Source organism: Manis pentadactyla, chromosome 2, assembly GCF_030020395.1.
Source record: "Manis pentadactyla isolate mManPen7 chromosome 2, mManPen7.hap1, whole genome shotgun sequence".
Taxonomy (NCBI): domain Eukaryota; kingdom Metazoa; phylum Chordata; class Mammalia; order Pholidota; family Manidae; genus Manis; species Manis pentadactyla.
The window spans coordinates 8,606,621-8,750,799 of NC_080020.1; the positions used below are offsets into that span (position 1 = coordinate 8,606,621).

General features: G+C 39.7%; 1 protein-coding gene across 4 annotated transcripts; it reads left to right on the forward strand.

The window, feature by feature from the left end:
• The first annotated feature begins 26,130 nt into the window (after positions 1–26,130).
• KATNAL1 (katanin catalytic subunit A1 like 1) lies at positions 26,131–106,468 on the forward strand. Of its 4 annotated transcripts, none has more exons than XM_057489891.1 (12): positions 26,131–28,840; positions 35,121–35,264; positions 46,309–46,484; positions 48,292–48,452; positions 76,097–76,265; positions 83,783–83,919; positions 84,307–84,412; positions 89,383–89,541; positions 90,204–90,330; positions 93,443–93,577; positions 100,003–100,129; positions 101,342–106,468. In XM_057489891.1, the coding sequence occupies exons 3-12, from the start codon at positions 46,323–46,325 to the stop codon at positions 101,538–101,540; spliced, it is 1,482 nt and encodes a 493-aa protein (XP_057345874.1). In that variant the 5' UTR covers positions 26,131–28,840; positions 35,121–35,264; positions 46,309–46,322; the 3' UTR covers positions 101,541–106,468. The 4 variants fall into 4 exon arrangements, with proteins under 4 accessions (XP_057345874.1, XP_057345894.1, XP_057345888.1 ...); XM_057489911.1 differs by having other exon boundaries at positions 26,137–28,840; positions 83,783–83,910; XM_057489905.1 differs by lacking the exon at positions 26,131–28,840 and adding an exon at positions 28,862–29,015.
• The last annotated feature ends 37,711 nt before the right edge of the window (positions 106,469–144,179 follow it).

Sequence of the window (144,179 nt, forward strand, 5' to 3'; positions counted from 1 at the left end):
GGTATGTGTGGGGTTATGGATTAAGAATCACCAAAGACTGATGGTTATGGAAGCTGGGTGACAGGTGCACAGGAGATCATTGTCCTCATGTCTCTAATTTTTGCCTACATTTAAAAGTTTCACAAGAAAAAGGAAAAAAAAAAACAAAGACCAAAAGAGAAAAAGTAACTGGAGCAGCCGCACCTAAACCACGGTGGTCCGTGGTGGGTTTGCCCTGAAGTTGAGGGAGCTTGAACTTCAGGATCTCTCACTATACACATCCCCAGAGAATTCTTTATTCCTGATTTGTCTTAAAGAGGACTCCCCAAATTTTAAAAGCTTTAGGCCTCCCAAAAGCTGGACCTGTCCTGATGCCAGGCAACCAGATGACTCCCATTTTAGGCCTTCAGTTAATGTTCGCCGATTCACTTTTTAAAAACACTTTTTTAATGAAGACTTTCCAACTTATGCAAAAGCAGACACATCTTATAATGAACCTCATATACCTTTTCTCCGATTTAGGTTACCAACATTTTGCTGTATTTGCTCCATAATTTGCATCTGTAAATAGTTCTGCATGTTTCTCCATTTTCTCTCCTAACTATCATATCATTATAATATCCAACAAAATTAACAATAATTCTTAAATGTTATTTAAGATACAACCCATGTTCCAGTTTCCCTAATTGCCTCAAATGATTGGTTCCTAAGCCAAGATCTCCAATTAATGTCAGAAAGATGAAACCAGAGCCATTAATGAGTTAGGTGCCTTTTTACATTTAATGTTAAAGTCACACTCTTCCCCCTTCACAGGTGGTTATTGTATGAACATAACTGACTGAGCTTGCCCTTTTTGTGAAATGTAGTTGCGTTTATATAGTTAAAATAGCTGTTTTTTACAATGGCCACTGCAGGTGAGTAAGATATAAGCATGTTTGCTAAAAGAAGACCTTAATTAAAAAATGTATAAATAAAACAACCTATATATTTGCTCTGTTCCTTGATTGTATAGATAATAGCTATCGTTCTGCCTTTAGCTGTGACCTTTACTTTTAGCCTTGCCCCTCTGTAATTATCTAATGTTTCACGTATGCTTTGCATCCTATTGTTATGGACCAAACTGTGTCTCCCCAAATTCATATTTTGAAGTCCTAAACCCCAATGTGATTATATTTGGAGACTGGGCCTTTAAGGAGTTACCTGGGGTTAACTGAGGTCATAGGGGTGGGTGGGACCTTAACCTGATAGGACAGTTGCCCTCACAAGAACAGGAAGAGATACCAGAGCTCCTCTCCTGCCCCCTCTCTGCAGGGAGGGAAGGTCATGGGAGGACACAGGGAGAAGGCCTCCTCTGCAAGCCAGGAACAGAGGTCTCGCCCGACCCCAGCCCGGCTGAAGCCTCGATTTCGGACTCCTAGCCTCCAGAACTGTGAGAAAATAACTTTCAGTTGTTGAAGCCACCCAGTCTATGGTATTTCATTATGGCAGCCCAAATAGACTGATAAACTATATAGACTATACTGTGTAAAATGGGATTCATATTCTACTCAGTGTACTAAGCATGCTACAGTTTAACAGTTTGCTAGGCATGACAGGTTGAGACCTAATAAATTGCACACACGTGCATGCACGCACACACACACACACACACATACACAGTCTCGGATAAAGGGCAGTGAGGAGAGAGGGGAGATGCTCAACTGATTTGAAATGAGTAGGTCCCCAGGGGCCTTATTAAGCACACTGCTTCTGTGGCATACAGAGATGAAGTACATGTCAGAAACTATCCAGGAGTGAATTGATTTGTAACCTGGACATGTGAGGTGTTTGCATGGGAAGGGGCGGCACGTATGTTGAGTCAATGTATATTTTTGGAGGGCATGTGTGTATTTTGAGGGGAGTGAGTGAATGGGGAACATTGAAGGAGAGAGTAGATCTGGAAGAAAGCTCAGGAAGTCGTCTGCTTCATGGCTGCAGGTGAGACGGCACTGATGACGCGGAGGGCCACTGGCTTCAAAGTAGAGAAGAGGTGGTTTCTCCAGACAGGAGAGAAGTAGGTCCTTCAGAGAAAGAAGTGAGGGAGGGTCGTGATTTTGGAGGCAGATAAAATTCACGTGATGATGGTCATGGTTTGACTTCATTTGACTTCAGTCCAGAAACGAGTTCAGTGCAGTGTATTGGAACAAAACGGGGTGACACTCGGGCCCTGGGGGCTGGAATGGAAAAGGTGCAGAGTTTTCTGGAATCCTCTGGCTAGGGCGACTACTTTGCTGTCCAAATGCAGAACAGCAGGTATAAACCAGGACTGTTCCTGGCAAGTCAAATATATGGGTACCCTGCCACTGACCCCTTGGTTTCTGGCTGGAGATTTGTTTAAGGGCTCTCCAGCCATTGGCAGTGGGGAGGACCCTTGTCCTCCCCCTTTCAGAGACCATGCAGGAAATGTGCCCTCCCCAGGGCTTCCGCGGGAGTGGTGAGCCAGACAACCTCTGAGACGGAAGAAGCAGGCGAGGCCCTCACCCCTGGCTAACCCGAGTGATTTGGGCAGCACAGGTTGAGTTTGAGTCTCTTCTTTGTGATAAAGAGTCCGAGAGAGACGTTTTAGTGTGGTTCCTAGAATGAAGGGACTATCTTTTCCCAACTGGGCCAGCAAAATAATTTCTAAAAAGTTCAGGAAATACTTGCCCCAGAGCTCCTAGGCCTAGAAATTAACAGCATGTTGAGAAATCCTGTATTTCTTGAGCAGTGTTTTAAAAAAAATGTCCTGATATCTTAGAATTAATTCCCTTTGTTCACAAATTAGACTTTGGGAAATTGTGGAGGGAGAACTTTTGTTGCTGTTATTTGACAAGTGTGCATGTCATTGTCAAAACCTTTGAAGGGACTGAGATTTTACCCTACTTTCACCCTAGCGCGAGAGCCTACTGTAGTTTCATGGAAACTGGTGAACACGTGAGTCGGCCGAGAAGGACACTTTATTACTCGTAGCAGCCAGAGCAGCAGACTATGAGCACTTTTATTTATTTATTTGGTACTGATTGTCCAAGCCTCAGTTCCCAGGGAGCAATGCAAAGAGGGCCGGATCATATCCACACATGCAATGGGTTGCCTTATTTCAGGAGAGGAATTCTGAGTTTAGGGAACCTGAATCTTTTATACGGGGCAGTACACGTACATGCCCTTTGCTTCAGAGGGAGACATTATCACTACCTTCCGAGGATGTAAGCAAGCCTGCATTTTGCTCCAGAGGGAGACACTGCCTCTATTTTTCAAAGGTGGTCATATATATGCATCCTTCAAAAGACAGCCCAGACCGAAGGTACTCAGTTTCTCTGCCCAAGATGTGCAGAAATTTGAAAGATCCATGGAGAATTGTATCCATATAGTAATGTCTCTATAAACTTATATTCTTAATAAATGGGGTCAGAATGAATAAAATTATACTGTACTTCATTTTTACTTTTACCCCAAAATGTCTATCCAACTCCTTAAAAAAAGGTTATTGTAAAGAGTTTTCTCAATATCATTATTGATGTCCCTGGACCAGAGAAGTGTATTAAACACTGTACAGCATTGTCTCTGCTTTAATTGTTTCTAACTTTGTTTAAACCCTCTGGTTTAAAAATCCCTTTTTCATGCCTCTGTCCAAACAACGGCGTGCGAGGCTCTTCCCCACTCACTGAGCTCGGTGCTGTCTTCTCTCTTCCTCCTCCTAACATTTTTTTTTTTTTAACTCTTTCTGGTCATCCTGGGTTTTACTTCATTTTCTTTTCCTACGAAATATATACCAAGTAAACAACTCAACTCCACTTCTGAAGGCCTTGGGCATTTTCTCATTGCATAAAGCTGGGAGGAATCTTAAAAGCTATCTAATCGCTGCTCATTTTACAGATGTGTGGTGTTCTGTGGTCAAATGAATACAGGAAATACTAAGTTTAAAACGTCAAACAGGTGCAACCACTTTGGGGAACTGTTTGGCAGTTTATTATAAAGTTTAACCTATCTACTCTATGGCCTAACAAATCCTTTTTTAAGTATTTATTCAAGAAAAATGAAAAATATATGTCTGTAAAAGGACTTGCACAGGAATCTTCATACCTGCCTTATTTGTAATTATAAAAAATCTGGAAACAACCCAGATGTCCATCAAATGGAGAATGGATAAACAAATATGATTATATATGCAATGGACATATGCAATGGAATGCAGCCCAGCAATCAAAAAAAGAACAAGAATGAACTACTGATATACACAAGAGCATTGATGAAACTCAAACAATCTCACACTGAGCCAAAGAAGCCAGACTTCCCCCCACCAAAAAAAAATCCATGCAGCATGATTTGATTTTTGTGAAGCCCAAGAAGCAAAACCAGACTATGGCAATGAGAAAGTCAGCCACTGGTTCCTACTGGACAGGGATGGGGAAATGCCTGGAAGGGAGAAGTTCTCTGGGTCATGGGAATGTTCTGTATTTTTTGGGTGGTGATAGTGTAGATTGAGTATTCTGTGCATATATTAATTATACTTCAATTAAATCTTTTAAAAAGTTAGGCATATTTCTTTACTATGGGACTTTTCAGAGAGTCAGAAGGAGATGCTGTATAGAGTGTTTCTTAAACATATTTTAAGACAGGCCACTCTTTGAAGGAACATCCAGGAAAGAGACCATGCCTTAGAGGATGTTTTGGGTTGCACCTTGACCTTAGTGCATTTCACCGGACTGTTTCCTGTTGCTTATTTCCTTCCTTGTGCTCAACATAGACATGGACTGACTGCTCGTGGCAATCATGGGGCAGGATGATGAGTCACCTGCAGCAGTCCAGTTCTCCTGCCTCCCCACTGCCAGACTGGGTCTCTCTTTTAGCTCCCACATCTCTCTTAGGCCATTGGATCGCCACCACCCATTGCCTTTAGTGGCAAGAGACATGATGGGGGGGAGGGGAGCACTGCCATCTGCTGTGTTTGCAGGACTTTGGTTGTATCAATCACACAGTTCATTAATTCAGTCGTGTATACATCCATTCACTCGTTTACGACCTACATTTATGTGCGTGCCCTTACATGCCTGCCACTGTGCAAGTCTCTGGAGACACAAAACTGAGTAAAGCACACTTCTTGCCCTAAGGGGGAGAAAGTCACGTAAGCACAGCCCTTAAATAATGCAGTGCTGCAGTACAGGAGTGGTGCTAATGGTTTTGCTTTATCTTCTCCTTCCTCTGCAGACATGTGATTCCCTTTTCTTCCTGTGGGTCAGCCAAACACAAAAATAATAATGCCAACAACCTGACACAAAAAGGGAATTTTGACTTTGACCAGAATGGTGTCTGTAATAACAGAAATACTCTACAAGCTGATAAGGTGTTAGAATGATACTGGGCCTACTAGTTTTGCTGCACTTTTATGGGGACTGTATCTAGGAAGGAAAATCAGAAGCTCGTGCTCCAATGAGGATGTGACTACAAATCTATGAGTCCCAATCCTGATGAGTCCTATGGATTTTTTTCTTGTTCATGGAGAGGTGTGAGGGCGGGTCAGCTTTATAGTTTTTATAGAACTAGAGGGCTGTCACCTAAAATGATTCCTGACTTCTTATTTGTTGTTCAGTTCAAGCATGTGATATAGTCTTTGCTTGCGCTGGTAGTGGAGCAGGAAGGGAAGGTAAATTCAGGTATTAGCTATACTCAGGGGCAGCAGAAACAGCCTGGCATTGACCACAGCCATGGCCTCAATGATTGCCCTCAAAAGCAGGTATCCAAGGGAAGTGGTGAAGCTTCAAGTTTTAGTCAAAGACTAGAAAGTTCTTAGGAAGGCACATCTGCTTGTCAACCTTTAAAAAAATTAATATGTAGCAATATTGACTTATATGTATCTTTAGAGTTCTATTCATTTTACTACATGTAGAGATTTGTGTGACTGCCTTCAAAATCAGGATACAGACAGCTCTATCACTCCTCGTTGCTCCCATGCCATCCCATTTTCCTGCCCCCTTCATCCCACCCCTGACCCCTAGCCACCACTGATCTGTTCTCTGTCTCCATCATTTTATCTTTGGGAGAGTGTCATATAAATGAAACCATTACAGTACATAACCTCTGAGTCTGGCTTCTTTCACACAGGGTAATTTAAGATCTTTCGTTAGCAATTCTTTTAGAGCATGTCTGCTGCCAAAACATTCTTTTACTTTTCACTTATCTGTTTTTATTTCACCTTCATCCTGAAGGATATTCTCTTATGATATAGAATTCTGGGATGACAGTTTTTTTCTTTCATCACATTAACACTGTTGCTCAACTGTCTTCTCACCTCCAATTGTTTCAGATGAGAATTCTGCAGTTGTGTAATTGTGGTTCCCCCATAACCAATGTGTGGTTTTCACGATTTTTTGTTTGTTTCTAGTTTTCAGCAGTTTCATTGTGATGTGTCTGGGCAAGGATTTCTTGGGTTTATCCTGTTTGGTATTTGCTGAGCTTCCTGAATGTATAAGTTTTCTTTTGCTGTCAATCTTCATTTTCCAAATTTTTTTCCTACACCATAATCTTTCTTCTGATCTTCTGGGTCTCTGATGACACAAATGTTAGACTTTCTGTAATTGTTGCATAGTACCCTGAAGTTGTGTTCATTCCCTGTCTTCTTCCCCCCAATTTTTATTCTCTCTTGTCAAGATTGGACAATTTCTATTGCTCTGTCTTCAAGTCAACTCCTCCTTCTGTTATCTCCATGTTGTTTTTTAACCCATTGAGTGAGTTTTTAATTTTTATTATTGTATTTTCAGTTCTGAAATAGCCATTTGTCTTGTCTTTTATGTCTCCTATTATTTGCTGAGGCTTTCTAGAGCATTTATTTTTACTTCTTGGAGCATTTTTTATAATAGTTGCTTTAAGGTCTTTGTTAGATAGCTTCCACATCTGTATTGTCTTGGCATTGATGTCCATTGATTGTATATTCCCATGTGATTTGAGATTTTCCTGGTTTATCAGCTGAGGATTTTTGGATCATATTATGGACATTTTGAGTATTATGTTATGAAATATTGGATCTTATTTAAGTCCTGTAGAGAATGTTGTTTTTTTAAGCAGACAATTGATACAATTGCGCTTAGGCTGCAAATTCTGCCCCGATTTCTGTGGGTCCTGGTTCTAATAACATCAGTTCCATTTGCAAAATCTTTGCAGTGTTATTCAGATTTCTCTTGAATGCCCATCATCTCTTGGTCAGGCTGGGACCCAGCTGGTAAAGTATCTGTTAGTGCAGTTCTCAAAGTCTTTGTTATGCTGTTTGTAATAAAATCCAAGCATACATAGCTTGTGGGTAAGCCTGAAAGTTAGCAAATAACTTTCTGGGCTTATTTTCCCTACCTCCTTTCTCTCTCTGATCCCCCTAGTATTTCCCAGTTTCCATTATTCCCCTTTGTGTTCATTCATCCAGAGAGCTGGGGTTTTATTTATCCTGCTCTTCTGTGCAATTGCTGTGTCTCTACCCATGTCCAGGGCCAAGTGGTGGGAGCGCAGAGAGAGGAAAAGGGATGCTTGGAACCACCCCTCCTTTAACTAGAGAGGAAGTGCCCCTTTGTCAGCACTTTCCATGCTGAGGGCTTTCCATGCTGCTGCTGTCACTGCCAGAAGATTCCTTTCTCGCACCTTGAGCCTAGAAACTAGAAATCTCTGCTGGAGCTCTCTCTGTCCACACTGACACGCACTTCCGGGTTTCAGGCTGCCTTGAAACCTGTCCAGGGAATACCAAAGAGACAAAAAATAATTAATCCATAGCCATTTTGATGGTATTTGGAATTCTTGTTTTCTTCTCCAGTCGACTGCTACTCTTTACTTTTTAAAAAGTCCTCAAATAGCTGCTCCATGCATTCTGTCCGGGTAATATAGCTGTATTCAATGGGAGAGACAGGGGGCAGTGCTCATTCTATCTTGTCCGGAAGGAGAACTTGTGCATTGAGCTTTGCTGAGCCATTCCTCCAACATCCCTTTGGTTTGAGAACTGGGGACACTTTTCCTAGTTACAAAGGTAGAATGGACATGTCATCATAGTTTATGATGATAACTGTCAAATACGTGAGCTTGTATGTTTGTGGATATATGAATGCTAATTAAGTGCTGAAAGAAGACATTGCTGGCTATTACAGGTTAAAAGAAAGCTCTAGGAAGGGACCGCGGCCTTCTCCCAGACTGCAGTGGTTGTCATCACGCTCTTATTCTTTGCCACCGTTGAATGGAGCAGGGTCTCCCGTGCCTGTTTGGCAGTTACGGTACAGTGGGCAGTGGTTGGTCTGGGGCTCTATTTCTGATGGCCCGTTGGGCACACATAGTATAAGGTGGTCCTGTCAGCCCTCCATCTCTTTGTAGATCCTTTTTGAAATTTTCTTTTCTTATATTTTCTTTTTATCCATTTCTTCTGCCAGCCCCTTTGATGGAGTAATGTGACTTTAGGGAAGTATAATGAGACCAAACAACAGATGAGGATGGGTGGTGTGTTTATATGTAGAAACGAGGTTCTTACATGTTGCTAATGTTGTGACCTAGGCTGGGGCAGTCTTTTGTGGGGAAAAAAGTTGAAGTGCAGAACACTGTTGATGAAGATATTGTTGTTACTGCCAATGTCACGCAAGGGATAAACAGCTTGCCCGCCATGAAATCTTACTAGTCATTTCAGGCGAATGAAGAAATGTAAAGATTTGTGGTGCTAGTCTAACTAAAGCCCTTATCTCAAGAACGTCTCAGAGATGTGTTATGGGTCTATTTGAAGATTTCATTTTACCTGTAGGAGGCTTGCTTTCTTTTCTTCTACTGGAGAAAAGCATTCCTCCTGTTTTATTGTTTTGGATTCATTTTCAGAGGGCTGAAAATATCAGAGCCTTCCCTCCAAAAAAATAAAAATACTAACCATTTGCCTGTCATCCCTGACATACACAATCCTAAAGGAGATTTATGTCATGCAGCGACAGGGGTCAGTCTGGTGGGCACAGGAGTTGAATGTTGTGGTTAAAGCAGTCATGAACCCACTTGTGATTGAAAAACATGCTAAGAATTGAAGAAAACCTCAGAGGGTCTCTGAAGAAGAGATATTACAAGTATTGTAATATTTTCCTTTTGCACACATTTGGTGAGTATAAGAAACATTAATTCCCCTGACGAGTATTTACTAAGTGCCTCAGAATGTATAGTTGTGTGTTGGGGGGCTGCTCCCCACAGTGATCCAGGAGAATAAGCCAGTGAAGCTGCCCATGCAGGTCTGGAACAGCTTCTGGAGGGCAGAGCATTTGAGCGGAGGCTCAGTGGATGGGTAGATTTGCCTGGTAGACAAGTGGCAGGAGGGAATTTCAGGTGGAAGAAAGGGTGCACCTAAAGGACTGGAAGTTGCTTCATACTCACAGAATGCAAATTGTGAGAGGTTGAAAATGGGCTGCTTGTAAGGTAGAGTGCAGGACGACCATGGCTGCATGACACCTGCTTTGGGTGGGAGGTGAGAGCACGTGCAGTGGTTAGATTCTGGGAGCAAAGTGTTTCAGGAAGATGTAGACACGAATGTCAACTTTCAGTAAAGTCTATTCAAACCATTTGTCATCTAAAGGGTGTTCTCACTGCCCTGGTGATTGCAGTATTAGTGAGAGTCAGATACGTATTTCACAGTGCTTAGAACAATATGTAACCAAAATGAGGTCTTCCCCCTCTTTCCCTCCTCTCTTCCCTTCCTAGGTGTCTAGAAAATGGAAGTTCCTGTGGCCAGGATCCTCACCTGACCCTAAACTACTTGGTGATGTAATTGGCCTACTGCTAGGCTACCACTTCCACACCCATAGGCAATAGCTATTATCAACTGAGTCATTATATAAAGAGCTCTGCCCAGTGCTCTGGGTGGAGGCAGAGATGGAGGTGGATTATAGACCTGCAGGTTGCTGGATGCAGATGTGATTCTACTGCTCGACTTACTGTATGGAGAATGAAGCTAAGTATTAGCCCTTTACCCCAAGAAAGTTCCATTGTCATTTCTTGGTCTCACTGAATCCATAGTGAACAACTTGCCCAGGGCTGAAACCCTCAGATAATACACTATGTATGGCCCCAAGAGAGTACTTCAGGAATGCAAATGTTGTCAAATTTCTACTGGAAATAGTAAGTTCTAAAATTTAAAAATAATTAGAGGAATATTCTATCTCTATAGAAACATATAACTATAAAACATATATCAAGGACAACATCTCTACAAAACAATTCAATTTGTTTTTAGTCCTGTGGCTCTTCTTTACTTCCGCCTCCCACCTGCTGTGTGGGCATGGCTTTCACACACAATACACACACACACACACACACACACACACACAGCTTCCCCATTCTTGATATAAAACTTGATTGCTGAGTTCCTGGGCCCCACCTGCACTGTTTCAGGCCAGCATCTGCATTTCTAAGCTCACCCAAGCCCAAGGCGATGCTGATACTGCCTATCAGGAGACCGCTCTTTGAGTCGCTCTGCTCTGCACCCCACTATCTCCGTCCCTAAATTTGACATTGAAAACACTAATCCATACATTACTTGCTAGGTTGAAAGGCATTTTAAGAGGTTATCTAGACTAATCATCCTTTAAATGACTATGGAAGGCAAGACCACATTACTCAAAGGAGGTATTAAGGAAAAGCAGATGACTGGAGTTTTGCTCTGATATAGAAATAGAAGTTAAGTTGTTCTGGTTCTTACATTTTGTTAATCTTACATAAGATGTGATCCCACGATACAATGTAAGATACATGATCATACATATAACAAATGACACAACCCTCTCACCTGCGACAGCTAATGCCTTGGGACTAAGAAGTAACTGGTCAGTTAAGCTTTTGTCCTTGACCTTTAAGTTGTAATCATTACCTCTCTGTATCTTCAATCAAATCTGTTTTGTTCTATATCAACTTTATTGAGGAATAATTTAAGTATAATAAACTGCATCCACTTAAAGTGCATATAGTTTTGATCTTTTAGAATACTAATTTACTAGTGACTTATTCATTTAAAAGTATCACAATACAAATGAAAAATAGTTTAAAAAGCCCAACACAACTGGGAGGTACTAGGTGAGCTTCAGAGGGGGCAACCCATGAGCATGATTTCATCTTCCTGCCTGGAATCTACCGGACACAGACACGATGGAGGGGCACGAGGGAGCCAGCAGGAATCGGCATGAGACGGTCCGCCAGGACATCAGCTCCCTGGGGGCCTGCGGGCCTATGTCCTCTAGCACCTGAGAACAGGAGAGAGGAAGCACCAGAGCCCAGACACCGTCAAAAACCTCGGGAATGTGTCTCATGCTCCTGAAGTTGGCCTGGTTTGCGCAGATACGTCTTGCCATTGGGTTTCAGCCCTGGACAAATTTACTATGGATTCAATGAGACTGAAAAAATGACAATGGAACGCTCTTGGGGTGAAAGAGTTTTACCCAATTTTATCCCCATAGTGGCAGGTCAATCACTAGAATCCCAACCACTCAGAGCGAGTCTGCATGCAGCAAGCCGTCTCTGCCTCTGGGCCCCTCTGCCCCCTGCAGCCATCTCAGTCCCTGTCCTCGGCGCTGCCACCACTCCAGCCTCTGCTCTCCTGCAGCCCTGCAGCCCTGCAGCCCAGAGCACAGGACACTCTTTACATAGAGTATTGCCCACATGTGTATAGTGAGCAGGGCCAGGTGAGAATCCTGGCTTAGGAACCTTCGCTTTCTCCACAGATAACAAAGGCCTTGTCCAGGGAACATTTTGGCTGTGAGAATGGAATGAAGGGGACAAGTCTTTGCTATGCCTTTCAAGGCTGTCACTTCTTGTTGCCAATGTACCCACCCTGGTCAAGGCCCTCATCACCTCATACCTAGATTATTATTAAAAGCCACCCAACTTTTCTACTTGCTTCTGGCCCTTCCCTACAGGAGCCTATCTCGCATATATATATGTTTATGCCACTTCCAAACTAATAAAATGTCAGGACTCTCAGAGCAAATCAAACTCTGCATTCTGGCATTTGAAGCCTGCAACCATGGCGCCTGTACCTGGAGTAGTTTTGTCAACCTTTCTCACCCAATTTCCAACACAAATCACCTGGGACAGCCCTTCATTTTTCCTTACCTGTATTTCACAGTCTGCGTGCAGTTCTCTGCTAACTTCACACAGTGAAAATGAGATTCCCTCAGAATTCTTTCTCTTCCCAATTTTTGTCATCTTACGGTCTGAACTACTTCTTCACATACAACCATGAACTGCTTTGGATTTTTAATGTGTTGTGAATGTGTATTCTGCCTCTCTGATTCAGTGTAAACTGGCTGAGCTCAGGGAGCACACTGTGGACTGCTTTCTGGATTTAGGATTGGGTATATAATAAAACCAGTACCCTAGATGTGTAACTCAATGGCTTATTGAGACTTTCCATAGAAATAACTCCATGAATCTGAAAACAATCCATTGTTAGACCGCGTGCCTTGTTTTCATTTTTAAAATATGCCAAATATTTTTATAGGCACTAAGGGAAATGCAAAGTGCAGTGATAATAAGAGTGAGTATTTATTGAGTCCTTACTTTGTGTTGGGCACTTTTCCAAATGCCCTCCGTCCAACCATTGCCTTCATTCTCCCAACAAACCAACTTGGCTGGCACTATTGTCATCCCCACTGTACAGCCGTGGAAACCAAGGCACAAAGAGGTGAAGTCATTGCCAAGGTCAGGGGGCGTGGGCCAGGCAGCTGGGCCTGGTGACCATGAGCTTCACCACAGCACACACTGCCTCTCATTCATACTAGGAGCACATGAAATGTGGGCTGTGTTGAGGAATAAGTAGCAGAATTGTAATTAGAGGCCAGAAAGAAAAGGTCTTGAAGACCATGTCAAGGTTTATCCCTGGGAGGTGGTGAGATGGAACGTATCTTCTGCACAATGAAGGCATATTCTAACGAACTCGGGGGAAAGAAGGTTCATTATCTGTCGTGTCTATTTTTAGATCCTTTTTCTTATATTTCTTATAAAGAAAATATAAACTTTGCAACCCGATTACTCTGTGTATGATAGCTATGATCTTGATTGTTATTTTTTTAAAGATCCCTTCAGAAAGTCTATGTATTTGGCTGAGTTCTTCATTTAAAACCTCCTTTTTGGACTTAGCAAAAAATGTTTTATCTTTTCTACTTCAGTAGTTAGAAATTCTCCCTTGGGGGTGCTCAGCTCTTTAAATATTTCTAGGTTGCTAGTTTCTCCTTTTGGCTCTTCAGGAAGCCAGTTTTGCTCCTAAGCCCTTGAGGGGAGCCCGGCTCCAGGTTTTGCACACCCCCTGCATCTCACGAGAAAATGCTGCCCAATTACTGCCTTTGTGGGGTCCCAGAAGCGTCTGCAGGCCAGTGCTGCGGACTATAAACTCTCCTCAGATGAGAGATAAGCCTCTCCATTATTTAGATCTCCAGGCCTTGTAAGAGGGATTTACTCCAACCAAATTGTTTCCAGTCTGGTGAGAGAAGTAATCATATGAGACAAGGTAATGCATCTTGAAATGACTCTAAAGGGACCAGTTTAAAGAAGTGTCTCTTTGGAATGGTGCCCAGATCTAAAGGGGATCCCCTCAAATAAAATCCTTCTATTTATTTTGTTTCTCTGCTTCGGCTATGAGAAGGGAGTTCAGAGGTGAATAGTTGAGGAAGTGTTATTTCCTTTCCTGTGAAGACTGAAGTCTATGAAGGTGATCACAATCTATGAAGTCCTATGAAGACTCAAAGTCTAAGGTCTAATCATAGTCATACTTGGGACTTTTGCTGGATATTTTCTTCCAATAATGACTTCTTAAGAGATTTGAGCAAAATAGCTAATCCTTTTTTTTCCCCTAGAAACGAAATGCTTTTAATAGGTGTGAAATATATCACATTTACAAAGTAAATTTAGGCTTATTTGATTAATCCCAGAATGAAATGTTATTTGTAAGTGCATTGGAACTGAATGGAAGGAGCTAATATTGAAGAATATATGATTATTTCCTTATTATCAGTGGGAATAATTATAGAATTGACCACTTGTAGATTATGTACTTATCTTCTGAGTTTTTTTTTTTAATAATTGTATACCATTTTCAAATTCCTGTCATGCAGGGACATGGCTGTGGAGCATTTTCGAGAACAGGATCTTAGTAGAGACAAAGTGAGCCGGAAAGGGGTCTGTGCTGCTCAGGTATTTTTCCGTCTCCATCATCTTTTCCACTTTTGACACATAGTCCACGCTTTGCTCAGGCAGCGGCAGGCTGGAAAGGAGGTGATGTGATGGAAGGACTTTAGGACCTTTGTGGTGCAAGCTCCAACTCCTGGATTTCTTTCCCAAGTGACCTCAGACGTACTCAGCTTATCTATCTCCGTCCCTGGGACAAATAGACGGACTTGCAGGCTCTACAACAGTGGTTCCCAGCCTTAGCTGCAGTTAGAATCACTTGGGGAACTTAACAAAGTACTGATGCCCAGCCCCCTCTCTGGGCCCCCAGATCAAACCTTTAATTGGCCACGGCAGGGCCTGCACACCTGTGTTCAAAGTTGTCCAGGCAACGCTCCTGTGCCGCAGCCTTGAGAATCACTGCTCCAAAACCACTTTGTCCTCCCTCCTTGCCCAGCTGCCGGCACGCCTGTGGAGATGGTAGCAACGGGGTGTTACAGAGGCAGCAATGTGCTGCAGGGCGATCGAATGGCTGCAATGAGAGGCACTGTCAAGGTAAAATGACGACGAGTATCCCTCTCATTATTTTGTCAGAAAAAATAGCTAAAGCCTGACATCTCTGTATTACCACCCCAGTGATAGAGCACTTTCACACAAGCCACCCGTTTTGTCCTCATAAGCACCCTCTGAGTGAGATAGGGAAGATGTTATTATGTGCATCTTTACACCTGAGGAATTGTAGCTCAGAAAGGCTGAGCAACATGTCCAAGATCACACAGCTAAGTCACCAGCAGCCTTGGGGTTAGAATCCCAGGTTTTGGCTTGCTATTCCTTTGTTAAAAGTTGATACTATTGTAAATTAGAATCCCTTACTATTCTAGTTGGTCACCTACTGTGTGACCCATGGACAGTCATTTAACGTCTTGCTTTTCTTATCTGTACAATGGGGAGAGCCCTCGGACCTATCTCACAGGGCTGCTCTGGGAGAAAATGAGGTAAAGTTTCTTGTAAACTATAAAATTCAGTAAAAATGTAAGTTGTTGCTGTTATTGTTAACCAGACGGAGAAGCAGTGGTTTGAGGGAGGTCAGATTATTTATAATGCTATTTTCCTGTGCTTGGGATTTCAAGTTAACTCCAAAGTGTAAGTTGTTACTTTAAAATACTTTATTCTTTCCAATATTGTGTGCATAGGATTTTGGTCTGATTTATTTACTAATTTACCAGCCAGGATTACAGAACTGACCTGGGCTGCCTGGGCTTCCCAGGGTCAAAGACGTGTCTGAGAGTGAAACACTGAATCTATTTGGGGTTCACACTTCCCTTCCGGCAGAGTTCCTGAATTTGCTGGCTCACAATGGCATCTGAGCAGCTGCCATATGTGTCTTTAACCAACGTGGGGGTCTGTAACACATCACATTCCCTCATTTTGGCTTCCTGGGCCTGTTTTGGAGAGCTCCAAATTAGTCATGTGGGGTATATGACCAAAAAACACTTGAAAAGCTCTGTTCGTTTGCTCAGCACTGGGCCTCGGAGTAGAACAGCAGACCTGGGTTAGGAGAGAAATGTTCGAGGGATGTCTGAGGTTTCTCTCATAAGAGATGAAAAAATAGGGAATCGGTTAAGGAGAAAGATGAAAGAAATGAGCTCTTTCATCATTCAATCCACTGTCAGTGAGACATCTGATGCTACTTAGTTGTAGAAATAAAGACACTCCTTATTTATAAATGCAGGTCATTTTATACCCATTTTTAAATTTATCACTGTCAGGTTCCACTATTTCTTTCATAATTCTCTCTAGCACAATGCTGTACATAGAACAGATTTTCAATAAATGTTGTCAGGGACTTTTTCTCTATGACATTCATTCATTTATTTTATCATATAAGAAATACTCATGGAAAACTGGACAGCTACATGCAAGAGAATGAAACTGGATTATTGTCTAACCCCATACACAAAAGACCTGAATGTAAGTCATGAAACCATAAAACTCTTAGAAAAAAACATAGGCAAAAATCTCTTGGACATAAACATGAGCGACTTCTTCATGAACATATCTCCCCAGGCTAGGGAAACAAAAGCAAAAATGAACAAGTGGGACTATATCAAGCTGAAAAGCTTCTGTACAGCAAAGGACACCATCAATAGAACAAAAAGGTATCCTACAATATGGGAGAATATATTCATAAATGACAGATCCGATAAAGGGTTGACATCCAAAATATATAAAGAGCTCATGCACCTCAACAAACAAAAAGCAAATATTTAATACAATTAAAAAATGGGCAGAGGAGCTGAACAGACAGTTCCCCCAAGAAGAAATTCAGATGGCCAACAGCATATGAAAAGATGCTCCACATCACTAATCATCAGAGAAATGCAAATTAAAACCACAATGAGATATCACCTCACACCAGTAAGGATGGCTGCCATCCAAAAGACAAACAGCAACAAATGTTGGCAAGGATGTGGAGAAAAGGGAACCCTCCTACACTGCTGGTGGGAAAACTAGACTGGGTAAACTAGTTCAACCACTGTGGAAAGCAGTATGGAGGTTCCTCAGAAAACTGAAAATAGAAGAACTACTATTTGACCCAGGAATTCCACTCCTACGAATTTACCCTAAGAATGCAGCAGCCCAGTTTGAAAAAGACATATGCATCCTTATGTTTATCACAGCACTATTTACAACAGCCAAGAAATGGAAGCAACCTAAGTGTCCATCAGTAGATGAATGGATAAAGAAGATGTGGTACATATACACAATGGAATATTATTCAGCCATAAGAAAACAAATCCTACCATTTGCAACAAGATGGATGGAGTTAGAGGGCATTATGCTCAGTGAAATAAGCCAGGCAGAGAAAGACAAGTACCAAATGATTTCACTCATCTGTGGAGCATAAGAACAAAGAAAAAACTGAGGGAACAAGACAGCAGCAGACTCACAGAACCCTAACTAACAGAATAGACTAACAGTTACCAAAGGGAAAGGGACGGGAGAGCATGGGTGGGAAGGGAGGGATAAGGGGGAAAAAGGGGCATTACGATTAGCAGGCATAATGTGTGTGTGTGGGACACGGGGAAGGCAGTATAACACAGAAAAGACAAGTTGATTCTGTAGCATCTTACTACACTGATGGGCAGTGACTGTAATGGGGTATGTGGTGGGGACTTGATAATGGGGGGAGTCTAGTAACCATAATGTTGCTCATGTAATTGTACATTAATGATACCAAAAAAAAAAAGGAATATTTATGGAGTTTTGACTTTACTCAGGCACTTTGCTGGGGCGGGGGATACAGAACTGTAAAGACATAGCCCCTGTTCTTAGGGTACTGATAGTTTAGTGAGGATGCAGAGACATGAGCAAATGCCTGCAATCAGTATAAGGGCTATGATGGGGGGAGGCATAGAGCTTAGGAGCAGAAGGAAAGGGGCTGGGGGCCAGGAGTGAGCGCCAGGAGGTGTGCTGTGGCTGATGCTTGAAGAGCAGAGAGGAGCTAGGAAGGTGAGAGGGACCGTGAGGAAGGTGGTTATAGGCAGAAGGAGGTATAGGCATGGAGGCCTGGGAGCTTCAGGAGGCTGGAGTAGAGAGCAACCAAAAGCAAGCCCAGCAGGGTTACCTTATACTTTGGACTGTAATCTGTAAGCCAGAATTTCCCCACATTCACTAGTAGTTCATGAATTCAGTGTAAATGAACTACGACAGGGAATATCGCAGTGCATGATGTGTAGTAAGGGTGAGTTGTGTTATGTAAAACTTATGTTTCAGTTATAGATATACATTTGAGTATGTGTGTGTTTACGTGTATGTATAAATGTATATCTGTACTGAGTACAAGGCTTAATGGTAAAAAAAAGTTTGAGAGATTCTGCTGTGGGCTGGAAGTGCCACTGGTTTTTACTCAGAGGAGTGACAAGGCTAGATGTGCATTTTAATGCAATTATTCTGGCCATGGTGTGCAGAATGGATTTGAGTGGTTGGAGTGCAGCATGGTGGCAGGTGCTAGCGCAGCTTTCTTGTGCAATGAGAAGGGGGCCACATTCTGTGAATGGCAGATCAATGAGATAGGAGGGGCATGGGGTCCTGATGATGATGAAGCTGCCAGGCCAGCCCTACAGACTTTTAAATGGGAGAGAAATAAATCTCTAGTCTTGTTTGGCCCACTATTATTTGGGTCTGTAATGGCAGCAAGCTAACCAGTATTCTTAACTGTTATACTTGTCTGTGGCAGATAGACTCTAAGATGGCCCATAATAATCCCCACCTCCTAGTATCCACACTTCTGGGTAATCCCCTCCCTTTGAGTATGGGTGGGACCTATGTCATGCTTCTAACCAATAGAATATGCAAAGGATGACATTTTCATAAACAGATGATGGAAGATTCCATTTAAGTCTTACCTTTGCTGACTTTGGCAAATGAAGTTGGCATGTGATGGGCTATCCTGTGAAGAGGCTCAGATGGTAGACAACTGAAGGGAGTACCTGGCTGACAGTCAGCAAGGAGCTAAGGCCCTTAGTCCACTTGCCTGTCAACAGTCATGTGATTTGGAAGTGGGTCCTTCCTTCCTCACTTGAGCTTCCAGATGAGACCCAGCCCCGGCCAACACCTTGTTGACACTCGTAAATCATCCGGAAGCAGAGGGCCCGGCTGAACTGTGCCTGGGTTCCTGACCCACAGAAACTAAGATAATTCATGTGTGTTGCCTTTAGGATTATGGTAATTTGTTATACAGCAAGAAATAACTAATATATTGTTTAATTTATGTTTTACTTCCTCTGCTTCCTCAGCTTCAGCCTCTTATTCCTGATTTGGCAACAGTTATAAAGTGAGTGACACCCACATCAGATCCAAATATACCTTCATACTTTAATATTCATCAGACCAGCAAAACACAAATACTGGGTGATTCCACAATAAGGTAGGGTGGGAATTCCCTTGCACTGCTGTTCTGAGTGTACATGGATACAGCCAGTTTAGGAAATCATTGGTAAAATCTAGGAAAATTGAAAATGAACATGCTTTGTGATCCATTATTCTGCTTCTTGGTATAACTCTTGTAAAACCTTTCACACATCTGCAGGTAATATCCAGGACTATTCATTGTACAATCTTTAATAGTAGTTAGGTATCAGAAGTGGGGTGCTGCTGTGAGGAGTACCTCAGAAAGTGGAGGTGGCTTTGGAACTGGGTAATGAGTAGATTCTGGAAGTGTTACTGGCAGAATGTACTGTGTTTCCTGGTTCTTGTCTTCTTGGAGGAAATAATTCAATCAAGAGAAAGACTTAGGACAGTTTTAAGCAGCAGGAGTTTACTAAGCAAAGCATAAGTACACTGAAGAAGGGTGGAGAGTAGGGTGTCTGGAAACGAGCAGCAGCCCCGCTATTAGGGTTAGAATTGATTTTTGAAGTGGTGGAAAGTCCCTCCCCACATTTAACATCATTTAATTGACATTAATTGATGTGTTGATTGACAATTTCAGGTTATATAACCCTCTTCTCAGTGCACAGACACCCAACCCATAAGCACCTTTTAATGAGGTGGGGTGACTTTTGGACAAGGTCTCTGGACCTTTCTCATGCCCTGTGATCAGGGAAGCCCCTGTGGTCTTGGGCTTCCTGACAATCTAGGTGACCTTGACTGTCTGGGCTTCCTGATAAGCTGGGCATCCTTGACTGTGGAACTGGGAAATAAGGAGGGCTCGGGGGTTGGCCAGGGAGGAGTCTTTCCTGGTGATGGGCTGGCCTCTTTCTCTTGCTTATGCTTAACTAACTGCCTACCCTAACAGAAGGGCACAGGCAGCTTCTCCCCAAGGTGATTCAGAGGCCATCTGGGCTACCAGTTCCACCGCAGGCCCGGATGCCAGCACAGGAAAGAGAAGTAACAAAGGAAGGGCTGTTGGCACTCGTAGGAGTTCACACTGCCTGTGTGCACCCAGAGGAGGCTGGGGGTGGGGTGGGGCAAGGGAGACACGCTCATCTGCAAGCAGGGATGCAGTATTGCCCTTGATAGGGTACAGGCAGCAAACCCTGGGAACTTGGCTGCCCACACCAAGATTTCAAAGGAGTGGTGCCCAGCAGAGGACCTAGGGCAGTGCCCAGCAAAGCCATGGGGGCAGGGTCATTGGAGGTCTTGGGGGCCCAACTCCTGTGTCACAAAACCAGGAGGGCAGGAGCAACATTCATGTGTCTGAGATGCAGGAGCCCTGCCCCAGGGACCTGGAGCATCAAGCCCAAGAGGATTCCTTGCCAGCCTTAAGGTGAATGGAATGTGCTTCAGTGGGTTTTGGACTTGCTTGGGACCTGTCGCTCCTTCCTTCTTTCTAATTTCTGCCTTTCGGAATGGGAATGCCTGTCCTGTGCCTGTCCCATTTCGCACTTTGAGAGCACATGGCGTATGTGGCTTCACAGGCTTGTAACAGGGAGGGGTTTGCCTCAGGATGAAATCTTAAGTCTCACCCATATCTGACTTAGATGATACTTAGATGAGATTTTGGACTTTCAAGTTGATGACATGCAAGGACATGAATTTTTGATGGCCAAGGGTAGAATGCTACAGACTGAATGTTTGTGTTTCCCCCAAATGTTGAAATCCTACCCCTCAATGAGCTAGTATTTGGAGGTGGGGCCTTGGGGAGGTGATTAGATCATGAGGGTGGACACCTCATGAATGGGATTATTGCCCTTAGGACAGAGACCCCACGGAGCTCCCTTCTCCCTCCTGCCATATGAGGACACAGCAAGAAGATGACCGAAGTAGGAAGCAGGCCTCACCAGACACTGCACCTGCTGGTGCCTTGATCTTGAACTTTCCAGGATCCAGAAATGTGAGAAATGAATTTCTGTTGTGCATAAGCCACACAGTCTATGGTATTTTGTTATAGCTTCCTGAACGGTCTAAGACATGAGGGTTGGAAAGAAACTAAATACCCATCCATATGGACAAGCTGTGTTATATGGTTACACCAATTTAAATGAATAAACTAATTCAACATTTGTAAACATGGATAAACCTCAGAAACACAACACTGAACAGAAAAAGGCAATTTCAAGGAAGCATGGTATAACAACATTCATATAAAGCTTGAAAACATGTAAAGCAGTATTATATAATGCTTATAAAATAGAGCTATATAGTAATAGTAAAAAACATGCATCTGAAAAATAACATCAAAATCAGGTTGTGGTGGGTACCAAATGTTTTTGTTGTTGCTTTGCTGTATGTGCAACTCTATAATTTTCATGTATGTTTTAAATGTTCAGAAAACACAAACAAACCAAAATGCTTATCTGTGATGAAGGCATAAATCCTGGCACAGATCAAGAAGGAAGAAACATCGCAAAGCTTACGTAATTACTGTCCTTGCATCATTCCGACGTCACATTAGCGTGGTGAGAACAGGTAACTGGAGAGTTGGGAGAACGGAAGATAAGGTTGGGAGATAAGGTTAAATAAGGGCTTGTTAGAATTCTTTATTACAGTTGTCAGTGAGGGGTTTTCTGGAAACAAGAAATTCAAGGTGAGATGTGAAAAAGGAATGAGGCAGCCTGGTGAACATAAGGACAGAATATCAAGGAGAATGGGATGGTGAACAGTTTGCTTGAATAGGAATGATTTAGGAATGATTCATTTAGGAATGATTCATGTAAGCCAACACTTAGGACTTGGTATCATTTATGCACATAAATCACCAAGAAGGGCTAAAATGTAGCAGAAACACAAGATGGAAGAAAGGAAATGGAATTTATCTCCCAAACCCATCACTCTCAATTCTTTATTCTTGTGTCTGAAGCAGAACAGGACCCAGAAAAATAGAGGAAAAAAAGGATTCCGGGACTGGGCGGGGCCCCCCAGTGTGGCTTGTGTCTTCTCAGAAGGGGGAAATGGGATCCCAGCTGTGCTGCTCGTTTTTTTCATTCAGACTTGAAATGTTTGTGTTTCGGGTTGCTTGGCACAGTGATGCCTTCTACAAATAGAAAACCGGATCATAAGCCGCTTTTCCTCTGTGACATGCCACCTACACTGGAACATGATTCCGGGGCTAAATCAGAAGGTGACGTGCTTTTCAATTCACTAGAAGGTATCCTGCACGTCACAAACGAAGTAACTTTTGCCAGTGCTGGCCTGAGTAATGCACATTTGGTTACGTATTCCTCTACTAAAGGTAAGGTCCTAAAACAACCAGCGGAAATATGGGCTGCTAAGGCGTTAGCATCCTGCAGTCTACACGGGGATGTACTGTAGCGCTCAATGAAAATACTATAACTCCAGCTGTCACAGAGGGCTATGTAGTCATTCACTGGGTTATATACTCACAACACTCCAGTGGTGGAAATCCACTTAACAGCTTCGAGTCCCGTTTTTCGTTCCTATTTCCAAATTAGCATAAAGAAACACTAAATCACAAACAAGGAGAACCTCCACAGGCTACCGCCAACAGCTTTTGTGTTTATTTTGGCATACATAAGAAGTATTCTGAATTCCTAAAATACGGAGTTCTTTTCATCAGGAATATGTGATTAAGTGAGGCTGGCCTAACAGGTCTAGCTGTTAAGGAGTGTCCCGCTTCTGGGCCCCTGGAGAAGTATAGTAAGATGAGTAAAGGACAGCAAAAACCTCATGTTGACTGGGTAAGGTCAAAATATAGATATAACGTTCTTCATTTCCTTCCCTTATCTATTATTTCCTCATTTTACCTGTGAGAAAAGGCAGCATCAGAGCAAAATTGTCACCCTGAAAATCTCTTTAATCCTTCCACTCACCAAGTTCCACTTTGCTTTACGAGGTGTCTGGCACCACTTCCTGGGCTTTTCTCATCAATCATTTTTTTTGCTTCCCCCCACTTGCAAATAAGGGATAGAAAGGTAGCAAGTTAAAAGGCTGAGTTTCTTTCTGTCTGAGAAAAGTCGGATTCCAGATGGAGCTTGGAGTTCGAGCTAAACTCCGGTAGACAATTCTAGGTTCGTCAGCAGTGATCGTCACAGGCCAGGCTAAGCCCGGGGTCCCAGTGACAGCTGCTGTCCCGGAACTGGGTCTTTGCTCTTCCCAGACCTGAAAGGCAGAGCATATCTATGCAGGAAGCCTGGCCCCTTGGCCCTTAGGGTGTCTGTTGATTTAAGAACTCACCACATTCTCATAAATCCTTTTGAGTGAAGTTCACAGTAGGAAATATGTCTTACTTCACAATCCCTATTTGTTAGGGTCTATCAGTCAGGAAAAAAGAAACCAGACCAAGTATTTCAACAGGGAGAATTTAGCATAAGGAACTGATTAAACAGTTGTTAGGGAACTGGGAAAATTAAAAAGGAATATTGGCATGACACAAAAGTTATAACCGCCAGCAGCGGTTACCACCTCTGGGGCTAACGATCAAAGACAAGAGAAGATGAGGTTATCAGAACTCAGCAGCTTAGAGGAGAGGCTCCAAAGACCTCGACTTCCCAAGAGGGGTGCTGGCTGGCTCAGGCTTGTAAGTATAGGGTGCAGGGAGGGCAGGCACCACGAGGCTGGTTCAAGAACAATAAAAAGCTGGGGGTAGGAAATGCTGCTTACCAGGCTAGAAGGCCATTGCTGCTGCACGGTGAGCTCACAGGAAGCAGCCATGTGAGCAAGTGGCTTTCTGCATTCTAGCCTGGGCTCTTCCTCCCGTGCACCTGGGAGCCAGATGACAAAGGAGAAACGGGGCTTGCAGGGTTCCAGCTTCACCAACACAAAGCAGTAGACAGAAGGTAGGTTTGAAGCTGAAAGATCAACTGCTATACAATAATTTACTGTAACTATGAGCATATGCTGTGCATTCAGTTTTCTATTGCTTCTATTATATATTACCTTACCCCATCACATTTTAATTTTTAAAAAGCCAGACAGAACCCATCAAATTGATTTCATGACCTGCTCTAGGACATCTCCAAGGTTATCAGTGCCTTTGAGCATGGGAATTCAGTGCCATTTACCTCTTGAACTCCTTCCATACAAAAAACAACTTAAAGAAAGTTCCTCCTAAGGTTCTCAGCCACTAATATATATGGGGACACGTGTTTTCCATAGGCCTCAGGGATCTTACGTGTTAAGAGGCTGTGAATGTCCTGACAGTACTAGAAGGGAGAGAACTACCAGAGGAACGGTTTTACGAAGGACAAAAGTTAAGGAGCCATCAATCAAAAATATCTATCTATTGTGGCCTTATTATATATAAAAGGCGTTATAAAGATGTTTTTGGGAATCCCTGAAAATGTACATCAGAGGAGTCTGAAATCAAGCAGCATCAGAGAGACAAACTCGCCAGTGAGAAAGGACAAAAGCCAGTGAGTGAAATACCTGAAGTGCCCCTGGGCAGTGTGGTTAGTTGCCAAGTAGGTGATACAAGCAGGAAATATGAGTACAGAGCAGGTTGATATGGTTGTGAGTGGGAGTGATCTGGAAAGGTATTATGTAAGGGCTTGAGTTAGTTTTGCAGAATAGGTAGAATTCAGGGTAGAGGGATAGCATTCTAGGTGCAGAGAACATCAGGAGCAATAGAATGAGGTAAGAAAGCACAGGGCATGTTCAGGGCAGCACTGGACCCTGGGGGCCAGAATGAGCAAGGGAAATCTGGGCATCAACCAGAGCTGAAACCTCAGAAATGGAGAGGGTGTATTTGTTGAATGCTGGGAACTATTCCCACATTTAAGGAGCAGGCAGAAGAGCTGGTGAATAACACTGTGGAGTACACTTTGAGGAGAGCCCATGGCAGGGCCCACTAAGGAATGTGGCCAGTAAAGTCAAACACTACAGAGTCCAAGAAGACTCAGAGCTGAGGAAAAGCCTTTGGCTTTGAACTAGATGCACTATCTCTTTAACAAGGGCAGTGGCTCTTGGCCATATTGTCTATCTATGTGGATTAATCTGTTACTGCTTTCAGCTCCATCTTTTGGATTTGCACAGTGTGTCTCCCTCCCTCTTGAACTGGTCCAAAGTATGCAGTGAAAGCAATAAGCCAAAGCTGATTGTTGGCCCTCATTATTTCCCAGCTGTTCATAGCCATCTAGGGTTTTTTAAGGCTGTGCTTCAGTGGCTCTTGGTTTTTGTGTTACAGTCCTCCTTCAGTTTATTGCAATGCAGCTGTTTCCTATCACTGCTGTCATCCATTCTCAAGTGGCTTGTCCTGCTGATTCTCTGGAATCCTGACTTCAAGGAAGAAGGGTTATGCGTTGGAACCTTGTATTCAGAGACATCGTCAAGGGTGGAGACTGAACTTGAACCCTGGCCAGCTGCCTTGCAAATGCAAGCAACTGGTCACAAAGGAAATCAGATGAAGGATAGACGGATCAGGTGAACCTATCATCTCTGTTACAAAAACATGTGTTCAGCTGATAGCTGATCAGTATCATCTTCTCCAGGAGTAAAGGGAGATCTATTTATATGCTTGTTATATATGCAGAGTTGTGACCAAATTGCTCGAGGTGACAGGTCCAGGTGTTGCTTCTATAAGGATGCCACTTTTGATGAACACTCAGATTTTGTCCTGGATTTTATTGTTTGAATGCTGTCATTTCTTCTGTACAATAGGAGCTATGATTACTGTAGACTTCAGTTTCTTTCCTTTCTCTTAGACATCAGATTCCAGCTACTATCAACTGCTTCCTCATTTACACCAAAGTTTTCATAATGGAACCCACTGTGTAGATGGCCTGGACAGGTGCTATACATAAGCTGCCCAGTATTTATTGAGTAACCAGAATGTGGGCTGAATCAAATAGAATATGCAGATACATACTGGAGTGACACCTTATTTTAGTAGCTGGCACTAGAGCTCCTCTTGAAGAAGGTGCTTTTTTGTGTAGGAAGACACTTTGATAAACAGTTCAGGAGTGTAGGTATATTTGAAGACAGAGGTAAGGAAGCACTTTTTTTATTAGCTTAAAAAAACCTTTTTATTAAGTATTTATAGTACTTTTAGAAGTATTGCATAAAGAGAGAAAAGAGAGAGATGGGGTCAGAGAGAGTGTGGATAGTGGGAAGTTGCAGTTGATGCTAAAAAAAAAAAAGGATGAGTCTTGGTGGATACCAATGCCGCTGGGATAGTGATGGACTTTTAGGAGCAGGGAATTCGAATTTCAGGTTATTTGTGTTCTTTATTTAAAACCCCTCAGGTTACTCCAAACCTTTAGGAGAGTCTGCTATACAAACAACCAGAAAAAGGGTTTGATTTCCAAATTGTGTGTCAGCAAGAGGGAAAAGAGTTGCAGGTGAGATGGGAGGGAGTCTAGGGCTCAGAAAAAGCAAGAACTCAGAGCCTGAAGTGATCCTGAGATTCTAAGCCCCAGGAACGTACAATCTTGGAGAGAACACTGGTCTTTCCCCAGGAGGAGGAAGAGGGACTTGAGTCAGTTTCAAAATCTCTGTGAACAAGGTGACTCAGACTGAGAACTGCATAACATTCCCAGTAGCTTGCTATTTCAATCATAATTTCTCAAGAGATGTTTATTACTGGAAAAACGACAGGGTCAGCAACCCTCTCTGCAGCCTCCCATTTACCAGTATCTCTAGGCCTCATTTTCCTCATATGTGAAAGCTGGAGAATGAACCTAGAATATCTCTATGGTCTTGGAGTCTACAGCTCTAATAATCTTTCAGAGAACAGATTTGTGGTTGCCAGGGGGTGGGATGGGGAGTATAATGGGTGAGGCGGTCAAAAGGTACACATCTCCTGTTATACAGCATGGTGACTAGTTAATAATACTGTACTGTACATTTGAAAGTTGCCGAGAGAGTAGACCTTAAAAACACATTTTTGTGTTCCTTTTTGAGATACAGTTACAGAGAAAGGTACAAACCTTAAATGTACCACTCCGTGAATTCTGACAAATGCGCATGCCTCTTTAACCCAAACTCTAAGCAATACACAGAGCTTTTCTATCACTACAGAAAATTCCCTCCTAGGTCAAGCCCCACTCTCGCCTCCAGGCCACCATTCTAACTCCTATCCCAGTGGATTAAATGCTAATTTAAAAAAGTTACTGTTCAATGCCAAGCTTTGTTTTATAATACGTCACAACAGCAGTGCTATTATTTCTCGCAAGTACTGTGAGATAGTATGTCCATTTTGCAGGTAAGACATTGAGCATTATAGAGGATAAATAAACTGCCCTTGGTTACCAGCTCTACCAACTGTAGCGACAGGACGTGAATGAAGCAGTGGGTTTTTAGGATCCCGCGCTCTTCACCTCCCTTTACGCTAAACTGCATCTCGAGACGGGTCATGGAGAGTCCACAATCACCTAAGAAAAATTATGAATCAAAACTTAACTGAAATCAATGCCACTTAAAACTTCCCAAACTTCCTGAGTAATCCTAAGGGCCATATGCATTACGTCCTATACTAAATGATTAGTTTCTACCCCAACTCCGCAGAAAACGGCGTAAGGGAGGGGTGAAAGGATGCAAATTCGACTTTACTGGTTAAAAGTCCAACAAGAGACGGCTTAAGTTCCAAGTGCCCCGTGGCAGTGTCTTGCCAATGGGTTTCAGCTCTGGGCAAGTTCGCTATGGATTCAGTGTGACCAAAGAAATGACAGTAGAACGTTCTTGGGGTGAAAGGGTTACACCCAACTTTATTCCCATGGTGGCAGATCAATCACTAAAATCTCATCCACTCGGAGCGAGTCTGCACACAAGTTGGTCTCTGCCTCTGGGTCCCTCTGCCCGCACAGCCATCCTCTGGGCCTCTGTCCTGGGCGCTGCCACCACTCCAGCCTCTGCTCTGCTCCCCTGCAGTCTTGCAGCCCTGCCACCGTGTCGCCCAGAGCACTGGGCAGGGCTCTCCATATAGAGTCAATAACGACGCATTGCCCACACGTGTGTAGTGAGCTAGCCAAGCAGGGCCAGGTGGGAATCCTGGCCACAGCGACCTTCACTTTATCCACAGGCAGGGCCGACGGGGAGGGTCCGGCGCCCCGACGCTCAGATGCTCGTTCCTCTGGCGCCAGAGAAGTCCTCACAGAACGGAGAAGGCATCAACACGCTGCCCAGGGCGACGGGACGCCGCCGCAGCGGGGCTCATCAGGCAGAACCAGAATTCAATCAGTTACCCGTCCTTCTCAGTGTCACCCTCGCGCCTCCCTGTCCCCGCACCCGGGATTCCCAGGCTCCTCTCCTGAGTTGACTCGGAGCCCTCGGGTCCCCCCAACTGCGCGGCCGCGGCTGTCATGGCAACCGTACGCCGCCGCCGCCGCTTTTTCACGCACGTCGCGAACTAACGGGCTCCGCGGCGGTGGCGGCCTGTGCCCACCCCCCCCCGGACCGCATCATCAACATCAGCCGACCTGCGGCGCCTAGGTAATGAATCCGAGGGCGTCCGCAGGAGAGCGAGTGGTGGGGTGGCCACGTTGACAGCCCCACCCCTCCCGCCGCGGGAGACGCCAGGACCTCGCGCGGCGCGGGTCGTCGGGTGCGGGCCGCCGTGCGGGGTAGGGGAGAGCATTGTGAGCGCGCAGCGCGCGGAGCATCATGGGGATTGTAGTGCAGCGACTCCTCCGAGTCCTGGCCTTGGCGCGGAGGTCTGGACGGGCGAACTACAAAGCCCGGCGGCCCCGACAGCTGGGAAAGACCGATAAACTTTGAGCGGACCGGGAGAGAGAAAAATCCCTCTTTGTGGTGAGGGCCCTCTTGAGTGGTGGCGGAACTGATCTCTGTGCGACGGGAAAGGGAAGTGGAGGTGAGACTTGGGCCTCCCGCCCCGCCATCGGGCCCGCCCCGGCTACAGCGCTCAGCCCCACCCCGCTGGGCCACCGCCCCGCGTAGTCTCAGAGATGAGCGGCCGCCCAAGTGTCAGGGCCTCGGGCCTTCGGCGCCTCTGACCCTCCCAGGTTGCTGCCTCTCGGTGCAGAACCGTATGTATGTCACACATTTGATGTGAGACCCGAGAAACTATTGTTAGCAGGCTTTTCTTCTTCCCTGATAGTTTATTTCTAGACATTTAATCATGTTTATGCTGGAGTAGCTCAGAAGTGTCAGCATATTAAACCCATTAATTAATAATTACTCAAAGGGCATTAATGTTTAAAGATAACGTGTGAAAGTAGATAAAAGATACAGTGCTATTATATAGCAGTATCTTTATTTCCCACCGTTTTGCATTTTTGCATCATATTTATTGGGGGTAAAGATTGCAAAATGGGTACCCCCCCCACCCCACTAGCTGGAACACTGCCTACACAGTTTGATTCGATTTTGAAGATTAGCTCAACTTTAAATTATAATAATTTTGAAGCACTTTTTTTTTTTTTAGCAGTTGGTAGTAATAATTATTTTCTTTGATTATTCCACTTTTTTTTTTTCAGAATTTCTCAGGAGCATGTTTTCAGTATGAAAAATGCCATGTTCTAGTTTTATTTTTAATGTTCTGGAATACACTTTAGTCCCTGGAGTTGGCTCTGACCCTGGTGGTAAGGAAGCTGACACAAATTTAGAAAACCTGCCTTGACTATCCTTGAAAAATTTTTCAATATGTAGATGATTGTCCTAGAGATTTCGTATTTTACATAGTGTGTTGGAAAAGTATTGATAGTATTGTGGGCTTATTTTGTGTGTGTCTGTGTTTAAACAAAAAAAACATAGGGTCCCTATAAAGTTCTTTTCTCTTAATTATAATGAAGCTAACTTTTACTTTTAAGTACCAATTTTGTACAAGGAGACTGAGAGTAAGTTCAGTAAGACTGTTAAAAAAATTGAGCCCTGAAGTTATATAAGATAAGGATTTGAAGTATCTTATTTATTCATTCAAGGTTAGGAATCCGTTATATGTTAGGTATTTTTATGCCAGGTGGTGGGAATGAAGAGAAAATAGGAGGTAGTCTGTGTCCTGCATGGCAAACACTTAAATCATCCCAACACGGTGGTAGAGATAGGTGTCAGCTGCTACACGAGCCCAAAGTGGGAATAGATAATAGGACAATGCTGATTATTGAATACTTAACTCTCTGTCAGGCATTGTGTAGCATATTTTGCATGCAGCCCCTTATTTAATCCTCAAACAAAACTGAGAAGTAGTTACTGTTATTTAGAGATGAGGAAATAGGCTTAGAGACCTTGCCCAAAGTCACAGCTGATAAGGTGTGAACCTAGGATTTCAACCCAGGTGGGTCAAACTCATCTCAACCATTAAGGCCATTCTCTGTACCCATTGGTAGAAAGATCCTGATTCTAATGAAATCAAGAAAAATCTCCAATTGGATGTGCCATTTGACTTGCACTAAGAAAGTTGAGTAAATGTTCACTGGAGAGAGAATGAAGAAAGTCATTCTAGGCAAATGGCACAACAGAAGCAAAGGACAGAGTTGAGTGTTTGTGTTTGGGGAACCTTAGGTTATTCTGATGACTGAATCCCAGAATACTTGCAGTGTAGTGAGAGAAGCCAGATCTTAAAGTACTTAGTACCATGATTAAGAATTGAGAAATTTTCTTCAAAATGGGGTGACTATTGAAAAATTTCAAGTAGACTTATTGGGTTGGTATTTTAGAAAGTAACTCCAGCTCCCTTATGAAAAATGGACCTAGGAGAAAACAGATTAGAATAGTGGTAGAGAAACTGGTCTTAGAAAAAAAAAAATCCAGTAGAGAAATAGAGTCTGAACTAAGCAGTTAGGATTATAGAAATAGATAGATTTTAGAAATATTTAAAAGGTAAAATTGATATAACTTAGTAAGAGTTTGGGTGTTGGGGGCTAGAAAGATTTGCAACACTAAGACAAATAATTCCTAGTTTTCTGGCTAGGATGACTGACAGGATAGCGAAACCATTGATTGAGATGGGGAGGAGCAGGATTTTGTTGGGGAGAAAGATAAAGATAAATCAGTTCAGCTTTGAGTTTTGTTTATGGTTCCTGTGGGATATTCAGGTAAGGATGCCTTTGGATCTGCAGTTCAGGAGAGGGCTCAGGGCTGGAGGTAGAAGATGGCTTGTAGGTAAGTAGTTGAAGTTACAGGAGAGAATAGAACAGCCCACATAGGAGGAATGTGTAGAAATGGAAGAGGAAGAAGTGTGAACGTGAAACTCTTGGGAAGCAGCAGCATTTAAGGGGTGTGTGTGAGTGTGTATGTTTAGGGGGGACCATGTTTGAGAGGAAGAGGGAGAAGAGTGCACAAATGAGGCTGAGAAGGAGGCGGGAGGAAGGAGAACAGAGAGCATGCGTAACAAATGACAAAGGAAAAGACAGAGGCAGCAAGTGGTCCTTGAAGAGGGCAAGTAAGATCAAGATTGGCAAGTGTCCGCTGGATTTGGTGGCTACAGATCATTTCTGAACTTTGTAAAAATGAAGAAGAGGAATCTGAACATCGGAACCGAAAAATGTTACATTTTCCCACAATAATACATATACAAAAGAAAATGAAAGAATGAACCCCTGTGTAGCCTTCACCTAGCTTGAAGAATGAACATGTAACCAATTTTGTTTCATCTATTACTCCTGCCCCCAGCTGGATTATTTTAAAGCTAAACTCAGATATCGTATCTTTTTATCTCTAATTATTTCAATATGCATCTTTAAAAGTTAAGGATTCTTTTTAAAAAACTAGTATTTTATATTGTGATTTAATGTAAAAAGCTGAATATTGTAATTACCTTAAAATTAACAATATACACCTGTATAAAGTTTATGTAAAATTTAACATAAAATTTCCAGGCACTCTTCTTTCTAAAGGAGCTTGACTACAAAAAAAAAGAGAGATTGAGGCAGTAACTAAAAAAGGTTTATAGGGTTTTTTGATTTTTGTTTTTTAAAAACTTGACAATGAGCTATTAGGGAAAGAGCCAAGAAAGAGGAAATGTTTGAAGATGTGATAGGTGAGAGAGGAGGGAACTGATAAAGGTCCCTGAAAATGTAGGAAAGGATGCGATGAACAGGGTGAAAGAGTTAGTCTAGAATTAGATGGTTGCATTTTCCCTATCAACTAAGTGCTAGCTGTGTTCCTAGGCAATGTGCTAGGGTTGATAGGAGGAGGTTTGTCCTCGCGAAGAAAAGAAGTGTGGATATATATGGGTTTGGTGGTGAAAGGTGAGAGTTCAGAGCTTATGATCTGTAAGAGGTGGATAGGAAAAAAAAGGTTAACTGATGAGAGAAGAGATTGGGGCTGGGAGATGAGAATGGTGGAGATTTGGGATAGCCACCTTGGAAAGGGAACTTGAGCCCAGGGCAAGGAAGTATTGTATCATTGAGCTGAGATTGGAATTCAGTGATTTTCAATGACAGCAAAACATGATATGGTGTGGATGTTTTCCCTTATATTTTGATTAATTTACTAAGGAGAGCTTGAAATATTGAGGAAACCAATAGCCTAGTGTGTTACTGCGGAGGCGAGAATCTAGGCCAAGAATTTAGGTTTAGACTATTTCTCAGCAAGTTTAGATTTAATCATTTAACTGATCATTATCTACTTTGTGTAAATAACACAGTGAAAGTAAAGGCCCTTGCAGATCTTTTGTCTTAATGCTTTATTTTCTCAACGTGTACGGTGGGATTCTTTTATTGAGAACATTTCTTCAAGGGTCATTTACTAGAGTGTGGTGTCGTGGAAGGGGTCAGATATATCTACGTCCAGTTCTGGAACTACAACTTCTGTTCTTTATGATCACGGTCATGTTTCCAAACCTGTGCTCTTACTCAAAAAAAGATGTTATACTAGCTATTTTTTAAGATTGGGGAAGTCTAGACAGTTTATGGAGGTAAACTCTTAAGCGCTCAGTAACTGAAGGCATTTCTCTTCAGCACTTCCTTACCAACAGTGTGGCAGGATGGTCAGTTCTGTTTGATAAAAGGCCATGTTCCGTGACTTTACCTGACCTTAAAAAGCAGGGAATTAAGGTAGTAGTTCTGTTCCAAAATGCTGATTTGATCTGTAAAAGGATTCATCAATTATTCTCTAAACGAGTCTTCTGTAAACACCATAAAATGTTCTTTAATCGACTGATAATAGTAACGTCTTTACCTTGGTTTTGTTGTCAGAGAAGCAGAGAGTTGCACACGTGATTTGAGATCCCAGTAGTTCTGAAATTCTTTGATTTTCTAACTATATCTCATCTCTGGATTGCTTTATATTAGGATTTTACTAATATTTGAGCATCTGTTTGGAAATGAAAGTATGTACCTATTTTAATATACTCAGCATTATTTTCTCTTCTTGATACCTGTCCTTACATAAGGTAGACCTAGTGAAAGTATGCCTTGGTATACTTAGTAAGTGGGCCATATCCAGGCATTTACAGCATAGATGAGAGTAGTTAAAAAAGTGGTGCAGTTCCAAGGAGAATTATATAATCTTCACTAAATGTCTTTAGATGTGTTTCTTTTGCTAGGGATGGTTTGGTTGTGGTCCTGTTTGAAGGTATGGAGAAGAAATAAGTAACTTTCAAGTCCCTTTCTATCTATCTAATTCTAAATTAGTAATTGTCCATTAAAAGCTCCTATTAAGGAGCCTATTAAGAAGTGAGCTTTAGTTTGAAATTGTTATTCTTTCTGATATTCTTTTGATATAAAGATACTTTTGTGTACACTTGTATAGTTCATATAATCATGCCTGTATTGTTCTGTGTACTGTGCTTAGTTACTGACTGCCAGTCGTATTTACTTCCCAAGGTATTCTGGAACTCTTTAGAATGAGAATTACATGGACATTTTATCAAGCACATGTGCCTTGTATTTCAGTTTGTAAAACATTGTGTGCCCCTACATCAAATATTGCACCAAATCTGACATCACACAAATAAGATCTGGCCCTTCTCTTAAAGGAATTTACTGTCTAGGCAATGCTCTTGTCAATATTTAGTTGTGGTATATGCAGTCTTGTGTTTCTTAAGGAGATAGTTTCCAAAGAATATAATGTATTTTATTTCTAGCTCTCATAACTTTCACATGTTTGAGGGACAAAGAATATAACTTCATTTGTTGTATTTCAGTATTGGACTCCTTTTATTCCTCTATCACCATAAATGTCTTTATACTTCAGTACCCTTTCCTTCCTGATTTTCTCTTCTTTTCATTTTTCTTGGTGATTAGGAGATAAGAAGAAATGAATGAGAGGGAACTAGAAGGTTCTGTTTTATTTATCTACTTGGGGGATATAGGTATTTCTATACTCCTCTTATTTCCTCTGCATTATTATATATTCTTTGAAGTCAAGGAGTATGTAGGCCTTACATGGTTTCTTACATATGCATGGGTATTTGCTAAATAAGGTAGGTGCTTACTAAATAGTGTAGACTGGATGATGAATGTATGAATGAATGAATGTGATAATAAGATTACTTTATAAAGTAATACAGAACAGGGTTTTGAAAGGTTTTATGTTTTATCATTCAAAGCCCTATGAAATTAAGGAACAATAGTATTTAATTGTATAGGCAACCGGAACAAAATGCATTCTTTATTTCATCACTACTACTTAGCCTTTTATTTTATTGTTGGATTAGTTGTAACTTTGAACGAGTTGATGTATTCTGAAGGAATTAAAGGTGTTAGAGTAGAACGAGCCAATAATGCAGGCTCTGAGTTAGACACATCGGGTGCAAACCCAAGCTCTGGGCAAGTTTAAATTCTTTAAAGCCTCAGCCTCCTCTTCTATTAAATGGGAGTAACCATTTTTATTTAGTAGTGTGGTGAGGATTAAATGAGGTAATGACAAGAAAGTCATTTTCATGTTGCCAGGTGTGTAGGAAGCATTCAGTAAATGTTACTATTATTTCCATGCTAAAATGGTATTTATTTAAAATAAGGCTTTCAAAATACAATTTGTAGTTCAAGCTGCCAACTTGAGACAGTGTGGCAGATGATAAATATTTTCTGTCTGCTGCTTCAGTGTTTCAAAGATGCCAGTGGAATTTAGTACATGGGCAGAAATTATTGTAATGGTTACTTCTGAGAAACATTTAAGCTCTTAGGATATCCGTCTAGATTCTTTTTATGCTGCATGGACAGTTATTTTTCTCTTTTTCTCTTTACCAGAGCTCAGGTAAGGAAACAAATGAAAAAGCCTCATTGCTATATACATACTCCTGTTATCTCTGGGTTTGTGATCGAGTCATATTCTGCATTATTCATGGCAAGCTGCAGCCCTTGAACGTACAAACCAACAGGAAGAGATGAAAGGTACTGTTGTTTTCAAACTTAATTATATTGGTGACCAGTACTTACATAGGAGGTTAATTTATTGCTATTAAAACATATTTCAAGAATGTACATGAAGTAAGCTGGACTTTGGTTATTTGGATAAACATTTTTAAAAAACATGGAGCCTGGACATTGGTGGAATTCAGTGTGGTACAAAATGCTGAAAATCAAACTTGATTTGTTGTTTTGCTGCCAGTGTTTTAACTAGTGTGTTATTTTGTTCATGCTGATATAGTGAGAGCTGCCTCAGTGTTTCTGAAGTAAATATCTACTTTTAGGAATTTAGGAGTCGAGGAAGGAAAAGTAGCAATACGAGAAATGGAAGTGTGAGAATGAAAATAGCTTAATCAGAATTTTTTTCTCAAGCCCCATATGTTATTATGACTCATTTTGATAGATATCGCTCTCCTAAAATAATAGTTTGAAAAAATGTTTTCCTTCCTATTTAAAAACCTTTACTGTGGAGATGAAAGAATTATAAATATTCTGATCTCATCAAAAAAATTATTGGTGACGTCTTATGCAGTTTTGGGTTGTGGATATAAGCTAGTTTTTAATTTTCCCAAATACATGTGTTAGTCTTGGTATGAAATAAAAATCCAAGTGTGTTGGGAGATAAGGTGTGTGTGTGTGAGAGATAAGGGGTGTATGTGTGTGTGTGTGTGTGTGTGTGTGTGTGTGTGTGTTGTGGGTGGATTTAAAGGAGAGAAGAGTGTGGTTGGGAGATAAGGGTGTGTGTGTGTGTGTGTGTGTGTGTGGTGGGTGGATTTAAAGGAGAGAAGAGTGTGGTTGGGAGATAAGGTGTGTGTGTGTGTGTGTGTGTGTGTTGGTGGATTTAAAGGAGAGAAGAGTGTGGTTGGGAGATAAGGGTGTGTGTGTGTGTGTGTGTGTGTGGTGGGTGGATTTAAAGGAGAGAAGAGTGTGGTTGGGAGATAAGGGTGTGTGTGTGTGTGTGTGTGTGTGTGTGTTGGTGGATTTAAAGGAGAGAAGAGTGTGGTTGGGAGATAAGGGTGTGTGTGTGTGTGTGTGTGTGTGTTGTGGGAGATAAGGGTGTGTGTGTGTGTTGTGGGTGGATTTAAAGGAGAGAAGAGTGTGGTTGGGGTTGTAGCTGGCGAGAGAGTGGCCCCAGGGCCTTATTTGTTATGTTTAGAGCTGACTCATGAAAGAGACAAGTCATAAAAAGCCAAATGAAGCAGTATTTCCTTCTTGGTCTGAGCCTGAACCTAAACTGAGGTCTTTTTTTCGTTTTGAGCATAGAACTCTCCTTAAATATACTACTTGGGTCATTCTGTATAGGGCAACCTTCCTGGATCAGTTCAGCAATAAAAAGGGCAAGAAGAGCCTATATTCATTTTCGAATACCTGGTAAACTCAAAGTAAGAGAAATATTATCATGTATTAAACATTGCTGAAATGTTCCATGACTTACGTAACATGACTTTTTAGAAGTCCTAGAAACTTTTCTAATGTATATTAAAATGGATTTTAAAAAACCTCTAAATTTCAGGATTTAGGTGAAAAATAATTAAAGACATGGTGTAGCTTCTAGGAATTTATAATGTAAACTGGGTCACTTGATTGCCTGTTTTTTTTGAAGAAAAATTAGCTGTTCCAAACCTCTGGATTAATGTTGAGTGTGGAGTAAAAATCATAGCTTACATTGATTCAGTGCTCATTATTTGCTGGGAATGATACATTTAATTTTTTCAATAACCTTATGGTGAGAAATGTTATTTTCCCTATTTTATAGGTGTAGACCTAAGTCCTAGAGAAATTGTCTGAGGTCACAACTAAAAAGTTGTGACACCTAAATTCATACCCAGGTTTTTCTCTCTGAAATTCTTACATTGCTTTCACATGTGAATAGTTTAGGATATAATTCTAGGTTGGCAGTCTTCCTCCCTTTCCCTGTGCCCCCATTAGCACTTGGAAGATACAGATATACCTTATTTCATGGTGCTTTACTTTACTGTGCTTCACAGATACTGGGTTTTTTTTTTTAAACATATTGGAATTTGTGGCAAGCCTGCATCAAGCAAGTCTGTTGGTGTCATTTTTTTCAGTAGCATTTGCTGTTGAGAGTTGCTCAGAACAAAAGATTATTTTCAAGATGTTACTGTTCATTGACAAGGTACCTGGTCAGCCAAGAGCACTCATGGAAATGTACAGTGAGACTTATGTTGTTTCCATGCCTACTAACACAGCATCAGTTCTGCAGGCCATGGATCAAGGACTAATTTGAACATTCAAGTCTTGTTTAGGAAGTACATTTGTTAGACGATAGCTGCAGTAGATAGTGATTCTGCTGATAGATCTGTGCAAAGTAAATCGAAAACCTGAAAGGATTCCGCATTCTAGATACCATTAGAACATTTGTGATTTGTTGGAAAAGGTTAAAATACCGACATTTACAGGAGTTTGGAAGAAGTTGATCCCAACCCTCATGGGTGACTTTGAGGGGTTCAAGTCTTTAGTAGAGGAAGTAACTGCAGATGTGGTAGAAATAGTAAGAGAACAAGAATTAAAAGAAGAACCTGAGAATGTGATTGAATTGCTACATCTCATGATCAAACGTTAACAGATGAGGTGAGCACAAAAAGTGGTTTCTTGAGATGGAATTGATTGGCGAGCAAAGAAAGTGATTTCTCGAGATGGAATCTACTCTTGGTGAAGATGCTGTGAAGATTGTTGAAGTGACAACAAAGGATTTAGAATAATACATAAATTTCACAATTTAGAATATTATATTAACTTGACAAAGCAGCAGCAGGATTTGAGAGGACTGACTCTAATTTTGAGAGAAGTTCTGTGGGTAAATGTTATTACAGCATCACATGCTACAGAGAAATTGTTCATGAAAGGAAGAGTCAATTGATGTGGCAGACTTCATTACTGTCCCATTTTAAGAAATTGCCAGTTACCCCAGCCTTCCTCAGCCACCACCCCCTTCAGTCAGCAGCCATCAACATCCAGGCAAGACTCCACCAGCCTAAAGATTATAACTCACTGAAAGGTCAGGTGATGATTAGCATTTTTTAACAATGAAGTATTTTTTAATTAAAGTATGTACTTTGTTTTTTTTTTGGCTTAATGCTATATAGACCTATATGCTAAATAGATATACTTAATAGACTATAGTGCATTGTAAAAACTTTTACTTGCACTAGGAAATCAAAACATTGATTTGACTAGCTTTATTGTGATATTTGCTTCATTTTGGTGGTCTGGAAATGAATCTGCAATACCTCCAACTTATGCCTGTATAATTTCACTGTCTCCAGGCTTCCAATGTTCCTTTTAAAAAGTTCACTGTCAATATATTTCCTTTGTAGATAATATATCATTTCACTGTATTGTTTTTAGTGTTTTTCAGTTTTATTACATTGTCTCTAGGTATGGACTGACTTATTTTGAACCAGTGAATTATTGTCTTCTGTAGGTTTTGGAAATTTCTCAGCCATTGTATGCTTGAATATTGCCTGTCTCCTTTTTTCCTCTGGAATTCGCTATAGATATATGATAGACCATCTCTTTCTGCTCTATACATGTTATCTTTGCTTATTCTGTCTTTGTATGCTGCATTCTAAGCAATTTCTACAGCTCTGTCTTCTGGTTTCTTGATTCTTTCATATGTGTCTAATCTGCAATTCCTCAGTGCATTGAATTTTTGATTTCAGTGACTATATTTTTTAATGCTAGAAGTTCTTTCTTATTCTTTCTCATATCTGCCTATTCATTTTTAAATGTCTTGTCCCTATGTTTTTAAGTATACTTACTTTATAGCAACTAATGGGTTGTCAAGTGCTTTAGATAATAGTATTATTTCTCCTATGTATTATTTGACTACCTCATAATGAATTTTATTTTTTGTATCTTGAAATTTTAGATGTAACCTCAGTGGCAGTACTGTGAGGCTAGGTCAAGGATGTATCCTGTGCTTTTGTATTCTCTGAAGTGCCTAAGGAGAACTGGTGAATGAATAAACAATATTTAGTATGCCCATATAACAAGCAATAAAAAGCATCAAATGATGACGATACATGCAACAACGTGCTTGAATCTCAGAAGCATTATTCTAAATGAAAGAAGTTAAGCACCAGAATATATACTGTGTGACTCTATGTCACATTCTGGAAAAGACAAAACTATAGCAACAAGCAAACCAAAGAATGCATGGTGAGGGGATTGACTGAATAGTGGCAAGAAGGAATTTTCTGGGATAATGGAAATATTCTGTAGGTTGATTAAAGTGGTGAAAGTCAACTATACATTTTCCAAAAGAAACCAAATTTTACACTTAAAATTAGTGAATTTCATTGCACAAAAATTACATCTCAATAAAACTGATTTAAAAAACTAGCAAAACTCATTGATGGTTATAGAAGTCAGAATAATAACTGCTCTACAGGAAAAGTACTAACTATGAGAGGACATGAAAGATCCTTCTGGGGCACTGGAAATGTTCCGTATCTTGATGTAGGTGTTACTTGGGTGTGCCCGATGTTAAAATTCACTGAAGACTTGCATACTCTATATAAGCTGTATATTTCAATTATTAATACAAAAGGAAAAAGATAACTCTACAGAAGAGTTAAGTGTTTAAAGGAGAAAATATAGAAGAAAGTAGAGCAAAAGGACAGAGATGAAAGATAGAAAAGATAAGATAAAAAAATTGGAGGGTTAATGTGGGAAGTCCGATATCTGAAAAGGTGTTCCAGAGAGAGAAAACAAGAAATGGAAATAAATCATCAATGAAATAAATCATAAATTTTCCTAAAATTCAAAATATTAATTCCCAAATTGAAAGAGTCCCAAATAGACCCATTTCAAAGCACATCATCAACAATTTTAGAAAGCTTGTGTCAAAGAGAAGATCCTGCAAGTTTGCAGAAAGAGGAAAAACAGGTGACATAAAGGATCAGGAATTTGACTTCTGTCTTCTCAGTATTGAAACTTACAGGGTAATAGAAAAATGCCTTTAAAATGCTGAAGAAAAATTATTTCCAAACTAGCATTCAAGAGCAGTGAAACTATCACTGAAGTATGAGGTTAGAATGAAGGTGTTTTCAGACATGTACAGTCTCAAAACCTTTACCTCCCATTTATGGAAATGTGCTTTATAAAGGTAGGTGAGTAAACTAAGAAAGAGAAACATGGTACACAAAAAAGGATTCAATGAAGAAGAGAGAAAGGGGCTCCCCAGGATGAAAGAAGATGCCAAGTTGAACAGCCTTGGAAGGTAAATAGAGTTAGTGTCTTCCTCCAGAGCAAAACAAGCCTTTCTCCAGGCTTGCTTACAACCTTGGAAGAAACAAATAGTATTTTCCTTTGTAACAGAGGGTAGGCATGCACACTATTCAACATAATAGATATGAGTTCCCTAAACTTAGGGCTTCTCTCCTTTAATGCAGCCTACTGCATATGCAGATGTCACCTGGCCCACTGTATGTTGCTCTTTCAGAACGGGGGCTTGGGGAACTGGTGCAAAAAAGAAAAAGAAAGCAAGCAAGCCTTGGTTGGGTTGTCTTCTGGAAGTTAAATAGTTTTAACTTTTATGTTTTGGTCAATAACTCACTTTGAGTTAATTTTGTGTATGATACAAGATTTGAGGTTTAAGTTTCTTTCTGCATGTGGATAACCAGTTGTTTCAGCATCCTTTTCTGAAAAAAAAATTGTTCTTTCCTCAATGACTTGTATTGACAACTTTGTCAAAAACTAACTGGCCATATTTATACACCTCTAGTTTTGGACTTTCTAATTTGTTCCATTGGTCTATGTGTCTGTCTTTATGCCAATCCCACAATATCTTGGTTACTATAACTTCATAGTAAATTTTGGAGTCAGTGTAGTTGTCCTACTTCATTCTTTTTTTGAAACTGTTTTACCTATTCTGTGTTTGTATTTCCATGTAAGTTTTAGAATCAGTTTGCCAGTTTTTACAAGATAAGCTGCTGGGATTTTGATTGGGATTGCATTGACTCTCTGGATCACTTTCAAGAAAATTGACATCATATTGAGTGTTTCAGTTCATAAATGTGTGTGCACGCACTACACTTATTTCCATTAATTTAGGTCATCTTTAATTTCTCTTAGCAGTTTTTGATAAGTTTCATTGTTCAGATCTTGCACATATTATATTAAATTTGTCCCTGAGTATTTAATATTTCTGAATGACTTCATTGTTTTGACTTTTGTTTTCAATTATTTGTTGGTAGTATGTAGAAATACAAGTGATTTTTGTGTTTTGACTGTATTCTGCAACCTTACAGAACTCACTTATTATTGGTTATAGTAGCTATTGTAATTCCCTAGGATTTTCTCCATTAACAATCATGTTGTATGGAAAGCAATTTTACTTCTTTTCCAATATATATGCCTTTTATTCTTTTCTTACCTTATTGCACTGGTTAGAGCCTCTACTTATGTTGAATAGAAGGGGTGAGAGCAAATATACTGGCCTTGTTCTTAATTTAGGGGGAGAACATTCAGTCTTTCATAATATATATGATGTTAACTGTAGGTATTTCATAGATGTTTTTACTAAGTTGAAATTGTCTTAAGTTCTTAATTTGCTAAGAGTTCCTATCACGAATGGCATTGAATTTTGTCAAATCCTTTTTCTGCACCTTTAAGTTGCATTTCTAGTTAAGGTTTCATTTCTTGTCTCTTAAAATTGTATTGATTGGGTTTTCAATATAAGCCACTTTAAATTTTTGGCATAAATCCCACTTGCCATAATACATTATCCCTTTTATAAATATTACTGGATTTGATTAGCTAAAATTTAAAGATTTTTGTATCCATGTATCTGAGAGGTATTGACATCCCCTTCTTTTCATATAATTCTGGTTTTGGCATCAGGGTAATGGTGGCCTTAAAATATGAATTAAAAGTTTTCACTCAGGAAGAATTCACTAATGAAGCCATTTAGATCTGTAAGTTTTTTTTTCTTTTTTTGTGGGGAGATTTTAAATTACAAGTAAAATTTCATTGGTTAATATAGGACTATTCAGATTAATTACTCTGTTTCTTCTTGAGTAAGTTTTGATATATCATGACCATAGAATTTTTCCATTTCTTTAAGTCCTCATTTGCCTTTTAATATCTCTAAAGTTTGTAGTGATAGCCTCTTTTTCATTTCTGATTTTGGTAATTTGTGTTTTTCTCTCCCTTTCCTGGTCAGTATTGCTGGAGGTTTATCTGTTTTAATGGTCTTTCCAAAGAACCTGCTTTCGGCTACATTGAACTTTTCTGTTCTTCTGTTTCATTTTATTGATTTGTGCTCTTAACTTTGTTATGCTTTTCTACTTCTTTTGGGTTTAATTTGTTTTTATTTTTCTAGATTCTTAAGATAGAAGCTGAATGCAGGTGTCAGTAAACTACAGTCTATGGGCCAATCCAGCCTGCTACTTGTTTTTTTCAGTGGATCATGAACTAAGAGTGGTTTTCCCATTTTTTTTAATGGCTAAGAAAGTCAAAAAAGAGTAATGATTTGTGACATGAAATTAAATTAAATTCAGATGTCAGTGTCCATAAGTTTTTTTGGAACACAGCCACACTCATTTGTTTATAAGGCTGTGACTGCTTTTTGTGCTAGAACAATAGAGGAGTTGTGACTGACTCTCTGGCATCCTCTTTCCTTTGCATTGCCGCTTGCTGCACTATAATCACAATGGTTCAAGTACATAGTACTTGTCACTGTATTGTGACATTTTACTTTATTATTAGCATATACCCATCATGTCAAAATAAGAAAAGATTAGAAAAATGGACTTGACATGTTATATACTTTTAAAGCACAGTGGAGTGTGAATTATTAGATGACAAAGCACTGTGATTATTATGCAGTAATACTATGGCTGTGTTAAAGAAATACGGTATACACTGATATTACCAGATTAACCATTCATCACCATATTCCCATCTTACGGGAAAGCAATGGTCAGAAATTAGAAAACTTAAAAAAGAATGTCTTTCTTACCACAGCAGAATTTCTTTGTAAAAAAGGAAAAAAATCAGGCAGCACCCAAAGTAAGTTTCTGAGTGTCTCATTTGTTAGCTAAGCAAGGAATCATTTACTTATGGTGGCTTAACTAAATTGTGTTTGATTGTAGCAGCCAAAGATAATTGTCTGGAGAAAATAAAGACTATTAATCTTTGGGTGAGAATAGTTGCTGGAAGAGTTGAGGACATCAATAATTAATTAAACAATAAGGCAAATGATTTTGGTTGGTTTTCCTTGGCTCCTGATGAATTGAAATATTACCAATACAGCTCAATTATTTATTTGAGAAGACAATGTTAAGTTTGAAGTTACTAAAGAATTAATTTTCAGGAATAGTGTTCATGGAATAACTAAGACAATATTTACGAAATTTGAGAAAACACTTAATTCTATACAACCTGAAGTGGAATCTGCTAAGATGTGTTATAACTGATGGTGGTAAAAGTATGTACAGAATAGAAAAAGACTTAGGTGAAGAAATCTACAAAGCTGTGAAAATGTAAAGTGGTTAAAGTCTATGGTTATTCATTGTTTTATCAGTGAGTGCTTTTTAGAGAATATTTGAATCTGTCCTGTGATCGGGAACCAGTAGTATCTCAAGACTCAAGAGTGTTGCTCTTGTGGACTTAGCTGTCAGTTCCATGAATTCTTGTCAGAAATAGAAGTTGAATATACTTGCCTATCAAACAGCAGTTCAGTGACTTGCAGATGTAAGGTATATTATAATCTTTTGAACTTAGGGCTGATTTGGAATTTTCCTGAATGAGAACTGTCAAACATTATTATTGAACACTGAATGGCTTTGGAAATCATGTTTTTGCTGCAGACTTGATAATGTTTCTTAGTGAATTCCACTTCAAATTACAAGGCAAAACAGTGCTTATATGCAAACTAAAAGTTATTTCAGTGCCAACTAATGTTTGAATCATGAGTAATATCAAGATGTTTTATGTAGCTTTCCATGCTGTCAAAAGTTATTGCAAAGAATTGTGACATCCATTCCTATCCAGATATGCAGTAGATATATTTTCTGTGCTCCAAGTACAGTTTCAGCAGTATTTTTCAGAATTTGATCCAAGTGCAAAGGAAATTTCTGTATTACAGAATCCACTTAACTGGGTTATTGGAGGTACTTAACACCTAACTTTCATTGGAACTGATTAATACACAATGTAATGATATGCTAAAAGAGAAGTGTTGAGAGAAGAGTAAAGCCTTAAAATGCCTTCCAGACAAGGAATATGCTGAATTGAAACCATGTGCTGTGATATGATATCAGTATGTGACAGAAACTGTCTTGGTAAAACTATATTTTCAAACATGAAATACATAAAATCTTACTTAAAAAACAACATTAACATACGTATATTTGCAGGTGACCCTGATAATAGGGAACACTAACTTTGAATCCCAACTAAGTGAAATTCTATTCCTCCCAAGAGTTCCATTCTTATTAGTAGGCCTGTTTTACAAAAGGTTGTACTCAACTATTACTACTATGTTATTTTGAATTTCATCAATAAAAATTGTGGAAAATTTTGTCTCATTATGCAAATATTTACATAATATCTTCAGTTTTGTCGGCCCTCAAAGCCTAAAATATACTGGCCTTTTCCAGAAAAAGTTTGCTGACCCTTTCTTTGCTTCAATATATTTTATTCTGGATAGTTGTGTACCTGTACATATTACCAAATTAATGTTTCTGCCTCACAGTGACTTTAAGGGAAAATAATGTATGGAACCCCTTTGTGTGGATTTATTTATTACAGCTTATTCACTGTAATAAGGTCTTACTGCTTTGTGTTAACATTATAATTTGAGGAAGAGCCTTTCCATGGTTGTTCTGTACTTTGTGGGTAGGTTGGAATGTTGAAATTTCTTCATGTGTAAGAGTAGGATACAGTTAACTGAAGTAGGATTATCAACTAGCAGATGCTCCTTTCAAGGAACCTATGCTGGAAGAAGGCGCAAATAATATGTCCAAACAGCTTTATTTTCAAGAATGTACTGGAGTCAGTTGAAATGCCTAGAACAGATGTGGTTAATTTTAAGGAAGAGTTTTTAACTCCTCAAGGGGAAGAGAGGATGAACCAAGCTCCCCACTTAATTCTCTCAGGAAGGCATGGAGAAATACTTTGATTTTCTCTACTAGGTGTAATCATTGATTTACTGTTCCAGGAAAGAAGAGTAGGGCACTTTGAACTCTTTCCTAGATGTCATTCTTCTCTATCTCTGGACTTGCTACTCTTTGTAGTTTTGGGTGGAAAGTATCCTTACTAGAATCCTTGGAAGATTCTGGGAGACTTTAGGGGAACCTGGGAGAAAAGCCAGAATTACTTAGTCTGGAGGGCTTTGGTGGAAATCAAAGGTTCATATGATATTCTTCCTAGGGTCCTGTAATGGAAAAGGTTAATGATAGCTAGTTGCACAGACAAATAATTGTGGAGAATGACAGGATCATAAAGTAATTGAGCAAAAAGTTTGCTCATGTAGTTTAATTCACAGGTTTTTGCTTAGATATAAGTTGTGTCGGACAATTAAATGCATATAAATGATACACCTGGACACCTGTAGGCTGTTCCTTTAATATGTGTTCCTTAAGTATGTTGTATTCTTTGCCCAAAAAATTTTAGAACTAATTTCTGCAGTTTTAATTGGTGTCAGTGGGAAAATACAATGTCATATTCATGTATTTATTTTTTCAATTTCAAGAAGAAATAGTATTCGTCTTTAGTACTGCAGCTTGTAGTTATAAATGAGCAAGAAAAACTAGTGTCCATTTTTTGTACTGTAGCATAAATCAGTAGTTCAAAGTTATGGTGTTCTTTTGTGATCTCTTGTATTTGCATAATTAGAAACTTTGTTCAGTATTACAAGATGCATTCAGATAACCTCAAAGAATGAAAGAACCATTTTGACTTTCCAAGTAGTTTTAAGCAGATATCTTAAAGGATAATAAAAAATGTTCCGAAATGATTGTTGCAAACTTAATAAAAAGACATTATATTTTATGTGTAGGTCTCTGAAAGAAGATGAATTTGGCTGAGATTTGTGACAATGCAAAGAAGGGAAGAGAATATGCACTTCTTGGAAATTATGACTCATCAATGGTATATTACCAGGGGGTGATACAGCAGATTCAGAGACATTGCCAGTCAGTCAGAGACCCAGCTGTCAAAGGCAAATGGCAACAGGTAAGGTCACATTAAAGGTAAAGATCACATTCAGTAAATGAGGGCAATAGTGTATTATACTGGAACGATTAGAGTTTGGGATTTTGTAAAGAGCTCTTATTTGTCTATTTACCAAAATATATTTAAAATATGCTTTGAATAATTTTTTGTATTGCCTGGTTAATATTTTATGTATTATTTTTGATAGTATACTTCATGAGACATATTTCAAAGATACTTCTAATTGAATCTGCTTATAATTTAAAAAATTTTTATGGTCAGTCACCTGATTGTTTTTATAGCTTTTTGAAATAATTTATTTCTATTTGCTTTTTCCTCTTTCATTTTTACATGTAGTTTTGATCAATTTCATAAAACTTCTCCTTTAAGAAAGTTTCCTCTTGTTTTGAAAGATTCCTTACAAATACAAAGGAGTCAGAAATCTAATAAAAAAGCAGTAATATATTTGCTATGTCTTTTGACTATACAACTTGATTATATAATAGTAGTTAAAAACTTGAATTATAATTTCCCCACTTACTTCCAAAACTTGAAATCCCTTTTAAAATTAAAAGTACAAAGTAAAAGCATTTACTTGATGTTTCCATTTTATGTATTAAAGCCTTTCAAGTGTTCTTACTAATTTCCACTAGTCAAAAATTAATGTTTCATGAAGTTTTCAGGGTAAATTTGGCTTATTTTCTGACTTAAGTGTTGCCAGGTTATGTTAAGTGAGAACAGTATACTTGCTCTAACTCAAGTTGAAAATTTTAGTTGTGTTCTATCCTGCATACTAGCCACAGGCAAGAATGGTTTATTAATGTAGCATGGAAATATTTTTGACATGCTCTTGTGTTAAAAGTGACCATTTCTACTCAGATATTTATACTATGTTTCTTTCCATTAAGTTCTGAAATTTCATTTCTCCCAATAGCATATAATTGCATATATTAGCAGTTGGGTTTTATCTAGATTTTTCTTTGGTTCTGCAACTCTTTTATGCATTCCTTTGTATATACTACTCAAGATAAAGTTAAGGGAAAGTTTCTTATGCTCTGCTTTACAGTAAAGTGTGCTTTTTGGTTTAAAAAAACCTAGAATTTGTTAAAATGAATTTATAAATGTAATTTTTAAAATGTCTGTGTGCCTTTGAAAATTAGTTTGGGCTAAATGTTTGAAAACACATGAATTTCCACATAGTAGGTGCTCAGTGAAATTCTTTAAATACAAGAAATCTTTGAGCTCAGAATAAACTTTTTCTAGGACTTAAAAGGAATTTGAAAGAGATCAGAAGATTCAGATTTTAGGCAAAGGAGAATTTAGAAAAAATTGGAAATGGGTAATTCATGATATTATGCCACTTGAGATTTTCAGATACTCATGACAGGCATTTCATCTTTAGTGACACTGGGAATAGGAAACCCTGGTGAAGATTTTGGCTGACTGTCTTGGAAGCCATTTACAAATATATTAAAAGAATTTAGCATAACATTATAGATTTCTTGGGATAGTTAACTTATTACTGACATAGTTGCTTATTTTAAGTAATTTAATGGTCATCACATTCTTTGGTAGAAATAGAGTTTCATTATGAAAAACATATAACTACTTCCCCTATGAAAAGATATGTAAGTAATGTCTTTTTTCAAACCAATTCCTGCCCTATCTATATTACTTTAAATAGTTCTTGGTTTTTTGAATATGTTTTAATAACCCATTTTACATACTTTAAGTGACATTGAGAAAACTTGCATTCTATAGCAATTTATTATTTGTGATTTATATAAACTTTAAACAGTTCCTGGTGTAAAGGCTATTTTCTTTTAAGGTTCGGCAGGAATTATTGGAAGAATATGAACAAGTTAAAAGTATTGTCAGCACTTTGGAAAGTTTTAAAATTGACAAGCCCCCAGACTTCCCTGTGTCCTATCAAGATGAACCATTTAGAGATCCTGCTGTTTGGCCACCCCCTGTACCTGCAGAACACAGGTAAATGGGACTTTATATTCTCTTTAGATACTTCCATAGTTCATTGATACTCAGAGTGAAAAGAATGAAACTTCATTTGAACCAAGTATGAAAAAGTACTTTGGGGGGCAGGCAAATTTCATAACCTGTTTATAATTTTCGCTCTTATAGGCTTATAGTTTGTATTTGATCAAAGACTGAAGTAAGTCAGTTATCATATATCTTGCTTTTAGAATGTTTTACCACTTTAATCATAATAGAAACATGCTAGTCCTAAAAGTCATCCATTGAGCAAGGTCTTTTAGGTTTCATAATACCAGCACCAAAACTTTGATGACTTTTTTGCTTTAAAACATCTTTGCTTTAGAAGATACAACTTTAGGTAAAACGGTGGACAAATTGGATTCATCTGGTTAGGCCTACAGCCAGTTTCCAGAGTCTTAGTGTAGAAGGAATCTTACTATTCCTTGAGGGTTAAAGGTCAGATTCTCTAGTGTGGCACATAAGGCTCTAAGTTTATTTCCCTGGTGCCCAGCCCATGCATCATCTACATTAAACCTCTCGTTCTTTCCTGTCTTGTCTTTGCACATTGTTCTTCAAGGAATACACATAATACCCTTTTCAGCAACTCATATTCACCCTTTAAGTCTCAGCCCAACTGTATTTCCTTATTGTAACCTTTTTTAGTTTGCCCGGGCATTACAGTTTGTTCATAGGAGTTATCATGTTGCATTTCTTGGTTTCATCACAAGATTAAGAGCTTTCCAAGGGCAAGGACCATAGTTTATATCTACTCAAATAGATGATGCAAACTTCCATTGCTAACACAAGTTTGGCACATAGTGGGCATTCAACCAACATTGAATGGAAAAGGCCATTAATTCCACAAGTGAGGAACCTGAGGCCTCAGAGGCCCTGACCTGTAAATTAGGACAGACCAGGGTCTGAGTTTAGGTCTTCCAGGCATTCAGTGCTCTTGATTGTAAAGTGGTATTGTGGCCAGAGTATTGCATCACAGAACATAAGTTTCCCTTTGGTCAGGAGCTGTGATCATGTGTTTTACTTCTTGATCTCTTGAAACTTCCTAAAAGCATTTAAAAGTTTGTGAAAGTGGTTAATTTATTCCTTCAGGGTTTTTTCCACTGACTTTCAGATAATTTTATAATTCTCAGCAATATAGTCCTTCCTCAGCTTGTAACCACCTTCAGGTGTTTTGGATTAAGGTAATCATTACTCCTTAAAAGGCAATTTTTCAAGTCATAGGATTGTTACCATGGAAGTTCCAAAGTAGATACTGAATAAAATAAATAATGGCATTTTGATCTATCAGACCTTGAAAATTTTGTGTATATATAATAAAATACCTGATTTTTTTTCCTGAAAGTCATTAATTCTGAAATATACATTTAGTTTAAAGCTAAAAGCTGACAATAATTTTATTTTTATTTGGATATAATAGACATATAACATTGTAATTTTAAGGTGTACAGCATGTTGATTTGACATATATTGCAATATTATTACTATGGTAATATTAGCTAATACCTCTGTCATGTCACATAATAAGCACTTCTTTTTTGTGGTGGGAACAATTAAGATCTAGTTTTTTAGCAACCTTGAAGGTTATAATACAGTTTTCTTGTGTATAATCACTATGCCATACATTAGATTTCCAAGACTTTATCTGCTGGTTGCAAATTTGTACCCTTAAACAACATCTCCTCAATTCCCCCATGTCCCAGCTCCTGGTAACCACCATCCTACTTTCTGTTTTTATAAGTTGGGCTTTTTTAGATTCCATATATAGTTGATATCCTACAGTTTCTGTCATTCTTCGTTTGACTTGTCTTACTAGCATAATGTCCTCAAAGTCCATCTCTGGTTTTAAAAATGGCAGTATTTCATTCTTTCTCATGGCTGAATAATTGTATATTGTAGCACATCTTTATTCATTCATCTTTTGATGACAAAAGAAAATCCAACTAAAAGCACATTGTATATATGTAGCACATCTTTAGCCATTCATCTTTTGATGAACACTTAGGTTGCTTCTGTACCTTGGCTATTGTGAATAATGCTGCAGTGAACAATGGAGTATGTAATTCTTTTTGGTAATCCTGTTTTCATTTCCTTTGGATATATACTCAGGAATGGTATTGCTGGATCATACGGTGGTTCTATTTTAACTCTTTTGAGGAATGTCCATATAGTGGGTGCACTGGTTTACATTCCCACCAACAGCGCATGAGGGTTTGCTTTTTTTCACATGCTTGCCAACAATTGTTTTTGTCTTCTTGATGATATCCATTCTAACAGGAATGAAGTTTTCATTGTGGTTTTGATAATGCATCTCCCTTATGACTAGTAATGTTGAGCATCTTTTCATGTACCTATTGGCCATTTGGATGTCTTCTATGGAAAAATGTGTATTTAGTTCTTCTGTCTATCTTTTAGTTGGATTTTCTTTTGTCATTGAGTTGTATGAGTTCTTTATATATTTTGGGTATAAACCCTTATCCAGTATATGGTTTGCAAATATTTTCCCCCATTCAGTAGGTTGCCTTTTCATTTTTTTGACTGTTTCTTTTGCTGTGCAGAAGCTTTACAGTTTGATGGAGTCCCACTTGTTGAGTTTTGTTTTTGTTGCTTGTGTTTTTGGTGTCATATCCAAAAAATCACAGCCAAGACCAGTATCAAGGAGGTTTCTGTTTTCTTCCTGGACTTATGGTATCAGATCTTATGTTTAAGTCTTTCTACTCCACTTGGAGTTCATTTCTGTGAGTGCTGAAGATGGGAGTCCAGTTTCACTTTTCTGCTCGTGGCTGTCCAGTTTTCTTGACACCGTTTGTTGGAGAGACTATTCCTTCCCCATTGGGTGTTCTTGGTTTCCTTGTCAAATACTGGTTGACCATAAATGCAGGGGTTAATTTCTGGGTTCTCTATTCTGTTTTTTTGGGCTATGCATCTGTTCTGTGCCAGTAGTACATAATACCATTGTAGCTTATAGTTGAACTAACAGTTTGAGATTAGGAAGATGATACCTTTGGCTTTGTTCTGTCTCATGGTTGCTTTGGCTCTTTGGGGTCCTCTCTGGTTCCACACAAATTTTAGGGTTTTTTTTATTTCTGTGAAAAATGCCTTTGGAATTTTGATAGGGATTATACTAAATCTGTACATGGCTTTGGGTAATACAGACATTTTAACAATACTGATTTTCCAATCCATGAACATAAGATATCTTTCCATTTGTCTGTGTTTTCTTCAATTTCTTAAAGTCATGCAGTTTTCATTGTACAGATCTTTTCCTTATTTGTTTAAATTTATTCCTAAGTATTTTATTCTTTTTGATGCTGTTGTGAATGGGATAGCTTTATTTATTTTTCAGATGTTTCATTGTTAGTACTTAGAAACACAACTGATTTCTGTATGTTGATTTTATATCTGCAACTTTACTGAATTTGTTGGTTTGTTCCAACAGGTTTTTGGTTGGGCCAGGGTTGTCTGTATATAAGATCATGTCACTGCAAATAATGACAATGTTTGATGCTGCTTTTCTGATTTGGATGCTTTTCCTTCCTTTGTTTTGCCTAATTGTTCTAGCTAGGACTTCCAGTTCTATGTTGAATAAGAGTGGTGTTCTAATCTTAGAGGGAAGATTTGAATTTTTTACTGTTGAGTATAATGTTAGCTTTGGGGTTGATGTATATAACCTTTATTACGTTGAGATATGTTCATTCTATACCCAATTTTTTGAGGGTTTGCATCATGAAAGTCTGTGTTTTGTCAGATACTTTTTCTGCATCTATTGATATGATCACAGGATTTTAGTCTTTCATTTTACTAATGTGGTTTATCATATTTATTGATTTGCCAATGTTTAACCACCCTGGCATCCCAGGAATAAATCCCACTTGGTCCTAGTGTATAATCTTTTAAATGTGTTGTTGAATTTGGTTTGCTGATATTTTTGTTGAGAATTTTTGCCTCTGTATTCAGTAGGGATATTTTCCTGTAATTTTCTCTTCTCTTAGTTTTCTTATCTGACTTTGGTATCTGTAATTCTGGCCTCATAAGATGAGTTTGGAAGTGTTCCCTCTTCAGTTCTTTGGAAAATTTGAGAAGGATCAGTATTAGCTCTTCTTTAAATCTCTGGTAGAATTTACCATTAAAGCCAGCTGGTCCTGGAAATAACTTTCAGTGTGGAAATACCTGCTCTGAATTACTAGAGCACATGATTTTAAGAAGCAGTGGCAACAGATAATATCTCTAATATCCATGACTCAACCGAATAAAAAAATGTGACTGGCATTTTCTCATTAATGAGCACTTACCTCAAAATATTTCATGAGAGAAATACTAGCCCGGTTATTTCCTTTTCTTTGCCCACCCTTAATTGTCATAACACAGGTTGGATATATTTTTATACTTGTGTTTTAATCCTGTTTTCTCCAAAGCTTTTTTCTCCATACTAAATTTTTAAAAGTTTCCTTGCATGTAGCCATTATGTGTATTTATTTTCTTGGTGAATCATAAACCCTTAATAAAAGCAAATCTAAGACTGTGTATTGCCTGGGAAAAAAGAGATTCCCATTCCCACATATATCATCAACTGCAATGGAAAAATACCCCCAAACTCTGTAGGGTTCTATTAGAAAAGGAATTCTGTTTAATTCCTTGAGTAATAGCATGGGATTAGTAGTTTTAAACTCAGTAAATAAAACCTTTACATCTGCAAAGCCACAGATTATCATCAACTAATAACTTCATAGTGACATATAGGTAGGTCAGATGTTAATGAGGTAAACTTTACACAGATTTGTGGACAGAATGTGTGGGTTATCTGATAAAATAAACAAATACTCAGATTTTAAGGTTAGGGTTAAAAGTTACAGGAGATTAGAATTGTATAGTGTTTTTCCCCTTGTATAATTTTGTTTCTTCTACCAGTCATGGAAAACAAATGTAATAAAATATTTACCTAGAGATAGTAAATAGTGGATATAGCACTTAAATAATTATGATTATTTGGGAAGACACTTAATGTAAGTCCATGAGTTCTGGGTTTGAATTCTACTTCTGACACTATTTGTTTTATGACCTTGAGCAAGTTACTTAACCTCTCTAAACAGTAGTTTCACTGTCTGTAAAATGAGTATCTCTATCTCATGTAATTAAGAGAATTTAATGTCTAAGACAGTAACTGGCATGCAATAAGTAATTAAAATGGTCAACTCTGAAATAAAATACTACAGTGTTCTTTAAGATAAAAAATAAGTGAATAACAGAATTAAGAAATGATAGCCTCATTCACAAAGTTCCTCAAAGGAATTTTATTTCTTCCCTGTATATTCTACATAAATCCTTAGTTTTCTGAAATACTTCTAATAACTGCTGAGAAGATAAGGTTTTTTGAATGTCCAAGACTCACGAAGTTGGTGATCATTTTCAGGAAAGGGATGATAACTAATTATTGGTTATTTACTGTATTTTTTAATATGTTATGTTATTTAAACCTCCAGTGGTCCCATGAGGAGGCTACTGTTATATACCCATGTTACTATCGCTAATTTGTTACTAGGACCCCCATTTACAGCTGAGGAAATTGGAGCTCATAGAGTTTATTTTCCCAAAGTCATCTGAACAAGAAAGTTGTAAGATCCAGGATTTAAACCCAAATCTTGTCAACTTCAGAGTCTCAACACAACACTCTGCTGTGTTACATTCTCACATTTACTTATTAGTATATGTGAGTATGTTTTAATATACATCTATATATCCTAATACATGATATTTACCCACTTGATTAAATTATTATTAGAGGTACTAGGGGAATGAAGAAGCTGAAATTGCTTAATGAAGTAAATATTGGTATTTTAAATGTAATTTAAAAACAGTTCTCTGTGAGAATACCACCCTGAAATTATAATGTAAATCAATAGGAAAATAAAATTTACCTTGTTTTGTATAAAATGTCTACAGGATGCATCTGATACATTTGGCTTTAGCCGTAATTTGGTTGCCTTGCTTGTAAGTCTAACCCTTACTATACTTCACATGGTCGTTTAACACGAACTCCTCCATGTCTGTTGCTGTACTCCAAAGTAATCAATCTGCATACTGCGGTTTCCAGCAGTCGTGAGTCACGTTGCAGTTATGCCTTACATGTCATGAGTCTGCTGAGTTTAATCATGATCTGATTTAAATCCAGCCTGCCTGGATAAATCAGAACAATTTTAAAAAATGAATTAGGTTCATTGCCTTTAACGTGACAAAATTGAGCTACAAAAGTGGCATTATGATGGGAGGCAGTGGCAATATTAGAATTGAACTCCAACAAGATGAAGCCTCTAGATCATTCTTAGTGTCCTAAGTTTAAAGATATTTTGTATTAATTAAATTAATTAATAAATTTTCCATATAAGTTTATTAAGCACATTATCTTTAATGAGGCCATTTAAAAATGGTCTCTCCCAGTGAGAAATAAGATTTTCTGTATTGCAACAGTATGACATAGAACCTAACCAATAAATCAATCTTTATTCAACTTAGAAAATAAATGTTAGGTCATTTTAAGTTACATCTTCTAGGAGAGATGGCATTAAGAATGGGATAAACAAGCCTGAAATTAGTCATCTGGCTTGTTCTGTGGAGGGAAAATAGAACTCTAAAAGACCCGCCAATGTTATTTCACCTGGAACCAAGGGAACATAGAGATAGGAAGATATTTTTTATCAAATTTGTGCTAATCTGTAGAATTTCAGCAGAAAGGAAATTCTTATTGACTTGGTAATAAAGTTGTTTTTTCTTTGTATACCTAATAGATTAAGTAACTGCTAGCATTTAAAATGTCAATTTGCAGTGGAAAAAGATGATTTAAGGCCAAGGTCAAGTACCAGTAGAAAGTAAACTACCGTCTCCTCCTTACTAGTATTTTCTGGCTCTGTCTCAGTTATTTTCCATGATTTAGGGGGTAAGAGAGCAAGTTTTTGTATTAGTTCTACCACTAATTGAGTGGTCCCCCCAAGTTAAGTTCATTTACCTGTGCCTCGCTTTCCCCCTCTGTAAAATGTGTATCGTGATGAGATTGTTTTGTAAAATTGTTTTGAAGTCTTAGGAAGAAAAACACTGTATAATTGATCTGTCCATTTTATGAACATCATATGCTAGACATTATCTTTGGCCCTTTGGATAAAGGTAATTAAAAACCCCCACAGAACTTGGCCTTAAGAAAGGAATAAGAGAAAAGAGTCCAGACATCCTGGAAAGCTTGCGCGAGGATGCCGGCACCTGTTATATGCCACGTGCTGTGCCAGGTGCCAGTACTGTGCTGGGGATGTGGTGGGATGCAGAAACAGTCCCTGCCCTTTTAAGCATACGGTCTTGTAAAGTGGGTGTGAGAGCTGTTACTGAGGTCAAAGGGACTGGATTTGGTGATTAATGAGATACAGAGAATGAGGGAAAAGCTGGAGCAGATAATTAGCTATCTGGACCAAGCTGTTGAACAGGAATTGAAAATGAGAGCCAGAGTGCAAGAGATTGGGATTAGTGGTAGTTACTTAGGAATCATCAGCAAGTAAAGAATTTTTAAAAATGAAGTCTTTTTCTTTTTTTAAATATTTATGTCTTTATTCTTTTCATATATACAAATATTTCTGTTTCTATTTTATTTATTTATTATTTTTTTATAGATAATTATTTTTTATTGAAGGGTAGTTGACACACAATATTACATTACATTAGTTTCAGGTGTACAACACATTTATTCAACATTTATAAACATGATAATTCTAGGTACCAGCTATCACCATACCAAGTTGTTACAATATTTTGACTATATTCCTTATGCTATACATTACATCCCGGTTACTTATTTATTTTACAATTGGAAGTGTGTACTTTTTTTTTTTTTTTTTGAGGGCATCTCTCATATTTATTGATCAAATGGTTGTTAACAACAATAAAATTCTGTATAGGGGAGTCAATGCTCAATGCACAATCATTAATCCACCCCAAGCCTAATTTTCATCAGTCTCTAATCTTCTGAGGCATAACAAACAAGTTCTTACCTGGAGAACAAATTCTTACATAGTGAATAAGTTACATGGTGAACAGCACAAGGGCAGTCATCACAGAAACTTTCGGTTTTGCTCATGCATTATGAACTATAAACAGTTCAAATATGAATACTCATTTGATTTTTATCCTTGATTTATATGTGAATACCACATTTCTCTCTTTATTATTATTATTTTTAATAAAATGCTGAAGTGGTAGGTAGATACAAGATAAAGGTAGAAAACATAGTTTAGTGTTGTAAGAGAGCAAATGTAGATGATCAGGTGTGTGCCTGTAGACTATGTGTTAATCCAAGCTAGACAAGGGCAATAAAACATCCACGTATGCAGAAGATTTCTCTCAGAACAGGGGGGGTGAGGTTCTAAGCCTCACCTCTGTTGATCCCCAATTTCTCACCTGATGACCCCCCTGCGACTGTGCCTGTCTTAGGTTGTTCCTCCCTTGAGGAATCTTATCCGTCTCTGGCTAACCAGTCATCTTCCGGGGCCATACAGGGAAATGTAAAGTTGGTAAGTGAGAGAGAAGCCTTATTGTTTGAAATGGTTAGCTTTTTACTTCTTTGCATATTTATGCCCTGTGGCTTCTATGCCCAGCATTTGTCTTGAGGTATCTTTACCACCTGGAAGAATTATGATACTCGGTAAATTTGATATGAGGCACGAATTCTATTTAAGGGCTTTAATTAGGAAGAAAGAAGAAAAGCTATAGAAGTAGCAGGTGGCAGAAAACATGGGAAGATTGATTATTTCTTTGACATACCTTCTTGTAGAGTAACTTCAGCATGTATAGGTTTTAAGCTGCTACTTAAATTGCGCACACACATTAACATAATAGGAGTATAGTTACATAACCAAAGCATACCTGTAATTACCAGCCATCTCCAGTGAAACCAAGAAAACCAGTTAGGCACCTTAGGCATTTGTGAAATCTTATCTATGATATGGTGGATATTGTCCAACTGAACTTGAACAGTCTGAGAGAAATCAGACAAATTAAAACAACCCATTCCTGGGGAATGTTCACATCTCTTATGTTCTTTTAACAGTAAATAGTCTGTAGTTGTAAGATTTTGGAGCACTACAATTTGCACTTCTCCTAATTCTTGATTAATTGAGTTCCAACAGTATAGATCCAGTCAAATTTGTTGTTTTACTGTATGCACAGGCCAGCTTAGATATCTCCTTCTTCATTCCCATGGCAAGTCCGGGAACTGGTGGGATGAATGCATCTACAGCTGTAGCAGTGCATGGATCTTTGTTGGGGTTTTTTGATGATCATCTGCTGGCATGAGTCTTCTAGAGAGTGCTGATGTTGGAAGTTCTTTTTCATATCGTATCTTAGTTCATTTTCGGGGTAGCCCAATTAGGCTTTGATCCTCTGTATAAACACAAACAGACCCTTTGCCTACACTTTTATATGTCCTTTATATCATTCTGTAGAACTCATTAGAGGTCACCACATAGGAACTGCATTTTTTTTTTTTAATCATTAATCTACACTTACATGACGAATACTTTGTTTACTAGGCTCTCCCTTATACCAGGTCCCCCCTATATACTCCTTTACAGTCACTGTCCATCAGCGTAGCAACCTGTTGTAGAATCACTACTTGTCTTCTCTGTGTTGTACAGCCCTCCCCTTTCTCCCACCCCGCTATGGATGCTAATCTTAATACCCCCCTACTTCTCCCCCCCTTATCCCTCCCTACCCACCCATCCTCCCCAGTCCCTTTCCCTTTGGTACCTGTTAGTCCATTCTTGAGTTCTGTGATTCTGCTGCTGTTTTGTTCCTTCAGTTTTTCCTTTGTTCTTATATTCCACAGATGAGTGAAATCATTTGGTATTTCTCTTTCTCTGCTTGGCTTGTTTCACTGAGCAAAATACCCTCCAGCTCCATCCATGTTGCTGCAAATGGTTGGATTTGCCCTTTTCTTAAGGCTGAGTAGTATTCCATTGTGTATATGTACCACATCTTCTTTATCCATTCATCTATCGATGGACATTTAGGTTGCTTCCAATTCTTGGCTATTGTAAATAGTGCTGCGATAAACATAGGGGTGCACTGATCTTTCTCATACTTGATTGCTGCATTCTTAGGGTAAATTCCTAGGAGTGCAATTCCTGGGTCAAATGGTAAGTCTGTTTTGAGCATTTTGATGTACCTCCATACTGCTTTCCACAATGGTTGAACAAGTTTACATTCCCACCAGCAGTGTAGGAGGGTTCCCCTTTCTCCACAGCCTCACCAACATTTGTTGTTGTTCGTCTTTTGGATGGCAGCCATCCTTACTGGTGTGAGGTGATACCTCATTGTAGTTTTAATTTGCATTTCTCTGATAATTAGCGATGTGGAGCATCTTTTCATGTGTCTGTTGGCCATCTGTATTTCTTTTTTGGAGAACTGTCTGTTCAGTTCCTCTGCCCATTTTTTAATTGGGTTATTTGTTTTTTGTTTGTTGAGGCGTGTGAGCTCTTTATATATTCTGGATGTCAAGCCTTTATCGGATGTGTCATTTTCAAATATATTCTCCCATACTGTAGGGTTCCTTTTTGTTCTATTGATGGTGTCTTTTGCTGTACAGAAGCTTTTCAGCTTAATATAGTCCCACTTGTTCATTTTTGCTGTTGTTTTCCTTGCCCGGGGAGATATGTTGAAGAAGAGGTCACTCATGTTTATGTCTAAGAGGTTTTTGCCTATGTTTTCTTCCAAGAGTTTAATGGTTTCATGACTTACATTCAGGTCTTTGATCCATTTTGAATTTACTTTTGTATATGGGGTTAGACAATGGTCCAGTTTCATTCTCCTACATGTAGCTGTCCAGTTTTGCCAGCACCATCTGTTGAAGAGACTGTCATTTTGCCATTGTATGTCCATGGCTCTTTTATCAAATATTAATTGACCATATATGTCTGGGTTAATATCTGGATTCTCTAGTCTGTTCCATTGGTCTGTGGCTCTGCTCTTGTGCCAGTACCAAATTGTCTTGATTACTATGGCTTTATAGTAGAGCTTGAAGTTGGGGAGTGAGATCCCCCCTACACTATTCTTCTTTCTCAGGATTGCTTTGGCTATTCGGGGTCTTTGGTGTTTCCATATGAATTTTTGAATTATTTGTTCCAGTTCATTGAAGAATGTTGCTGGTAGTTTCATAGGGATTGCATCAAATCTGTATATTGCTTTGGGCAGAATGGCCATTTTGACAATATTAATTCTTCCTAGCCACGAGCATGGGATGAGTTTCCATCTGTTAGTGTCCCCTTTAATTTCTCTTAAGAGTGACTTGTAGTTTTCAGAGTATAAGTCTTTCACTTCTTTGGTTAGGTTTATTCCTAGGTATTTTATTTTTTTTGATGCAATTGTGAATGGAGTTGTTTTCCTGATTTCTCTTTCTGTTGGTTCATTGTTAGTGTATAGGAAAGCCACAGCTTTCTGTGTGTTGATTTTGTATTCTGCAACTTTGCTGTATTCCGATATCAGTTCTAGTAGTTTTGGGGTGGAGTCTTTAGGGTTTTTTATGTACAGTATCATGTCATCTGCAAATAGTGACAGTTTAACTTCTTCTTTACCAATCTGGATTCCTTGTATTTCTTTGTTTTGTCTGATTGCCGTGGCTAGGACCTCCAGTACTGCGTTAAATAACAGTGGGGAGAGTGGGCATCCCTGTCTAGTTCCCGATCTCAGAGGAAATGCTTTCAGCTTCTCGCTGTTCAATATAATGTTGGCTGTGGGTTTATCATAGATGGCCTTTATTATGTTGAGGTACTTGCCCTCTATTCCCATTTTGCTGAGAGTTTTTATCATGAATGGATGTTGAACTTTGTCAAATGCTTTTTCAGCATCTATGGAGATGATCATGTGGTTTTTGTCTTTCTTTTTGTTGATGTGGTGGATGATGTTGATGGACTTTCGAATGTTGTACCATCCTTGCATCCCTGGTATGAATCCCACTTGGTCATGGTGTATGATCCTTTTGATGTATTTTTGAATTCGGTTTGCTAATATTTTGTTGAGTATTTTTGCATCTATGTTCATCAGGGATATTGGTCTGTAGTTTTCTTTTTTGGTGGGGTCTTTGCCTGGTTTTGGTATTAGGGTGATGTTAGCTTCATAGAATGAGTTTGGGAGTAGCCCCTCCTCTTCTATATTTTGGAAAACTTTAAGGAGAATGGGTATTATGTCTTCCCTGTATGTCTGATAAAATTCCGAGGTAAATCCATGTGGCCCAGGGTTTTTTTTCTTTGGTAGTTTATTGATTACCGCTTCAATTTCGTTACTGGTAATTGGTCTGTTTAGATTTTCTGTTTCTTTCTGGGTCAGTCTTGGAAGGTTGTATTTTTCTAGGAAGTTGTCTATTTCTCCTAGGTTTCCCAGCTTGTTAGCATATAGGTTTTCATAGTATTCTCTAATAATTCTTTGTATTTCTGTGGGGTCCGTCGTGATTTTTCCTGTCTCGTTTCTGATACTGTTGATTTGTGTTGACTTTCTTTTCTTCTTAATAAGTCTGGCTAGAGGCTTATCTATTTTGTTTATTTTCTCAAATAACCAGCTCTTGGTTTCATTGATTTTTGCTATTGTTTTATTCTTCTCAATTTTATTTATTTCTTCTCTGATCTTTATTATGTCCCTCCTTCTGCTGACCTTACGCCTCATTTGTTTGTTCTTCTTTTTCCAGTTTCGATAATTGTGACATTAGACCATTCATTTGGGATTGTTCTTCCTTTTTTAAATATGCTTGGATTACTATATACTTTTCTCTTAAGACTGCTTTTGCTGTGTCCCACAGAAGTTGGGGCTTAGTGTTGTTGTTGTCATTTGTTTCCATATATTGCTGGATCTCCATTTTGATTTGCTCATTGATCCATTGATTATTTAGGAGCGTGTTGTTAAGCCTCCATGTGTTTGTGAGCCTCTTTGTACAGTTTATTTCTAGTTTTATGCCTTTGTGGTCTGAAAAGTTGGTTGGTAGGATTTCAATCTTTTGGAATTTTCTGAGGCTCTTTTTGTGGCCTAGTATGTGGTCTATTCTGGAGAATGTTCCATGTGCACTTGAGAAGAATGTATATCCTGTTGCTTTTGGATGTAGAGTTCTATAGATGTCTATTAGGTCCATCTGCTCTACTGTGTTATTCAGTGCTTCCGTGTCCTTACTTATTTTCTGCCCGGTGGATCTACCCTTTGGGGTGAGTGGTGTGTTGAAGTCTCCTAGAATGAATGCATTGCAGTCTATTTCCCCCTTTAGTTCTGTTAGTATTTGTTTCACATATGCTGGTGCTCCTGTGTTGGGTGCATATATATTTAGAATGGTTATATCCTCTTCTTGGACTGAGCCCTTTATCATTATGTAGTGTCCTTCTTTATCTCTTGTTACTTTCTTTGTTTTGAAGTCTATTTTGTCTGATATTAGTACTGCAACCCCTGCTTTCTTCTCGTTGTTGTTTGCTTGAAATATGTTTTTCCATCCCTTGACTTTTAATCTGTACATGTCTTTGGGTTTGAGGTGAGTTTCTTGTAAGCAACATATAAATGGGTCTTGCTTTTTTATCCATTCTGTTACTCTGTGTCTTTTGATTGGTGCATTCAGCCCATTAACATTTAGGGTGACTATTGAAAGATATGTACTTATTGCCATTGCAGGCTTTAAATTCGTGGCTACCAAAGGTTCAAGGTTAGCCTGTTTAGTATCTTACTGCCTAACTTAGCTCGCTTATTGAGCTGTTATATACACTGTCTGGAGATTCTTTTCTTCCCTCCCTTCTTACTCCTCCTCCTCGATTCTTCATATGTTGGGTGTTTTGTGCTGTGCTCTTTCTAGGAGTGCTCCCATCTAGAGCAGTCCCTGTAAGATGTTCTGTAGAAGTGGTTTGTGGGAAGCAAATTCCCTCAGCTTTTGTTTGTCTGGGAATTGTTTAATCCCACCATCATATTTGAATGATAGTTGTGCTGGATACAGTATCCTTGGTTCAAGGCCCTTCTGTTTCATTGCATTAAATATATCATGCCATTCTCTTCTGGCCTGTAGGGTTTCTGTCGAGAAGTCTGATGTTAGCCTGATGGGTTTTCCTTTATAGGTGACTTTTTTCTCTCTAGCTGCCTTTAACACTCTTTCCTTGTCCTTGATCTTTGCCATTTTAATTATTATGTGTCTTGGTGTTGTCCTCCTTGGATCCTTTCTGTTAGGGTTTCTGTGTATTTCCGTGGTCTGTTTGATTATTTCCTCCCCCAGTTTGGGGAAGTTTTCAGCAATTATTTCTTCCAAGATACTTTCCATACCTTTTCCTCTCTCTTCTTCTTCTGGTACCCCTATAATACGGATATTGTTCCTTTTGGATTGGTCACACAGTTCTCTTAACATTGTTTCATTCCTGGAGATCCTTTTATCTCTCTCTGTGTCAGCTTCTATGCATTCCTGTTCTCTGGTTTCAGTTCCATCAATGGCCTCTTGCATCCTATCCATTCTGCTTATAAACCCTTCCAGAGTTTGTTTCATTTCTGCAATCTCCTTTCTGGCATCTGTGATCTCCCTCCGGACTTCATCCCATTTCTCTAGCATATTTCTGTGCATCTCTGTCAGCATGTTTATGATTCTTATTTTGAATTCTTTGTCAGGAAGACTGGTTAGGTCTGTCTCCTTCTCTGGTGTTGTCTCTGTGATCTTTGTCTGCCTGTAGCTTTGCCTTTTCATGGTGATAGGAATAGTCTGCAGAACTGGGACAAGTGACAGCTGGAAGGACTTCCTTTCTTGTTGGTTTGTGGCCCTCCTCTCCTGGGAGAACAGCGGCCTCTAGTGGCTTGTGCTGCGCAGCTGCGCGCAGACAGGGTTTCTGCTTCCTGCCCGGCTGCTATGGAGTTAATCTCCGCTGTTGCTGTGGGCGTGGCCTGGCTCGGGCAGCTGCTCCAAAATGGTGGAGTCGCGTTGGAGCAGGAGCTGCTGGGAGGCTATTTATCTCTGTAAGGGGCCTCCCTGCTCCCTGCAGCCCAGGGGTTAGGGTGCCCAGAGATCCCCGGATTCCCTACCTCTGGATTAAGTGTCCCGCCCTGCCCCTTTAAGACTTCCAAAAAGCACCCGCCAAAACAAAACAACGACCACAAAAAGAAAAAAAAAAAAGGTGGCCGCTCGTTTTTTTTTTATTCTCCGGCGCCAGCCTCAGGCATCTGCTCACCGGTCTTGCTGCCCTGTTTTCCTAGTATTGGGGTCCCTATCCCTTTAAGACTTCCAAAAAGCGCTTGCCAAAACAAAACAGCAAAAAAAAAAAATTGGTCGCTCACTTTTCTTATGTCCTCAGGCGTCAGGCCTCCGGTGCCCGCTCACTGTTCTTGCTGCCCTGTTTCCCTAGCATCCAGGGCCCCCTGGGCATGTACTGTGTCTGCGCTCTGGCCCGGATGGCTGGGGCTGGGTGCTCGGCAGTCCTGGGCTCCCTCTCCCTCCCGCTCTGCCTGCTCTTCTCCCGCCGGGAGCTGGGGGGAGGGGTGCTCGGCTCCCGCGGGGCCGGGGCTTGTATCTTATCCCCTTCGCGAGGCGCTGGGTTCTCGCAGGTGTGGATGTGGTCTGGATATTGTCCTGTGTTCTCTGGTCTTTATTCTAGGAAGAATTGTCTTTGTTATATTTTCATAGATATATGTGGTTTTGGGAGGAGATTGCTGCTGCTCTACTCAGGCCACCATCTTCCGATCCCCCCTAAAAATGAAGTTTTAAGGTCTTTCTTTACATGTAGAATAGGTTATTTGCTTAATATATTGGCAGGTTGAGATTATACTCTTTTTCTTAACATTCAGTAGTCATATTCTCTTCCAAAATTCTGTTTCTGGAGTATGGGATGGACCCTGTTTTTAGTCTGTAGGTGGAATGTAGGTAGGTAGCAGTGCTGTTAACCACCCTAATTGGCATTTATTGAGTTCTTAACTGTGAAACATGTTCAGTGCTGATGAACTCTTTACAGATTTATTTATTAATGTTCACAACCACCCTCCAAAATAGGTACTATTATTATTATCCTTATTTTTTAGAAGTAAGTGGGATTTAAGATTTCTAATAAGCAACCTTATCAAATGCTGTAGGTCAAATAAAGTAAGGATTGGGAGTTGTATTGGATTTAGCCAATGGACCTCATTGGTGATCAGTGAGCAGTTTTGGTGGAATGGTAGAGAACATCGGAGTGGGTCAGAAAATGGAAGAGTGGGATCGAAAACAATGAGTATGTTCGGTTCTTTCAGTGAATCTTGCTGAAAAAGGAGCAGAGAAATTGAGAGGCTGTTGGGGGAGATATGCAGTCAAGGTCTGTGGCTCTTTTGGAGAGGAAGGGTGTTTTTATGCTGATGAAAATGCTACAGGAGAAAGGGGGGAACTGATGGGGCATGAGAGAAAATGGACCCCTGGAGCCACGCCCGTGAGCAGACCGGAGGGGGCGGACTCTGTGCACCAGTGGCGGGGTGTGTGGACTGCCGACTCAAAGTAACCGGAGGGAAGGCAGCTCTCAGGATGCAGGGAAGTGGGCAGATACGGAGGCGAGCTCTTTTGGAAGTTCTCTTCTGATTATTTCAGTGAGGAAAAAAAGCAAGCAGGATCATTTGAGAGTGAGGACAGAGGGAGCAGATGTTTTTCAGGGTCTAAATTTTGATCTAAAGTATTCCAAGAGTGCAAAGTCTTCCATTTAGCTATTTTATTTTATTTGTTTTCTGTAAGTTTTCTTTAGGGGGCATTTGTCTTATTTTTATAGAATTCAGTAGTTAACATTTGAAATCTTTATTTTGGAATTCTAGATATTTATTACAGTAAGTGCCTAAAAACTTGGTATTTCTATAATTTTTTTTATGTTACAGAAAAGACAACTAAAAGATAGAAATTATAATTCATTAGAGATAAACTAAGGATTGGGAACAAGATAGTGGTAAGTGAGAATGAAGACCTGGAACACTACTTTTATATTTTACTGCAAGAAATCTTTGCCTGGCTGCACTTGGCCATGGTCATTTCCCTTCCTGGTTCCCTGGCAGACCGCTGTATGTACACCGCACGGTGTGCTGTGCCGTGCACTGCAGTGCCTTTCCCAGCATAACTGCAAGTCCTGGATGGCCATTCATTGCAGTGTTGGGGCTGAATTCTCGCAAGTAACTTCCTAAATTAATAATGAATGTCTGTTCTCAAGACTTAGTATGTTTAGCTTTGTAGCATTTGATAATGCTCACCATCTTTCTCTGGAACTCTTCCTTCTGAGGCTTCTGTGACATTACGCTGTTCTGTTTTCTTCCTCTTTCTTTTTTCTGACTCTGGCCTCTTTGTCTCATCTCTTCCTCTTGCTGTTCCCTAGTCCTCATCTCTCTGCTGCGCTGAGGTCAGATCAACATATCCAGACCCCACAACACAGACCCCCTGTGTACCAGGCACTATGGATGCAAAGAATAGGAGGAAGGTTCCTGCTTTCCAGGAGCTCCGGTTCTGGGAGGCTGTTCCCTCTGCCCGGAGCTTGATAATTAACCAGGTTTTGAGGGTTCTCAGCTTGACTCTGCCACTTAGTGTCTGTGAGGACCTGTCAACCTGCCCCTCATTCTCCTCCTCTATAAATTGGGGATCCATACTGCAGTTACCTCATGGGGTTATGAGAATTAAATGATTAAATGTAAGTAAAGTATAAAAAAGAGTTTGGTACTTAGGAAGTGCTCATGAGTTATTTGTAGTTTTCATCATCCACTCCCCTAACCCCCTGCCCCACTCGATACTCGTGTGGCTAATGCCCTCACCTCAGTTAGGCCTTTGTTCAGATGTCCCCTGGAGAGTCTTACCCTGGCCACTATATTTTAATTATTACACTCTGCTTTATTTTTCTTCACCGTACTCAGAGCTGCCTGGTGGTATGTGATGTGCCCACTGTTTACCATCCCTACTACATTGTAAGCTCTATAAGGTCAGGGCCTTGGATCTTTCACAGTGCTCTACCCTTAGCACCAAGAATAGTGCCTAGCACAGGGTGGGCATTCAGTAACTGTTGAGTGAATGAGTAAGTAGAGTTCTTGTTTAGATTTAGTTCCAGGTTCTTCTTTGCTGAAGTATATCTGTAGTAGTTCTTACAAAGATCCCTATTAGTGGTAAACCCTCAGTTTTTGTCTCAATATCTGTATTTTTTCTTCTCTCATAAATGATAATTTAGCTTAGAGTACTAGTTTGGTAGTTGTTTATTCTCTGTGTCTTGAAAATGACATTGGTAGTAGTAGTGTTTTGCCTTCTGGCTTGCGTTACCAGTCTATTGTTTGTAGATAATTTCTCTTTTCTCTCATTGTTTTTATGATTTTATTTTTTGTGTTTGGTGTTAAGCAGTTTCACTGTGAATTATCTAAGTGTGGATTTATTTTTATTTATATTAAGACTTGTGTTTCTTTGTTTTAAATTCTTTTTTTATGTTTTTAATCATTTTAAACATTGATTTTATAGTCTGTAACTGGGAATTCTATTGTCAGAAGTTATTGAGAGTCTTATCTTTTTTGTTATTTCCGATGGCTCTTATTCATGCTAAAGTTGAGCCTGTTTTAAGGTGTTCGTTGTTGTGTGGCTTGTTGAGAGGGATGTCACTCCTGAGAGGGTCTGTGGTCGCTTCAGGTAGGCGCCTGAGATATGTCACTCGTCCAGGACCACTGTTAGGTAAATGTCTTTGCTTAAGGTAGTATAAAACCGAATCTCAAACTGCGTGAGAGCAGGCCCGTGGGTACCATTTCTAGGGGAGACTGTTGCCTCGCAAGTGCAGACCATAGGCCCACATAGACAGGTGTACTTGTTTTTCTGTGTGTATGTGTCTTAATTCTACCCTGTCACTGGGTTGTAGCCCTTTGAGCATCCTGGCTTCATGGGAGGTCTCAGTTCAGCTTCCTTGGCCTGTGGGCCTCAGGCCTTATCTCAGGTCTTACTGTATGATCTCTGAATCTCAAGCCCTTCAGTGTGTGAAGCCCGGAAACCCTAAAGGACTGTCATGCCATCAGCTCTCTTACTTATTTTTTGGTCTTTGGGTATTTCTCTTACCCTCTGGTAAGATCACCTATGTACATGAAAGGAATTTGTTACATTTGATCCAGAATTTCTACATGCTTTATAGTGGAAAGGTTTTCCGTTTATTTTTGTTGTTGTTACCATGTAATTATTATTTTTGTACTTCTGTTATAAATTCTTGAGGGTCTTATCCTATAGTTTGTTGTTTTTGAGGACTCCTGTTTATAGTTTATTTGGGAACTCTTCTCCAACAAGGCTTTAGTTGTAGTATTTATGTGTGAATGGAGAGGGATGTCCAGTAAAAGTCTTAAAATATGCATATGTATTTAGCTAAATTACAAGTTTCTTGAATGAGGGGACTATATCATGTTTTTCTTATCCCCATGTTTTGAAAACCTGTAATCTTAAGTTGCCTTTAAGAACTAGACAAAGAATTCTGAACTATCTAAGGTTCAACTGATATTATTTTAATATCTGTGAAAGCTGTGTAGTCCTTAAAATCTGAAAGAATGCCATTGTCCATTTAATCTTATGGTCTTTAGAGTTAGGTAGAAAATAACTACTCTAAGTTTTTCAAGTTCAAAGGTTATTTGATTTAAATTCATTCAGTTAAATGGAAAAGACAAGGACCTGTCTTTAGAGCCAAGGAAGAGCAAGCTACAGTTGAGTAATTAATCTGCCTGGGAGTGGTGAGATTCTACCCTTAGACTGAAGAATTGTTAATGTTCTCTTCCCTTTCCTCCTCACCTTTGAAGTGATGAAATGACTGGCTTAGCAATTTTAAATAAGGCTTAGTATATCCTATCAGACTCAGAAGAATCCAGTCACTGTTCTAGCTGAAATACCTGGTCGTAGGCAACATCAGAATGTGAAGAAAGCTTGCCTCTGGAGCATCATACAGCTGGTGTGGGAGTGTGTCTGCGGCTTCAGATCCCATACCAGCTGCCATTTCTGTTCACTACCTTGGTGAACTTGGATAGTAATTGTCTTCTGTTTCGGGTAAGCATCTTGCAACTCCAGGAAGATTGAGAATTAGGAATAGGATGTCTAAGAGAATCAAAACTATTAGTAATAATATTTTTCTGTTAAGGGATATGTACATATTTCCATATTTATTATTTTTCTGAGGGTGGTAAGAATGCAATTCCAATTTAAAACGTATTACAGAATAATTTAGATCTGTGTTTTTCATGTATAAATTTATGTTAGGTACTTTTGGGGAACATTTAGGAGAAATTAGGCTTACCTTGTAAGTTTAATTTATTTGGTATATGAAAGTACATGTAAGTTATTGTGCTTTATGAAGTTAGACAAATGGGAACTAAAATACATTACATTTATAAGCATAAGTAAAAAGTTTTGTGGCATTTAGTTAACAAGGTTTGTGAATGGGGCCAAACAATATTCGAAAGCCTCTTAAAAGTGACTTCTAAAATCTGCTACTCGTGTAAATAGAAGATTTGTAAGTTGAATCTAAAAGCTTTAAAGAATAACTGAAATTTTGCATTTTAACCTTAATAAGGTGAATTTTAAAAAAATCAAAGTAAACATTTGAAGAACATTTTCTGCACAGAAAGTATACTTGAGGGTACAAAGCAACTCCTGTCACCATGGCCTACAGTACTGGGTGTATTTCTGAATGTGATTGATTTGCTTGTTAGATCATGAGGGGTGATTTAACCTAAGGTAGCCTTTGTATTGGGCAGCATGGTGTCTTGCATTCATTAAGAGTTCAGGTATTTGTTGAAAAACTAATATTTTGAACAGACACCTAAATATGTCTTAAATATTTGCTCATAATCTTCTGACAGCAAATACCTAACATTTTTAAAGTTCTTTTTAGAACCGGAACTTATCATTAAAGACTAATTCTGTAAAGTCACCTGATTTATAAAGAGGACACCACTGCAATTCATTAGGGAAAGGTGGGTCTTGCCAGTAAATGCTTCTGGGTTAATTGAATATCCATGGGGAGGGATAAATCTTGACCTCATCTGTCACCCCATATAGAAAAATTACTTTGAAATATGTCGCTACTTAAAATGTAAAAGGTAAGAAAATAAAGCTTCAGAAGAAAACATGGAAGGATGTCATCAAGATCTTGGAGTGTCAAAGATATATTATTAAATTCATTATGAAAGACACTAAAGCATTAAAGGTAAACGACTGATAGTTCAGAATTCTAAAATTATGAACTTCAGTTCATCAAGAGACACACCATGTAGAGAGTAAAAGGCAAGTCACATAGTGGGAAAAGATATTTGCAATGCATATGTCTGATAGAAGACTTGTATCCAGAATATATAATGAAAGACAATAAGTAAATCAGCAAGAAAAAGTCAGCCAACCCAATTGAAAAAAGATGGACTAAGGCCTGGAACAGATACTCTATGGAAGAGGATGTTCACGGGGCCAGTAAGCATATTGCTGAAGAGGTGCTCAGCAGCTGTGCAGTCATTCAGGAACGGCAAAGGGCAGCCACAGTGCCTCCACCAGAACGGCTAGGACGCAGCAGCTGGCGCTCTCAGAGGCTGTTGGTGTAAAATGGCATCGCACTTTGGAAAACTGTTTGGCTGTACAGTTGACCCTTGAACAGCACTGGTTTGAACTGTGCAGGTCTAGTTATGCATGGATTTTTTTCAATAAACTGGAAAATTTTTGGAGGTTTGTGATAATTTGCAGAAACATTTTCTTTTCTCTACCTTTCTTATGATGATATGGTATATGATACATATCAAAATATGCATCAGTTGACTATGTATGTAAGGCCTCCAGTCAAAAGCAGGCTATTCGTAGTTAAGTTTTTGGAAAGTCAGAATTTATAGACAGATATTTGACTGGGGGGAGTGGGGTGTTGATGCCCCCTGCCCCCATGTTGTTCAAGGGTCAACTGTATTTACTAATGTGGATCTTAAATATACCGCATGACCCAGCAGTTCTACTCCTGGGCACGTACCCCAAAGAAATGAATGCTTGTGTTTGCCATGAACATAATGAAGCTTTAATAATCACCTAAACAGAAAACAACTGAAGTGTCCTCCAACAGTAGAATAGATTAGTATATTTATGCAATAGAATAGTACATAGGAATGAAGAAATATAAACTAATGCTATGTCCAGGGGCATGGATGAATCTCACAGGTAATGTTGAAAAAGAAACCAGACACAGTATGAACTATAGGATTCCATTTACATGAAAATAGAATAGGCAAACCTAATCTATGATAGTAAGGCCAGAATACTGGTTACCTTTACTCGCTCATACTAAGAGGGACTGTGCAAAAGCTTTCTGGAATATTGGGAAGTGTTGTATGTCTTGATACACTGAATGTTTTACGGTTCCAAAATTTATTGAGTCATATACTTAGTATATGTACGTATTGCTGAATATCTGTTACATCTCAGTGAAAAATAGATTTTAAAAATTCGGTGAAGTAATTAATATCTTTTTACAGAGGAAGAACATAAGGCTTGTAGATGTTAAGTGATAAGCTTTTGTGTAATCAGTGGTTGGTGGTGGTTGGGGTAGAAAAGGCACTCAGGTTTTAGGATTCCAAGTCTGAGGCTGACTCCAGCCCACTGTGCTGTTTCTCTGCAACGGTGGGAATAGTGTTTGCAGCATTTTTATGTAAATACAACGTCCAGCATAGGTCCTGTACTTATTAGATAAACAGTATTTATTGTTAAATATTAAAAAAAATAGCAACCATGTATTTGATAAGAGTCAATAGATTCTTAATCATTAATGTTTAACTTCAAATCATAGGTCCTCTATAATTTCTATTTAAACTTTTGTTTTTTGCTTCCTAATTTCTTAACATAACTTCTTTTGGACTCAGAAGTCTCATATTCTCTCCAAGTCCTTATAGCAAAAAAAAATATCAGTATGAACTACTTGGAACTTAACGTTTCTTATCATTTATTAGCTATGGATGTTTCTTATCTGTTTATTAGCTATGGGAAGAGATGTTTCCATGTTTATTTAATTCTGGATTTCTATAGGTGAATGTAATAACAAAACAAGATTATTTTTCTTTATTTTTCGGAAGTTAACTTTAAGTATATTTGGCTTATGTTCTTGGGCATATAGAGGCCTGTTCCAAATTACTTATCCTTACACTAGAACTCTAACAATGTATGAACAATAGCTTTAACCAAAGAATTTAGAATAATCATTAAAGAGAAAGCTAGGAGAAATACAAAGAGCTCAATAAGGGGAATCTTAAGAAGGAGCCTATAAAGTAATTAGAGAAAATTTTGATAGTATTTTAGACCCTGTTTCTTAATATGGCATGGAATGAAGACATCTTCTAAAGAGGTCTGTTTCTCTCTGACTTCTGGAGTCATGAAATAATGGTGCTCTAAGACAAACGGTCCTGTTTCTATTGCCGACTTTTTTATGGAGGTTTGCCAGGCAATAATCCAGTAGGTTCAACTGGAGATGTGTACTCTGAGCACACATAACTAGAACATGTATGTTTCTGGAACATGCATGTAAAAGAGCTTTGTAGCAACCCTATAAGTCCGTTTTTAGGTGCTCATAAATTTTAATTAGTGTTGTAGTATAGTCACATTTACAGTTTTATTAACTACTAAGCAGATAGTATGAATAATTAAAATTCATGTAAGGTATAATGAGTCACAATGCAATAGCATCTATGTACCCATCATAGAGTTTAAGATAAAGAACTTTACTATTACCTCTGAAGTTCCCTTATGAGCTCCTTTGCATCTTATCCCCTTCCCTCTCCTTTCAGACTTAGACACTATCCTGAATTTGGGGTTTATCATTCCCTTGCCTTTCTTTATACTTTTAGTACATACTTTTGTATCCTGAAGCAGTATCCTATTTTGCTTGAAATCATACTGCATGTGTTCTTTGAACTTACTTTTCCACTCAACATTATGTAGTTATAATTCATGTTCATGTAAATATAGTATCTTATTTTGTGGATGTTTAATAATTTATGTGTCTATTCTGATACTGGACGTTTGGGTTGTTTCCAGGTATTTGCTTTATAAGCAGTGCTGATAACATTTATGTATGATAGTTTTTTTATTAAGGTATCATTGATATACAGTCTTATGAAGGTTTCACATGAGCAACATTATGGTTTAATATTCACCCATATTATCAAGCCCCCCCATACACCCCATTGTAGTCACTGTCCATCAGTGTACTAAGATGCTATAGAGTCACTACTTGTCATCTCTCTGCTATACTGCCTTCCCTGTGACCCCCCTACATTATGTGTGCTAATCATAATGCCCCTTAATCACCTTCTCCCTCCCTCCCAACCCACCCTCCCCAAGCCCTTTCCTTTGGTAACTGTAGGTCCCTTCTTGGTATCTGTGAGTCTTCTGCTATTTTGTTCCTTTGGTTTTGCTTTGTTGTTATACTCCACAAATGAGTACAATCATTTGGTACTTGTCTTTTTCTGCCTGGCTTATTTCACTCAACATCATACCCTCTAGCTCCATCCATATTATTGCAAATGGTAGGATTTGTTTTCTTCTTATGGCTAAATAATACTTCATTGTGTATATGTACCACATCTTTATTCATCTACTGAGGGCCACTTAGGTTGTTTCCATATCTTGGCTGTTGTAAATAGTGCTGCGATAAACATAGGGGTGCACATGTCTTTTTGAATCAGGGATCTCGTTTTCTTGGGTAAATTCCTAGGAGTGGAATTCCTGGGTCAAATGGTATTTTTATTTTTGTTTTTTGAGGAACTTCCATATTGTTTTCCACAGTGGTTGAACTAATTTACATTTCCACCAACAGTGTAGGAGGGTTCCCCTTTCTAAGAACATTTATGTATGATATATTTAACATAGGTTAGAGGACATACTGGATTTTGGAGGAAAATTGGCTTCATTGCATATGATAGAATAAAGCATATTTCTTCCCATTCCTCTTTGGAAATATACTCAGATGGGAGAACTGAGCACAGTGCAGACATTCTAGTCTTTCATCTGCAGATTTACACCTGAAATACTGTGTCGGTGCTGTGTCAGTCAGTCTGAGCCCTAGGGCAGGTTGATGATGCTGGGTAACCCTATTGAAGTCTCTTGAAAAGGAGACCAGTGAAAGAATCCTTGAGACTTATTTTTTACACAGCCTGAAAGCTGTCACTGAGTCCTTAAATTGAAGAATGACATTGTGCAGTGATGCGCTAATACAGCTAGGAGTTCAGAACAGAATCAAGGATGTCCTTTGGGAAGTTGACAGAGTCTGTTACAAATGTAATACCAAACTGCAGTGAGATGGAACTGAAGACTTGCAAAGCCCAGGCACCCTTTCTGTGAGACGTGGGACTTGCCGCGATGGCACATCTGGCTTCTTGAGCACTCATTCAGACCATTTATGAGCCCATCAGAATATTGAGTGGCAAGACAAGGTCAGCAGCAGCAAAACAGCAGCCTGGGTACGAGTTTTGAAGTAATTCTTCTCCCAGCACAGCTTTGTTGAGCTGGATGTGTGTGCAGAATGGACTACAGCAGGACTCCTCAGCAACTGTAAATAGCATGCTGAGGTGGGGAGAGCACAAGCTGAGAACGCAGAAAAAATGTTTCAGGACTGACTGCAATTCACCCCTGTGCGGCCAGGCCTACCAGGGCAAGCCCAGCAGCTGACAAGCAGCCTGGCATGCATCTGTGAGGGACGGGTTTGCTGTTTGTGAGCAAAAGCTTCAGGCCGGCTGTGTGTCTAAAAAGCAGGACCACAAACAATGACAGACTATTTATGTAGCAGGCACAGCTGCTGACAGAAGGGCATGCTTGACGTGTGTGCGTTCCGAGTGGGAGAAATCGTTGGTTTCATTTTATTGTCTTTGGCTATACCCATGAATCTGATTCAAGAAACACATTGATACATACACAAATATATACATATAAAATAAAGTTCTGCATTACTACTCTCCACCTCTTTATCAAAACAAGCAAAAAAGTTCAGTTCAAAATAATGGTTGCTGTGAAATACTAGCAATAGAGCAATGAAACATTTTTAGTTTTTTACCAGTGTGGTCACATTTTAATTTCATTGACAGAATGCTTTAAAGATTAATAATGTACTATTAACAATTAATAGAATATCTTGTTATTTGAAAATGCCTTATAGCCATTTTACTATACACTATTTTCTAGTTCCTTTCCTGTGGATTCCTTTCACATGATTGCTTATTAATCTCTGGCTCCACTTGGGTGGCTTTATATCTCCAAAGGGATGTTCAATAAATAATTGTTTAACTGATTTGAACTCCAGTGATTCAGAAATGATTATATGGTAACCTGACAGACATACAGTTGTCACCATCGTCCCTCATCCTTAGCAGTTTCGTGGAGTGGTCTAATTCCAACAATCTGTAGATGATAATATATTCAAGTTGTAATATGTGAACACCTTTTTTTTTTTTTTACCTTTTTTGCCTTGAGTGTCCATCTTTCCTGGCTCTTCACAGATTTTCCTATTTTCCTGGTTAAGTTATATACATGTGTCACTTTTCTGTTACCAAGAAGAGAAAGTCCATGATGAGTTAGATGAATTAAAAGCATGAAGCTGGAAAAGGGATAATAATAGATATGGCATATCATGATAAAGAATATATGCATCGTATCTGAAGGTTGCAAATTAAGGTGCAGCTGTAGAGGGAGAAAAGGTAGGAAAACAGAGGCAGAGACAGTTCAAAGGAGGAGATCTAGGAGATTAGACACAGAGTTATAGAGTTCCCCCAACAGCCAAAGAAAAACAAATACTGAGCTGAGAAACCTTAAAACCTTTGTTTGAGGAAGACATGTTTCACATTATGTGAAGAAAAATATGTCACTGTGTGCGTGGTTATACTTATATATTTATTAAAATTCTTTTTATTGAGCTATAATTGACATACATTGTATTAGTTTTAGTTGTACAACATCATGATTCAATATTTACATATGTTGTGAAATGACCACAACAGTTAGTCTAGTTAGTGTCCTTCGTACATAGTTACCAAAATTCTTAAATCACGTTTGGGGGCCTGTATAATTTGAATGATCCTGTGTTTTTTGATACCCTCAAAGCATGAATAATATTTTTACATATAAATTACTTTGTCTATAAGAAGATTTCATTGTTAAGCCCTGCCATTTGTAATTTGATGAATAAAATGTTGGATTTTCCATTGCAGAAGCATAGAAAATGATTTTGATTGTTAAAAATTAATTAGTAAACTGTACAAATAGACATATTTTGAATTCCTGTCCTTTCAGCTTTTTTTTTTAAGTTGCTAAATCTTGGTTTAGGACAGTAATGAATAAAGTAATTGAGTTTCCATTACACTGTTAAGATTATTAGATGGGATTAGTCTGTATTGCCCTCTGTTGGTGATTAATAGTTCTTTTTGACAAAATGACTGTTGCTGTACATATCATTGATATGCATTTAATAATTTATCAACCAGTGTGTTTTACAGAAAAGTACTTTAAAAGCCGACCTAATAGTTGTGGTCATGAATTGGCAAAAGGAGGAAAAGTAGAAATCATCTGGGCTTCTGGATTAAATAGTTTTATTGACTAAGGTAGTATTGGAATATTTTGCCTTTGACAAGTTTTCTTTTTTCTTGTTTCTTGTCAGAGCTCCACCTCAGATGAGGCGTCCCAATCGAGAAATAAGACCTCTGAGGAAAGAAATGCCAGGAGTAGGAGCCCGGGGACCTGTGGGGCGAGCACATCCTATATCAAAGAGTGACAGACCCTCTGCAAGTCGGGACAAGGATTACAGAGCAAGAGGAAGAGATGACAAGGCAAGACTGTCTCTTTGTGAGGCACTCACTTGAAGTCAATGACTTTTTGTGCATATTATAATTTCTGTTGGCTTATCAGTGTACCCTGGTTTTGACATGGAAAAGAGATTTTTTAAAAATCTGATTCAAAACCTAGCACTCTTTGCAGTTTGAAGACCATTCTGCAATGTCAGTAACCTCAGAGGTCTACTTTACACACACGCATACACACACACTTTAGTAAAATGGATCTTTTGTAGAAATACTCAAAATAAAGTTTTAAAACTCAAGATATTTCAATAAGTATACTGAATTAAAATGAACAAGCAATGAAAAACAATTGCAGGGTAAAGATTTATAAGGAGGTGATATATATTTGCAGAATGAGGTGATAGATGTGATTCACTACTGCTAAAAATATAAAAAAATCTTTGATTTGTCTGTAAATTTTAGAGTAGAACAAGATTTTTTCCCTTTAATAAGAAAATTTTCCTTAATTAGGGTTCACTATGTACATTTATTTTATCTAAGAAATTGCATAGTACTGGGTGGAAATTATACTGCCCTTAAAATGGACTTTAGAAAAACGGGCCAAAGATAATCTTACAGAGTAAGGAGCTACCCACAGTAACCTGACATATATCTTAGCCTTAATTTGAGTGGAAAGACAAAAATAAATTTTTAGTGACAGCATTTCCCATTTCCATTGTGATGCCATAAATGAATGATGATGTTATTGAATTACTACAAAGAAATTTTATTTTCCTAGCTAGGAGGGGTTCAGGATATGTCATCACCTTTATGTCACATATTCATGATGTAACTATAACTTAAAACTTAATAGCAAGTGGTTATCCTTCAAAATTATATACTATATTTGAATATTATTACTATTATAATTTTAATCAATAGATAAGGACTCTGTACAACCAACTTCTAGGTCTTGTGGCTGTATAAACTGGATACAATAAAACTGGTGTTTTTCTGGGTATTTCTATTCATTTGGTTCACGGACATTCTATCTCTACCTCACTAGGACACTGCAAATGAATTAGATTTTCTTATGTTTGTAATTTGTTGGAGCTTTTATGTCATAAAACAGTAAATGATTCCATCTCAGATCTTTTTTGGGATTAGTGGGGGGTACTAATCCCAAAATGCTAATTAATAAATAAATTTTTTCTGGTTGATGAAATTGAACTGGTTCTCCCTATTACCAAAAGCCACATAAATGGATACTTAAAATTCTGTATCTTATATATCATCTTTGTTTCTTCCTCTCTTCATTTTTGTGTAGCTAGTCTTGGTTTGCATTTTAGAAAATAAAGTCCAGCCTTCACTCTGATGGTAGCTTTTACGTGAACTTTAGAACTGGGTGAGGAACGTTCAGTCTTTACCTTCACATAACAGAAGAGAAGAACCTTGACATGGCTTGTTGGGTGCTTCCCTGCGTAGGCACCTTTCAGAGTGATTAGACAGTGATTCATGAGACAATCCCATGAAGTAGGTAGTTGTCTCATCCCCATTTTACATATGAAGAAACCGAGGTAGAGAAAGCTAACGTTACTTTCCTGAGTGAGGAATGGAGCTTGGGGTGGAATTTGTGACATCACAGATCTATTCCTCTTTATTTTGGAATTTTTCATGTTTGTATTATCCTACCAAATAGATTAAAAATCCAGATTGGATTTGGAAAGAGTCCCCAGAACAATTAAATAAATGTTGATTTTTAAATGGAATTCTTCAGCAAAGAACAAAACAATCAGGCAGCATTTGTTCAATGTCAAAGTTTTCTGGAGGTTGCAAATTGTCTTTCACTTAAAAAGTTTCAGATAATTTTCTAAATCATAGCTATTCTTTCATTAACACTTAAGTACTTAGAGTGTCATCGGAAAGTAACCCCTTTATTAAAAAAAAAACAACTCCACAGTTATTTGAAGATAAAATATATTTTCCAAGTCACTCTGGAAACAAAAGGAGCTACAATTAAAAAAAAACAAACTCAGATTAACTTCATTAGATTTTGAAAAGGTGTACTTGGTTCAGTTATGGTTGTCATAGGCACTCAAATATTGATTAGAATAATCAAGTTCCTAGAACTCACTACGGTTTAAGGCAGTTTAGGTGAAACCAACCTATCCACTGCCGTGAAAGCTAATTTGAAAATGAGTATCCGAAGGGTTCTCACAGGTAAGGCAGTTCCCAGTGTTAATTGATTTTTCAAAATCAGTTTTGTGTGTTGGAACCAGCTTAAAAAAAATGAAGTAGAATAGACTAGAAAATTCCAAGGGCATTGCCCATAGTAAGGACAGTGTTATTTCAAGGGAGAAATGTAGTTATATAATTACATGTTTGTCTACTAGCTTATGATCTAAAATGAATTTAGTACTTCGTGCCGTGGTCAAAAGTTTGAAAGCTGCTCACTGTACTTTATTGATATAAACCACTTAACTTTACTGATGTAAAAAAGTAAAGATGAGAAATTACCTGTTTTCGCTCAAGATTCTTGGGTTAGTGTAGCAAACTTTATGATGGAGCAACTGATAACAACAGAGTAGCAATAGATGTTACTCTTCCTTGAGAACACTTAACCTGTACCAAGCCCTTTTTGAAGCCTTTTACATATATTGGCTTATTTAATTCCTATAAATTCCTGTGAACTCAGTATTATAGTCCCTGTTGGACATATGAACAAATTGAGGCACCAAAGTCACAACTGCAAGTAGGTGGTGGAACTGGGATTTGAACTCTTAATTCTAATATCTGAGCTTTTAATCATTATGTTGTACAGCCTCTTACTCGAAATGTGTCAAAATACCTATTTCTTATAAGACTTTCAAGTATTTTTAAGACTGTGGCTTTATGGTCAACTAACTCTTAGTGAAAAATGAGCGGTCCTTCCGTTATGATCTCGTATGAGTAAACAGAACTCAGATTTAAATACAGTAAATTTTATTTGTAGAATTAAAATTACTAAACTTAAAGGACTTCATTTAATTGACTTACATGTAACAAGTGGCCATTTTGAAACAACAGAAACATGTTGGAACTTCACTCATTCATCATTTGAGTAACTTTGATGAATTGGTTAATAGTTTTCAAATACTAGAAAAGTATTTCCATAATTTTTTGTGCTCTTTGCAATGTAACACTTTCATCTGCATTATTAACATTTCCCTATTACTTTCTTAAGTATAGATAGTTAAAAAAACAATAAATCAAGCCCTGATTTGTAGCATTTGCTGATTTCATGATATAAATACTTCCATGATGACTAATTCCAAGCCACCAACATGATGTCACTGAACTCAGTCGGGATGAGATGAGTATAGTAGCCTACCGTTCCATAGCTTCCCAAAGACGATAGACTTCAGTAACCTCAAGTGCATACATAATAGTTAAATAATTAGAAGTGAGGAGTTTTGAGTATTACCTTTGTTTTTAATATACCTTGTTACAAGTTTTTGTAATTTAATTTTTATTAATGGCTGTGTTTCACAGCTGGCTCACAAAATTTCTGAAAAGTTAATAATAGGCTCTTGCAAACCAGTAAAAGTCAGCTTCAGCACACCACTGCATGTAACCCTGTAGTCAAGAATAAAACACGGAGTACCTCAAGTCATATTTATGATCCCTCCTGATCCCTGCCACTTCCTCTCCAAAAGTAACCACTATTTTATAACTTCCTTCTTAAAGATGACCACTATTTTGATTTCCAATACCATAAATTAGTTACGTATATTTTGAAACTGTGTACAGTAAGTATTCTTTTTCTTCTAGTTTTTTTTGCTCAACATGTGTTTGTGAGATTTCTCCATGCTGTTGGGATTATCTGGAGTTTGTTTATATACATTAATATACAGTATTATCACAGTTAAATCTGTTTTACTGTTAACGTTTGGTTGCTTTGAGTTTGTAACTATTATTAGTAATGCTGCTTTGGATAGTTTTATACTTATCCTTGGTATATCTGAGGCAAGCATTCTACCTAAGAGAGGAATTGATGGATTATAAGCTATGCTTGTGTTAAACTTCGGCAGATAACACAAATATCTTTCCAAAGTGATAATACAGATTTCTACTTGGACCTGCAAAATGTGATAGTTCTGGCTGGTCCACATCCTCACCAACACTTGGTATATAGTCTGTCTCGTGGGTGTAATCATATCTCATTGTGATTTTGCCAGCATATTTGCCATGTATCGTGTATTTACCCGATAACTTAGGAAGTTGAAAGTTCTTTCAAATGTTTATTGGCTATTTGTATTATCTAAGGCTTATTTTTAAGAAATATCTTGTCCTTTGGATATTAAATCCACAAATACTTTCACTGATGGCAGCTAATTTATAGTGTTGGTTTCTGCTTTTATTTTACCTTATTGCATTAGATTAAAGTAGCTACTTGCTGTTCTATCCCTAAATGTTTTACTAATTTATGTGTAGTGTCTCCTAATGTAAATGTGTGGTTCATGAGGGCAGGGATTTTGGTCTGTTTGTTCATTGCTATTCCCCAGTGCCAAAAATAGTGCTTGGCACATAGTAAGTATTCGTAAGTATTGTTGAAAGAGCATATATTAATAAGTATGCAGAATGCTATGGAGATTCATAGTTTTGACTTAAAGAAATTTTGTATTAACACTCTAATGCAAGGAATGACACTGAAATTTGTAAGCACTATTTTGTATTCATCAACCTGTTTTTTGTTGTCCTAGGGTGGGAGGCAGTTTAGAGATCTTGTCTAAGTTTTCCTGCGTGTGTTTCTCACACTGGGGTAGGAATACCCACAGTGTGCAGCAGTATGTCATAGGTGCAGCATGGTTCACAGCACTGATTCTAGAGCCAGACTGCCCAGGATCTAGCTGTGTGTTCTTGGACAATTTAGCTTCTTTGTGCCTCAGTTTTCTCATCTATGAGATGGAAGTAATAAGAGTACCTACCTTATAGGACCATTCAGGTGGCTATGCCAGTGCTTAGAATAGCGCCTGGTGCATAGTAAGCAGTATGTTAGTGTTAGTGATAAAGACAACATGAAAGTGGGGAATTAACACAGATATGATATAGACTACAGATCACTTTTTTTAAAAAAAGGAAAAGATGAGATTTCCAAGAAATTTTGCACTTGCCTTGGGCTGTTGATTTCAGGAATCAGATGAATAAATGGGCAAGTGAGAGGCAGTGGCTTTACAGGAAGAATGAAAGGTTAGCTATAATTCAGTTTTGAAATCCCTATGACTGGGGTGTTTATTACTAATTAGCCAGTAATTCGGATGTTGGATGACTTACTACCTAACAGGAAAGATGACTCCTTTGTTGAACAGAACTCATTGTTAGAAAATTCTTTCTTTTGTTGATCTCAAATTTACTTCTTTTGTTGCTTTACAGTAGTCTTGGTTCTTTCCTTTGGAGTAGTATAAATGGGAGTAAGTAGGTCAGTTGGTCGTGTCACTGCATTAGCATTTTTCTTCTTCAGCTTAAATGTCTCTCATGTCCTTGATTCTCCCCCATAGAACATGGTCTGCGAACCTGTTGTCTCCTTGGTCATCCTTCTCTGAGGGTAATTCACTCGTCAGTGTTTCTCTTGATATGCAGGACCCAGAGGTAGTAACTGGCCATGTTTCATTTAATCTGCCAACATGTGAAGGCACACAATTAAGATGCAAAAGCCATTATCTGCATTTTAGGCTAAGCTGTGCCATTAATTGACCCTAGAATAATCAGATTTAGTCACTACTTTTAGCCTCATTTTCCTCAAGTAGAATGATAAGCCAATGCTAATGAAAGATCACTAACAAACCTTCCTTGATGTGGGTAATTTAGATATTAGTAAAAAGAAAGTAAAATATGCTAAATACTAAATTCTTGCTAGTATTGACCTTAGTCAATTAATGTGGAACCCTAAGCAAAGAATTCTATGATCACTTCAGTAACAGTGTAGCTAGTATTATTACAAACTGTACAGGTAATACATGTTGGATGAGGTTTAATATTAATATACAGAATATTAACATATACTGAGAACAGGGTGTTCTCAGTGATCCGTTTGAACGTGACTCTGTAGTCTTGCCCTGTCTGTATCATAAAGTGTGATTCTCAGCTGAGCGTATTTTAAATTTGTTGTGATGTTTGTTGTATAGGCATGCCAGAAATTGATTCCTTTTAATAGTGTCAATATTGGCATCTGTAATCCAAAATACAAGAATCTTTCTGAAAATTTAGCTTACTGATGCCATCATACTACCCAGAAACAGTAAATTATTCATTTTTTGGGTCAAGTCACACAAGTACTGTTTGGTCATTTACTGAGTGACTTAAAGAACTAAAGCATTTGCCCAAAGGGAGCCACGTAGTCCCTTCTCAGCACTTGTGGTAGGAGAGTCCTCCTTTTTTCTCTCCTAAGATTGAGGTTTAGAAATTGATGCATTTTTTGGGCAGTTTTCCCTTTTCATTTTTGTGTTAGACAGTAACTGGGGCTGAAGCTCTTGGGGGGTACTTGGCTCTGTCCGCTGAAGGAGTTCAGTGGTCGAACTGCCTCTGGCAACTGAACACGATTCATTTAAAGCCCGTCAATGCTGAGTCAGTCTTGGCAGAATCCCAGAGAAACCATAGCATATAATTCTTTTTTAAAACCACCATATTATTAAATAAAGAATTTGGGGTAAAGTATATCGCTTTAATGGGCTTACTAATACTATTTAAAGAGGTCCTGTTACCATCGTCATTACCGTGACTCCATGATGCGGTCCAAGGACCTTGCCGGGAAGAAACCCAGAATCCTTGCAGGGGGACTTACAGTAATAGGGAAAGGCTTGTAAGGTGCCATGTAGAGGCCCAGCTCTTTCTTCCTCTGCAGCCTCTTTCTCAGACGCTTCGGAGGGTGTAATAGTTCTCCCACACCTACACAACCTGCTCTTAAGCTTTAAGCCGACTGAGCCAGGCATGAGGGGGTCTCATGTGGAAAGGGCGTGGGTTTGGGGAGTCGGGAACACCCGAGTTGACAGTCTCTACTTTGACATTAAATAATTCTGAACTTTATTAAGTTACTTAACCTTTCTGAGTCCTAGTTCCTTATCTATAAAAATAAGGATAATAATATCCACCTTGTAGAGTTGTTATATTAAGTGAGATATTTGACATTTCTTGCTATGTAGTAGGTTCTCAGTCAGTTTTCATTCTTCCTCTGTATTAATATTCTGAATATTTTGTGGTGGTGCAGAAAATCCCCTGTACCTATAAATTCAGAGGTGTCTAGCAAGGATCATTTCAGTCTTATCTGCAGCTGTCCCCCAAGAGTGTAGATTTGAAGAAGTGTATAGTAAAGTTGGCCAGCTCATCTATTCTGAGGAATTGCAGAGGGGAGAATGGCATTTAGGTAATTGGAAAACACTATCTTAAAATAATAAAAAAGTATTGCCATCTATTACAATTTTAAATTGTAATTTAAATTATAATTTAAAAATGATTACAATATTTTGAAAGCTTAATGATATTAATTAAAATATTTTGTTATTGACTAATGCTTTTTTTATACCTGTCAACAGGGAAGGAAAAATATGCAAGATGGCTCAAATGATGGTGACATTCCAAAATTTGATGGTGCTGGATATGACAAGGATCTGGTGGAAGCCCTTGAGAGAGACATTGTATCCAGAAATCCTAGCATTCATTGGTTAGTCTTGTAAGTTCTTGAATCAAAGTAGCAGAGAAAACAAGTTATAGGTTGGCTTGGTGTGAGTCTCTCTCTTGTTATCTGTTAATCTGGGTACTAAGACTTATCTGTAATATGACTTTGGAGAATTGACAAGACAGTTCCTTCAGGATATAACCAAGATATTTTACATGTTAATTTGATGTCGACATACTGACAAAGGTGGTTAAGTGAATAAAATGTCCTAATTAGTAACTGCAACGTGTTTTCACTGATCATTTTATGCAGTTAGAATTAGAATAATAATTGTTTTTAATATAAGAGTAATTTCATAAGTAAGCAAATTATAAGAATTAGTATTAACTCTAAGTCAGAGGTGTCCCTGAATAAACATGAAACTTCGCTGTTCTTGCAAAGGGATGACATAGCGGATCTAGAAGAAGCTAAGAAGTTACTGAGGGAAGCTGTTGTTCTTCCAATGTGGATGCCTGACTTTTTCAAAGGGATTAGAAGGCCATGGAAGGTGAGAATTTATTAAAACAATACAGATATAAAAATGCTGCTTGCATGATAATGAAAGACAGCATTGTAGTTTCTTTGTGTTTATTAACAAAGTTTGTAAAAGTCTGGCGAAGGTGATATACCCCAGATACCTGGATTTAAATTTGTTGTTGAGGTGCGCTGCAGAGGCCTTGCAGGAGGGGCTTGGGGTGTTGGAACGACAGTCTTTAGCTGAAGTCACTTTCCTTGGGGTTGCTGAACTCGAGATTAGCTTTAAGAATTTTCTAGATGTCTGTTTCTGTAAATAAAAACTTAACAAGTAAATTGACGTAGTACATCGTCTTATAGAATAAGTGATCAGATAAATACCTTTTAAAAATTGGTATATTTCTCACTAATGATTTTGATCACTTAATCTGCTTTTGGTATAATTCTCAGTCTGAATCAGAATGTTTCTAGTTTGCCCTCTGCTTTAGAGTTTAAGGCCTGCCCAGAACTATTTCCTCTTAAGTTCAGTGTTCTCATTTTAGCATATTAAAAAACCCAGCAGTTGCTGCCTGGAACTTTTTTGGTCTTAGTCGTAGGCAGAGTCTTCTTTTCCTCTGATTGGCAGCATGAAATAAAAGCATGATCTTACTTTGCTCTTCAGATTTGACTAGGAAGGTGTGTTTCTCTCTTTAATACATCTGGCCTCTTTTGACATGCCTCAAAATTGAGAGGAGGAGAAATCATGTATTTACACAAATAGCTTGGAACATCCATGACATTTTGATGGCCTCTGACAACTTAAATCTTTTATAGACTGTTATATAGATTTTCCTAATTTGGGGAACATATTGCCATATATTCCCCCTCTATTATAACTTTAAAAATAACATTTAAGAAAGAGATAAGGTCTTAAAACAGGTATTTAAAGGAGCTTTAGAACTGCTGGAATGGTAGTTGTGACCTACCTAGCACGATGAGCCTTGTAAGTTTTTAGCAGGAGTGTGGTTTTGCACTTGTAGAAAGATCACCTTGGCAGCAGCATGGAGGACAGATTGGAGGTAGGCATAGATGGGTATAGATAGGAGTCTGACCAGGAGGCTGTTGCAATAGTCTGGTCAAGCAATGGGGAACCGAACAGGCATTTTGTTATTGAAAACATGGTGGGTTTATGAGAGATGTTTAAAAGGTAAGTGATAACAATATGACTGATAGTTTGTAGGGATGAGGAAGAGGGACAAGCTATATGACTCTCAGATTCCAGGCTTAAAGTAAAGGAGAATGCAATTACTTCTGACACTAGCTACCCCAAACTGGGCCAAAATTCACAGATTGAGGTCAGATTTCCACAAGATTGCCCTCACTTCAGATGCCAGTTGCAAACTTGGGGGTCCCTAGGTCATCCTCACTTCTGGCCAACTAGCTATAAGTTTGGGAGTTCTCACTCCTCCCTCAGGTTCAGTAATTCTCTAGAATGACTCATAGTACATAGGAAAGCATTGTGTTTATAATTATAGCTTTATTATAGCAGAAGGAGGCAAATCAGAACAAGCCAAAGGAAGACTAGCATTGGGAGAGAACTGGGAGGATGCTGATAGTGACGCTTCTGTTGTCCTCGCCCTGTCAAGTCAGGATGCTTTACCCTCCTAGTGCGTGGATGTGTGACGACACATAAAATATTGCCAACAGGGAAGCTTGCTCAAGCTGTAGTATCCAGAGTTTTTACTGGGGTTTCATTACATAGTCATGATTGATCAAACCATTGCCCATGTGTCTCAATGTCCAGTCCCCCTTTTCTCCCCGGAGGTCCGGCTGATACCACCTGGCCCTAATCACATGGTTGGCCAGCCCCCATCCTGAATCATTTCATGAGCATAAACGATCTGGGGACCCACTATGAGTTACCTCATTAGCATAAAATTTCAGGGCTTAACATGAACAACAAAGACACTCCTGTCACATGGGAAATTCCAAGGATTTAAAGTCTACCTCTCAGGAACTGGGAGAAAAGACCAGCCAAATTCTTTATTATGCAGGAGACAATGAACTGATGTTGGAAATTAAGGAGCAGATTTAAATAGAGCAAAATAATGTTTAAGTAAGTACTTAGCAGGTAATTGGAAATAGAAGTCTGGATCTTAGGTTAGAATTTGAGTTTAAATTAAAATTGTGAAATATAGGTGGTGGTTGCTAATATGGGCATGGATGGAATTGTTCAAGGAGTTATATAAGGGAAAAGAGCAAACAGCTTAGAATTGCTTTGGGAATGTAAAGGGCAAGGGGAGGAGGAGACCTGAAAGACACGACAGTCATCAGTGGAGATCTGTCAGGAAAGAGCAGTGTCACAGAACCAACCTGAGAGCGGGGGGCTTCAGGAAGGAGGGAATGAACACCAGGTGTCAGCAGCATCAAAGTCTGGAGAGAAAGAAAGAATGTGTGAATTGAAAAGTGACAAATTGGATTAGTAAACTAAATATTGTTAAGTGACGTAGTGGAGGCAGAAGTTAGATTGTAGCTTGTGAAGAAGGAATAGTAAGTAGTAAGTGCAAATCATCTCTTTAAGAAGGTTGACTGAGATGGGAAGGAGAGGTAGACAGCAGCTAGAAGATGTGTAGAGTCAGGTGAAGGGCTTTTTTTCTTTTTCCAGGGGTTTTGTTCTTAGGTAGTTTTTTGATTACCAGTTTAATTTCCTTGCTGGTAATTGGTCTATTCAGATTTTCTGTTTCTTCCTGGGTCAAGGGCTTTTTAAAAGAATTAAGGTATCATTGATACAATCTTATGAAGGTTTCACATGAGCAACATTGTGGTTTCAGCATTCTCCCATATTATCACGTACCCCCCCCCAACCCCATTGCAGTCACTGTCCATCAGCATAGTAAGATGCTATAGAGTCATTACTTGTCTTTTCCATGCTATACTGCCTTGCCCGAGACCTACCTATATTGTGAGTGCTAATTATAAAGGCCCCTTAAAGCCCTTCTCCCTCCCTCCCCACACACCCTCCCCACCCCTTCCCTTTGGTAACTGCTAGTCTTTTCTTGGAGTTTGAGTCTGATGCTGTTTTGTTCCTTCAGTTTTGCTTTGTTGTTATACTCCACAAATGAGTGAAATCATTTGGTACTTATCTTTCTCCACCTGGCTTATTTCTGAGCATAATACCCTCTAGCTCCATCCATGTTGTTGCAAGTGGTAGGATTTCTTTTATTTTTCTGGCTGAATAATATTCCATTGTGTATATGTACCACACCTTCTTTATCCATTCATCTACTGACGGACATTTAGGTCGCTTCCATATCTTGGCTATTGTAAACAGTGTTGTGATAAACATAGGGGTGCATCTATCTTTTTGAATCAGGGACCTTGTTTTCTTCAGGTAAATCCCTAGCAGTAAAATTCCTGGGTCAAATGGTATTTCTGTTTTTAGTTTTTTGAGGAACCTCCATATTGCTTTCCACAATGGTTGAACTAATTTACATTCCCACCAACAATATAGGAGGTTGCCCGTTCTCTGCATCCTCACCAGCATTTGTTGTTTCTTGTCTAAACTGGAACATCCTAACTGGTGTGAGGTGAAGGGCTTTTTTTTTTTTTAATGGGACAGATTTAAATATGTTTATATACTAAGGGGAAAGAGCCAATGAAGAAGGAGATAACAGGAAATCGAGGGGATAATTAAGGGAGAAATGTCATGGGGAGGTGAAATTTATAAATGCTATTCTATATCTATATACAGATGCCAATGTTGGAAATTAACTCCTATTGGAAATGGCCACATTAATGAACTAGAAACTGAGGGGGCATTGAAAAGGAACATTAGAAAGAGAAATGAACTTTTCTGTAGCTGTGCCTTTATCTTTATTTTTTCAATTTTCAAAATATCAGTCTCATGCACAGTTAGAAGCTCCTTGTAAAGCAGAACAGTTTTTACAAAACTAGTGTTTCAAACCCTATTGATTCCTGGTTGTTCTGTCAAATTCTATAGTGGGAAAAGGGCTTGGACAGTTTCTGAATTTAGAGTTTCTGAAACTTCGATGTGCACCTAGTTTTCAAAGTTCAAATGCCCAGAAGCTTATTAAACTAAATGAACAAATACGTCAGAATTCCTCTTAAGATCACCAACTATTATGCAAAGGAAATGTAGTAGTAACTATGTATCTGAACTCCTATTTAAAGGTGCTAGAAGAAAATAAGTATTTAAAAATCCATTAGGCTTCATGACTAAAGGATTACTATCCTTGACTAATGTTTACTCCTCATTGATTTATTTTTACAGAATAGTTTTCTGTATATTAGTTTTCAAAAGTGAGAAGTAACTAAAATTTAGGTTTTTGTCTATATTATATTTAGTGGCTCTTTCATCACTAGCACTATTTATGTACACTATTAACAGTCTAGCACATTAAACTGATAAAATGCTATCTAATTTGATAATGCTTGAAATGCCACTAGATTTTAGTTACCATAACTATATTATGTATATGCTATAACTATGTATATATAATATATACTATAACCATATAACTAAAAATAAAACTTATTTGTGATTAAAAGCTGTATATTCTAAGTATGTTATGGAAGATAGGTTTTGTCCTTTAGAATGGCAAAAAATTTATAATTCTACATGTGGTAGAAAATGTCATCTTATTATGTTTTTTTTATTTTTTAAATTCTTTTTATTACGTTTAAACAGAGCAGTTACTCTTAAGCAGTGTTCAATGATACATATTTGTCTTCTGCCAGGTTCAGGAAAACTGAGTAGGTTCTTCCTAAATGTATCAGAAAATGCCTTGTCTAGGCCCTTTTGTTAGCCCATCTCTGAGTTACTTTTGAGTTGGGACATTTTTTTAATCTTTGAAATGATACTCATGCCAAGTGCACCAAGGTTTTACTGTGACTATTGAGTTTATCCTTTGATGGGAAAATTTTCATGTACATCAGTAGTTGATGATACTTCATAAGAAAGCATTTTAATCTGATAGGTCATTAATACATCTTTTGAACTTTCAGGGTGTGCTTATGGTCGGCCCCCCAGGCACTGGTAAGACCATGCTGGCTAAAGCCGTTGCCACTGAATGTGGCACAACATTTTTCAACGTCTCCTCTTCTACACTGACATCTAAATATAGGGGTGAATCTGAGAAGTTAGTCCGTCTATTGTTTGAAATGGTGAGTGATGATATATTAAGATTTCAAAGTACTGTTGGGTAGGTGAATGATACCCCTATAATCTAGATCCATTCACCTAGGGATTAAGTTTTTAAAAGGGCAAATGTAGTTCTAATTTAATAGTTCTTGACACATTAGTAAGATACTGGGTAGTGGCTTTTGTGGCATAGCTGATAATCTTCAGTGTATCATCCTCTCAGGGTAAAAGAGACTTTGGAAATATGTGTGGTTTGACTGATGTTTCTGGATTTCTAATGAGCCAGGTGAGCAGAAGTGTATTTTAGTACATATTTTCAAAGTCAGAAATTAATCATTATTCAAGTTCCTTTTTCATAAGGGATTTGCAATAGTTAAGAATGTATATTTGAGGATGGAAGTTGATGATTTATCCTAAAAGTTTTTTGTACCAGAGAAATTTTCAAACACATAAGTAGAAAGAATAGTGAATCCCTGTGTATCTGCCACCGAACTTTACCTTTTGTTTTTAGAAATTTTTTCTTTCTGATATGAATGATTGATTTAACCTGTTAATAACCAAATGGTGTCAGTGAGAAATCTGCTCTTTTTTTTTAACCGTTGTTTGAGGGAGGAAATGGCATTTTAAAAAGTTTACACTATTATTTGAGATCATTGAATGGTTCCTTTAAAATATTTCCACATAGGCTAGAGTTTATGCCCCCACCACGATCTTCATCGATGAGATAGATTCTATCTGCAGCCGAAGGGGAACCTCTGATGAACACGAGGCAAGCCGCAGAGTCAAGTCGGAGCTACTCATTCAAATGGATGGTAATTGATTTTCAGTTATTGTCTCAAAATTATTGTATTTCCTTTTTTCAATTTTGTATAGATTTATACTTTGGGAATTCTCAATGAATGGACCAGAAGGCAACCTGAATTAATTTGTAGTCATTTGTGCATCTACCCATTTGTTCATGCACTTAAAAAATATTTATTGCATGCTTGTTATGAATCAAACACCATACCAGGTTCTGAACTTAAAAAGAACAAGAATGTCATGGCCTTCAAGGAGCTTACTATTTAGAGCAAAGGTTTGAGAAATGTAGTCCAGGCCCCCAGGGATTTTTAAAACCCTATTTAAAGGTCTTCAAGGGTTAAACTGTTTTCATAATAATGTCAAAACATTTTATTTGCCCTTTTCACTCTCATTCTCTCACAAGCGTGCAGTGAAGTTTTTCAGAGGCTATAAGACATGTGGGATATCATAATAGATGGAAAATAGAAGCAAGTAAGAGAATCTAGATATTCTCTGTGAGTCAGACATTAGGACGTTTGCAAAAATGTAAAAAAAATGGCATTCTTTTTACTAATTTTTCTGGTTTTGAAAATCAGTTATTTTTCATAAAAATTTATGTTAATGATAATGGATGTTTATTGTTACTTTAAAATGAATTAATATCTTTTAAAATTCTCACTTTTAATTTCTAATGATAAATATTGATAGGTATACTCCACACACACACAAGACCTCTTTGGAGCTCATTAATTTTTAAGAGTATAAAAGGATCCTGAGGCCAAAAAGTTGGATACCCACTAATCTGGATGGGAAGCAGGCCACTTAACAGATAATTACAATACATTAGAAGTTCTGAAGTGGAACTAAACTCTGGGTGTAGTGAAAACACAGCAGGAAGAGGTACCACCCAGACTAGGGGAGTCATGGAAGGGAATAGCTGAGTTGGGCTTTGAAGCACTAGTAGAAGGTATTCAAAGAAGAAAAGGTACTGAAGGAAGAGAGTGATGGGTCCGAGCTGCTTTTTAGAGGTATATTACTCTGGCATTTGTATGGTAACCAGGAGGCTATTTAAGCACACTGTGAGAAAATAAAATGTGCTAAAAAATAATATCAAGAGTATGTTGTTTCAAAGCAGCTATGGTTATCCACCAACCATGGTACTTACTGAATACTTATTATGTGTACTGTAGCCACTGCCAGACGCTTTAAGGTATATGAACTTACGTACCACAGGTCTCTTCCCTCAATGAGTGTACCATTTAACTTCTGCAAAAGTATGAGAGAAAGGGTGAATCTGTTATATTTTGGGACAGAGATATAGAGGGAAATGCCTTAGATGTTTTAAAAACGTCACTGAATAAGATTTAGTGACCTGAATTTCTTAAGGGGGTATTTGTGACTGCTATGTATACTTTCATATACAACAATAATAGTATTATACACAGCAGCAGTAGTAGTATGCACAGCAATAATAGTAGCATAGCTCCATTTGGGTTTCTGGACCCGATTCCTGTGTGTGTGTGTGTGTGTGTGTGTGTGTGTGTGTGTGTGTGTGTGCGTGAGGGGGGTTCTTCCCATGCATAAAATTATCCCCGATTCCAGTGTGTGTCTGTGTGTGTGTGTGGGGGGGGGTTCTTCCCGTGCATAACACCAGGCACTTCTCAAACACCAGCAGGGTGTTCAAGAACTCAACTCAATTCTGATGCTGTCTGCCTGGAGACGGCACCAGATTCCACAGGTTAAGGGCTCCGTCCCACAAGTCTGCCCTCCACCCTCTACTCCAGACATGAGTCCCAAGCTGCAGGCTGTTACCTGTGCATCTGATTTGTTGCCTACAGATTGAAGGCTCCCACAACCTCCCCCTTAGTTTCTATTAATTTACTAGAGCAGCGCACAGAACTTGGGAAAACACATTTACCCGTTTAATAAAGGATACAAGTTAACAGCCAAATGGAGAGATACAGAGGGCAAGGTCCCAAATAAAAGAACTTCTATGCTCGCGGAGCTTGGGGCCCAGCTCGGTGGCATGTGGAGGAGCTCGGGTTCCCTGAGCATGGAGGCTCTCACTGACCCAGGAGGGGGGTCCGAGGGAGCAAGCAGTAAGCTCCTCTCAGGGGCTTTGTGGGGGCTTCACTGCACAGTCATGACTGACTAAATTATTGGCCGTTGGCTGATTCAGCCTCCAGCCCTGCCCTTGGGGGAGGGTCTACAAGTCTAACATGGCAAAACACCCATGTCACCTTTAAGACTGCAGTGTTTTCAGGAACTGTGGGTGTAGACCAGATACGCCTGGGAAATATGTATTTCTTATGACTCACTGTATTGCAGTGACTATTGTTGATTGTTAGTTAGCTTGATTCTTTGTGGTTATTAATTGAAATAGGTAAATAATTAATAAGGTATTTATGAAGAAAATACCATATTGAACTAGGTTGCTTTAAATCCACTGCTTTGTTATGACAGGCTAGACACTCTTACTAATAAAATTTGTATTTTTCAGAGTTTCCATTGTGTAACCTGAAGTTTTTAATTCTGAAATTATAATTCTGGAAAAGTAGACTCTATGTACTTATATTTGGTTTGGGGGGTATAAAAATAAATGGTATTTTCAGTAGCGACTGATTATTATGTTTACTCTTAAATTTTTTTGTAATTTTTTACAAGTCACTTAGAAATTTGAAGGACAGAATTATTGCAGTAATTGTCTTTCCAAATTATGAGTGCGTGCTGATATATTAAGTAAATATGAACCCTCTTCTGTTCTCATTTGAGAAAATCAGTAAGTTAGACTAACAACTAAAATAAAAATTTTTTTGAGGAACAGATAAAAAAATTTAAAAAGCAGCATAATTTCTCATGCCATTTCTTTTCAGAGGCAATATACATTCATTTCTCTTCAGAAAAAATGGATTTTTCTTGTTCGATTAGAATCCTGCAATAGATGGTGCTAATTCTTCTCCCTCCTCGTTTTATAGTTCCTTCCTAATGTGTCTGGCTCTACCACTACACAGAGATCAGAAAGACTGCCTTATTTTCATCATTTAACCTACCACCAAGCCAGTGGCTGATGCTTAGGATGTAAACTGAATGAAAGAATAAAGACTACGAGGAAAACACACTCTTTTCCCACTTGACTGTGCACAGGAGTTGGAGGAGCCCTAGAGAATGACGATCCTTCCAAAATGGTCATTGTGTTGGCTGCTACGAACTTCCCGTGGGACATTGATGAAGCTTTGAGGAGGAGGTTAGAGAAAAGGATATATATCCCTCTCCCAACAGGTATGACATCTTCCTTTTACTTTATTTTGATCTTGGTTTTACTTCCGGTTAGCTTTTTCCGTCCCTTCTAAGTATATTCCACTGGCATTCTGCTTAAAGAAGTTCATAGATAGCATCACAAAACTAATGTGTAGTAGATAGAGACAGAGGCCACCGTACTCTGTTGAAGCTCCTTGCATTTCAGAGCAATTCCTATATGCAGAGCAGTATTTATCATAAATTTGGTAGGACATCTGAGTTTTCACTTTTCAACTTGAAGAATCTTCATTAAATGGTAAGTGATCAAAAATAAGGTTTCCTTGGGATTTTTTTCAAAATATGCTGCTTTGGAAAATATGATTTCATCCTATTGATACATGTTGAAATTTTGATAAGTGAACCGTTTTCTTTGATATGAGATAAAATTTACATACAGTGAAATGTACAAATCTTAACTGTGTAATTTGATGAATTTTGATAAATGAATATTTCTGCTTTATCAATACCCTGCTTAAGATGTAGGACATTTCTATCACCCCAGAAAGTTTCTGCATGTCCCCTACCAGTTAATATAAACTCTCAATAAGCATTCACTTTCCTGATTTTTATTATGGTTAGTTTTACTAACCATTACTAAACTTCAAATAAATGGAATCATGACATATGTGCTCTTGTGTGTCTGGTTACTTTCAACATAATGTTTTCAAGATTCATCCATTTGGTTACATGTATCTGTAATTTGTTATATAGTTATACTTCAATTTGTTAATTCTCTTTTTGATGGGCATTTGAAATATTTCCAAGTTTTGGTTATTATGAATGACACTGTAAATATTCTAGTACAAATCTTTTTATGGATAAATATTTTCAATTCTTTGGGGTAATATAGATAAGAACACAATAGGTGGCTCATAAGGTAGGTATATGTTTAACTTTATACCTAAACTGTTTACCTAATTAGTTCCACCACGTTATATTCCCACCATCAAAGAATGAGAATTCCAATAATTCCACATGCTTGCTAACATTTGGTATTATCAGTATTTTAATTTTAGTCATTCTAGAAAACCATATCTCATTATGGTTTTAACTTGCATTTCTCTGGTAACTAATAATGTGGAGCACATGTGCTTGTTGATCCTTGTTATATCTTTTATGTAGTGCCTTTTCAAGTCTTTCACTCAATTTTTTTTATTAGGTATCATTGATATACAGTCTTACAAAGGTTTCACATTAGTAACATTGTTGTTTCAACATTTACCCATATTATCAAGTCCCCCCCAACACCCCACAGCAGTCACTGTCCATCAACATAGTAAGATGCTGTAGAGTCGTTACTTGTCTTTTCTGTCCTGTACTGCCCCCCCATGACCTTCCTTTATTATATGTGCTAATTATAAGGCCCCTTAAAACCCTTCTCCCTCCCTCCCCACTCACCCTCCCCAACCCCTTCCCTTTGGTAACCGCTAGTCCATTCTTGGGTTCTGTGATTCTGCTGCTGTGTTGTTCCTTCAGTTTTGCCTTGTTGTTATACTCCACAAATGAGTGAAATCACTTGGTACTTGTCTTTCTCTGCCTGGCTTATTTCACTGAACATGATACCCTCTAGCTCCATCCATGTTGTTGCAAATGATAAGATTTGTTTTCTTCTTATGGCTGAATAATATTCATATTCCATTGTGTATATGTACCACATCTTCTTTATCCATTGCCTACTGATGGACACTTAGGTTGTTTCCATATCTTGGCTATTATAAATAGTGCTGTGATAAATATAGGGGTGCATATGTCTTTTTGAACCTGACAAGTTGTTTTCTTTGGGTAAATTCCAAGGAGTGGGATTCCCGGGTCAAATGATATTTCTATTTTTAGTTTTTTGAGGAACCTCCATATTGCTTTTCCACAATGGTTGAACTAGTTTACAACCCATGAGCAGTGTAGGAGGGTTCCCTTTTCTCCGCATCCTGGCCAGCATTTGTTTTTCCTAGTCTTTTCTATGTTGGCCATCCTAACTAGTGTGAGGTGATATCTCATTGTGGTTTTAATTTGCATTTCCCTGATAATTAGCAATGTGGAGCGTCTTTTCATGTGCCTGCTGGCCATCTGAAGTTCTTCTTTGGAGAAGTGTCTGTTCAGATCCTTTGCCCATTTTTTAATAGGGTTTTTGCTTTTTGGGTGTTGAGGCATGTTTATATTTTTTGGATATTAACCCCTTGTCAGATATGTCATTTACAAATATATTCTCCCATACTGTAGGGAGAACTTTTTGTTATGCTGATGGTGTCTTTTGCTGTACAGAAGCTTTTTAGCTTGATGTAGTCCCATTTGTTCATTTTTTTTGTTTCTCTTGCCTGAGGAGGTGTGTTCAGGAAAAAGTTGCTCATGTTTATATTCAAGAGATTTTTGCCTATGTTTTATTCTAAGAGTTTTATGGTTTCATGACTGACATTCAGGTCTTTGATCCATTTTGAGTTTACTTTTGTGTATGGGGTTAGACAATAATCCAGTTTCATTCTCTTGCATGTAGCTGTCCAGTTTTGCCAACAGCAGTTGTTGAAGAGGCTGTCATTTCCCCATTGTATAACCATGGCTCCTTTATCATATATTAATTGACCATATATGCTTGGGTTTATATCTGGGTTCTCTAGTCTGTTCTGTCAGTCTATGGGTGTGTTCTTGTGCCAGTACCAAATTGTCTTGATTACTGTGGCTTTGTAGTTGGGCATCTATGATATATCACAGCCAATGTAGAGCTAATATTGTCCTACTTCATGTAAAATGTAAGAACTATTTTCCTCCCATGCTTTTGTGCTATTTTGTCATGCATTTGACACCTATATACATTATAAATCCCACAGCATTATGAAATTTAAATTGTCAAACTTAAAGAAAAATAAGAGAAACAGGAAAGTGTAGTCTTTTCTGTTTATTTATGTATTTATCATTCATTACTCTGTTTTCTTTTATTAAGGGCTACGTTTCCATCGTTTGAAGAATTTCCTTTAGCATTCATCTCATTAAGTTCTCTTATTCATTTATTTTGATCACTTTTCCTTTGATTCTTTGAGATTTATCCCTTGAAAGGGTGGAGCTTAATTTTCCTCTCCTTGAAAGTTTGGATGTAATGATTTGCTTCTAAGGAATACAATAAGGCAGATGTGATGTTACATGACTTTTGAAGCTATATCATAAGAAAAGATAGTTAAGGTCAGGTTTTGTTATCTGAAATGTCTTTATTTTACCCAATATTCCGGAGGATATTTTGATTGATAAATAATTCTGGGTTAGAAGAGGGGTTTTGTTTTGTTTTGTTTTTTCTTTCAGTACTCATAAAGATGTCATTCTGTCATCTTTTGGCCTCCATTGTTTTTTGATGTGAGATCAGCTGTCATTTGTATTAATGCATGTAATGTACCTTGTATGTAATGCATCTTATCCCCTCTGGCTGTTGTTTTTTAAAATCAACTTTACTGAGGAATAATTTACCTAATAAACTTTATCCATTTAAAATTTGGTGAATTTGACATCTATGGACAGCCATGAAACCATAGCACAGTCAGGATGCAGAACCTGTCTCACCCATAAAGGCCTTCTTGTACCCCTTGCAGTCCCTTCTTCTCTCTACTGATAACTTCTGCCTCAGGCAACCACTGATCTGATTTTTGTCACCACAGGTTATTTTGAGTTTCATATAAATAGGATCATACAGTATGTATTATTTTGTGAGTGGCTGCTTTTACTCAGCATAATTATTTGAGATCCATTGTTATTTTCTATTGGTAAGTAATTATTCTATTATATGGCCATACCACAGATTATTTATCCATTTTCTTACTGATGCATATTTGGATTGTTTCTAGTCTGAAACCGTTGTAAATAAAGCAGCTATCAACATTTGTGTTCAATTCTTTGTGAGGACAAAATGTTTTCATTTCTCCTGGATAAATAAATACATGTGAGTGAAATAACTGGTCATGTGGTAGGTTTAACTATACAAAACAGGTTGGTATTTTCTTGAGTGGTTGTTCTCTATGGTTGCTTTTAAAATATTCAATTTATCTTTGTTTTTCAGCAGTTTGACTATGTTGGGATTTCATAGTTCAACTAAGTGGGGTTTTCCCTTTATTTATCTTGTATGTATGTTGGACTTCTGATATTATTGCACAGGTCACTGGGACTCTGTTAAACTTTTTTCAGTCCTGATGGACAGAAACTGTGATGATAATAAACTATTGTTCTAAGCTACTAAGTTTCAGTATAATTTGCTATTCAGAAAAATGAAACTAATATAGTGCTTTATAGTGGTAATCAGCTAATTCTGGCAACTGGAACATCTGTTTCTGTTGACTACTTTTTAATTTTCTTGATTGTGGGTCACATTTTTCTGTTTCTTCACATGTCTAATAATTTTTATTGTATGTTCTACTTTGTAGGGAGTATAGATTATGTTGTTATCCTTTAAAGGGTGTTGAGCTTTGTTCCAGCAGGCACTCAGATTATTGGCAGAATTTAAGAAAAAGCCACTTTATAAGTCTTTGCTGTTGGCTAATGCACGAAAACAGTTGCCTCTTGTTTTTTGTTTTATAGTTGTTTACCATAGGACAAGTCTGATAGTAGTTTTTTTCATAATGGCCAGAAGCACAAGCCTCACCTATATGGCTTTTGAAACTTAATTTTTATAACATATTCCTGATTCATTTTTGTGACTACATCTCAGGGCAGTATAATATAATTTATTGGTAAATTTCTAGCTCACAAGAGTCCATGTTGTATTGCTTTTCCTACTTGTGTCTACATAGTCTATTAATTCTAATCTTATTACTTACAAAGAAAATTTTTTTTTCTTATAACAGTGCTTAATTTACTCATTGAGCTTACAAAATAATAATCTTATTTAAAACAATAATGGGAGTGATTTGATTTAGAACCTGTAAGCTGTCATGGAATTGTACACCTCCCAGAAGCGGCTCTTTAGTGCCTGGCTCACTTTTATATTAGTCACATGAAGATTGGAAGTTTGAATGGCTATCACTTCTGGTTCAATATGTTCCTTCCCTTTCTTTCTCCCCCTTTTTTTTCTCTTCTTTGCTTTCCATACACAAATAAAATATGTGTATGATATCTAGTATATTTCTGTGAAATGAGTTTTCATTTTACTACAATGTACAATGATTGTAAGTAAAAAATTAATATGGGGAAAAATAAGTTTTACTACTTGAACTGACATGTCAACTTTTGTACTTTGAACTTCTAGTTCACTATAATGGGGAGAAAAAAACGAAATTGGAAAAATAGTTAAATGATATCAATTTTATAAACTGCTGAGGAAAGCTTAGGTGTTGGGGAAAAGACATATTTTATGGTATAAGGGTAGAAATTCAGCTTTCTTTGAATTATTGGAGAATAAGATAGATTTGGCTGACTTAAGGGATTTTTTCTAAATTTGTTTTCCCTTATGAAAACTTTACATCCATTAGAGCTGATCACTTTTGGGTGATTCTCTGATCCTGTGTACCTCAGGACTATATAACTTGTGAAATTGCTTTCTCCTATAGAGCTCCCAAACAAATAATCATAATTAGAACTCATTTTCTTTCATCTGTATTAATTCAACAGGTGTTTGTTTAGCCCTTTGCTATCTGAGACACAAATAATGTACAGTCCTTGCTCTTACAGAATTGCCGTGTGATTGGAAGGTGGGCATATATGTAACCTAACTGCAGTGAAAACAGCGTAACACATGCTACTAGAGTTCTCCACAGCGCGTCTAGAGTGGGGAAGGAGGAGTGAGTTCTGATTAAGGTGCTTAGGGACACGTCACAGAGGAAGTTGCATTTTTGCTGAATTTTCATAGAGAAAAACAAAAACAAAGACATTGTTGCTTGAAAATGAATAGACAGATAGCTGTTGTTGCTGGAACATCTGGTAAGATAGAAAGATCTAGAAGGCTATTAGTTAAGTTTAGGGGGAGTCAGAAGTTACATGTGGATTTTTGTTCAAGGGGTCAGATGCCTCCAACCCCCACACTTTTCAAGGATCAACTGTACACCAGTTCATTGCATGATTCATGGAATCACTTAACTTCCTTGTGTCTTCTGTTGAACAGGAGCCTTATTGATATATAGTCGACTAACACATATTTTGTATGTTATAGGTAGTATATGCTGTATTCTTATAATAAAGTAAGCTAGAGAAAAGGAAATGCTTTTTCAAATTGTCACAAATCTCCCCCAAATTTTTGCAGTATACTTACTGAAAAAACATGTGTAAGGGGACCTGCATGTCAAACTCATGATATTCAAGGGTCAGCTGTACTTGGTGTACTCAGTTATTTCCTGCACGTTGCATCAGTCTCTTTCTTTTTCTGAATGTTAATATGTGATTTTTCAAGAAAATGATTTGTAAAGTAAAACATTTAATAATAACAAAAAAAAATCTTCTAACAGCAAAAGGAAGAACTGAGCTTCTGAAGATCAATCTTCGGGAGGTTGAATTGGATCCTGATATTCAACTGGAAGATATAGCAGAGAAGATTGAGGGCTATTCTGGTGCTGATATAACTAATGTTTGCAGGTATTTTTTTTAATGATCTGTGACCTTAGATATTAGCTAGATTTGGCAGGAAGGCTTATAGTTAGTATAGTTATTAGCCCTTGACAGAAAAGCAGCTGTCCATTTCCTTGAAATGATTTCCTATTTGTCGTGGTTTTTTCCTCATGACATTATTGGTAACTATTAGATGGGTAATTACCTAACAATATGGTCACCTTTTCTATCCTTTGATTTTTAAGATATTGTTGTGCCTAACTTGGTAATAACAACTTTGGCCTAGCTCATAAACATAAAATATTTAGTTTTGGTTGGCATTATTTTACCACATGCAGTGAGCAAAGTTAATCAGTGTAAGCTGCGAAGAAAAATATAAATTTCCCCTTCAAGTGACATCATAATTTTTAGACAATTCACATCACTCAATGAAGAGGGTTTTTCTTTTAATTATTTCCCTAACTATACTTAAAGTGACATCAGTACCCTTTCTTTAAAACCATAACATCTGTGTTTCTCACTTTTTCTACTTGTATTATTCCTGTGTGCATCTAAGTTTAGCGGCACACAGTAAGCTCACAATAGTTTCTACTGTCACTATAATACAATATATAAAAGTTGGAAGTTTTGGTTGGCTTGCTTCCCAATAGCTTTTTTTTGTGAGCACTATTTGTCCATTTCCAAACCTACATAACTATTTACAGGTGATCAGAATGGGGCTGAAAATAGGATCTGGAGAAACCAGATTTTATCCCTTCAGTTGTCCACAAATACTCCATATAGAGAAGTCCACATCCACTGTATGGAGATATACTCATGTTCTAGAGAGAGATTTCTGGCTTTACCTAATTAGATTGTAGACTTATCAGTACAGGATTAGAATTAACATTCACTGCATGTTCATTTCCAAGCATGCAATTCAGTATTTCAAAATTCTACATGAGATTCCTAAACTTTATGGCTGTCTTTGAGAAGTAAGGGAGAAAAGAAAATTTAGTACCATCTGAGCCCAACTTACACTCTAAGATTCATGAACAATACATTTTATGTTTAAATTCCTTGCATCCTGTTTTAACAACTTTCTTGAACCCTCAGGATGACTCTGAAGTGGAAAATTCTGAGCAGCATCATACAAACATATAAGATCATCTTTTGAATGTTTTCCTTTAACTTTGTTACAGTTTAAAGTGTTTAAAACATTTACAACAAAAAGTATTCACTGATTTTGGTATATTTTAGGGATGCCTCTTTAATGGCAATGAGACGGCGAATCAATGGCTTAAGTCCAGAAGAGATCCGTGCACTTTCTAAAGAGGAGCTTCAGATGCCTGTTACCAAAGGAGACTTTGAATTGGCTCTTAAGAAAATTGCTAAATCTGTCTCTGCTGCAGACTTGGAGAAGTATGAAAAATGGATGGTTGAATTTGGATCTGCTTGAATTTCTATCAGCTCTTTCATTTCTGATATTTTTGTTTATAAAATTGAAGAAATCCTGCAATTTTTTTTGAAAAGAGGCTTGGAGCTTTTCATGGAAGAGATTTTCATTTAAAGGAAAAAAATCTAAAATCACAAAAAGTGTAAATATAGTTGAAAAAGTGTAAATGTAGCCTGCTAGTCTCCATCACCTGACTTTGTGCTGGTATTTCACATATTTATGCATTAATATTACTCCCCAAACCAGCGTATCAGGGAGGCTAAAGAAAGCAATCAGTATGCTATTGGAGACACTTGTTTACAAAAGATTTAGAAGGACCTCTATTTTTTACTTGTTTGTCGTTCTTTGTATTTTTCTGGCCTTTGCTGTGAACGTGAGGGACCTATATATGTTGACTTTTAACATCAAAACTGGGTTTGTGTCAAATTCATTATTCTTGAGAATGATAGTTTGGATTGAATAGTGAATTTGCTAGTTAAACCTTTTGAATTCAACTATTACTGTTAGATCCTACCATAGAGTTTAGAGTTCTTACCCTCCGCCCACCATTTCTTCCATTAGTTATTATTGAACTTCATGTCAGAGTATCCTCAGGCTTTTAGTTTTTGAACCATTTGCCAAGTTGTTTTTCTGGTCTTTAGTATTTTTTTGCTGTTACTTACATTTCATATTGGAAGGGCAGGAAGAATAATATGATTGCATAAGATACACTTCTTCATTCTTAGACCTTTAAGTTTGTTTTCACCTTTCTTTCCATGTGTCCAAACAGATAATTTAATTTTTTTCTCTCAGCTCCAACATTGTTTGGTTTTTGCTGAATTTGACTTTCATATTCTAAATAAATACTTTGGTATTTGAAATAAGCCAGCTCTCTTGTGGCTAATACAAAACAAACAAAACAAAACCTTTATAGTTTTCCAGACAGCTTATTTAACAAAATAACATTGTGCATAATGAATGATATCATTTTTAAATTATTTCTTGTCTGAGTTGGTGACTTGTACACATAGTAAGATTAGGATAGAAATCTGTCTCGCCATTCAGTTCAGCACGAATTAGGCAACAGAAAGAGGCCAGAAAAAACAGATGGCATATACCTAATCATGAGTAGAGTAGCCTGGTGTAAGATTTAAAAAAATATATGTTTACCCTATTTTGTTTGGGCTACCTGTGCTTTAATGGTCAAGCTTTAAAAAATTTGTCTTTGAAGATATCCTGAATTCTCAATTTTGGACAGCACCAATAGGTGGCTTAAAACTAAAAATAATAGAAAAAAACAAAAAACCTTTTGGACACTTAAAAAACAACTTAGTATCTTGCTTAAGTGATTTTTTTTCCCCTTTACTAAAAACTAATTTTCAGATAACGTAAGTCTGACTTTAAACTCCAGTATTCATCTAATGCTGTGAGTCATCACCATTTCCTCTGAGGCATATGAGTTAAAGTCATAAGGCATCATTGTTTTATTTTAATTGCAATTATTCATTTTACTTTGGGAGAAGTTTTCTTTTATTCATGTACTTTTTAAATAAAGGGATAATCACACTAAGATAATCTTACAAATATTGCCATCCAGTAACTTATTTTTTCCCTGAAGTACTAGGGGCATTCATTAAAACATTAGTGTTTTGATTGCCAGCAACTTGTTTGTCTATTTGATTAGTTAGATCAGTTTTCTAAGGTTTTGTGTTATTTGTCTTGACATACATTCCATTTTTTTTCCTGAATTCTTCAAGGATAATAACATGGTAACTGTGACTTCTAAAAATTCACTTAAGCAGTATTTGGAGACCCAGCTTCCTGGAAGCCTATCTTTACTATGTTAAGTGAGTCAGGTGTGCTTTTTATTTCCCTTGTTTCTCATTTTGCTCCATCAGTGGATGGTGAATGCTTTGTGTACATAAGCCTCTGAAAGGATCCTGAGGATCTCCCTCAGGTGTTCTCTCTACCCTTTACTGTACATCGTATGTCTTTATTGTAAGACAGTATGTTGCCTTACCCGGAATGAGAGAATCAGTGTGCTTTGCTTAGTTTCACTTTTTCTGTGTTGCATTAACAAGTTAGAAAGATTTGGTGTCTTTAATTCGTCTGAAAACATGAATACTTTAGGTTCTGCAACACAGTGATGTCAAGACTAAGTTTTGTATAATTCTGTCTTATAGATGTCTGAGCAGATAGTTCCTTCATTCAGTCGACTTTCATTGGTTGCTTATGTGTATAAAAGCCTGAGCAGGGGGAGCTCTGTAGCTCAGTGTTGGACCAGGCAGTGCAGGTCCAACTAGGCACTTTATGTAACTGCGCTGTGTAGCTTCTGGCCCCAGCTAACTAAATGAGTTCAGATCATAAATGGAGAAGCACAGTGATCTGTGTGTACTTCGGAAAGATAAAATATATGTTTTCCTCTATTTAAAATCTGTTTTAAAATTAGAACTGATATCCATTTGTTTGAGCAATATAACTATTAATACAGTCAGCCATTTTCGTGAAACATCATTGTCATTCCCCAGGCTACATGTTTGTTGTAAAGATGTACACATGTGATTGTGGTAAACATGTATACATGTTACATGCATATTGTAAGTATTTTGCTCTCATAATTCCTTTATTTTTTTAAAGGAAATTAATATTGATGAAATGTACCTGACAAGCAACTCTTTAACATAGGCTGAAACCTCCTAGTCATCCAAGTAGAAAACAGACTTATGGCATCACAGACTTTATCTTCTAGTCATTAGCAGTGTAGGCACTCCAGAATGACCAAAACACACTTTGAGCGTGGACCTGTACCTCCAAAAATACCAAGAGAACTTGGAAGAGGAAATGTGTTGTGGTCTAGCCACCTAACTGGGGGCTTCATTTGAGCTCCTGAGATTGCAATTTTTATGATGGGATATCTGACTGTTAAAAGTAGGATGAAACCATAATTCGAAAAGTAAGCATGCAAATATCTGGTGAATCTACTATGAACAAACATACCGATACATCAGGAAAAAAATATGTGTATACATATGTGTATAATTGTCACTCTTTGACTTTATTAGGTGTAGCCTGACTCTGTTGAACATGAAATTATTGATACTCTAGGTTTTGAACAGCTTAGATTTGTTTGGATTCCTTCCTTGGAAGTTTCTGTATATGCCGTCAATCCATAAAACAGAACCCAGTTGGCACAGTTAGGTCTCAGTCCCCCCACTCTCACCTGGGGTGAAGTGAGGACAGGTAGCTGCTCTGTGTTGTGTGGGCTTTGGCCCCCTCAGTATTGTTTTGATCATTGAGTCTTTTTGCAAAACGGTAGATTCCCATTCTTACTTTACTACCGATAAATCGCCTTAGGGTGTGTATCCTGTAAGATAGGCCATAAATGGTTAAGGATGTTTGCTGGCCTTTTCTAAGAAAGGGCCTAAACTTATATGAGGAAGCAGTAGTAATTATTCTTTTAACATTTTTTCTATCTTTTGTTCCTTAACTGTTTTCATTGTGTATTTTTTACATACCACTTAAGTTGTGATGTATGTAATATTTATGTGAATCTAAGAATCTGAAACAATAGAAAAGAGTAGGAATACAATTAAGGGCATGTTAGAGGGAAAAATATTTAAACCCCCAAAAGTTTTATTCTCATCTCTGCTAATTATTTTTGCAGAGGAAGCTAAAACTTCTGTTATAATTACTGTTTACTTATTTGTACTTTTAAATTAGACTTTTCGTACTTACTTAACTTTTCAAGGATACTTGCTTTTAATATTAGCTCTTAATGAAGAAAGTGAGTATTTTAAAAATAAAATTCCTAAGATAATATGTTTTTAAACATTCACAATAATTCTTTGAATTTTTATTAGGATTTTTGGCTCGGACAATTCTTTGCTTTATTGGTACTTCTAAATTTCCAAGGGACTTGTTAATAAAAACAGGAAAGATATTAAGGTAATGTCACAAAATGTGTTCCTATTTTACCTTCCTCATTTCTTAGTTGACCTTATTTTATATATACAACCCGGGTATGGCTTTCTCGCCAGCGGCATATAGGTTTTTGTACATTTGGAAATTTGGCACAACGAATGAAGAATTAATCTAGATGTTTTCTTCCTATAGAAGGGCTTCCGTTTTACCTTTAAGTTCAAAACTATAAAATGCACTTTTGTTTTACCACCTCTGAAATAACTAAATACATCCTTTGGAGAAGCTGAATTTTTGCACATGTTATTTTCAGAGTCTACCTCGGTTACCCAGGCTTAGTTTTAGGCAGGAATGAAGTAAAACCATATTTAGATTCAGTTCATCATCTATGCAGATCTGTTCAAGCACTTCATTCTCTTTCCTCTTGCTCTCCTCCCATTAATTTTATTTTTAACCCTGAAATTTAAAAAAAATGTTTGTCACTCTTCCTCTGGCAAAGCCATATATTCCATGGTAAGCCTCTCTGAGGTATCTGAGCTGTTCTTCTCCTCTTTGTTTGAGCCACTTCATGATTTGGATGTATTTCACTTCAAGGGACAGTTTCAAACACAATACCCATCCCCCTATTTTTCACAGCTTCATAAATACGAACTGATGTGACAACAGTAAAAATCTTGGAACCTCACTGTTCCTGTGTCCATTCTCTAAGAACCTGAGTACTTCCCGAGGACACTCGGGAGTGGACACATAGCTCTTCCTACAGCGGCACAGGTAGCAGGCAGTCCAGGCTAACGTGTGGAGGTGGTGTCCGGTGAGACCGTGCGTGTGGCTGTGGTTCGTAAGTGTGTGGTTGAGATTCTGGATTCAGTGTTTGTCTCCAGTATTTTGAACCTAATTTAAAGAAAAGATGTTTCTAAATTGTATTTATTAAATGTGCTCTTCTTATTACGTTTTGTGCTGCTACTGTGCTAGTCTCAAGGGCTTAGTCATGTTTGTGTGTAAGTTGTAATTTGGTAATAAATTTCTAGAGGGTTGCTTGTCGGTGTTTTCTTTGTGGTTTACATTTGATCTACAGTCACTGGTCCACTTACTGCCACCACTGGGAGTAACAAATGCCTCACTTACTAGTAAGGAGTACTTTTCCCAGAGTTTTTAGTTTTTACAGAATCACATATTGTAAACCTGACATTTTGTGTCTGCCATGTATTATACTAATAATTTCAAGGTTGATGCAGGTAAGGTAAGAATGGTTTTTCAATCAATTCCAACTGGTTTAATAAGTACAGTTGTCTTGTGTAGCACCATTGCAAAATGAATGTCCCATCCAATGAGTTTTCCAGATGACTGTCTCATTTTATGAATCCCCAAAAACTATTTTTTTTAAAATTCATGGACTCTATTTTTTGGAGCAGTTCTAAGTTTAAAGAAAAATGAGACAGCGAGGAGAGTTCTCCTATACTTCCTTCCTTCACCCCTCCCTCCCACTCCCGGCTTCCCCTTTTACTGATATCTTACTTAAAATACGGTACGTTTGTTGTAATTGAATCAGTATTGGTATGTTGTTATTACTAAGGTTCACAGCTTATTTTAAGGTTCACTCTGTGTGGTACTTACTGTTCAGTGGGTTTTATTGAGAGGATAATGTCCTATATCCACCATTACAGTATCATACAGGATAGTGCACTGTCCTAAAATTCCTCCCTGTTCTTGCCTAAATTCATGTTTCCCCCTCTTCCTAGCCCCAGGCAACCACTCATCTTTTCACTGTCTGTAGTATGCCTTTTCCAGAGAGTCATCTAGTTGGAGTCATACAATATGTAGCTTTTTTTAGACAGGCTTCTTTCACTTAGCAGTATGTATTTAAGGTTCCCCCATGTCTTTCTGTGGCTTGGCAGTTGATTTCTGTTTGTCGTGGAGTCATACTCCATAACATGAATATGCCCATTATTCATTCACCTATTGAAGGACGTCTTAGTAACTTCCAAGTTTTGGCAGCTATGAATAAAGCTGCTATAAACATCCATGTGCAGGTTTTTGTGTGGACATACGTTTTCAACTCATTTGAGTAAATACCTCCGAGTGTGGTTGCTGAACGTATGGTAAGAGTATGTTGAGTTTTGTAAGAAAAGGCCAGATGCTCTTCCAAAGGGGCTGTAGGATTTTTCATGGCCACCAGCAGCGAATGAGTTTCTGCTGCTCCACATACTCAGCCAGCATTTGCTTGTGGTGGTGGTCTGACTTTGACATCCTAATAGGTGTGTAGTGGTATCTTGTTGCTGTTTTAATTTCCAGTTCTCTAATGACATGATGTCGAGCATCTTTTCATATGCTTACCTATGTTTCATTGCTTTTTATTTAAACCTTGCTAAAATGTATCACAGTTGTTGGCTGACTTCGTAAAATAGACACTTGACCTTAACCTTCTCTGTGTGATTGAGTTACCCTTGTGACACACTCCCTTCAGCAGCTAGTGGAGGGGTAGCAGGGCTTTTCTGCCTGTCAGTAAATGGTCTTTGGGTTTCGGTGTTTGCTTTTGGAGAATTTTTGCTCTTGTTTCCAGGCCGTCAGCCTTTATTTCTCTTCCAGCTTCCTACCTTGGGTTTCAGTGAAACTGGCAGAACAGTTGTTAGGCTGCTTAAATTTATGAGTGAAGCAGGAGTGCGGCCACTTGGGGATGAGCAGTGTTTGGGAGTCTGCTCTTTGAGCTTCAGTGCTTTGAGCCATTTCTCTGGGCTGTCTGTGGCCTTCTTAGCCTTCTCTTTGGTTCCTAGAAGTGTTCCAGGAAGAACATTGGTGAAGTAGATATTTATGCATAATGATGTTGTCATGTATAATATTTGTAGCTGGAAGGCACCTAGTCACATTTAATTCCATGGCCCCACTCTTTTCTTGCTGTGACCCTTGAGAGGATTTCATCTGTTAAGGAGGATAAAAGAAAAGAATTAGGTAAGTGGGGCACCAATGGGAAACCTCTGCGGCGTGAGCCCTCCCACCCTCCCTTCAGTCCTTTCTTCCTCCTCTGGTTCCCACGGCCAGTGCTGCCCACGATGGGACGTGGTGACTGGCTAGCAGAGCAGGGCACGCTGGAGTGTTGGGGGAGAGGGGTCAGGAACTTCACTGGGAACTACAAGGGAGGGTGGGGGTATTGTTTCGCTAGCATTGGCTGCTGCCTTTCAAAGGGATGGGTAGAGAGGCTCAGGTCTCACCTGGCTGGTTCCATCAGCTCAGGCTGATTCTGGAGGCTGGTGCCAAATGCTTCCTTCCTCCCTGACTGGGTAGGACCCCAGTCAGCTGCACCTGGCCGCGGACAGGCACGGAGGGTCACTGGGGGTTCCTCCACCTCCTTGCTCCTAGCCGCTGCTCCCACTCACCAGAACGAGTGGGAAGGGGATCAAGGGAGAGGAGCACATGTGTTCAGTGGCTGCTTCCTATCCTCTTTTGGTCAGAAGGTTCCCTAATTTCAACTATAGGCCCTGCAGGATATGCCCAAAGTACATTCAGGGATGGGAGAGATATACATAGTATACTCCTTTGTGGGTAGGCGCCCTATTCTCAACAGGTTTCAGGCTCGTTTCAATCTGATAGCCTTATCCCTCTATTCGTCTAGAACAGTGGGGATCCCAGGGAACTGCTCAGGGCTGCCATAAACGAGTGATCATTCAGTTCCTGTGTCTCCCAGAGGCAGGACACGTTGTACATTCACTCGGGACCAATGACTTGGTATTTCAACATGTGGCCTCTGGTCCCCACCCAGTCCCCCAAGGCAGGTGCCCCAACCCTCCCCTCAGTCAACCTGTATCACCCAGTTGTCTACCTGTGCAGGTCCAGGTGAGGCCACCTCACTCTCCAGCAGGAAGTCTTACAGACACGCAGGCTGGACTTGTGGCTCTGTCTCCAGTCTCTGCTTCTTGGTCTTCAGTGGCTGAAACTGCTGCTCTGGCTCCAGTAAGATTCTGTTTGACTTCCCATCCAGTTTCTCTCGGCATGCTCCTCACCCTATTAAATTAACCCACATCTGGGTCCTCATGACCTTCATGGGACCCTTTAAGCCCTTCCTCTCAGTAGCAGACCACACTCCCTTCTGTGCCCACATCATTCCAGCCTCCCCACATCTGCTACAGTACAGGTAACTGCATTTACGAGCTTCCCTAAGTGAGGGGTAAGAATGGCCACTAAGGGCCGAAAGGGGAGCAAGGGAGCCATTTGCAGCACTGTGTCCCTCATCCCAGCCATAAACAGCTCCTCATCTGGGCCACAATCGACTGGACTAAAAATCCCATTTTCCATGCCCAACTCCTTTAACATCCGTTGGAGCTCAGCAAATGTCTACCATCTAGCAGGGGAGGATGGTAAATCACCCTGATTGGGCCATGCAGTGTGAAGTGTGGCCTTTATACCCACTCGAGAAGTGAATGAGTTCCCTGGGGCTAGTGTTCATTCTGCAGTTGCTGCTGCAATGCAAGGTGAATTGTCAGGGAAGCCAGCTTTCCCATTGTGATCCAGACAGAATGATCCCATCTGCCCTTACATCCCAAAGACGCAGGAGCCAGGCTGTCATGGACTCTGAGGGTTTCTGCTGAAACTGGGAGCCCAAATCCACCAGCTCTGCCTGCGCCTTGCAGCAACGCTATCTCAGTCTTCAGCAACTCTGCTACCTTCTCAGTACCTCACAGCCAGCAGTCTTGTGCTGCCTCTTCTCATGCTTCTTGCAGGGGTGCATCCTTTTCCTTCATGGCCTTTACCTATTCCACAGTGCTTTGCAGAAATGCCATTTTATTCCTCAACAAATCTTTTACCTCCTCCACAGCACCTTGCAGCCTGCATCATGTGCTATCTCTTCTTGTGCTATCATTACCTCCTTTACCATCTCCACAGGACCTCGCAGTGAGGTCATCTCAGTCATCAATGAATTTTCTTCCTCCTTCATGACCTTTACCTCTTCTCATGCTTCTTGCAGGACTGTGTTCTCCTTTATGACCCTTCTTAACACTGTGAGGAATAGCCAACCCACAGTTTCCACCACCACGTGGGCACTCTGTTTCTTCTAGGACCTCCCTATTTTGCAGAGGACCTCCTCTACTGCCTTAGCAGGCATCACCTCCTGCTACCCCCCAGTCCTGGGGAGGGTCCCGCTCCTCTGGGACGCAGGCCGCCTTGGACCATATGCCCACTGGGGGATACCTGGGTGTCTGCCCATCTATAGGGGCAGCCTGCTGAAGAATTCCTCCCATGAGGGCAACTTACTCCATTTTTCAGTCTGTAGCTAATCCTGCCAACCACACCAGGTAAGTGTCTTGCCTGAGGGGGATTTCCCCTGGGCAAGTTCACTCTGGATTCACCAAAACCGAATAACAATAGAACACTGTGGGTAAAAGGTTTTATACCAAGCTTTATTCTTATGTTGGTAGGTTAAGTGCTGAAATCACATCTGCCTCTGGCCAGCCCACAATCCATCTCCATTTCTGCCTCCCAGTAGAGCACTGGGTGGAGCTCTGTATAGTCACACCAACAATAATGGCTCATTGCCAGTGGGCGTCAGCATTAGCCTATGCAGTAGGCCAATTACAGCATCAAGTAGATTAGGGTCAGGTAAGGGTCCTGGCTGTAGGAATGTCCATTTTCCCTACAAGTGCAGAGCCCATATTTCAAATCTAAGCTAGTTCTGAATTTAGTGTAAGTTCTGCCTTTCCTGTGAAGACTGCTTCATTTTTCTCTTCAAAGCAACCTCTGCAAAGAGTTTTGTGATAACGGTGTGCTTTCTTGAAAACACAGTGCCCTGACATTATATATTGTCTTCCCAAATTCATAGTACAAAGGACAAATGTGTGTCAATGGAACACATCAAAGTATTTACTGGTGATCTATCATGTATGCTGAATATATGTCATCTTTGTATGCAAATACACATGTGTGTACTCAGAAATGTTTAAGTTCTTAATCTTTTGTTTCACCTCATAAATTCTAACAAGACATTACTGTAATCTAGATTAAATTAATGATTCATTGTGAAATGATTATAACTCTTCTCATCCCTCTTCAGAAATGTTTTTCACCCAAGACTGACTTCGACAGGTTTCTGTTGCCTAGCAATAGGTCTTTGAGAACAGCTTTTTGAATAGTTTTAATTGAACAGGTTGATTGTATAAAATCCTCCTAAGAAAAGCAAGGTCATCACAGTGAAGGTAAAAGGAAATACACTGCCAACTAATTGGACAGAATGTCATACACATAGCGACTCTGGGAAAGATTTGCAGAAACAGCGACAAAAGAACGAAGTTTGCTCAGGGCAGCTAGAAACTGCATTCAGAAATATTCACATTAAAAGAAATGCACCGTTTTCTTGAGTTCTCATTAGGGAACTGTGTGAAATACATATTTACTAATCACAAGAAATAACCTCTTCAGTTCCTAGTCTTAATGGAAACTCATATTATTCCCCTGAATTCTTCTTGTGTGGGATTATTAAATGATGAAAACATCTTTTCTGCACTTCCCAAAGCATACCAATTTCCTATATATTTTGTTTGTGCTATAAATTAACTCAATATATTAGGAAAAATTTTTATGATAAATTCATTTTAAGAACTAGCGCAAATTTATCTTTTATTCAAGCCAAAATGAATAAAAAGTCATTTAAAAAGTGAACAGATTTTTACTTTGTATTTTTGCACATGATAATTATTTTACTTTACAATGGAAATATGCTTCCAAAATTATTGAGGTAGTTTTTAAATAGCAGTATTTATAGAAATCAAGTCAATGCCTGCTTGTACACCTTAACCAGAGCCCCTGGCCTACAAGTCAGTGATGGCTCTCAGCCACACTCCACTGGACCCACAGGGCAGGACTGTGCTGGTCATTGTCCCTGAGACCTGCACCAGTGCTCTACACACTTCTGGGCTGATGCCTCTCCAGCCGTAAGATGTCTGTGAGTTTTACACTGTCACTGCATTGATAGTTTACAGAATATTTGTAATTTATGGTAGCATTTGTAGTTTATGAAAATATCCACAAAATTAGAAACTACAAAGACTAAATATGAAAACACTGAAAAATAATTTTATTGGTGCTGTCTTGCCAATGGGTTTCAGCCTGGACAAGTTCACTATGGATTCAGTGAGACTGAAAAATGACTGTGGAACATTCTTAGGGTGAAAGGGTTATACCCAACTTTATTCCCACTGTGGCAGGTCAATCACTAGAATCCCGTCCCCTCAGAGCGAGTCTGCATGCAGCAAGCCGGTCTCTGCCTCTGGGCCTCTCTGCCCCCCACAGCCGTCTCAGTCTCTGTCCTTGGTGCTGCCACCATCCCAGCCTCTGCTCTCCAGCCGTGCAGCCGTGCCACCGTGTCACCCAGAGCACTGGGCGGAGCTCTTTTTATAGAGTCAATAACAACATATTGCCCACGTGTGTGTAGTGAGTAAGCCGACCAGGGCCAGGTAAGAATCCTGGCCGTAGGAACCTTCATGTTTTCTGCAGGTACAAAATGCCTCCCCCAAATTAGGAATATTTGTATTGAGAGCCGTGAGATTGAATGTGCTTCATTATTTTTTTAAACTTTAGGTTAACTAGGTACAGTAATTTCATTTATTTCAGTGCTCAGTTTTAATGACTGTTAGAGGTGAAAAAGTTACTTCATATAGGTTTGCAGATCCTAGTGGAAGAAATAAATCATTGGCTGCAATTATAAGTCAGGAGCTACATTTTAAAATCATGCCCACTAATGATGCAGTTTTCATTTAACTTTGGCTGTTAAACTTCATCTTCCTGGTGTCAGTTCTTACAAATTAATTGGAAAGTTAACTCCTTCCATTCTGAAATCTTACCTGAATAGTTTGAAAATCCACCGAACCACTTTATTTGGAAGCTTTTTACACAAACAAGAAGATCCTTTTGAGTTTCAGTTGCACATATTGTAGTTTTAATAAGAGTTTAATAAGAACCTGTTTGGGGCAACAAAATCGCATCATCATGGAAACAAATACTGGAGGCCAGGAACGGGGCAGCGTCCCTCTGCCTGCCTCCCCGACCCTCACGGGCCCAGGGGTCCCAGTTCTCAGTCAGTCCCGCTGCTCTTCTCCTGGTTCTCAGTGTGGGCAGGATAATCCTTGAACAGCTTAGGACAAGTTTAATTCCTGTTGTGAGTTTTCATTTCTCCTCCATCTTAAAATAATTCCCGACTTCCAGATATAAAGTACTTGCCGATGTGTATTTCTTTCTTCTCAGGTATCAGTGGTCCCTGGGCCAATGTCCACCGCGGTTTCTTCAGTGCATGTTAAGAGACGTCCCCTGGGGAGGTGGCTGGGTGTGGCCGCGGGGCATTTGGGCAGCTGTCAGCGACCTGAGGCGGCGGCGAGGCCCCTGCCGCCCCTTGTCTCCGGGGAGAAGGAGTAGAGCCTGTCCCTTGCCTGTGAAGGGAGGGCCAAGAGCAGCACGGGGACTGCGGGTACTAATAGCAAAATGTTCAGGCATCAGAGTCGGACTGGAAGGAAGAATCAAGGAAGGAGGATGCTGAGTTTTCAAGGGGAAGGAATCTCCATGTCTTCTGTGTCTCGCTGAAAAAGACTGACACATACCACAGATGACTGGTCTGATTTGGACTGTGGTCAAAGCATCGTTCCTGCTCTTTGGCTAGAGATCTATTAGCTGTTTAAATGGGGGCTGTTTGTTGGATCCCATAAGGCATTAGGTGTTGTGAGAACTTCAACTCTGGTATCAGAAACCTTGGGTTCTAGCCCCAGCTCCACCACTTCCAAGCTGGGTGACTTTGGACAAGTTTCTATCCTCTCTGTGCCTCTGTTATCTCACTTCGAAATGGAGATGATAGTAGTTGTACCTTCCTTCTAGGACTGCGGGGAAGATGATGATGAGGTCCAGAATTCAAAGTGCTCATCAGTTTCTAGCACTGTGATAAATCCTCAGTGAAGGTCAGCTGCCCTGGTGTGCTAGAGCTGGCACGCCCCAGGCGCTCCCAGACCCGCTTGCTGGGTATGAGGAATGCTGCAGGTCTTTTCAACCGCTGATAGCTTGCGATTGGCTGTGGTGGGAATATTTATACCATGGAAATGAGCAAACACTACACGTCAAGGCTTCCTCCTTTCTACAGCCCCTCGCGGAGACAGTTTATCAGCACATCACTGGTTAGCTATTTATATTTTGTGAGAGTAATTTTTTTCTGCAAATAAAGCAGCTCTGGATGCCTAGACTGGCTCTTTGTCAATCCCTGTGAAATATAAGTAGACGCTATGATGAATCATTCTCCCAATTCTTGCCAGTCATACTGAATAGGGTCAGTGTGATTTGTAGTGAGCCATTTTTGACTCAAGGGGTGAATGGCTGTTTTGGATCTACCAAAATTAGGGGCCACTTTCTTCTCGGAGCTAGACTTCAATACCTTCATTGCAATGTTACAGAAATCTGAGGACCTAAGAAACATACCAAAGTGCTGCGCTATCCTTTATTCCCTGACCAATACAGTCTGAGCTGTATCTAGGTGATACCCACCCTGCTTTCTGCATTTTGGCAAAGGTGAGATCTTTAATCATCCCAAAGTGTCTAAACCCCCAAACTGGCACAGTTTACCTAGTCATGGTGGACATGTGTTCACATAAGTGCTTTGCCATGTGCTTGGGAGAGCTATTTGGCTATTTTTCCAGCTCAAGTAGGGGGAAGGGAGGATTCTGTTCTGTTTTTCAAACTTCAAGTGCCTTCCCTGAACCAAAAAATGGAGTTTGGTGGTTGCACCCACTTAGAATTCTCTTGCCTCATCAAGCACACTAAGGATCAAATTTCTCCCTATTTACAATACAAACCAAACAGCAGGCATAATTTCTCAACAAGAGAGGCACTTTAAATGGTGAATTTACTGCACACCGTCCTTATTGCAGATACACACGAATCTTCTAGAGAGGATCACACAGGTCTTTGCACTCTTTGCTTAAGAATCACGGACTAGACTTGTAGTTTGTCCCATTTGCTTTTCATAAGAAAGAAAAAGTATTACACTGTGTCAGAGGGTCTCAGGTTCCATGAGGGACAGATTTCCAAGGTTTTCTGTTTAAGGAAGTTCTCTGCGTAATCCATGGGGGATGGTGCAGGAAGGCGATGTGGAGAATCTACCAGGACTTATTTTCCCATCTATTCCAATTTGAATCTTACGCAAATATTTATTTATGTAGGCCTCTTATTTAGGCCTTTATAAAGTCAACTGATCTTACTGAACGCCCAACAGATTCTAGGCACAACCTCTGCCTTAAGAACCCCATCCTGCCAGAGAAAGCCCTGAGATGAACCATCACAGAATACTAACATGCACTCCTCACGGTCAGTCTGTTGCTGGGAAGTGGTGTGGATGACGCAGAGGTCAAAGGCTTCACAGAGGAGGCGACGTCAGCCGTGTTCTGAGCTATGAGGAGGCATTCACCAGGTGGCAGGGGACGGAAAACGGCTCCAGACAGAGGTAGCAGTCACGCCTTCCTGGCGACTTGGGTTAGCGTGCAGTTGCCTCTGATGAAAGCACTTTCTTGCACATAGGTATTCCTTCACTAGACGGTGAGCTCTCCGAGGGTGGAGGGCGCTCTCTTCACCTCCATAGGACTGTGCATGTTATCGATGCTCACATGCCCAGTGGGCACTGCGAATCTGTATTCATCCAAGCAGTCCCCTTTCTTCACGGTGGCCCTGTAAGCAAAGCCACTCGGAAGACCAAGGACATGAAGAAGCCCACTCACTGTGTGACGAGGGCAAAGCCTGGCTTTGAAATCAGCTCCTAAGCAGAAAGCCCAGAGCACAACTGGTTGTCTAGTTTGTGGACAGTGAAGAAAACCTCGTTTTCTTTTATTTTTGTGTAGCTTAAAGGCAGGTACCTTAGTGTGGTTCCTGGTGACCGAGTCGCTGATAAACTGCTTTGCTTGCCTTCTCAAGACCGGGGGCGGCGGCCCTGGCCCAGCAGGCCAGGCAGGCTCGCGAGAGTTCCTCTCGGTGGTTTAGTTTCTATGGATCATGGATGACGTCACAGTTCCAAGCCACAGGATCTTCTCAGTGCTGTGAGGTCGCCCTCCACGTGCCAGGTCCACATCTATAGCCGGGGAGCCCACCTTGGAGTTGCCTGGAGAACAGAATTTTTTCCCCTATTTGAACAAGCCCACTTTGTACAGCAAAAGGCGCTCCTTAATTTGCAGTTGTATATTAAATTCACACATTTCGGATGGAAATTCACACAATCTATTTTGCGTTACTCACACTTAATAGCGATTTCTTTTGGCTATTGCCCTCAGGCTATATAAGAATGAAAAAAATAGATTTGAGCTCTTTATTTTGACTGTGTTCACAGATTGCAAATCTAATTAGTTCTTTTGATTTTTTTTCCTCTTAAAGTAACATCCACATTACTCCGAACAAAGATCAGTAGAGACAGGTTTACCTTATAACCATATTCATCTTAGCTAAATGATCCTGTGCATTCACTTGAAAATTCATCTGTTTTTCTGCCCTCATTTGCTGCATGAGTTGATGTGTGCCACTAATAGATATGATCTCTCCTTGTGAAATGGTGAGGAAAATTATGTCCAGCTTAGAAAATGCTGTAAGATTGATCTATGTCAGAGCTGGAAGGAACCTTATAGATCATTGAATCCAGTGTTTCTCATACTGCACTAGAGAATCCATTAGTTCTATGAGAAATTTCTAAATACGGTGTTAAATACAAAATAATATAAGCACAGTCTGACCCTTGGGATGACCTCTGAATGGAGAACTACCATCAGATTTGAAAGGTCCTGTGACTTGGCTCCAGGGATAGGATCAAGGTTTCTTAAAGACCTAAAGGAATCCAGCAACCAGGGAGTGGCTCAGGGCCTCTGGATGATAACCAGGGTACATCTTCACCAAGTTGGAACCTGTTTAGATATATGGTGAACTAAGGGCATTGCCAGGATGGTGGTGTCAAATCCTACAGGAGGCAGCTGGTGCTGCATATTTGAATAGTTGCATATCTTCGGGGTCCACAGCGCTATCTGAATTCTGACCGCAGCTGCCAGGAGCTCCCATTGTAAGGGCTCACATTAGCCAAACCATCCTTTGTCATTCTTTGAGTGTTTATCATGTATTCCCAGTGGTGGGTGCTGGATCAGTCAGCTTTCTCTAGGTAAGATTGAGGTAATGAAATCGCTCCAAAATTTCGGTGGCTTGCAATAGCCAAGGTGTATTTCTTGTTCACATAGATGTGTCACGCTCTGCTCCAGCGGTCATTCTGCTCCCTGTATTGTCTCATGTTGAGATGCATGATGCCTTCGGGAGCCGCTATTCACATGACGTAGGAAAAAGAGCATGGGGACTCAGAGAGATCCCACAGTTCTTAAAACTTCTTCAGATGTCTCACACGTCACTTCTGCTATATTCTGTCGGCCAGAACAACCCACACAGCCAAACCCATTGTCAGTGGAGCATGGAAGTACTATTCTCTGCAGGCATCCCATGGCCATGGGCAGAGATGTGTGATCCTTTCCCAGGGAAGGGCTGAATAATTGGGAGCAATCATGCTCCACTAGAGGGGTCGTCTGTCTACTCACGCAACTGTGCACCTCACGTACCCATCCCTCTGGGTGACTGAGCTGCTCAAGTTGGCTTTCTGTTTTTAATTTCCATTTTTTCTTATTTGGAAGTCTTAGAATTGGAAAGCCAGAAAGCTCTAATGCTCGGTGGACATTTAGAGATCTTGCCTCATGCTCTTATTTTTCTGATAGAAGAATCAACCTAGTGAGGTTGATTTTTCCAAGTCACATGGAAAGACTTGACTACAGCCCTCTCTTCATAGCATCAATTTGTGAAAATGTTAAGAGAACTGCTGCTTTGCTAATTGTAAAAGAAAACACTTTGATTATTTCTGAAATCCTGTCCCATCTGGAAGACAGAGAAATAATAAACAGAACCTGAGTGGTCAGTCTTGGAATGAAAACTGACTCGATTTTCTATCAGATGTTTTTCTAGCCACATTCATATTGGAGGCAACATTTAAATTTATTGTGTAGCATCAACAGAGCACCAGGAGTTGTACAGTACTATAATAAGTCAGTTCCTGCCGAGGCAAATTGCAGCTCCACTTTATAAATAGTCTGCACCCTGTGCTTTTTTGATTTAAAATAAAACCCGTGTAGTATGCGGTTATGTTTCCTAGTCAGCCCCTGTGTGGGGGGGACGGTAGGTGGATGACTCGTACTGCTGATGACATTAAACTGGGGGAGAGCTAGGCGGTGGGTATTCTGTGGGCTTCTGATGCTCTCCTGGTGCTCAGCTGATAAAAAATAGCCCAGAACTGCCTGTGGGAAATGAGGATAGCCCTTCTCCAGTCACTAACTTTCCCAGCACCCCACTTCTGCTCTTCAGAGATTTCAAAGGCTGAGGTCAATGGCCAATGACAAAGTGATAAAATTGATGGAAGCTGCTAGAAAAGCTCCAAGTTAGAGGACTATGGTCAGGAGACAGCAGAAAGAGGCGAACTCGGAGCTGCCGCTGGGGGTGGGATGGTGATGGGGAGACAAAAGTGCTTATTCCATGAGATGCTTACAAGTAAGGTTCAAAAGGAAAGCAAGTTCATGTGCCGGGAAGCCCTCGGCGTGCAGGGAAGCCCACGGGCACGCTCCTGCTGATGAATAACTGTGCACATCTTGGTTGATAATCACATTTCACATCCTAAAATCTCTTAGAGCTGGACCCAAAATAATGTAAATATCTGTTCGCATTTGTCAGTGTCTTACACAAAGCAGGTCAGAGCAGCAGGGGTTGTGGCGGAGCTGCTGCTTGGTTGGGGTTCGTGGTGTGTGGGGGGAGCACTTTAGCAGCACCTGAACACAGAGCATCCACCTGCAGCCCGTGGCATGGAGTGGAGCCGAGGAGCCTGGTGAGGGCTGCTTTGGCATCTGGACATTGCAGGCTGACTAGCCTGACTCGATTTTGAAAAGGCCTCTTTCTGTGTTTTCACCTACTCTCATCCACTAAAACATTTTCTCCCTGAGAACCAAGTGCCCAGTTCCCTTAGGTTTTCTAAAACTGCATGTTTTTTAACATCCCCACTTGACCTGCTCCACACTGCATCAAAATAGTCTTTGCACCCACTGACTCAGTCAGAGTGTCTTTTCCTTACATGGTGAGTGTTAGGGAAGCAAACTGATGGGACCTTATTAGACTTCCTGACATTGTAACACTCTGTGTATGCCACTCACTCCCCGGTCTTTCCTCTCTCTGGCTGCAATTTCCAAGTACCCCTAGGTACAAAACTTATATACATATAGTTCTAGGTAATCAACTAGGGTGATTATCAGAACCACTTAGGGAGCCTTTAAAAATACACCTGCCTGAATCTCCTGCTTTTGTAGGCTTTGTAGTGATCTAGGTGTCTGAATTTTTAAAAAGCTTCCTAGATGGTTCGAATCAAATCAACTGATTCTCTGCCTCCAGGTAAAGAACTCTGGTGTACGGAAGCCTGCTTTCCTCTGGTTGCTTCACGTGCAAGAGGGAGGCGCTGCCTTTGACCTTAGTATCTGCTTTAGTTGACTTTAGTTGATTTTGATTCTAGAATTCTTTAGTTTCTTCTCTCTTAAAAGAGATGAACAAATATTCATAGACTCTGTTTCCCTGTCCAAATTACTGACTTTGAAATTCAACCACCTCCACAGGCTGGAAACACTACAGTCTTTGGAATTACCTGACTTAAAGAAGGTAAAACTCACCTGTCTTGCCCGAGCGTTTCAGCCCCATGCAAGTTCACTCTTGATTTGGTGAGACGGAAAAATAACATTGGATCATTCCTGGGGTTTATACCCAACTTTATTCCCTGGTGGCAGGTCAGTCACTGGAATTCCGTTCACCTAAGGGCAAGTCTGCATGCAGCAAGCCAGGCTCTGCCTCTGGGCCTCTCTGCCCCCACAGCCGTCTCAGTCTCTGTCCTCGGTGCTGCCACCACACCATTCCGGCCTCTTCTCTCCTGCAGCCTTGCAGCTGAGGCACTGGGTGGAGCTCCTTATATGGAGTCAATAATAATGTATTGTCCACACGTGTGCAGTGAGCAGGTGGGCCATGGTCAGGTGAGAATCCTGGCTGTAAGAACTTTTATTTTCTCTATACCATACCCAAACCTGATAGCCCTAATTCCTTCCCCTATACCCTTACTTCCTTTTTTAGGACCTTCTTACCCAGTCCTCACTTCCAGAAATTTTTCACTATGTAGGAAAATTTTGATTGTCGTGAATCCTATGCAATCACCATACAGCACAATCATGGCCTATGGGTTTCATTAAAATGTATTAGATTTACTTTTTTGTACATTTTCTTTAATGCTGATCCTGAACTCTGTTTATATGTTGCTTGATACAATGCCTATCTACTAAAAAAGTAATAAAAATGGGACAATTATCCAGTAACATTTCACCTATGTTTAGCTGACAGTTTGGTACGACTGAAATAAAACCCAAGTGTAAACAACAGGTATGAGTTTACTAGCATGGCTACAGCCAGATGGCTGGGTATTCTCATCTTACATTTTGAATTTCAAAGTAATTACAATCTCCCCAAACTTATAACCAAGATAGAAGTTTGTGTGTGTCCGTGTGTGTGTGTGTGTGTGTGTGTGCATGTGTGTTTCTTTGTGGATAGAAGGATCTTTGCCAAGGCATCTGCAATGATGTCCTTATGCACAAGGTTCAGAAATGTAACCTGAATGATGTTAAGAGGTTTCATGGCTAGGCGAGTGACTACAGCACAGGGTGTTAATGAATAGATCTATGCTAGGACAGAAAGAAGGCTTAATACCATGCTATAAGACTTTGTACTTTGACCCTTGTTCTCCAAGTGTTTTAATAGAAGGTGAAGATGAGGATATCAAATTTCTAGGTGACCCAAAGCTGAGAAGGACTAATTATGTTTAAGAGTATTGAAACAACAATAACAAAAATCTCAGTAGGTGGAAGAAAGAGTTGGAATCAGCAAAATGAAATGTAGAGAAATGAAATAGGGTAGAAGCAGGCGTGAAGGCCTATAATTTACTGATGTACAAGGTAGGAGACCTGTCACACAGTCACCACATGACAAAGGCCTGCGCCAACGTGTGCCCTGCCAACGGGTCTAGCTTCCCAGAAGGCCTGAGGTTCCCATAACCTCCAGGCAGGTCAGTGGATCTGGGATCTCTGGAAGGCTCTAGTCGTCTAAAGCTAGTGAGAAAAGCTTTGGAACCCCCCACGCCCACCCAATAACCTCCATTCACAGCACTTCATGACTCTCTTGCGTCTAGTGCTTATCACAGTGCTTTGCAGTGAGATTATTTGTGCACCTGGCTTGGCTCCCTAATCGTGAACTCCAGGGTAAGGACCATGTATTACCCTTTTCCAAATTTCCAGGGCCAAATGCCTGACACAGACACAAACGGGGGAGTCTCGGGAGTCCCCACAGGAAGGGCTTGTTGCCTGCTTTGTTTTGTTCACTATTGCATCCACAGGACTCAGTGCTTAGCCTAAGGTGGGTCTCAGTACATATTTGATGGAAGAATGAATGACACACACAGATGTCCAGTAAGTCTTAGCTGTGCACGCTCACCGTGGCTGGGACATGTCCTATTAGTGAGCAACTACTTGGTTATTTGAAAGCCTTCAGGAACGTCCCATCCTTTTTCTTTTGCTTCTCAATTCTTAGTCCAGTGCCATCTCTGATTACACTGTAGATTTATTCAGAAAAGCCCAGATACGGGGAAAAAGCCTGAAAAGACATACTCCAGATGTAAAGAGTTCATCACCCTTTGGCAGGAAGTTAAGTGCACAAGTCACATGCATCTGGGTTCAGGTTCCAACCTGGACAGCTTTTTATGAGATCTATGACTTTGGGAAAATATCCTATTTTCTTGAAATCTTGGTTTTTCTTATCTGTAAAATGTAGATAAAACACTCTAGAAGGAAGTACCATGTGTATAGCACAAAGTACTCTCTTAATAAATGTCAGTATTAGTAGTAGTTCACCAAGGTCTTGGCTTACATAAGAGCCATGAGGGGAGAGGGAGAAAACTACAGGGAGAATCAAGTAAAAGAAATTAGAAATTGCTAAAGGCTTGCCTTGAAGGTTTACTACTTTTGTACATCTAAGCACCTGTTAGACAAGTAAGCTCCTCAGAGCAGGGAGATAGAGGTCCTGCATTGCCGAGGGAGCGCCGGTATCTATGGTAACAGCACATTAGCCTCTGAGGCAGGCACACCTGGTATTCTCAGGTTGCTCCACCATATGGCACCTCCTATATTTCGTCAAGGAAACAAAACTACCTTGACCTTCCCCTACTGCACAGGCATACCACTGCCACATATGCGTCCACATGCTCTCTGATCCATGGCCACCAAAGCCATGTAAGTCACTGTCGCAGGGATGGGAAGTGCGTTCCAAGAACCATCTCAGCAAACAAAGGCCAGAGCACTTATGCTTGCTTCCAAGAGGTGCCCAGAGGAGAAAGCTGACGGGCACACCTGCAATTTGCCTTCTCTATGGGGAAGAATCAGGTGGTCCCCCTGCCACCCCAGCCTGCAAGCCAAGCAGCCACTCGTAGCCCCACTGGAAGCAGAATCACATCCTTGACCGTGAGTCATCTCATGGCACCACTTAGAAAAGTGGCCTCTCAAACGCTCCCTACATATAAATGTCCATTCAGTGCTCTGCTTTGAACTAGTTTAAAAGGAAAAAAGATTTCCTGGTAGTGTTTAAAAAAAAAGGAGACAGCCTGTAGTTGCCATGTGACACAACCAAAGAATTATGGCTGCTTAGAGATTTCCTGCTCTGCTTCAGAAACAGATGTTGAAACACTTCATGTTAAAAGAGATGTCAGAAACTGGGGACAAAAGTCACTGTTCCTTGCAGCATATCAAAGTCTTCTTTTTCAATGGGCATCTTACTGATTTGGTTTCTTCACACTGCATTCCCCAGAAAGCCCATTTAAATTAGCCATGCACGCGGCTCCAGCACGCTTCGGTGCAACCGTAGTGCCTTGTGTATGTGATGCTTGATAAAGGGCCTGGGAAGACAGGGTCTTAAAAAGCCACAGCTAAGAAATGTTAGAATTTAGGTTCCAGAAATGTTGGTTTACTTAGGGTGCTCATGGTGTTTTTTAAAAATACCTTGGGTAGCCTACTGTACATAATAATAACCAAATGTATCCATCCAGCATGGGCAAGGGACCTGTGCTCTGTAACGTTTATAGTGTATGTGCTGAAACTGGTTCCATGTGCAGGGTTTCTGGGTCATCACTCAGTTTTAATTTGTGCAAAAGGCATTGTGTTTAAAGCAGTAAAAGCCTCTCCTTCCCTATCCCAGCAACCCTTGGCAAGCTCGCTGGCTCTTTCAGCTACTTCTTCACCCCGCTGGGTCATGAGGGAACTTTGAGATTGCCTGTAACCCTGCAAGGAACTGTAGGTCTCTTGGAACCTATCTGATTCTCTTAAACATGCCAGATACAGTCAGACTTCCAATTCCAGCCAAGATGAATTCGCCCCATCCCTCCCGGCTCCTCCCTTTTACGAGTGAAGACGGCTGACATAACACAACAAGGAAGCGCAGGAAGATTCTGAATGGCACCAAGAAGGCAGACCTCCCAGGGTCCTTAGGATTGGAGGAACGACATGGCGGTGGGTGCCCATGTTTCTTTATTGTCTCCTGCATATTCTGGACAGGGATCTACATAAACCTCCAAGCTGGAATTTCCAGAAGTCACAGATCAAAAAAAATTCAAGAAAAGCCTATTGCCCATAGCCAAAAGATGAAGAAAGGGATAACCTAGCAACAGAAAACCTTTTTGGCCATTCTCATCCTGCTCCAGCCAAACACCGTTGGGAGAGCCATGCCTCCTCCCCCTAGAGCTTCAGCAAGATCAAACAGGGAGCTGGTCTACCACCTCCCTGCCCGGTGCGAGCATGTGACAGCACTCCAATTCCCCTGCTCAGTAGGTCTAAGCAGAGATCTAATTTTCCATCTCCAACTTGGTGCAAACTCGTGGTGCTCTAATGCCCTTACTGGGTACTATCTGTGGACCAGGTGAGTAGTTGATCTTCCATCCTCTGCTCAGTGGAAGCCGGCAATGTTCCAATTTGCATGCCAGAGAAGTATTAGTAGATTCCAACAGCTACTTGAAACTTCTCCTTACCTGGTATCGAAGAGACAGAATGAGGTGGGAGGCTAGTTGGCACTCTGACCCCTCCTCCCCTTCACTGGTGTCAGCAAGTAGCTAAGATTCTGTCCCAACATTGCAGCCACTGCACTTTCCTACTGCCAGATGTCAGAAGGAACCTGGGGAGAAAATGGGCTCAACCTTAGGGGCAATAGGGTGGTGAGAATTGGTGTCCTGTTTTTGCTGAGAAGGTGTCAGTGGAGTTGAGCTATAAATCTACAGATTCAAGAGTCTGAATAAAATCCACATGGGATGAACCCAAATGGTGTGAAACCCATGCTATCATCATAATTAAACATTTAAAACCTGAAAAAAAATCTTAGAGGTAGCCAGAGAAAAACAATGTATTACTTATAGGGTAAACACCAATTTGAATGACAGAATATTCTCACCCGCAACTATGGAGGCCAGAAGGAAGTGGCATAATATTTGAGTTTTAAAAGAATTGCCAACCACAAATTCTATATCCAGCAAAGATATCTTTTGAGAATGAAGGGGAAATAAAGACATTCTCAGACAAACAAAAACTAAGAAATTTTTTTTCAGCTTTCAAGATTATTCTTTTAATCTTTAAAAATAAAATAAAGATATTATTAATATACAATCTTATGAAGGTTTCACATGAACAACATTGTGGTTTCAACATTCACCCATATTATCAAGTCCCCCCACAACCCCATTGCAGTCACTGTCCATCAGCATAGTAAGGTGCTATAGAATCATTACTTGTCTTTTCTGTGCTGTACTGCCTACCCCTTGACCTACCTACATTGTGATTGCTAATTATAATGCCCCTTAATCTGCTTCTCCATTCCTCCCCATGCCCTTCCCTTTGGTAACTGCTAGTCCCTTCTTGAAGTCTGTGCATCTGCTGTTGTTCTGTTCCTCGAGTTTTGCTTTGCTGTTATACTCCACAAATGAGTGAAATCATTTGATACTGGTCTTTCTCCACCTGGCTTATTTCACTGAGCATAATACCCTCTAGCCCCATCCATGTTGTTGCAAATGGTAGGATTTGTTTTCTTCTTATGGCTGAATAATATTCCATTGTGTATATGTACCACATCTTCTTTATCCATTTATCTACTGATGGACACTTAGGTTGCTTCCATATCTTGGTTATTGTAAATAGTGCTATGATAAACATAGGGGTGCATATGTCTTTTTGAATCAGGGATCTTGTTTTCTTTGGATAAACTCCTAGGAGTGGAATTCCTGTGTCAAATGCTATTTCTATTTTTAGTTTTTTGAGGAACCTCCATATTGCTTTCCACAATGGTTGAACTAACTTACATTCCCAACACTGCAGGAAGGTTCCCCTTTCTCTGCATCTTTGCCAGCATTTGCTGTTTCTTGTCTTTTGGATGTTAGCCATTCTAACAGGTGTGTGGTGATATCTCATTGTGGTTTTAATTTGCTTTTCCCTGACAATTAACAATGTGGAACATCTTTTCATGTGCCTGTTGGCCATCTGAATTTCTTCTTTGGAGAAGTGTCTGTTCAGATCTTCCACCCATTTTTTGGGTGTTGAGGCATGTTAGCTCTTTATATATTTTGGATGTTAACGCCTTTTTAGATAAGTCATTTATGAATATATTCTCCCATACTGTAGGATGCCCTTTTGTTCTGCTGATGGTGTCCATTGCTGTACAGAAACTTTTTAATTTGATGTAGTCCCATTCGTTCATTTTTGCTTTTGTTTCCCTTGCCTGAGGAGATGTGTTCAGGAAAAAGATGCTCATGTTTATATTCAAGAAATTTTTGCCTATGTTTTCTTCTTTGAGTTTTATAGTTTTATGACTAACATTCAGGTCTTTGATCCATTTTGAGTTTACTTTTGTGTATGGGGTTAGACAATAATCCAGTTTCATTCTCTTACATGTAGCTCTCCAGTTTTGCCAACATCATTTGTTAAAGAGGCTGTCATTTCCCTATTGTATGTCCATGGCTCCTTTATTATATACTAATTGGCCATATATGTGTGTTTTTATATCTGAGCTCTCTATTCTGTTCCATTGATTATGGGTCTGTTCTTGTGCCAGTACCAAATTGTTTTGACTATGGTGCTTAAAGTTGGGGAGCATAATCCCCCCAGCTCTGTTCTTCCATCTCAGGATTGCTTTGGCTATTCAGGGTCTTTTGTGGTTCCATGTGAATTTTAGAACTGTTTGTTCTAGTTTGTTGAAGAATGCTCTTGATATTTTGGTGGGATTGCCCTGAATCTATAGATTGCTTTAGGCAGGATTGCCATTTTGATAATATTAATTCTTCCTATCCATGAGCATGGGATGTATTTGGTGTCTTCTTTAATTTCTCTCATGAGTGTCTTATAGTATTAAGAGTTTTTAAAATTAAAGTGTCACTGATATACAGTCTTATGAAGGTTTCAATGAACAACATTGTGGTTTCAACATTCACCCATATTATCAAGTACTCACCCCCCACCCCATTTCAGTCAGGAAATGATAACAGAAGAAGGCTTAGAAATTCAACAAGGAAAAAACATTAGAATGCTTTAAACATAAAGATAAATAGAATATCCTACTTCTCATGAGTTTCTTAAAATATACTTGATGGTTAAAGCAAAAATAATACCATATAATGCAGTGTTCAATGTATGTGGAGGAAATATTTAAGAAAAAAATGTTTTTAAAATGGGGAAGGTAAGGGACAAAAATGGAAATAGGTTTCTGTACTTCCTTCAAAGTGGTAAATGTTGATACCAGTAGACATGATAAGTTATATATGTATATTGTAATATCTATAGCAACCACTAAGAAAACTGTGCAAAACAAGATACTTGAAGACATTATAAACACATCAAGATGGAATCCTAAAAAATGTTCAAGTAAGCCAGAGGAATGTAAGAAAAGAGAAATGGTGGAATTAGAAATAGTGGAAACAAACAAAACAAATAATAAAATGGCAGATTTAAGCCCTACCACATCAACAATTACCTTAAATGTAAATGGCCTAAATATGTCAATTAAAAGATAGAAATTGACTGAGTAGATAAAAGAAGATCTAACCTATATTGTTGACCAGAAACTCACTTCAAATATAATAACATATGTAGGTTGAAAGTAAAAGAATAGTAAAAGATATAGCATGCAAACATTAATAGTAATAATAATAATAATAGCAGAAGTGGCTATATTAACATCTAATAAAGTAGACTTCAGAGCAAAGAAAATTACTAGAGACAAAGAGGGACATTACAAAATGCAGTAGGCTCAAGCCATCAGAAGACATAAAGCAGTAAGATAAAAAAGGTAAACAACTTCGTAAGGACAAGAATCATGCCTGTTGGGTTTTGCTTTCTCACCCCACCTGCCCCAAGAAGTGCTTAAATGTTTTCAGCTAAACGTAGAAGTCCATTGCAGTTGCAGTCCTGCTAGGAAGAGTCTTAGAGGCTGTTCATAATACCGTGGTGAACCATGCCAACTGAGATGCCCTCTGAGCAGAGCATGTGTTGACTGGCTCACTCTTGACTTGAGGTAGCATGGGGGCTTCCTTACCCAACGTACTCTCCTTGGGGTGCATTGGGGCTGGAATCTCCCTTTGGATAGCTGGCCCCTAAATGTAAGGAATCTGCCCTTCAGCTGCTGCACAGTCCTCTTTATAGACTGCCCCCACCACCCCTAAACTTAGGGGTTCTTAGGCAAATAACTTCCCACCTCTCCTGAGAGGCGTATGTAGATTAGGCCCCACAGTGACCCTACGCAAGAAACCATATCCATAAATAATCCCAACTTTAAGACACGCTGGGGTCAACCAGCATACCAGTTGATTAAGTAATTCATTGAAATGCAGTGAGTCCCATCTCATGATTGAAACGTAAATCTGAGAGAGACTGGCCTGGAATAAATAGAAACCTTTCTTGGTTGTATCATTAGGATACCTGGTGGTTGCAAAGGAAATGATTTGCTTGGGAAATCTCGGCAGTGACATTATGAGATCACTGGTATATTGCTAATGATTTCTGTGGTCTTGTTTTATAGCTTAGTATTTGCTTAGTGCCCCAAATTTGTAGGACATGACATGGCAGCAGGTTTGTCCTAGGTCATCAGCAACATCAGCAAGTTAGGCCAGAGCAAGTGAGACTGCCGAAGGGAGAGTGTCCCTCGGAGTCCTTCAGGGAGAAGCCCGGAATCGCGGCCTCCCAGCCCAGTGGAGCTGAGAGGCTTAGCCCAAATACGTCCGGAGTGCACGCTCCCAAAGAGCCAATCCCGGTTCATGTTTCTACAGTATCATTTCACTGCTGGTGGCCAGACATCAAGCACCTGTGGTCATTTTACTGTGACACTGCTTAGGCCCGGCCTCCTCCTTACAGCCTGACCTGCTGGCCTTCCACTGGCTGCAGCAGCCACATGCCAGGAGGCTCCCCGCTGTCTGCCCGGTGGTGAGGCCTCACCTCCATTTTCCTAGCCTCACTGGTCTCTCAGCTCCTCATTGGTTTCTGTGCTTGTCCATGTCCTCAGCTTGAAGCTTCACCTTTTGCCTGCTTTGTCTCTGGCTTTGGCCCTTGACTTCTCTTAGACTCTTTGCTGCTCCCTGGACGCGTTGTCCATGCCCACCTGGAAATAGCCTCTGACCAGGGCCCCCAGCCGTGGGATCCTGCAGCTTCTCATTCCTTCCACTCATTCATCCTCACCCAGGGAATAGCCATCTCCCAAACCCAGTGCAGCCTCCTGTGACCCCACTAGGATAGGGGTGACCCTCCTTTACGTTCTGCACACCTCACCATGTGGCTCCTTTTGCCGAGGGTGGCATATCCTAGAGGTTAAAGGGTGCATTCAGGTGCCCAGCTGCTGCCTGGCTACAAATCCCAGCTTTCCCTCCCTCTAGCTGTGAGACCTAGGTAAGTCGGTGACCCTTTCTCAGTCTATTTATCTTTATCTATTATATGGACAGGGTTGTAGGGAATATTAAATAAACTACCTCTTCTGAAAAGCATTTAGGGCTTAGCACATAGGAAATGCTGTATGTGTACTATTTTCCAAAGTTAATCTTTAAAACCAAAGCCAGCTTTTGAGACTTGCTGTAATTTTAGGAGTGCCACTCTTGTGTCCTATCATCATGCCTGGCCACCCAGCCAGAACAGGAAGGCTAAAATCAAACCCAGGTTTAAGCAGGGAGGGAATTCCAGGTGTTTTTCTGTCTGTAATCTATTAAAAGTTCTCTTCCCTGAACGAGCTGAACTTAATATTAACTTCTGAAGCAGAGGACTCTTGGAGAACAACCATGGAAGGACTACAGAAAGTCGGTACCCTTTTCTCTAATTCCTGATCGCCTTTGTCTGACTCCGGATCTCGGTCACGGGCTCTTCGGAACGGGGGTGTCCACGCGGCAGGCTGCCTTGCCCGCCACAGCGCGGGGCTCCTCATTGCTCAGCTTTGAGCTGTCACCACTCTTTCTCAACCCCACGTGGCCCCTCCAGCCTGCCAAGGACATTTGCGTTCCTTGCAAGGAAGACCTTAATTTATTTTGCAGTATTCTTGTGCTCCAAGTTTGTTTCCTTGCTCTGGCAGAAGAGTGAAGAAAGAAGTGCTTCAAAACTGCATGTGGCCACTGAGAGCAGACACGTTCCGGAGGGCGGCCTGAACACCACAGCCAGTGTGGCCGCTTTGCGGGGGCAGCCCTGCACCCCCAGCTGCCGGCCCCTCGCACAAGAGCCTCTGCGGGCCCCGCTCAGCAGGACCACGCACCCTCCTCCACCCTGAGCCTGGGCTGCACCTGGGCTGGCGTCTCAGGCTTTGGGACCGTGTCCTGCGATGACGGGAGGCCCCAGCTCTTTGTCCCTAATTGCTCTGGCCTCACAGCAGGGACCTCTGCACACTCAGTCCCACAAGTCCCACAGTCTAGTGATAGGTGCTGTGATAGAAGGACGTGAAGGAGGAAGGGGTCGGAGCATTCTGGGGCCTGAGAGTGGTGGGCACGGGAGGGTAAAAGAGGTTTCCTTGGGAAGGTAATGCCTGAATTGAACATTAAAAGACACACAGGTGCTCAGCAGTGGACCGTGGGGAGCGGGGCAGTGATATGGAGAACCCCAGGTGGAGGAGACACCTCGGGCAGAGCAGATGCCCAGGGATCGGCGCTGGGCAGGTGCAGTGAGAGAGGAGGCAGCCGGGGCGCCAGGGCTCCTGGCTGAGGCCCCGACCCGAGGTAAGCTCAGTTCGGTCCTGAGGCCGTTCACTCCGGCTCTTCAAACGGCCCAAGCTGTGTTCTTGCAGAACAGCAAGTCTCCCTCCACAGAACAACATCATCCGTTGGAAAGCCACGCCTTTATTTTTCTTTATTTTGTAAAATGACAACGATTTTTTTTTTTTTTGCTTGTGATTTTATGAGTCAGGAATCTAGGGAGAGCTCTGGAGGGCAGTTTGACCTCGGGATCCCTCATGTGGCTGCCGTGAGACGGTGGCTGGAACTGCAGTGGTCTGAAGGAGTGTGTGGGCCAGCCGTCCCCGGAGGCTCCCTCGCAGGGCTGCTGGCGGATGCGGAGCTCGGAGGCGGGGGGAGGACCGTCTCCCGAATCGATTCCACGGGATCTTTCCAGCAGGTGGTCTCCAGGGTGTCAGACTTCGTACACGGTGGCCCGCCTCCCACAGAGCCAGGATTGCAAGAGAAGCAGGGGAGGCTGCAGCACCTTTTATGACCCAGCATCAGAAGCCATGTGATCTGAACTCTGCCGGGTGAAGCAATCAAAGATTCATCCAGATTCCAAACGGGAAGACGTGCCGTCTGTCGCTTAATGCCAAGGAATTTAGGGGCCATGTCTTTATGAACACCCTAGCCAGGTTGGTAATTTTTGGCATAGTCAACCTACATACAATAAAATGCACAATTCTTTGTATACAGCTCAATGGATTTTGACATGTGTGCACACTCATGTAGCCATCTCCCAGATCAAGATAGCAAACATTTGCACTAATTCTTTGGAAACCACACCTTTAGTGTCAGACACATTCCCTGCTTGGCCCGGCCAGCATTGCTAGCAGACAGCCTCTGTGCCAAGGAGGAAACTGGGTCACCCCTTAGGGAAAAGCCTCCGCCTGGACAACTGGCAGGTATTTGGAGGGAGGCGTAAAAACACTCTACAATTAAATAGTGCTGACCCACCTCTAGGATAAGGCAGACGAAATTAATTTTACCCTCCCTCAAAGCAAGAATTCCAAAGAACCTTTCTGGGCAGATCCTCCAGTAATGTATAATTATCCATTATAATTAATTAACTAGTTAGACATTTATATTTAATTCATTAAGCATTTATTAAATGGTATCTATGTGAGAGGCATTGCGTATCCCACAGGGGATGCAAAGAAGAGTGAAATGTGGTTCCTGCCCTCCAGGGCCTTGTGGTTGGAGAGATGGATCCTTAAACAAAGACCACCAGTGCCATGTGACTTGTGCCTGCAGTCACAGTGACAGCCACGCAGGAAAGGAAGACACTAACTCCACTGGTAAGGGGCCGGAATCTGGAAGGGATAAGAGATGACACTAAGAAAAATGACTGTTGAGTGGAGTCTTGAAAGATGAATTGGTGTTTAAATGGTGGGCAGAGCGGGAAAGAACCTTCTGGCAGTTGCAACAGCATTTTCAAAGGTATGAGAAGTCTTGAGAAACCATGCTATGTGTGGGGAATGTCTAGTGTGGGCTCACCAGGTCACAGCACGTCAAGCCATTACCCCCTCCTGAGCCCGTGGCAGAGGAGCCAGCCAGCCACAGCAGTCCCACGATGCCCCTCTCCAGAGGGCTCCGGGCAGCCATGACGGATCTGGGCATTCAGTGCTGGAGAAGGGGCCTCTCTCATCCTGGGATTCTAATTTTTGTGTCACTAGATTATAAGGTATTTAGAGAAGTGGCAGGAGACAAAGGTGGGGAGGTACAGAGCCTTCTGTGTCATTCTGAATTCCTTCTGTTGATGACAGAAAGCCCCTGAAAGGTTTTAGGCTGGAGACTAACACAGACCTGTGTTTAGAAACAAGCTCTACATATGTGGAGGGCTTGCTTCACCTCCTCACTGGTGTCTGGCTGTTGATTTTGAGGGGTGTGGTAAAGAATGAATTAGTGTTAGCATGTGAGGTCTGCAAAGGATGTTCTTAAAACATTCAGGAGGGAATTAACGGCATCCCCCAGAGTTGGGTGGGAAGTCCTGCCATGGTGCTGAGCGTCTCACGGGCTCCTCGGACCACCCTGCCTGCTTTGAGTGTCAGGCACCGAAACCTGCTGTATGCTTCCTCTTCAATGACTACATTTTATATGCTCTTATCGCTTTGAGCTTACTTATTGTTATTAGATCAGTGTAACTCTTGGCCCGTTTATTCCATAGTTCGGTGTCAGGGGTGTGTGCTGTTTGGCTTGACACTTCTCATACAACAGGGTGCCCCTCAGAGGCGTGCTTTGCCTAGGAGCTCATATTTCCCTGAAAGTGTCAGCTTCCCTTTCTGGTAATTAGCGAGAAGCCCAAGTGCAGGCCTTGGTGTGTCCCTCTGATTAGCTTAAGCAGAAGGGAGGGAATGGGCTCCCCACCAGGGACCGCAGAACCATTTCGGCCTCGCCTTTGATCCTCTGTTTGCTGCCGCTGCACTGACGCCCCTGCTCGGAACTGTCTGTAAACCGTCAGGGAGACGCGGCCCTGGGAGGAGGCAGGGGCCCCGGGTGGCCAGGCTCCGGTCCTGACATCAGCTCCTCAGCCCAGCAGGGTGGGGAGCTGGCCTGCTTGACTCCCAGGCCACTGCCGCCTGTTTCTGCGGCAGTGGGAGGTGTTGCCCGTGCCAGGGAGTCCGGAGAACTGCAAACCCTTCTAGAACTTCGTCCTGCCAGGTCCCAGCACCCACACCTGTGCTGTCGGCCCCACCCGATCATCCCGTCTGGCCCTTAGTTAGCAACGACCTCCAGTCTGTCCAGGACTTTCTCACCTCTTTTTCTTTCTTTCCCTCCCTCCCTTCCCCTGCCCTCTTTCTTTCTCTCTTTCTTATTTCTCTTTCTCTCTTTCTTTTCTTTGTCTTTCTCTCTTTTTTCTCCTCCCTCTCTTCCTCCCTTCCTTCCTTCCTTCTTTATTGAAGTATAGTTGACATACAATATTATATTGGTTTCAAGTATACAACACAGTGATTCAACAGTTATCTACGTTATTAAATCCTCACCCCAACTAGTATAGTTGCATCCGTCAATATAGAAAGACGTTACAGAGCTACTGACTATAATCTCCATGCTGCACTTCCATCCCCATAACCAGCTTGTATTATGATTGAGATTTGGTGCCCCTTGATTCCCTTCGCCTGTTTCACTCACCACCTCAACCCCTTCCCAGTGGTAACCACCAGTATTCTCAGTGACTATGAGTCTACTGCTGTTTTGTTAATTTGTTTTGTTTTTAGATTCCACATATAAGTGAAATCCTATGGTATTTGTCTTTCTCCACCTGGCTTATTTCACTGAGCATAGTACCCTCCAGGTCCATCCATGTTGTTGCAAAGGCAGGATTTCTATATTTTTTATGGCCAAATAATATTCCATTATGTATACGTACCACATCTTTATACATTCACCCTTTGATGGACACTTGGGTTGCTTTCATATCTTGGCTATTGTACATAATTTGGCAATACACATAGGGGTCCATGCATCTTTCCAAATCAAAGACATTTGTTTTCTTCAGGTAAATTCCTAGAAGTGGAGTTACTGGGTCTCCCCATTTCTTGTTAGTTCTTCAGATTCAGCACGCTCCCCCCACACACCTCAAGTTTCCCCAGAATTGATTTTGCGACAGTGTTCATGGTCTTGTCAACAGCCCCAAGCTCCCTTCTCCATAAACCACAGACCTGAACCTTGCAATTTAATCTTTTACATGGAAAGTGAGTACTCAAGGCCTAATTGTTCTAAAATTAACTATTTCTATGCTCAATTGCACTTATTTAAGAAAACTTAACAATCTAAGGCTCTTTGCAACCTTGTAACTTTTACAACTTAATGATCAACTACCTATTTTTTAAAACTTTTCAATATAAATTTCAATATTATTAATATTAATTAAATTTATATTAATGTCAATGTTTCATTATAAAATAACATACATTTAATATAGAACCAATGATTCACTAATATAAAACTAAAACAAATTTATTAAGATTAAATAAATAGTAATTAGTAGTAAATTGAGATTTTAATATTAACATAAATGTAAATAGATACTATATTTATTTAGTTCAAAATTCAAAAGGTACGGAAAGGTAGATGTATGCTACAGTGAAACATTTCTCTCCTAGTCCTGTCCCCCAGCCATCCAGTTACCTGCAGGCAACTAAGGTAACTTGTTTCTTGTTTGATCCACTCAAGTCCCCACCCCATCTTTCATATTATGGAAACTTTCAAGTCCACAGAAAAGGTGGAAGAGAATAGTGAACCCATTCACCTGGATTCACACGTCGTCTATGTTTTGCAACATTTGCTTTCTCTGTGTGTATCTGTGTGTGTGTGAACCTCTGCACACACACACATGCACACATAGACTTTCTTCTCTGAGCCATTTGAACGTAAGTTTCAAGTGTCCTGGCCCTTCCCCGTTAACACTTTAGCAGGCGTCTCCCAGGAACGAGGCTCTTCTACACAGCCATGGTACCACAATCACACCCAAGACGTTTAACATTAATACAATAAAACAACATCAAATGCCTTCCAACTGGCCCAATCATGTCCTTTACAGCAGAGTTTCACTCTCAAGCCAGTCAGGGAGCACTGATTTCATTTAGGTGCCGCAGCTCTTTAGTCCCCGGCCCCCCGAGATCAGTTGTCCTGTGGTGTGGCCCTCAGTATGGTCTTGTCTGACTGTCATGATCAGGTTCAGACTAAGTGGTTTTGGGAAGGCACATCATGTTGCCACCACCTAACCTGGATTCCATTAATAGAAGCTCCCTCAGGAACGACCTACATAAGGATGTGTAATGCTCCTCTTGAAAATGTATGAAAGAACCACCTTGCGGACAAAGTGAAGGTTCCCGTTCTCACCTGGCCCTGGTTGGCTAGCTCACTACACACATGTGGGCAATATGTTGCTATTGACTCTTTATAAAGAACTCCGCCCAGTGGTCTGGGTGACACGGTGGCATGGCTGCAAGGCTGCAGGAGAGCAGAGCAGAGGCTGGAGTGGTGGCAGCGCCCAGGACAGAGGCCCAGAGGACGGCTATGGGTGCAGAGGGGCCCAGAAGCAGAGCCCAGTTTGCTGCATGCAGACTTGCTCTGAGGGGACAGGATTCTAGTGACTGACCTGCCACCATGGGAATAAAGTTGGGTATAACCCTTTCACCTCAAGGAAGTTTCATTGTCATTTTTTGGTCTCATTGAATCCATAGTGAACTTGTCCGGAAGCTGAAAACCATTGGTAAGACACACCTCAAAGCACAAAATGGTAGAAAGGGGCTCTTGAGAAGGCAGATTTCAACTGCAGCAGGCAGAACTAACACAATGTTCTAGCCCTAACCTTTTAAGCTTCCAGTTGGTAACATTTCTGAAATGTAATGTCATCTTGAGACAAGCCTAAGTTCTACCAGAGAAAGTGACTTTGCTGACATGGTCCTTCCCTCAAGTGCCAGGAATGTTCCCAGGTGTCTTGCTGGGTTGCCTCTGGGCCCCTCTGCCCCCGCAGCCGTCTCAGTCTCTGTCCTCAGTGCTGCCACCACTCCAGCCTCTGCTCTCCTGTAGCCCTGTAGCCCTGCAGCCCAGAGCACTAGAGCGAGCTCTTCATATAGAGTCAGTAACAGTGTATTGCCACCCGGGTGTAGTAAGCAAGCCGACCAGGGCCAGGTGAGAATCCTTCACTTTCTCTACACCAGAAAGCACCTGGACCTGCTGTCCAGTTATAATCAGGAAGCGGAGCTCCATATTCCCATCCAATGTCCATTTTGCCAAATGCAGTTCATTCTGGCAACTGTCTTCAGCATTCAGACCGATTATACTATGTGCCAATAAGCTGGTTAACTTTCTGGGGTGTATCTGATGACCGACTCATCTTGCTGCATTACAGGATTCAAATCAAAATGTTTTACAGAAACGATGTGAAAACACTTCTAGGCCTTTTCTCTTCTCTGGAAGGCTAAACCCTGGGTGTCAACTGAGAAAAGTTTTCCCTGAGAAAAGCCTCTGTCCTGCTTTCTAATTCTAATTCTGTCCTCCTTCTCTTCTAATCCACCCTGGTTGGAGATGAGATTATCTTTCATCCAAGCAGGTGTATACAATCAGCTCTTTAATAATCAGAGGTTATTTTCAGCTTTGCTTCCTACAGTCATAGCCAGCACAGCTTTGAGCCTTGCTTTCAATCAACTACTCATAATACCTGCATGTCAGGTAATTCACCTGCTGTTATCCTATTTTCTCTACAGCCCATATTGAATGAATAAGCAGATGAATGAACAAAATGAGATTCAAGAAACAGCAGAAGGGCTTGCTAACTTTCTCTTCCTCTTAAGTGGCTTTGGAGGGAAGGGTACACATTCCTCCCTGACTGGAGTTGGAGGGAGGTGTGGTTTGAAAACGAATTTTCAAATACATATTACAATTTTATTTTTGCAAAATGAAGATGAATCTATCATTTTCTTAATAAAGACTATAGAATGTGAAGTTTTACATATTCTTCTGGTGGAAGGAGGTGAAGGAAGGGCCGTGCCCACCTCTTATCCACCCCCCATAAGCAGAGTGAGATAGATGGCACATGTTTAAAGGATTATGAGAAACGGTTCTCAACTCTGTAATCAAACTCAACCCCTGAATGCTAAGCCCAGGCAACACATGGATAACATGGCAACTTCTTTTCATTTTCACATTAGTAATGAATTCTACAGGAATAAAAGGCCAGCATGGCTCACCATTCAAGAAGAGAGTGTCAAGAAAGATGATAATAGAAATTCACAGAAGGGTCATTGGGAAGTTGCCAAACTCAGATAGCAAGTGGGGAGCTGTGACTAGGAGCCCAGAGGGGCACTCGGGGGACACCACCTGGGCATTAGTATTCACTCCACATCCTTCTCCTTGGTCAGCCTTTTCATAGGTATCTGGCATACAGTGTCAACTAGATCACCAGAAAGTGGATGCATCCAGCCTCGATTGTGTTAGCTGCCCACAGAAATCCCATCAAAGAACTGCAAACCCATTATACCCTTGACTTTTATTTATTTCTTTTTATTTATTTTTACTAAGGTATCATTGATACACAATCTTATGAAGGTTTCACATGAGCAACATTGTGGTTACAACATTCACCCATATTACCAAGTACCCCCCCCCCACTGCAGTCACTGTCTATCAGCATAGTAAGATGCTGGAGTCACTACTTGTCTTCTCCGTGCTATACTTCCTTCCCTGTGACCTACCTACACTGTGAGTGCTAATCATAATGCCCCTTAACCCCCTTCTCCCTCCCTTCCCACCCACACTCCCCAACCCTTTTCCCTTCAGCAACCACTAATCCATTCCTGGGTTTTGTGAGTCTGCTGCTATTTTTTTCCTTCAGTTTTTGTTTTGTTGTTATACTCCACAGATGAGTGAAATTGTTTGGTACTTGTTTTCTATCCCTGGCTTATTTCACTGAGCAAAATACCCTCTAGCTCCATCCAAGTTGTTGTAAATGGTAGGATTTGTTTTCTTCTTATGGCTGAATAATATTCATATTCCATTGTGTATATGTACCACATCTTTATCCATTGCCTACTGATGGACACTTAGGTTGCTTCCCTATCTTGGCTATTGTAAATAGTGCTGTGATAAACATAGGGGTGCCTAGGTCTTTTTGAATCAGGGATCTTATTTTCGTTGGGTAAATTCCTAGGAGTGGAATTCCTGGGTCAGATGCTATTTCTATTTTTAGTTTTTTGAGGAACCTCCATATTGCTTTTCACAATGGTTGAACTAATTTACATTCCCACCAACAGTGTAGGAGGGTTCCCCTTTCTCTGCATTCTCGCCAGCATTTGTTGTTCTTTATATTTTGGATGTTGGCCATCCTAACTGGTGTGTGGTGATATCTCATTGTGGTCTTAATTTGCATTTCCCCAGTAATTTGCAGTATGGAGCATCTTTTTATGTGCCTGTTGGCCATCTGAATTTCTTCTTTGGAGAAGTGTCTGTTCAGATCCTCCACCCATTTTTTAATTGGGTTATTTTCTTTTTGGGTGTTGAAGTGTGTGAACTATTTATGTATTTTGGATGTTAACCCCTTTTCAGGTATGTCGTTTATGAATATATTCTTCCATACTGTAGCATGCCTTTTTGTTCTGCTAATGGTATCCTTTGCTATACAGAAGGTTTTAGTTTGATGTAGTCCCATTTGTTCATTTTTGCTTTTGTTTCCCTTGAAATTGCATCAAAAAGAATAAAATAAACCTAACTAATGAGGTAAAAGACCTACACCCTAAAAATACAAGACACTCATGAGAGAAATTAAAGAAGCCACTAATAAATGGAAATACATCCCGTGCTCATGGATAGGAAGAATTAATATTGTCAAAATGGCCATCCTGCCTAAAGCAATCTATAGATTCAATGCAATCCTTCTCAAAATTCCAACAGCATTCTTAAATACTCTAAAACAAAGAGTTCTAAAATTCATACGGAAGCACAAAAGACCCTGAATAGCCAAAGTAGTCCTGTGAACAAAGAATAAAACTGGGGGAATTATGCCCCCCAACTTCAAGCTCTGCTACGAAGCCATGGTAATCAAAAAAATTTGGTACTGGCAGAAGAACAGACCCATAGATCAATGGAACAGAATAGAAAGCCCAGATATAAACACACACATATGGCCAATTCATATACAATAAAGGAGCCATGGACATACAATAGGGAAATGACAGTCTCTTCAACAAATGGTGTTGGCAAAACTGGACAGCTACATGTAGGAGAATGAAACTGGATTATTGTCTAACCCCATACACAAAAGTAAACTCAAAATGGGTCAAAGAGCTGAATGTAAGTCATGAAACCATAAAACTCATAGGAGAAAACATAGGCAAAAATCTCTTGAATATAAACATGAGCAACTTTTTCCTGAACGCATCTCCTTGGGCAAGGGATACCCTTGACTTTTAGATGGTCTGTGTAAGAAACAACCATGTCAAATGACTATTATATAAAGACCTACATATGGCTGGTTCCTTTCAAAGTTCAGCCCTTACACATTTGTGGGTTTCCTTTTATTAAATAATGAAAGCCATGTAGTTTTGTGTGTGCTTCTCATTTCTCCTTAGTTCTTAGTCAAGTTTTGTGCTCAGTCATAAAGGCTTGTATTGGGCTAGGGTTTTGGACCAAATCTCTTCATTGCTTTATAGTAGGTCTTTTCAAAAAACCTATTGAAAGGGATTCTTACATATTTTTTGATTGTTCATTTCCACTGCCTATTTTTTATTTTGGAAATAGGTGGCATATCATTAACAGCTCTCTAAAAATAATGTCACACAGTTGCTTCTATTATAAACTGTCTTATCTACAGGTATCTTTTCCTCTTTTAAAAAATTTGGCTTAATGGGCAAGTAACCTGTGCAAACACTGATAGGTTTGTGGGCTGTGTGTACATGTAAGATAACTTTGGAGCATGCTGTTTTTATCTCAGAGTTCATAGTCGTATTCCAAAATATGTTTTCCTAACCTGCTTTATCAGAACCCCTAATAAGGCTTTCTCTCAACTCATCCATTTTATACTTCCATATTGCAGTTTCCAACAATCATGCCTGGTTTTTAGATGACAGTAATGAGTTACCAGTGATTTATAAACATTTGGGTTCCTTAGGCTAGAAGTTGTTTCATTTTAATTTTTTGGTAAACCTGTGTTTAACCATACTGAAATCAAATTGTCTTTTTCAACCCAAATGAGCGATTTCTTTCTTTGAGCCAAAGGCTTTCAAGCTTTGAAGATAAAAGGACAGGCTGTTTCACAGCTCAAAACTTCCATGACATGTTGCCGAGACAGGAAGTGAATTTGCAATTCTTGATGTGTCCCAAGTAGTACGTTCTAGAGAGCTGTGTCTGATTCAAAAGCAGCAACCCTTCTTCCCTGAATTATGTAGGACAGTTATCTGTTCTGTAGTTCTCCAAGTGGGAAGTGAGCACACATGGAACTGAATTGGACACCATCTCTACCACTTAGCAAAGTCAGGTGGAGAATGCAGCTGAGAAGTTCGGCTGTGCCCGGCATCAATGACATCTTGCAGAGAAAGGATAGCACGGGTTGGAAAATGGGTGACTCACATGTATCAATGACAACACTAAAAAATTTGAGGCCTCATGTAGAAAAACTTGATTAAAATACAAATTTAACACATTCATGTTTTATCTTCTCAATGAAAACTGAAAAATCACACATTTGTCATGCTCAATAGAGCCTTAAAAGAAGTTAACATAGAACATTAAACATCATCTATTAAAGAATTACATTTCACAATAGTGAGTAAAAGGAAAAAACATTAGCAAAGGACAGAGTCTTCCTCCGAGTTTATTTCCATGCTCAAACTATACCAGCTGTAACAAGAGGAGAAAAAAGACAAAGTTAAAAGCTCTTAAAATTTACAATATAATGGAATTATTTCTTCTTGTGAAATACTGTTTTAATTCTGTTTATTCCAAAGTCAGGTCAGAATGCCATCTTAAGGTTATGAAATGCAATGGATTCTCCTACTATACTACTTCTTAGTTGTATTGCAGGGACACTGAAAAAGTTTATATAATATACTTGAATTTTTAGAAGTTATTGGGTACAAGAAAATACCTGCCAGTTCACAGCTGAGCCATTTAAAAAAAATGACTGCTTGAGCCCCATCTACTAGTTTGGCACTAAACAGGTCCATTGAGAAACACCTATAGCCCATAGGGGAGAGGACCAGGGTAATGCCAACATGTTGCCTCCAAATGGAAACCTATTGAGATGAATCACGAGAGCCTATGGACTGTGATGACTTCACTCTAGTGACTTCCCAAGCAGCCAATAAGTTCAGTATTATTTTATTCAATAAACATTATTTTAGTTCAATAAGCATGTGTGAAGTATCCAGTGTGGCTGGAAGACTACATTAAACAACTGTGGTGTGTGTAAAAAGATACACAGACCAAGGTTGCTCCGAGCACATAAGATATGATGACCCTTATTATTATGATGATTGATATAATTGTTAGTCCTTGCTGAAGAGGCATATTGTAGCTAATGACTACTTTAAGCAGCTCACAAATATTTTACAGGCACACGCAGGGATTCTCTACTCAGAGTTGCCTAATGGTGAGAAGTGAAGGTGCAGGGGTCACACTCCCTGGGCCCCTAGCCTGGCCTCTCTGCCACTTCCTTGCTGTGTGACCACAGCAAGTTACTTAACCTCACTGAGACTCGTTTTTAAAACTCTGTAAAAATTAATACCTTAGCAGGTAGGGGTAAGGGGCCACTGTAGAGCGTCTGCACAGTGCTTGGTACACAGTGAGCTGCCCTCTGTACTTTCTACCCCCACCTCGCTTTCTCCTGCCTCTGGCCCCTGTCTTGATGGGGAGCGGCAAGCTGCCTGCCCTCTGGACTCCTGGTCTTCCTCGCTCCACCCCTCTAACCACCCTGCCTCCCGCTGCCCACTTAATCCTCATAAAACATCACTTGGCATATGTATCACTTTCTCCTTGGCTCAAAAATGTTCAGTGGCTGCCAACTAACTACAGGAAAAAAATTAAACTCATTGGCATGATATTGAAAACCCTCCCGCATGGGCCCTGTCTGCCTCTCTCATGCCTGTCCTCATTACTCCCCAACACATGAAATTTGTTCTCACCTCCAAGCCTTTTCCAGTTTCCCCTGCAAGGAGGAGTTCTCACCTCCTTTTTATTATCTCCTTTAGTGAATATCCTGTTCTCCAAGGGGTTCCTCTGTCCCCTCTAGCACACCTCCTGCATCTTGGAGCCATACTGCTGGCTTCAATTCCTTGACCTTTGCCCTTTTCTTTTTCCCACCCCATTTCTCCTTACTGGACATAAGCTCCCTACGGCTACGAGCCCATGTCTCCTGCTCCCTGCTTGCGTCTCCCGTTCCGGCACAGCCCTGTGGCCTTCAGGCAAGGCTACAGGAGGTGAGGTGTGGACTAAAAGGTGATATGGGGACTCAGAGAGACTGAATACAGTTCGTGTACACAGACAGGATGGACTGGCCAGGCCCATTTTACTCTGTAAGCAGGTCTAAAAATGGAAAAGCTGCTTTTTTTTTTGTCTTGAGAAAGATTCACTTTGATGTTACTAGTTCGGTACAAAAGTGGATTTTTTACTGAGACTGGGATAAAATGATCAAAATTAGCTCTGCAAATAGTGCTAACTTAGGAATGCCTTGTTTTTTACTTCTTCCAGCATATGCTGCTCTGTGCCTGCTATTAAGAGGGGCCAGGCAAGCCCTGTGGATCACAGTTCTTGTCTTCCAGGAGTGGGAAGAAAGGAGCATTTTTTTACTCCCAGAGCTGAAAGTGCTGCAAGTGCACAGGGGCACAGTGCATGCCTTCCGAAGGGACTTAACACAATCAGGAGAGGTCTGGAGAGATTTCCTGAGTGTGGCCTATCTAAATAGACCAGCAAGATGAAGTGGCATTAATTAAGAGAAGAAGCAGACAGGCCATCCTGGGCAGCAGGACCAACATGAATCAAGACCAGGAGGTGTGTTAAAAATGGAATGATGCAGTAAGTTGAGAATACTGGATAAGGGTGTGGTTGGTTGTCTCTTTCCTTGTAAGAGAAAGTTGAAGAGGTTGGCAGGAGCCAGATTATGAAAAGCTTTTTATACATGTGAAGGAATTTGGACTGAATCTGAGGGTATTGGGGAAGGCAGCCTCTGAGATAGAATGAGTTGGGAAGTGTTCCCTCCTTTTCTAATTTTTGGAAGAATATTTGTGAGGCATTGATGTTAATTCTTTAAATGCTTGGTAAAATTCATCAGTGAAACCATCTGGCTCTGTTGGGTGGGGGGAAGTTTTAAAATCACTAGTTCAGTATCTTTATTTGTTATATATATCTATTTAGATTTTCTCTTTCTTCTTGAGTCAGTGTGTTTTTATAGATTTGTTCATTTCATCCAGGTTATTTAATTTGTTGACATATAATCATTCATAATATTATCTTATAATTCTATTTTACTTCTGTATGATCTGGAGTAATAACCCTTTTTTATTCCTGTTTTAGTAATTTGAGTTTTCTTTTTTTTCTTGGGCAGTCTAGTTAAATATTTTAAATGTTGTTGATCTTTTCAAAGAATAACTTTTGATTTCATTGATTTTCTCTATTGTTTTTCTATTTTTTATTTCATTTATTTTCTCTCTAATCTTTATTATTCCTTCCTTCTGCTTATTATGGGTTTAGTTTGCTCCTCTTTGTCTAGTTTCTTAAGGTAAAATGTTAGGTTATTGATTTGAGATCTTTCTTGTTTTTGATTTAGGTGTTCACAGCTACACATTTTCCACTAAGCTCTGCATTAGCTGCATCCCATAGGTTGTATTATGTTGTGTTTTCATTTTCAGTAATTTCAAAGTGTTTCCTAACTACCTTTTCAATTTCTTCTTTGACCAACT

Coding starts and splice junctions, on each gene's coding strand:
- KATNAL1 (XM_057489891.1), top strand. CDS start 46,323: ATGAATTTGGCTGAGATTTGTGACAATGCAAAGAAGGGAAGAGAATAT. Junction 84,413..89,382: donor GGATTAGAAGGCCATGGAAG/GTGAGAATTTAT, acceptor TTGAACTTTCAG/GGTGTGCTTATGGTCGGCCC. Junction 90,331..93,442: donor GCTACTCATTCAAATGGATG/GTAATTGATTTT, acceptor GACTGTGCACAG/GAGTTGGAGGAGCCCTAGAG.